Source organism: Labrus mixtus, chromosome 3 (genome assembly GCF_963584025.1).
Source record: "Labrus mixtus chromosome 3, fLabMix1.1, whole genome shotgun sequence".
NCBI classification, from domain to species: Eukaryota; Metazoa; Chordata; class Actinopteri; order Labriformes; family Labridae; genus Labrus; species Labrus mixtus.
In genome coordinates this window covers 3110001-3250000 of record NC_083614.1, presented here as the reverse complement: position 1 = coordinate 3250000, position 140000 = coordinate 3110001, and the positions used below count along the sequence as shown (strand labels likewise).

The 140000-nt window shown below is 41.4% G+C and overlaps 5 protein-coding genes and 1 pseudogene across 7 annotated transcripts; 3 read left to right on the top strand and 3 right to left on the bottom strand.

Annotated features, from left to right (window-relative positions):
- Window positions 1–10368, top strand: part of LOC132972052 (NLR family CARD domain-containing protein 3-like) — a 14560-nt pseudogene extending 4192 nt beyond the window's left edge.
- A 26735-nt stretch (window positions 10369–37103) lies between these two features.
- LOC132971952 (uncharacterized protein F54H12.2-like) lies at window positions 37104–38375 on the top strand. Its single transcript, XM_061034785.1, has one exon. The coding sequence runs from the start codon at window positions 37104–37106 to the stop codon at window positions 38373–38375; it is 1272 nt and encodes a 423-aa protein (XP_060890768.1).
- Window positions 38376–67395: 29020 nt separating this feature from the next.
- lonp1 (lon peptidase 1, mitochondrial) lies at window positions 67396–92021 on the bottom strand. The gene is made up of 21 exons (XM_061034843.1): window positions 91453–92021; window positions 91030–91118; window positions 85875–85994; window positions 85526–85685; window positions 84202–84315; window positions 84004–84065; window positions 83529–83658; window positions 83087–83170; window positions 82930–82998; window positions 82177–82328; window positions 79224–79362; window positions 78885–79063; window positions 77826–77913; window positions 75651–75773; window positions 75427–75543; window positions 74242–74382; window positions 73821–73986; window positions 73637–73723; window positions 73380–73507; window positions 72961–73125; window positions 67396–68019 (listed from the first exon to the last, which is right to left on the bottom strand). Exons 1-21 carry the CDS (start codon window positions 92014–92016, stop codon window positions 67864–67866), a joined length of 3033 nt encoding a protein of 1010 aa, XP_060890826.1. The 5' UTR covers window positions 92017–92021; the 3' UTR covers window positions 67396–67863.
- Window positions 92022–92833: 812 nt separating this feature from the next.
- rsph4a (radial spoke head component 4A) lies at window positions 92834–98587 on the bottom strand. Its single transcript, XM_061034890.1, has 7 exons — window positions 98282–98587; window positions 96753–96975; window positions 96038–96322; window positions 94835–95284; window positions 94163–94307; window positions 93249–93366; window positions 92834–93158 (listed from the first exon to the last, which is right to left on the bottom strand). Exons 1-7 carry the CDS (start codon window positions 98383–98385, stop codon window positions 92924–92926), a joined length of 1560 nt encoding a protein of 519 aa, XP_060890873.1. The 5' UTR covers window positions 98386–98587; the 3' UTR covers window positions 92834–92923.
- Window positions 98588–99115: 528 nt separating this feature from the next.
- dohh (deoxyhypusine hydroxylase/monooxygenase) lies at window positions 99116–104693 on the bottom strand. 2 transcript variants are annotated; one of them, XM_061034918.1, is made up of 6 exons: window positions 104611–104693; window positions 103444–103553; window positions 102859–103026; window positions 101782–101858; window positions 100993–101248; window positions 99116–100305 (listed from the first exon to the last, which is right to left on the bottom strand). In XM_061034918.1, the coding sequence occupies exons 2-6, from the start codon at window positions 103547–103549 to the stop codon at window positions 99995–99997; spliced, it is 918 nt and encodes a 305-aa protein (XP_060890901.1). In that variant the 5' UTR covers window positions 103550–103553; window positions 104611–104693; the 3' UTR covers window positions 99116–99994. The 2 variants fall into 2 exon arrangements, with proteins under 2 accessions (XP_060890901.1, XP_060890899.1); XM_061034916.1 differs by having other exon boundaries at window positions 104594–104692.
- Window positions 104694–105504: 811 nt separating this feature from the next.
- On the top strand, window positions 105505–121815 carry cherp (calcium homeostasis endoplasmic reticulum protein). Of its 2 annotated transcripts, XM_061028490.1 has the most exons (20): window positions 105505–105691; window positions 106497–106670; window positions 109009–109047; window positions 111066–111235; window positions 111642–111779; window positions 111869–112020; window positions 112165–112276; window positions 112964–113053; window positions 114199–114394; window positions 114641–114804; window positions 115470–115724; window positions 115838–116033; window positions 116124–116413; window positions 116541–116674; window positions 118333–118419; window positions 119209–119361; window positions 119457–119573; window positions 119672–119766; window positions 120689–120874; window positions 121008–121815. In XM_061028490.1, the coding sequence occupies exons 1-20, from the start codon at window positions 105667–105669 to the stop codon at window positions 121043–121045; spliced, it is 2811 nt and encodes a 936-aa protein (XP_060884473.1). In that variant the 5' UTR covers window positions 105505–105666; the 3' UTR covers window positions 121046–121815. The 2 variants fall into 2 exon arrangements, with proteins under 2 accessions (XP_060884473.1, XP_060884482.1); XM_061028499.1 differs by lacking the exon at window positions 109009–109047.
- Window positions 121816–140000: the final 18185 nt, after the last annotated feature.

Sequence of the window (140000 nt, the reverse complement as noted above, 5' to 3'; positions counted from 1 at the left end):
TTTCTCTATATGGGTAATGTGCAGTATATGTTGTGTTTTATACATGGGTCTCTACTTTTCTGTTGTTTTTATGGATTCTACTGTGAGGCTGCTGAATGTATGCAGCACTTTGAGCCCAAGACAAATGTCTGAAGTTATAGTATTTACAGCTGCTCCTTTGACCCCTAATCAACGCCACAGCGCGCTTCTTTTTATCATCTTGGACTTGAGACAGCGAGGCGTCAGTTTAAACACACCTGAAGCTGGTTGACCTGCTGTTAAAGAGATGCTAGTCTGTGCTCTGTTAATCATGTTACACCAAGCAATGCCATTCCAGCATATAGAGCACCATTGTGACCCTCGCTCTGCCACTGTGGTCGGTAGGTTGAGCAAATTCACCCAACACTGCAAAAAGACACCCGTATGTGACGAGTGCTGATTTCAAACCCTGTTTTATACAGTTCTAGTTGTACAAATGTCCTAAAGGTCATGGTTGCTGTTAAATACTAACATGTTAGTTTAATGTTTAAAGTTTCAGACTCAATGTCTTGTTATTGGCATTATTCAGGGAAGATCAGACGGACAAATCATGTTAGGATCAAAACAAACTGCACTGAGGTGCTGCATCAGGTACTTAGGCAGACAGGAAGGAAGAGAAAATCTAATTAAGGATCACATCAGGTAATGAGATGTGGAGACTTCACCATCTCTGTCTTTCACATTTTTCCTGCTTGTATCTCACCTGTTTGTTATTTTGTCCTCAGGTTGTTTTACCTGCATGAACATCATTTATTGTCTTCTGATCAATCTGGAGATCAGAAGATGAGTGATCGAGGAGACAAAGAGGAGGACAGAGCAGAGTCTCCTCTGTCCAGCTGTCTCTCTATGAAGAATGACCGGTCTAAAAATCTTCCTCTATACTTCAATAATGAACCAGGACCCTCAGATCCACAGTAAGAGAACTTTTTTTAATCACCAAACTGTCAAGCTAAAAAAAAAGTCCTGAACACCATAATGTGTTGATTTTCTTGTTTTTAATCATCAACCTGCACACAGTGATCATACAGAGAAAGTCACTGAACTCATAACAACATACTAAGGATTATATATATATGTATTATATGTTTATAGATAAGATAATATGATTTCAGTATTGACTCTTTGGTTGTGTATCTAGTCGTCTTCTCTGTGATTCTGCAGGAAGTAGTCTTTTAAACTGATCCTGAAGTTTAGTGAGATCTGCTGTGATCGTTTTCTTTGAATAATTTTTTCTGTTGTGTCCACTCTTTGTTTTTAATTTTTTTTTTTTTAACATGACTACACAATGAGATCTTTTTTTTTTTTTACTGAAGTACTGTAAAATCCAGGTGTAAGATGCACTTTTAATACCTGTTTTTTTTCATCTTAAAAGTTGGCTGGGTCTTATAATATACCAGTATAACATGTTGACACATGAGCCATCATTACCGCGGGTGCAGAAGTCACCATCACTGCGTGCGGCCAGACGTGATTAAAAACGATCCCCATTCATTGGGCCTGATTTACTAAAGGTTTGTGTGTCTTAAAACGTGTGCAAACTTGATACCACCCACAAAAAATGTGTTAACTGATCTACTAACGGCGCGCAGTGAGGATTGCGTCTTTCATATGAGCAAAACAACACACATTGTCCATTTAGTACGTTTGACTTAATGAATATTCAATATGGGGCGTTTCTGCCCTAGAAAGGAGAAAATGCAAATAAGTTAAGTTACTACACGCATTGTGATTTACCAAGCCTGGCAAAAACTGAGGTGATTATGACGATGTCTGTATTTAACACCTTTGAAAAGAACGTGCTAACCCAGGAGACCAGTGTTACACACAACGGACTGCTGTTATTGAAGTTAGGAGGAGACATAGGCTCAACAAAAGAAGGCATACAGATCACATTATTCCCCAAGCATGTTAATATGTTTGGAATGACAGCAGGAAACACAATGATTAAACTATATTGTTGCCTATTTAAACAAAACTGAACATTCACAGCCTCTGCATTCTAAAGAATTTCAACACTGACGTTTATTTCTTCCTATTTCCCTCTTCTCATCAACATTATATTTTAAACAGGGATTTCCTTTTTCTCGTGCTGCACGTCTCTCCCCCAGCTCGTGTCCTCCGGTGTGCTCCTCTCCATAATGCGCTCGTCACCTCCCTCTACAGCCCGCTGCTGCTACGCTTGGATGGGGGGACCTCACCACTGCTTGTACCCCCGTCTTAGATACCGCTTAGGAAGAGCATTTATGTCCGATCAGACACAGCGCTGGCCAGCTGTCTGGTGCTCAACAATGTGCCGAGTGTCGCGCCTGAGCGCCACAGCTCACACCTCCTGCACAATGTATGACAATTCGTCTTCAAAAGATGAAGAAAAGAGAGGCCCTGTTTAATGCCCAGGTTTTCTTATAAGCCAAATTTTCTTTTTGGAATATTCAGTTTTATCTGCTGTAACTCAAAAATACTGTACGTTCATTTGCCTCTTCCACTGACACCTATTTTGCGCTTGCCGTCATCCTGCTTTCTGTCCAAACTCTCCATGACGTAAACCAGTAGAACACACAAAAACCTAACTAAACCTAAAGGAAGGGAAGACACACAGAGACTAAATAGACATAGGGTAACCAGACACAGGTGAGACTAACAAGACACAGGTGAGGACAATCAGGGCAATCACACTGGGAAACACACAGAGGCAGGAATACAAGAAACACTGAGGACAAACTAAATCATGAAACACACAAGGGAAAAACCAGCAACACTAGGGAACATTAACACACAAGGGAAACAAGCAACACTGGGATAAAACAGGGAAACTCAAATACAAAACCAAATCATGACAATGAGTATGTGCGTGACAACTTTAATAAAGCTTTACCACACAGTCACACCATCCACACAGCTGATCCAGGATTTACTGTAGCATCTTTTATAGCACTAAAAGGTCATGTACAGGCAAACAGAGAGAAGGGAAAAGAAACAATCTGTGCTCTCAAATAACAAAGCAGTATCAAATCTTTTTGAGGAATTACAACTAAAAAAAAATCTACTTTGCATACAGTACATCCTCTGATAAATAAAGTGAAGTACTTTGATTGCATTTCTGTGATGTTCCTGTAGGTGACCATGATGCAGCCAGACTGAAGCAGCACGTTGTGAAGGTGGACGCCATCATCTTGTCTTTGCAGTGCTGATTCTGAAGAGAACGCCTTCACATAGGACTCAAAGGTAAAATTATCTCTCATATCATTGGACCGTGTTATTGTAACCGCTATCAGCATCAAAGTAATTTTAGTAACAATTTATAATCTTTCTTAAAATGTAAGGAAGACTAGCAGAAGATTTTAACAGCCTCTGGTTCTGCAAGAAGTTCATGTTTAAATTGTTCTTCTTTCTGTCTTCAAGGAAATCAATGCCCAAAGGAAACAGCAGTCCAGAGTCTGATTCCAGCTCCGGTGAGGTTCTGCACACAAATTGGCTGTCTGATTATATGAGAATATTTAACATTAGTTTAATTTATCAGGCTGGCCCATGTGATGACAGTTTAAAATAATCTTCAATAGAAAGTGGCAGGAACACTTGTCTTAAAACATAAATTCATAAAGCTGATCATATTATTGGATTCATCATGTCTTATTATATATTTTATTTTTCCTCTTAAATAGTTCTCCTGTCTTTAAAACAAACTTTAGAAGCTGAAGTTTAGCAGAACCTGAGGACAGATCTGATTTCGGGTCTGAGGCATAAACATCACAGTAAAATTCATTATACTTTACATTTAACTCCATGATTGTTTTTCTTTACTACAGAAGATGCCCTCAGATTCAGATCCATCAACAACCCCTGACAACATGGAGGACTCGTCCCCTGAGCGTTTCCTGTCCTCTCTCGATGGAGTTCTTCTCTTCAGTTATTAACTCTTGAAAACAGCAGCACAACATGCCAGACTGTTTGACAAGTCTGTGATTGAATAAATGGAAATGGAATCTCATGCGTATCTTGCTATGCTTATTGCCTTTAAATGTTTAATATTAAATAAGTTTGAAGGCCATTTATCTCAGACGAGACCGGCTGTGACAAGCTGAGCTCGTCTGTTAGCTTTGCTGATGTCTTAGCTGTTGTTGGTCAAGAAGAACTTAATGTCAGTTCAAGGCCTTTTCAAATGTGAACTATAAACTTAACTGCTAAATTATTTTTACTGTGACCAACACGTTGTAGTGCTCCAGTTAATCAGAGACAGTCATATCAGATTTTTAAAAAGTTTATTTAAACATTTTATGAAAAAAACAACAACACCTGGCTTCATGAACCATGTGGAAAATAAGTAAGGGAGACCATCAGGTTGAACTGCTGGGACATAGGAGAAAGTATAAAAAATAATTTAACAAAGAAATCCCAACAAAAATCAAATAAAGTATAAAGATCCTGGATGATTGTTTGACTGTTAAAATATGATGGAAGAGCAAATCCAACACAACCCTCCAGCATCTGGCCTTTCAAACACAGGGCAACATCATGGAAAGGAAAATAGCAGCATTGAATATTGACCAGGATCTCTGTGTTTTCTCTGAGGATGACTATGGTAGACTTCTCACTGTTCACTGTCACAAAGCACCAGACTCTGTCCACCTTCTCACTGTTCACTGTCACAAAGCTCCAGACTCTGTCCACCTTCTCACTGTTCACTGTCACAAAGCACCAGACTCTGTCCACCTTCTTCAGTTGTGCAGACGTCGATCAGCTCCTCTGGGTGATGGCAGAGAGGACTCTTCATCTGGGAGAGCTGCTGTTGTAAGGTCATACCATAGTGGATGAGCAGGGCATCTGGATTTTTTATTTTATTTTAGAAGACTGTATTGTTAACAATAGCTTTTTTTTACAATCCTCTTATGAAACTTAAATAAAAATCACAGGATATATAACTTTTAACAGATGATTTTAACTTACACTTCACCTCTGTGGAAGATGTCAGACCAGCTGCTTTTATCTCTTCTTTGCCTAAATGAAAATACAAAAAACAATTGATTTACTGTTCACTTGAATATATTAGAGAAGCAGACATGAATCACATTGCAGACTATCAGTTTCTAACAAAATACAACATATCTTACCACCTGTAGCCTACGGTCTGTGGTGCTAACCTAGCTTAAATATAGAACGATTTTGTTAAAAACAGAGGACCCAGCAGCCCACGTATTTTCAATAATGATCAAAATAGCGTGATTTTTTAAAAGTGTGTTTAAATATTAGACTTTGAATACGGTGGTTTGTTGTACTTACACATTTCTTCATAGGACTCGTAGACCGGCAGAGCGCTTTCGGCGTCGCTGGGTTGCGTAAGACATCAGGGTAGTACGCTAAATGGGGGGGCGTGTTACCAGGGCTCCTGCCCCCGGACCCTACTGCACGGACTCTGGCTCCAAATGACGTCAAAATCGCAAGATGGAAGGGCCCCTAAGCGGCGTATTTTGACTTCAAGAACGTTGAGTGGGAACAGCTACAGTGCGCGCCCACTGTACTCTTCACTTGGGACCTTAGTAAATCAGGCCCTCAGTGTATTAAGAGCTGATTGCACGCTGCTCAGCGACACAGACCAGTCTGGCTGCACTACTTTTTCAAAACCTCATAATCATAATAATTAATTTACAGAAAACTGTAGGATATTGTTCCATAAATAAACCTTGTTGAATGCTCTTTTGATTGAAAGAGTCCTTTATTAAAGTTAAAGAGAAACAAGCGGAGTCGGGCAGAGAGCTCGCAAGCTAGGGGTCTCTGCTTCACAACTTTCCCTGCAGGCTGAGAGCTCGACTACCGTACTGTAGCTGGTAGGAGAGCAGACTCCACAAAGAGAAAACAGACTGAAAGGGTGACAGAGCTGAACAGTAACTGCAGGTTTTGGACTTCGCTGAACACAATAAAAACTGTCATGCAGGAAGACAGTGTAAACTTTATTTTCTCTCTGAGAGACCTTCAAATACACAGCGCGTCTTATACCGGTGCAACTTATATTTCGGATTTTACGGTACTTATTTTTTAACTCATGACACAGCTCTTGCACATGCTCAGTGTGCAGGTCATGACACAGCTCCTGCACATGCTCAGTGTGCAGGTCATGACACAGCTCCTGCACATGCTCAGTGTGCAGCTCTCTATAAAGCTGATTAATAACTTTTCAAAGGTCTCAGGTCTCAACCTAAATATTAAACACTTTGAACTTATGGCTGTTAAAGATTGTAATGTTCCCCATATTTGTAATAATCCAGTGAATGACCAGGTCACATACCTGGGAGTAGTTATCACCAAGGAGCAAAATATAAGGTGCACCTTAAATTTGAATCCCATCGTTGATAAAACTCTTGTTTACAAAGAGATTTATCTCTGAGACGAAGGACCTTGCTCTCAAAAGCTGAGGGCATTTCCAGATTCACTAATCCGGCTCTATCTTTGGATGTTGATTAAAAGTTAACCAAAAGATTCGATTATATGTTTTTTAACTTTCTGTGGAAAAACAAAATACATTATGTTAAAAAGAACGTGACAATAAACACAAGTCAATGTGGGGGCTTGAACTTTTTAGACTTCACAGCTCTTAACATTCAAAATGAACAGGCTGAGACATTTTTAAATAACCCAACATCTCTATGGAATATGATTCCTAATTATGTTTTTTTCGAAAGTTGGTGGCCTGGAATTTTATTACTGTGCAACTATAATATCAGTAAAATCCTGATCAAACTATCCAACTTCCATAAACAGATACTCTTGACTTGGTCTCTCATCTTGAAACATAACTTCTCTCCACACAGATATTACATCTGGAACAATAAGTTAATATGTTTTTTGAAAACTGGTTGAAAATAACATCACACTTGTAGGTCAGTTATTGGACTCAGATGGTAGACTCTATGGTTACACAGACAGACTTCTGCACATGCTCACTGCGGAGGACATGGCACACCTTTTTAAAACATTGCTTTTTGTGGCTTTATTTGAGTCCACCTCTGGCTTCTAAATGTCAGTCTCAGTTTTCACAGTTTTATGATTTCCCTTATCTCCACAGAATAACAAAGGGGTCTGTTTCTGTGGAGGAGCAGCTGTCCAGCTGTGCTTTGTGTCAAGATGTCCTAAGAGATCCAGTTTCTACCAGCTGTGGACACTGGTTCTGTAGACAGTGTCTCGCCTCATACTGGGACCAGTCTACTTCATGTGTGGAGAACGATCTAAAATAAGACGAGGACTGCAGATATCCAGTAAGTCCAGAACTGTATGAAGAATGAAGTCATTGTGTCTAAAAACAAGACAAAGCAGTTAGTATTTTCATTGATATATAGTTAAATGAAACATTTACATTTTATCTGATTCTTGCTGTCAGTTTATGTTCAGTATATTTTATTTGTCTTGTAGCAGCACACATTTATTACACGGATGTCTTAATGTGTAATAATAAAAATTGTGTATTTGATCATTTTATAAATCCAGTCTCAGGATATGTTTCTTCTCTTTCAGTAGATAGAGGTCTGCAGGAGGTTACAGATGAACATAAGATCAGTCTGAGGAAGAGATGTGAACATGTGACTGAAGGAAGTGATGAAACAGGAAGTAGAACCCTCCTCAACAGGATCTACACTGAGCTCTACATCACAGAGGGACAGAGTGAAGAGGTGAACACCCAACATGAGGTGAGACAGATTGAGACAGACTCTAAAAAGAAGACCCTCCATGACACTCCAATCAAGTGCCAGGAAATCTTTAAAGCCTTACCCGACCAACAGAACCAAAAGACTGAAGCTCAACCCGACCAACAGAAACCCATCAGAGTGGTTCTGACAAACGGGGTCGCTGGTGTTGGAAAAACCTTCTCAGTGCAGAAGTTCACTCTGGACTGGGCAGAGGGCTCAGAGAACCAAGACCTCAGTCTGGTGATCCTGCTTTCATTCAGGGAGCTGAACTTGATCAGAGATAAGCAGTACAGTCTTCTTGAGCTTCTCCATGTTTTCCATCCAACATTACAGAAGGTCACAGCAGAGACGCTCGCTGTCTATAAACTGTTGTTCATCTTTGATGGCCTGGATGAAAGCAGACTGTCATTGGACTTCAAAAACAGGGAGGTTGTGTCTGATGTCACACAGAAGTCATCATTAAACACACTGTTGACAAACCTCATCAAGGGGAATCTGCTCCCCTCAGCTCTCATCTGGATAACTTCTTGACCTACAGCAGCCAATCAGATCCCTCCTTCATGTATTGACAGGGTAACTGAAGTACGAGGCTTCACTGACGCCCAGAAGGAGGAGTACTTCAGGAGGAGGTTCAGTGATGATGATCTGTCCAGCAGAATCATCTCACACATCAAGACATCCAGGAGCCTCCACATCATGTGTCTGATCCCGGTCTTCTGCTGGATCACTGCCAATGTTCTGGAGCACATGATGAGCACAGAGCAGAGAGGAGAGTCAAGTATGACAAGTCCACATGAGCTGATGGAGACTGACGGGGAAGTTCTTCTGAAGCTGGGGAAGCTGGCGTTTGAACATCTGGAGGATGGAAACATCATGTTCTACCAAGAAGACCTGGAGGGGTTTGGTCTGGATGTCACAGAGGCCTCAGTGTACTCAGGAGTTTGTACAGAGATCTTCAAAACAGAGTGTGTGATCTTCCAGAAAACAGTCTACTGCTTTGTTCATCTGAGCGTTCAGGAGTTTCTGGCTGCAGTCTACATGTTCCACTGTTTGACAAACAGGAACACAACAGTTCTGAAGGATTTTCTGGAGCAAATAAACAGTGAACAAGGCGATGACGACGAAGACGACAACGGCGACGACAACGAAGGCGACAGCGATGAAGGCGATGATGAAGGCGATGATGAAGGCGATGATGAAGGCGATGATGAAGGTGGTGGCGATGAAGGCGACGATGAAGGCGACAATGAAGGCGACGATGAAGGCGACGATGAAGGCGATGATGGTGTCGGCGACGACAATATCACTTGTTTAAAAGTCTTTCTAAGTAGAGCCATGGAGAAATCCCTGAAAAGTAAAAATGGTCACCTGGACCTGTTTGTTTGCTTCCTTCATGGTCTCTCTCTGGAGTCCAACCAGAGACTCTTAGGAGGCCTGCTGGGTCAGACCGACAACAGTCCAGAAATGATCCAGAGAGTCATCAACAACCTGAAGGAGATAAACAGTGATGATATCTCTCCTGACAGAAGCATCAACATCTTTCACTGTCTGATGGAGATGAACGACCTCTCAGTCCATCAGGAGATCCAAGAGTTCCTGAAGTCAGAGAACAGATCAGAGAAGAAGCTCTCTGAGATCCATTGCTCTGCTCTGGCCTACATGCTGCAGATGTCCGAGGAGATTCTGGATGAGTTGGACCTGAAGAAGTACAACACATCAGACCAGGGACGACAGAGACTGATTCCAGCTGTGAGGAACTGCAGGAAGGCAGAGTAAGTCCAGATGTGATTAAATATGAGTAAAAATAAGCTGTTTAGTTCTTCAAATATATACTATACAATATCTAGGTTTTTGAAAACAGTGTTTATCTGAAATATTAACAAACTCTTCAGTCACTTGTTATAAGTTTTCTTGAGCTGCTTTAAATGCTGAGTGAATGTCTTTTTTTAGATCTAGTGTTTACCAACTTCAAGGTCACAGGTCATTTGTTTCATAATAATCCCTACATTTACTATTTTTCTTTTATCATCCTATTAGTGTCAGTAATAACAATAGTGATTATTGTTACAATAAATATTGTTATCATTACAACTAGGGCTGTAGCGGTAACCGCAAAAATGAATAACCGCGGTAAAACAAGATCTCAGCGGTGACCGCACGTTGAGTCACTTCACCCCACATAATGTTCAGATGGACTCACAAGAAACTGCACTGGTACCTAAACCCAATGTAACTTTGCCCCTTTGTTAACATTTCAGCTTTCAGTCAAATGAAAAAGGAGAACCAGCTGATTTAAATGATACAATTTGTCAAATCTAGCAACAAAATCTGTGTGAAATGAGGAAACATCTCATTTTAGTTCTCACCTCGCAAATATACCTAGTATCAATCAATCAATCTTTATTTGTATAGAGCCAGTTCATAACAAGAGTCATCTCAAGATGCTTTACAAAAAGCAGGTCAAAGACTTTACTCTTATTTAATATTACAAAAGAGCAGGTAAAAAGACCTTACTTATTTCAATATTACTAAGACCTAAAGATCCATCATGAGCACTTTAGCAAAGCAGCAACATTTACAGTGGTAAGAAAAAAACTCCTTTTAACAGTCAGAAATGTTCGGCAGGATCCCAGGCTCATGATGAAACAGCCCTCGTGCCAAGACTGGACCTGGCTTGCGATAATACCGCACACCGCGCTATTGAGCCACCTTGGATCACCGCGGCAGCCCTAATTACAACCCCATTAACCAAAGACTGGGATAATGTTGAATGCTGATTGAAAGGTTAACTCCTGCACACGGTCTATTAAGTAAATCAAGAATATTTTTGTCTTGATTTAAACCGCTCGGACATTTTTGTTTTCCTCCTTCATGGACTCGAGCCAACGTCACAAGATTAAAGTCTGATGAGTTGTGTTAGCGTGCGTGGAAAGGGACATTTGATTAGTTTTTCTGTCCTCACTTTATGCTGATCTAAAGGGTTAAAAAAATGTGTTTATAATTCATTAAAATGTGTATCGTCTAAAGCTAAAAACTGTGTTAAAAGTCATTGGGACAGTCAAAAAGTTCATGATATAGTGAAAGTACAGAACAAATGTATTGAGTTAAAAAGAGACCCCAATATATATTTTTATTTTTATGTGTCTAAAATAGCTATTTAGAGCCGAATTCCAGTTACTATGTTATTGCAATTCTCAATCAGGTCACTAGAGGGCGCATAGCGCTTGTGAGGAGCAAAGAGGCAAGTTCTGCAGAATAAATCCTGCAGCCGAGCTGAACCCAGCTAAACTGTGTTGCTTCTTTGTATTTACATACATAATATATATATATATATATATATACATAAATATATTAAAAAAAATAACTTGTTGTATATTTCACTCTTTACCACCTGAACAGCTGATTTTTAGATAAATTATGAATAATTAAACAAAGAAAAACAATCATTCCAATTTCAACCATCAGACGTCAAAACAAAGTCAAACACTTTTGTCTGAGATGTTTGTGACACTGTGAGATTCTGAAACTGTCAAAGGAAAGTTTAAATTGAAGACTCTTTGATTGAATGTCTTCTCTATAACTAGAATAAATATTACAGATGTTTACTTTGTTCACTTTTCGTTGCAGACGATCGTCTTTTTTTGGGGGGGGGTTAGGGTTAGGGCTAACCCTTATCTTAGGGCAGGGATGTCAAACATACGGCCCGCGGGCCGTATCCGGCCCGACAGCAGGTTTCATCTGGTTGGGGAAGAAAGGGGAAATGTATTAAAAAATATTTTGAGATTTTTTATAAATTCAATATTTGTAATACTTATTTTCCCTGAATTGTATTGAAACCTATGTAAAATTAGCAACATAAAGGTTGATATCATGATACGAAAATTTATTAAACGGGGCACTTTGAACTATCTTCTCAGCAGGGAGTATCAAAAAAAAGAGGAGTGGCCGAGCGCATGAGCTGCTCCTGCATAAAGGAGCTGAACACCTGAGAGAGGTGACACAGAATGCAGGTTTTCAAGAGAGATCGAAGGGGCGATGTTTCTTTAGTTTTATTTGCTCACAAGTTGCCAGAATCGTATCAGAGCTACGGGACTTAACCACAGGCACACCGCTGCACTGCGCACGCATCATGACGGTCTTCAGCTCTGTCCACACTTCTTACCAGTTTCTTCTGTCTTGACTGATGTAAAACACAAATTTTACTAATGATAACAAAGCTTCCTATGGAGTGAGCCATAAAGAGCAGCTCGTGCAAATAAAAAACAATCCTCTCCATCATGCGTAACGGCCCAGACCGTCTCCACACATCCAGACTAAGTGTAGGTTGTGGACACCGGCGTTGAGCCTGATGATAGACTTATTTTACCTCTGGTTATTGTAAAAACAGTAAATTAAAATGAATATTAACTGATTTTAATTACAGATGGTTCATTTTTAGGTCACCCAGAGGTGAACGTGTTGTGTTGAGCGACATCACTTCTAAATGCAGTAGCCTGCTGTTGCACCTTTATCACCAGCTCTCATCAGACCGTAAACATGTCATTATTACTGAACATTTCCTTCTTATCTGAAAACAATATCAATAATGAAGAAAAATACAATTACATAAAAGAGTAATGAAAATGATTTACAGATGAGTAAACATGTCTTATATTGTGACCAGACATGTATTGTGACATGAAGAACCTTGAATCTAAATAACTTACATAGAACCCTCTCTCACTCGATGACATGCAAACACATATTCTGCTGATATCTCTACAGCTCTCGTCTCCCAGAGTGATTCTCATCTGTTCCTCTTTAGGGAGGGAAAGAAAGCCGGGGATTCGATCATTAAATCTGGGAAAGAAGGTGTCTCTAATGTCTTTATATTTGGGGCAGCTAGTGAGGAAATGAAGTTCAGTTTCCACCTGTCCTGTTCCACAGTGCACACACACTCTTTGAGATCTCTAACCAGTTTCTACAGCCAGTGTGTGATCACTGAGCCTGTATTTAGTCATTGTTTGTCTTTTAAGAGGTTCTTTTATTTCTCTTAAATATTGGGCTACTTTGAATTCCCTGTCCAGTAAACTATAGCATTCTAATCTATGTATTGTTTGGGTTTCTAATTTCCACTGATTCATATATTTCTGTTTATTATCTTTGTCTGTTTGTTGAATTTGTGAGTTGCTTTGATATATGGATCTATGTGTGGTGTTTCTATCAGTGATCAGAGAGTGTGTGTGTTCTAAATAAGCTCTGTGTTGCTGTGACTCTGACTCGGACTCGATCAGGTGGTTCATGAACTTCAGCCTTCTTTTTTTAATGTGGATCAGTAGAGGGAACTGGCCCAGCTCGGCTCTGCAGCCGTGGTTTGGACAGTTTCTGTGGACTCGTAATATGTTTTTACAAAACTCCAGATGGACTCTTTCCACTGGGTTTGAGTCCCAGAGCTGCTCTTTGATTAATGGGCCCCAGACTTCACTTCCGTATAACAGAATTGGCTCAATCACAATTTTTACAGCACATTGATTTTCAGAGTATTTACATTTAATCAGATCATAAACTTTTCCTCCTACACCGTTTTGGAGCAGCTGATAGAAAAGGTCGTTGTGCCAAATGGAATCAAAAGCTTTCCTGAAATCTACAAAGCAAGCAAAATTTTTCCTTTCTTCTTCTGCTGTACATGTTTGTGGGCTCCTCTCCTCTGGAACCGCCTTCCAGCCGGGGTCCGGGAGGCTGACACAGTCTGTATTTTTAAGAATAGACTTAAAACTTTCCTTTTTGATAAATCTTATAGTTAGGGCTGGTGCTGGTGTAGACCAGCTCTTAGTTATGCTGCTATAGGCTTAGACTACCGGGGGAACTGGCACCCTGAGCTCCTCTCTCTCTCTCTCTCTCTCTCTCTCTCTCTCTCTCTGTACATATACAGTACATCATATTACTGCATGTATCTATCTATAAATCTCAGTCACTAACCACCTACTTTCCTGGGAGCTTTTGAGCTCTCTTATGCTCCTCAAGATCGTCGGTTGACGGCCTGCCAGAACCACTGTAACTTTTGCTGCTTTGCTAAAGTGCACATGATGGATAGGCCGGATCTTTGTAACATAACAATGAGTAAGGTCTTTTTACCTGCTCTTTTGTAATGTTAACAGACAAAGAGTAACGTATTTTACCTGCTTTTTGTAAAGTGTCTAGAGATAACACTTGTTATGAGTTGATGCTATACAAATAAAAATTGATTGATTGATTGATTGATGAGAGTCTGGAGAGTGAAGATGTGGTCTGTTGTTCTGTGTTTGGGGAGAAAGCCAATTTGGGATTTACTTAGAATGTCACCTTCAGTCAGGTAGGACAGGATTCTTGAATTTAATATACTACAGAACAGTTTCCCCAGATTGGAACTGACACAGACTCCTCTATAATTATTGGGATTCAGTTTATCTCCATTTTTTAAAATAGGAGTAATCAGACCCTTGTTCCAAATATCAGGATATACACCACTTTTTAAAACTAAATTAAATAATTGAAGCACAGCTGCTTGAAGTTTCCTGCTGCCGTGTTTTAACATCTCCGCTCTGACACCATCGATACCACACACCTTTCCATTCTTCAGGTTAGACATTTTGTCCTGTAGCTCTTCCATTGTAATCGGACTGTCCAAAGTATTTTGATGATCTTTTATTACATTTTCTAATGATTTGAATTTGTCTATTGTGGTGATCTGATGTGTGTTTAAACCAAATTGTTCTTGATTTTGATATAAAGTGGAGTAGTAGCTTTTCCAAATGTCACCGTTCTGAATGGCGATGTTATTTTTATGTTTGCTTGGGTAAAATTTTTCCAAGTTTCCAAAAACAGTTTTGGTCTATTGCCTTTTCGATTTTCATCAATTCATTCTCTGAGTTTTGAGTTTTCTTCTGATTGATTATCTTTTTGTATTGTTGAAGGGCGGTGTGGTATTCATGACGCAGTTCTTTGTTTTTAGGATCGTTGTGTTTCCTGTTTGACAGTTTTCTGAGCTGTTTCCTGAAAGAGGGACATTCACTGTCAAACCATGGTTCTTTGGCTGGTTTTTGGTTCCATTTGGTACTTGGTCTCTTCATTTTGGATTATTTTGCTAATTTAATAAATATTTGATTCAACTCTTTTGTAGCCAAATTTATGCTTTCTTTGTTTATGGGGTACTGTCTGCTTAGAAATGTATCTAGCATGTTTTGGATGTTAGCATTGTTAAATGTGTTGGTGTAGTGTGTGAGGCTGTTTTCTGTCCATTTGTAATGTTTGGGGAGGGTTAACAGGTCATCATCGGGTGTGTTGTTAAGAGTCTGGGTCTCTAATGTCTTTAAATACAGTGTGATCTGATTGTGGTCTGATATGGGACATTGAGGTAGGACTGTGAATGCATTAATTTGGTCTGAATCGAGATCCGTGATTGCATAATCTATTACACTGTTACCTAAAACAGAGCAGTAGGTAAACCTACCCAGAGAATCTCCTCGGGTCCTACCATTCACTATATAGAGTCCTAGAGATTTACACATTTGTAAGATGTCTTTCCCATTCTTATTAACTGTACTATCATAGCTTTGTCTTTGTTCTGTAACCACAGGCTGGTTTAAGGGAGATATATTTAAATGAATATTTCCATCTGTATCAATACAATCTTTCTCTTTGCCAGTTCTGGCATTCAAATCCCCAAGTAGTAACACCGAACCAAGTGACTGGAAGTCAAGTATTTCTCTTTGGACTTCTTGGAGGTATTCTTCCGAATAATATGGGGAGCTTGATGGGGGTAAATAAATAGCTCATAAATAAACATCTTTGTAGTTTTCAATGAGTCCTTTTTTAATTTTGACCCAAATATGATTTTTCCCTTTTTTGACGGGTGAGATATGATTGAAATGTTTTTGTTTATACCAAATAAGGATTCCTCCTGACTGTCTGCCGTTTCTTATATGGGAATGTTTAACTGATGGTACACTCAGTTCAGTGTAGCCACTTGGGCAGTTTGAGGGGGTTTTCTCATGTTGCCATGTTTCCTGTAAGATTACAATATCAATGTTTCCTATACTATTTACAAAATCATAGTTTGAAGTTTTCATTCCAAACGTAGAGGACTTCAGTCCCTGAATATTCCAACTACCAACAGAAAAGGATGCAATTCTCTCAATTAAAAGTGTAGTGTCATTTGATCCGGTGTGAATGATGATATGCTCTACTCCCTCAAACCTTCCACTGGACAGATGTTCCATGGCTTTATCTGTTGTTGGGCTCCATAGTTTCACTGATCTTTTCTCAGGAAACAGCCGTGTTAAGTTGATGTGTCGCCCGTTGGAGTCACAGATAAACAGGATTTCTTTATGTGTGGTAATATTCACTTGTGTTTCAGGTTGACTGACAGAGAAGTGTGTGTCTCTACTTGAAGGCTTTGGGTAGGCTGGTGGGACTAGAGACAGAGGTGTTGAGGATATTGAGCATCCTGACCGGTTCATTTCAGAGGGGGGAGAGGTGGCATCTATTATCTGACGATCCTCTTCCTCTTCTTGTCTGGTTCTGCTTGGTTGATGATGGTAATTTCCTCTCTCAGTGTCCGCATCATCATCTGAAGAGCTTGGTTATCCTCCTCTAGCTCTCTCACAGCCTGTTGTAGTTCTTAAATCTGATCTTGTTGTTGGAGGATCAGAGTGTGTGTTTCGTTCTTCTGTTGTTTAACATAAGTTTTCTGATGCAGGTTAGCAAGGGTTTTCTCTCTGAACTCCATGAATTCCCTCTCCAGCACAGACAGACGTTCTTTCAGAGTCTTCAAACTGTTGGAGAACCTGGGAGTAGTCTCAGGAGACAGTAGAAATTAGGCTTTTTTGGATGTAGTGAGGCTGTCAGACTTACTTGTGTTGTCTGCCTCTGAGGTTGTTGAGTTTCCCCTCTCTTTCTCTTCCATCTCCTCCTTCATGTTCTGAAAGTCCTTTTGAAAATGATCCAGGCAGTTTTCCGATCCTTGGACCATGACTGTACCGTTGTGGTAAATATTAATTGTCAGCACTGAGCTAGTTGTATCTCCATCTTCATACACAGATATTTGTCTTCCTTTGCTGATTCCATTTTTCTTAATGTACCTGAAGGCTTCAGTAAAAGTAGTATGCCATGTATTTGGTTTGTTTGTGAAAAAAATTTGATTTGTCTTTACTCTTCTTTTATCTGTTACTGAAAAGTCTGCCACAACTGTTTCAGGTGAGTCTTTCAGGACTTCTACTTTGAAAGTATTTTTTGCCTTCACAGATGTGATGTGATTTGGATAGAGTATCTCACATCCTTGTATCATTTTAGTGGATTTAGTGTAGTTAGTGTTGTCTCTCTCTCTCTCTCTATCTGAGTAGATGTGCTGAGAGTTGGTGTGTGAGAGTGTGCGGAGCTCTTGAGTGAGTGTTAATTTTCCAAACTTTTCGAGTTGTGTGTTAGTTGTTGTTTTGGGTACTTGTTTATTGTTACTGGGTGTATAGAGATCGATTTAACTTTTAGTTGCGGGGTGTGTGTGTGTGTGTTTTGCCCACCAGCGTTAGCTGAGAGGTGTGTTTGTTTGCATGTGTGGAGGTAATGGGTGTCGAGTTCACTGGATTAACGAGAAGACACGGCGTAAAGATCGCCGGTGCCTCTCGTTACTCGGTGAATGAATGTGCTTTGGCTGTTGTTGAGGTGGTGGGACCGCAGCGTGTTAAATCTGTGACCCGGATGAATGGAGCGGTGGTTCTGTTTTTAGACAGCGTTGATAAGGTGAACGCCGTGGTGGAAAACGGAATGGTCATAAATGACACTTTTCTTCCCATGTCTTCTCTGTCTCTGCCTTCTAGGAAGGTAATTTTGTCAAATTGTCCGACGTTTATAAGTGATGACTTTCTGCAAAGGGAGTTATCAAGACACAGGAAAATAGTCTCTCCTATTAAGAAGCTGCCCGAGGGCTGTAAAGCCCCACAGCTCAGTCACGTGGTCTCTCACAGACGTCAGGTCTATATGATCTTAAATAAAAGAAATGTGGAGCTTAATCTTGTTTTCACTTTGATTATGTGATTTATGTCACTTCTGAAAACATGAAATGTGTTCACTGGAAAAGGGAGGGGCATCAGACACAGAGTAGTGGGGGTAAGGAGCAGACAGGTGAGGAGACACAGAGTGGAGGAGGAGAGGAGACACAGAGTGGAGGAGGTAAGGAGCAGACAGGTGAGGAGACACAGAGTGGAGGGGGAGAGGAGACACAGAGTGGAGGAGGAGAGGAGACACAGAGTGGAGGAGGTAAGGAGCAGACAGGTGAGGACACAGAGTGGAGGAGGAGAGGAGACACAGAGTGGAGGAGGTGAGAAGACACAGAGTGGAGGAGGTAAGGAGCAGACAGGTGAGGAGACACAGAGTGGAGGAGGTAAGGAGCAGACAGGTGAGGACACAGAGTGGAGGAGGTGAGCAGACACAGAGTGGAGGGGGTAAGGAGCAGGCAGGTGAGCAGATGGAGGTGGGGAATGGGTCTAATGTTGATACTGAGCAACAGGCAGCAGGTAAAGGGAGGGGCTGTACTGAACCTGCTGAGGAGGAGATGGAGTCAGAAGAGTCTTCTCTTAATACTCCTAGCTCCAAAAGAAAATCAAAGACTAGTGAAAATGTTTCACTAGAAGAAAAGAAAAGAACAACAAAGAAAGCAAAAGGAAAAACAGAAAACAAACCAAAAGAATCTGATCCAGGATCAGAGGTCAGTGCTGATGAGGACTCTCCCCATCTCACTGACAGTGAAACATCTGACTGCAGATACTCTCAGAGACAGAAAAACAAAAGAGACTACAGTGCAAAAAAAATTAATATGTTTCTACAAAAAAAACTAAAATATGTGGGGTGTAAAAATAGAAAATTATTTCGCTGATAAAAGGCTTTTTTTTGAGTCGGCACGAGATCTCATGAGAGATAAAGGGAAAGGGTATTTTTCTGATCAGGAAACTTACGTGCGTGTCCAAATTGAGACAGGAACTGTGTAACAATGTTGGTGATGACGAGGATGATGATTATGATGATGATGAAAACAAAGAATTGTAGTTTATCTTTTAAAATACAGATGTTTTTGTTTCTAGTTTAATCTCTCTCTCCATGAGTAATTTTAAAGTTGTATGAAGTAATGAAAAGGAATCACGTTGATATAATGTTTGTGCAGGAAACTCACAATGACACTTTTAATGAAGTGGACTGGATGAGAGAATGGGGGGGTCAGGTTATCCTGAGCCACAGTAGCAGCAGTAGTGGGGGGGTGGCTGTTCTGTTCTCACAGAAGTGTGCACCTGTCTCGTACACTGTGACAGAGGTAATACAGGGGAGGCTGCTGGTGGTCAGAGCTGTTTATGAACAGTGTGAGCTCTTTTTAATTAATATTTACAGTCCAGCTACAGGAGCAGAGAGAATACCTTTTTTAAATGAAATGAACATTATTTTAAACAGTGTCACTCCAGATGTCTTTGTGCTTTTAGGGGGGGATTTTAACTGCACTGAAGACGACTCTGTTGATAGAAATCACACTGAACCTCATCCTGCTTCTAAACGGCTTTTAAAACAACTAATCGAAACTCATGACCTGTCTGATGTATGGAGGTCATTTTACAAAGACAACAAACAGTACACGTGGTCTCACACCAGAGATGGTTTTATTTCACTAGCTAGGTTAGATCGGTTTTATTGTTTTAAACACCAGATGAACATTTAAAAATGTTTTATCGTGCCTGCTGGTTTTACTGATCACTCATTAGTATTGTGTCACGTTTCTATTAGTCATTTTAAACATCAGAGTGCTTTTTGGCATTTTAACACTTCCCTGCTCCTTGATAAAATCTTTTTAGAGGGTTTTCGGTTTTTATGGAGGAATTTTAGAACGACATGTCCTGATTTTAAGTGTTTAAGACAGTGGTGGGATTGTGGGAAGGCTGAAATCAGGGTTTTCTGTCAGCAGTACACTCTCAATGTCACACGGGACATTACCAGATCTGTAAAAGCTCTAGAGATTGATATTGTGGAACTTCAATCCTTGATTGATTCCACAGGAAATCGAGGACATATTGAAGTTCTCAAAGCTAAAAAGAAAGCCCCGACAGACCTGCTGGGCACCAGAGCCCAGGGAGCCCTCGTCAGATCGAGATTCCAAAGTGTGGCTCAGATGGACGCCCCGTTTTTCTTTGGAATGGAAAAAAAGAATGGACAAAATTAATGTATGCATGGTCTTCGAACAGCAGCAGGACAGGAGCTGAAAGAAGCTGGAGACATCCGAAAACATGTGTGGACTTTTATTCTGGGCTCTACAACAGTGAGTACACTGACAATGAACAGCTGTTTGACTCTTTTTGTGATGATTTACCCCGTGTCTCTGAGGACTCCAACCAGCTGATCAGAGAACCTCTACAGCTACAGGAGCTGTCCGCAGCTCTGCAGAGCATGGAGGGAGGAAAAGCTCCCAGAATCGATGGACTCCCTGGTGAGTTATTTAAGACATTAACACAGGGGACTGTTCTTGCTCCATTCCTCTTTACTCTGTACACAGCGGACTTCAAACACAACACTGAGTCCTGCCACATTCAAAAATACTCTGACGACACAGCTATTGTGGCGTGTGTGAGGAAGGGTCAGGAGGGGGAGTACAGGGATCTGGTTAAAGCTTTCACTGATTGGAGCGAGAAGAACGGTCTCCTTTTGAATACCTCCAAAACCAAGGAGATGGTGGTCGACTTTCGCAGGTCGAAGCCCCCACCTAACCCAGTCAACATCCAGGGGAATGACATCGAGATTGTGGAAACCTACAAATACTTAGGGGTGCACCTAGACAATAAACTGGACTGGTCCGTGAACACAGATGCCCTCTACAGGAAGGGACAGAGCCGACTATTTTTCCTTAGGAGGCTCAGGTCCTTCGATGTCTGCAGTGAAATGCTGCAGATGTTTTACCACTCAGTTGTGGCGAGTGTCCTCTTCTACGCTGCCGTCTGCTGGGGAGGCAACATAGCAGACAAGAACATCAGACGGCTGGACAAACTGGTCAAAAAGGCTGCTTCGGTGCTCGGGAGGAGTCTGGATCAGCTGAAGGTGGTGGTGGAGAGACGCACACAAAGTAAACTGCAGGCCATCACGGACAATGCCAGCCATCCTCTACACCTCACACTGGCAGAACAGAGGAGCGGCCGCAGCAGACGACACATCTCGCTGCGCTGTAGGACTGAGCGGTACAGAGCATCCTTTGTCCCCACAGCCATCAGACTACACAACACCTCAGTCGAGGGCAGGGGCTTATTGTGACTCTCTCCCACTCTCTCTCTCTCTCTCTGCCCCCCCCCTCACATGCACACATACACACATACGCTCAATGGACAATAGTGCAATACTTATTTATTTAATATCTACCTCCGGCTCTTCTTTTTTATATACAATTTTAATTATGTGCAATATTGCTCACTATTTTATTGACTTTTATTGACTTTTATTGTTTGTCCAATTTTTTTGTTTGTTTGGTTTGTTTTATTTGTCTGACTACGTGAGCTACTGGATACCTGAATTTCCCCAAGGGGATGAATAAAGTATCTATCTATCTATCTATCTATCTATTTTGGGATGTGCTGGGAGAAGATCTTCTTGCTGTTTTAAATGAAAGCCTGGCTGAAGAGTCATTGCCCCTCAGCTGCAGGAGAGCAGTAATCACACTCCTTCCAAAGAAAGGTGATCTCCAAGAGATAAAGAACTGGCGTCCTGTTTCCCTGCTATGCTGTGACTATAAAATTTTCTCCAAAGCTCTGGCCAACAGACTGAAGGACATAATGGACCAGATCATACACCCGGACCAAAGCTACTGTGTACCTGGCAGGTCTATTCATGACAATGTGTCTTTAATTCGTGATGTTTTGGACGTCTCTAGTTCATTGGACATAGACCTTGGTCTCATTTCGTTAGATCAAGAAAAAGACCGCGTTGAGCACCTCTACCTCTGGAAAGTTCTGGAGAGTTTTGGTCTCAGCCCTGGTTTCATTGCTATGATCAAGGTTTTGTACCAGGACATTGAGAGTGTACTGAAAATCAATGGAGGACTAAGTGCACCTTTTCAAAAAGAAGTGTTTTTAATAGAAAACATTGTGAAAGATTTTGGTATAGTATCATCTGCAAAAGTGAACTGGGGGAAGAGTGAAGGGTTAGCAGTTGGTTTTAAGTCACATTCGCTGCCCAACCTACCAGTAGGACTAACATGGGGAAGAAATGGTTTTAAGTATCTTGGTGTGTTTTTAGGGGATGTCTCACCACCCTGAGACAGATCTTGGACATAGCTGGACCTGAACTGAACAATACAGTAGCAGTGACCTCTGCTCTTGGTCTCCGGTCTGCACGTTTTGTGGACAGAGTGCTCAGACTGTTGCGTCTCAGACTGACGGGGGAAGAGAAGGAGATGCTGCAGGATTACTGTAGCAGGAAGGAAGTACCTATTGACCGTGATCCTTTTCCTGAAATAGGCCTCACAATGAATTCTTGTGTTTCAAGTGAAAGACATTCAAAAGGGACTGATGATAAATGTTTGGACTTTTATAACGTTAGAGGTAAGGAACTGTTTTGTGTGTGTGTTAAAGTATTAAATGAGAGTATTGAAAAACAGAGTGGACACCAAGTGGAGACAATGGTTGAAAGTGGCTGACCACATCAAGCCAGTGTGGAGAGTTTTTTATAAAAGCCCTCTGAACAAGAGATCTGGTGATCTGTAATGGAGGATTTTAAATGGAGCAATAGCTGTAAACTCTTTTGTCTCTCGTTTTAATCCCTCTGTGTCTAATCAATGTTTTTTTGTCTGAGTGTGTCAGACTCAGCGATCTGTTTAGGGTTTTAAAGAAGGTTTTTATGGGTTTTAATGTGACTTGGTCAAAAGTCAGTCGTTCACTGAACATACTGAACGGGAGCTCTGAGTCTCTCTCTCTCTCTCTCTCTCTGGCAGTATGATTGAGGTAGGCACACACGCTCACACAAACACATCACGCACTCACTACTTTCACCTGGTTCAGTGAATATCAGTTGTTATCAGTCTGCTTTATTCCACCTTTCTACCAGAGTCAATAGCCTACAAGTCTTCATTCATCATCTAAACATAGCCCGAAATTACAGAAAATTGGACATTTTTGCCATTGATAATTTAATCTGCTAGCTGTTTTCACTTTTGAATGATTGTGTGATTAAAACAGTTATCTATAATTCCTTCTGTAAAACCATTTGACTATGTCAACAACATAAAATAAGGTTTTTCCCAATGCTCAGATTTCTGTTTTGAAAATGTAGGCTATGCAAAATATCACACATAACGAATAATTTAGATATCCAATCATACAATTCAGGAAACTCTTTAGAGCCTATAGGTTACACATCGCATAAATTATTAAATTATGAAGGGGGATTTTCATAGTGATATCGGTTATAGTTGTTTTTTTACTCTACATTAAGCCTACCTCTGGAGCCTTGCTTTAACTTCAGCAATTTATTAAGATTGTTGCAAACACACACACAATATTATTCGCTCAAGTTAATTTGTTAACCATCTTTGTTTGATAGATACCTCAGCACCGGGGACTCATTTACCACCATCGGCAGCAGTTTCAGGTTGGGCATCAGCACCGTGGGGAAGATTGTGAGGGAGACCAAATTTGGCTCCAACTTAAGGATACGTACATGCCAGTTCCAACAGAGGAGATCTGGAAGTACACAGCAAGGAGGTTCAGCAAGAGATGGAACTTCCCTAACTGTCTTGGGGCTCTTGATGGTAAACACGTCCGAATTGAGGCTCCTAAAAACACCTCCTCACCTTAGTGGATGCCGATTATTGCTTCCTATGATAGAAATAATAATAATACATTCGTTTTATATAGCGCTTTTCTAAAAACTCAAAGACACTTTGACAAAAACATAAAACAATAAAACAAAACAAAAAACGACGAGGACAGTACAATGATGAAGTAATGTGGGAGGGGGGAGGGGGGGGAGTTAGTGGTTGTAGGCAGTATTGAAGAGGTGAGTTTTGAGGGATTTCTTGAAGGAGGTGAGTGTGGGGGAGTCTCTGATGTTTTTTGGGAGTGAGTTCCAGAGGGTGGGAGCGGCAATGGAGAAAGCCCTGTCCCCCCAGGACCAAAGGTTGGTCCTGCAGGAGGTTTGCATCCGCAGACCTGAAAGTGCGGGTGGGAGTGTGCCAGTGGAGGAGCTCAGACAGGTAGGGGGAGCCAGGTTGTGAAGGGCTTTGTAAGTGAGGATGAGGAGTTTGAAGTTGATATGCTGGGGGATGGGGAGCCAGTGGAGGTCATGAAGAACGGGGGTGATGTGGTCTCTGGTGCAGGGGTGTGTGAGGAGACGAGCAGCGGAGTTCTGGATGTATTGGAGCTTCTTGAGTGAATGTGGGGGGAAGGGAGCACTGTAGAGCCATCGATGGTGAGGGAGAAGTTGTTGGTGGATTTGATGAGGGATTTGGGGCCGATGATGATGACTTCTGATTTGTCGAAGTTGAGTTTGAGAAAGTTGGTTTGAAGCCAGGATTTTATTTCTGTGATGCAGTCAGTGAGGATTGAGTGAGTGGCAGGAGTGATGGCTTTGGTGGCGATGTGGAGCTGGATGTCGTCGGCAAAGCAGTGTAACTGGAGTCCATGCAGGCGGATGATGTGACCAAGGGGGAGCATGTACATGATGAAGAGGAGGGGACCTAGTACAGAACCTTGGGGAACACCTTAGGAGAGAGGAGCAGTGGGGTATTTGCAGTGGTTTATCCTGATGAACTGATGTCTGTCAGAGAGGTATGATTTGAGCCAGGAGAGTGCAATGCCAGTGATGTTGAAAGTGGTTTCAAGGCGGGAGAGAAGAATGGAATGGTTGATGGTGTCAAATGCTGCACTTAGGTCCAGTAGAATGAGGATGTTGAGCATTGTTTCGCCTACCATTATATTAGGGGGCGGCAGAAGCTCTGCAGAGCCGTGAAAAATATAAAGAATATTTTGTTTCGCCTGCTGGCCAGCTGCCATGACAGTACAACCGTGTGCGCCGTGCATGCCATGCATTTCAAATCTAAAATGAAATGTTGGCTTGATTTCTTTAAGTTTTGTTTAAATGTTGTACATTCATAATTAAATACATTTGCAGTTCAATTCTGTAAAACAATACAAATCAAATATCGTTGTAGTCATTTTACAATCTATTAGTTGGCCTATTTGTTATTATTTTATATGTTGTAAATACAGTCCTCCTAAAAACAGTGTGCGCACCTCCAAATGTTGTTGCACAAAGTAATAAAAAGAACACTGAACATTCAATAAAAGAAGACTACCAATGAGTAATGTGTCTTCATATTTTACAAAGACTGCACAGAACCCAATATTATTAAATACTCATCATTTGTACATTAGGGTTGTTGTTGTTTGTCAAATCATCCTGAACCAGATATTAACATATTAAGAAAGTAGAAGAACAAAAGACCAATGATGTCGTTTCCTGTATATTTTGCGTTGATTAATACAAAATAACCTGCTGCTCAGAAAAGCAACAAAAAATACAACCAATGGGAACAGTGAAAAGTGGCTTTATTTTAACAAATCAACAATTTCAAACTTTAACTATACTGAACTATAGGCCTACTGAAACAAAACGAAACACAGTTAAAATTAAATATGGTGGTAGCGATCTTGGGGAAAAGACAGACAGAGGACCCCTCCAAAGGCAGCTTGGTGAACCACCTCCTGCATCTTTATTTTTATATAGGATCATTTTGTTCTGGCAGGCCGTCAACCAACGATCTCGAGGAGCCTAAGAGAGCTCCCAGGAAAGTAGGTGGTTAGTGACTGAGATTTACAGATAGATACATGCAGTAATATGATGTACTGTAGTATGATGTATAGTGATGTGTAGTTCGTGAACGATTCGTTCAAAACGAAAAAAATCATCTGGGTGAACGAACTGAACTGAATCACTTACTGAAAAGAGTCGTTCATTTCTCAACTTCAGTTGCGCTCTCCTCTCTCCCGTCTCGTGTCTCTCTCTCTAGACCGTAAGAGTCACTCAAAGCCCCCCCTCCCTCCTCTCCTAAGTCTGTACAGTGTGTGTGTGTGTGTGTGTGTGTGTGTGTGTGTGTGTGTGTGTGTGTGTGTGTGACTGAGGCTGGTGACTCGCAGTCTCGCTCGTTCACGTTCAGTGCTGAGGAAGAGAGTGACTCGGAGCTCTCGTTCAGTTCGTTCACTGAGCGAACTGAACAAGAGCTCCGACGTGAATCACTGAGCGAACTGAGAGGAAGAGCGGATCTCTCGTTCAGTGAACGAACTGAACGTGTACTGAACGTACTGAACAGAACGGTCGGGGAAAATAAATGTGATTGTTTTAGCAGCTTTCAGTTTGCAAACTGTAGCTTTATCCAACTAAATTCTCAGCTCATTGGTTTATTATTCACCACCGGCTGTTCTCAGTACGATCGCGAGCAGAACTAAATGTTCGGCCGTGTTTCAGCTTATTAAATTCTGATTCACAGACAGAGCTGCGGAGAAGTACTGAACGATTCGGTGAACGAATCTTTTGAACGAATCACTTTACTGAACTGATTCTACTGAATCAGTACACTGAAAAGAACTGCTTTTCCCATCACTAGTACTGTATATGCACAGAGAGAGAGAGAGCGAGAGAGAGAGAGAGAGCTATTGTTTTCCTCGATTAGAGAGGAGTAGTAGGCAGCTCAAGCGTGACGTAGAGTCTTCATATATTTATTATGACTATCCTGCCAGAATAAACAAGATTCTAAACCATATTCTTTCGAAATTTTACAACTTTTGTTTTAGAGTACGGGTTTCTGAGTTGAACCATGGAGCTAGTCTCTGCCGTTTGATAACCTTCTGTTTTAGGGGAGCAATCAAATCAAGAGTAACTCTCAGCGAATCCACTGCACTATCAACAAACTGATCTAGCTGAGAGGGACTAAAGCTATCATAAGAGTTTCCAACTGGGTTGAAACACGGTACTGAATCAAAAGCAGCTGAAATAGCTTCCTTAAATCTAGCTACAGCACTATCAGATAAAGTTCTAGAGAGCACATTTTTATTAAGCAGAGATAATTCTGGTAAGACAAAGTCAAAAGTAATAAGGAAATGGTCTGATAGAAGAGGATTTTCTAGGAAAACTGTAATGTTTTGGATTTTAATGCCTTAAGCTAAAACAAGATCCAGGGTGTGGTTAAAACGATGAGTAGGTTCGTTTACACCCTGGGTGAAACCAATAGAGTCTAATAATGACATGAAAGCTGTGCTAAGGCTATCATTATCAACATCCACATGGATATTGAAGTCACCTACAACAATTATTCTATCACTGCTAAGGACTACATTTGATAAAAATTCTGCAAATTCAGATAGAAATTCAGAATATGGGCCAGGAGGGCGGTAAACTACAACAACTAGAACTGGCTGAAAGGTTCTTGAGACTGGATGTGAAAGACTAAGAACAAGGCTTTCAAAAGAAGAAAAATTCAGCTTTGGTCGAGGGTTAACTAAAAGACTGGAATTAAAAATAGCTGCTACTCCACCACCTCGTCCGGTGTCTCGAGGTATGAGTACAAAAATGACTGGGAGGAGTGGATTCATTCAAACTAACATATTCATCTCGACACAGCCAGGTTTCAGTCAAAAAAAGTAAATCAATGTGCTGATCTGATATCAGATCATTCACTAAAAGAGACTTGGATGCTGTGAATGACCACTGAGCGGCTGGATATTAGTGATGAAGGCAGAGGCGAAGTATGGTGCAAATCAACTGCTATAATTTATTTTGCATAACAGCATCAACAATACATGATTTGCTGTGGAGTGCGGCTCCCACAAGCAGCAACCCCACATAAAGCATCAAACAGCCTTTTTAAATCTTTACACTAATTGGAGCAAACCACTTTTCCTCCACAGGGATGTTTGCATTTTATTAACTGGTAAAACAACATCCCACCTTTTTATAAATATTTAAAAATATATATATTATGAAACTATTTGCCCAATAACTAAAATAAGTATTTAATTTACAAAAAGAAAATCCAATCTTAACACCAAACTAAACACCCAACTCCGACGCACACTACCCCTGACACTATCAGCTCCTGTAGTCTCTCCCGGAACCTTTGAATAGGTGTTCGGACGCCGGGGACGCATTTGCCCGAACACCCTGGTGAGAGAACACAAGAGACACCAGTAAGTGAGCGCTTAACCAACACTTGTTATAAATACACGTGTATTGCACTAATAATATATTGCACAGAAACACCTGACAACTACTTAACCGAACGGCAATCAATTAATTTTCCGCGGGTAACATCTCTGTTTTACAGGCCGCTGTCCATCAGATGCGGAGCAGCCGCTGCATCACCTGGAGGACACATGCTACACACCAACATTGATTAATCAATAAACAATTCATATGAAACAAAGCTAACTTGTGCAAATGTCTGCTTCTTACTGTGCAAATATATGTTTTTCTTTCAAGTGCAATGTGTAAGCTAAAGTGCAAAGATGCCTAAATAGAGTGCCCACAGCCTTTAAACCCATGCCTGACTAGTAACGAAATACATCTTCGTTACAGATGCTAAGGACCTAATGTTCAAAAGTCTGCAGTGAATTTTCTGATTTTTTCTTTGCAAAATCGTATTCGTAGTTTTGAATCTAATGAGATTTTGACAATTTACGCCTTTTTTTTCTACGTTTGGATGACTTATAAAAACGGGTCTGGACCGGGGGACAGACACAGTACCTATAGTATAACTACAGTTCGATTCAGAATTACAGCTATAGTGACTGGGAGACAGATCTAAGGGAGGCGCAGAGAAGTGTGTAAGACTGCAGCTCTGCCTCCTGGTCTGAACTCTGTGTTGTTGTCAGGGTTTTGGACTAATAACCTCTGCTATGTTTCTAGATAATAGAGCTGCACCGTCCAAAGTGGGATGGATGCCGTCTCTAGCTAGCAGACCAGGTTTTCCCCAAAAAGACTGCCAGTTATCTATGAAGCCCACATTGTTTGCTGGACACCACCTCGACAGCCAGCGGTTGAGTGATGACATGCGGCTATATATACATGTCATCACTGGTCTGATTTGGGAGGGGACCAGAGAACACTACGGAGTCCAACATCGTCTTAGCAAAAATACACACCGACTCCACAATAACTAATAATAATTAATAATTAAAGTTAAATTTGTAATATTGTTTTAAATCACTTTTTTGTCATTGCCAAAATAGTAATAAGTCATAGATTCAAAAAAAAGTTAAAATGATTATTTTTATATTATGAATAAATGTGGAAATACATAGCTACCACATTAACAAAGTGTAGGTTCAAGTGCAGCAGCCACCACTGTATCTATCTGGAGGTTATCTTCGCAGCTGTTGGCTAATTATACAAGGCTCTGGGTCTTGGCAAACAATAGGCCCTTTTCACGCTGCGCGTTCCGAGAGCGGAAGTAGGCAAAGGCAGTGGAGATGTTACAGGTCTCAGGCTGGGACCCATAAACAATTAAGGTTCGTGTGTAAACAGGAGAAAGATGAGGAAGACAACAGTGCTTCTGCTCAGTGCAGCTTCTCTCAGCATAATTTATTTGTTAATATTCAAAATAAATGTATTTTTTTCTGACTTGTATTTTCTCTGCATGACAGCATATTACAGCATTTTGTACAGAATCCACAAATAACATAGGGACACAATTCACCATACTTCCAAATGCGAATAATAGAAAATTACCTAAATAAATCTTTATTCAGCCATTAAACTGAGATAGTTTACCTTAACTTAAAATATGAGGTAAGAGAAACTAGCACATTGCTAGTATCAAACAAAAACATGCATGAGCCAAAGACTGACATAATAATATTAACTTTCAAACTTACAAGAAACACTCTATTTATTCCTAAATGAAATGTACTGGAGCACAAAATTTAACCAGACTCTTATTTTGAAATAACCAAAAAAGACATTGCAATTGGCAGCGCCATCTTAGACTGCACTTGACACAGACTACACACAAAGTCCCTGCTTCTTCACAAAACCATTCTTAAAACATACTTTCAAATTCGACTTAACTTGCTTTTAGTTTTAAACCAAATTCTTACATGTTGACATGTTTTAAAAGCTTCACAAACCTGTGCAAACAGGAGAAAGATGAGGAAGACGACAGTGCTTCTGCTCAGTGCAGCTTCTCTCAGCATAATGAAGAAGCGACGAGAGTCTGCAAACAAAGAGCGTCCAAGGGAGAAGCACAGCGCCACACTGCCTCCTACTGGCAACACTGACATGTGCAGTTTATTCTAAATTGAAACTCTTCTTCAAATAAATATTTCACTGGCCAACATGGCTCATATTAAAGTGCCCCTTTATATTATTTATAAAATAAAACAAACCAGATATAAACATAAAATGTGACAACACCTTTTGTGTGCGTCACAGAGACATACTTCCGGTTAACTCAGAGAAAAAGAAAAACTACCGTTGAGATAAACAATGGCGCAATCCAGACGTAAATGTCACTGTAGTGTCCCGTATTGTTCGAACAACAAGCAAATGCATCCGTATTTAAGTTTTCAAGACTTTCCTTCGGAGGATGGATTACGAGCTCGTTGGGTAATGGCGATCCGAAGAGACGAGTGCGCTACGTTCAGAATTCTTTGTGGGAGCGCATATGTTTGTAGTCTTCATTTTGATAATGAGGAGATCTATTCAACCCAGAAAGGTTTAAGACGTCTTAAACGGGGGGTTGCCCCGTCGAGGTTTGTCTGGAACGACTGGGGAAGAAGCCAACAGCGGCAGTCAGCGTATGAAAGGGCCGGTGAGCGACTGGGTGTTGATGTCAGGGCCGCCGTGTTTATAGAGGATGTTACCCCGACAGGTGCAGCTGCCTCCCCATGCCCTGACCATGACTATGCTGTACCGCCTACACCTGGTAAGTTTAGTGGCCTACCAGTAACAGTAAATGATATTATAGTTATATAAATAATAATGAAAACTTGACTGTGTGTGTTTTAGCATTACAATCATGTAGCTGTTTTCATTTTTTATTATGTCACACAGAAGACCTTGACAATCTTGAAAAGTTATGAATTTCTGATATAAATGTTGAAAGAGTATCGCTAATGTAATACAAAATAATAATCTGCATATGATGAATAATCATGTACCTGATTTTTCTTTGCCTAGGTACAACAGGTAATACAGCTGAGAGAATCAAGGAACTAGAATTGAAAGTGCAGGAACTAAACCTTGAACTAACATCAGCTGACCATTCAAAAACAACAGCCCCAACTTAACTGCTTCTGTGCCTTAGACGAAGACTTCCGTTTCTACACAAGATTCCCATCAGAGGAGGTCTTCATGATTTTTTGGGAATCAATTTCTCAGTGTGCTTCCAGGCTAATATACTGGTCAAAGGCACAGAGGATGGCATTTGGAACACCAAGCCCCCACCACAAGCTTCCTCTCATTGATGAGTGCTTCATGTTCTTCTGCCGTATCGCAGCTGGACTTAAAGAAAAGGTACTGGCATCAGTTTTCAACGTCAGTGTATCGACAGTCAGCCGAACCATCCTTACATGGGCAAGCTACTTGTACCTAGTCCTTGGATCGCAGCCTATCTGGATGACTCGGGAGCAGGTGCAGGCCACCATGCCTGACAAGTTCCGGCAATATTGTCCCAATGTGAGAGTATTAATTGACTGTACTGAGCTTCGCTGTGAGACGGCATCTTCCCTCACCTTACAGTCTGAGACCTTCTCCAGATACAAGAACCACACCACCTTTAAATGTTTAATTGGTTCTGCTCCTTGTGGTGTAATTACTTGTATATCCAAGCTGTACACTGGCTCCATCTCTGACAAAGAAATAACCAGAAGATCAGGTCTTACGCAGCTTCTGTTGCCTGGAGATGGAGTCATGGCTGACAAAGGGTTTTTAATTGAGGATATGCTGGCAGAGGTAGGGGCATCACTGATCATCCCCCCACTAAAAACCACCCCTCAGCTCAGCACATCAGACACTGGAAAAACTCAAGCTATTGCCTGCCTGAGAGTGTTGGTGGAGAGGATAATACGACGTGTCAAGGAATACCATATCTGGGATGGGGTTGTTCCTCTCTCCTTGGCCGGCTCCATCAACCATGGGCAGTTTGCTGCCTGTTGACGAACTACCAAGGCCCCCTGGACATCAAAGGTGACAAGCCTGTCTAGCTGGTTGGATTTAGCATATTCCCCAGTTATTAATGACAATTAATCAAATGTAATGTATACATTAATTGTATATCTGTAATGTATATTATTTTGTTTTTAAGTTATTTACATTACAAATTAAGAGATTAACACATGAATTGTATATATGTGATGTTCATTATTTTGTGTATATGTTACTTATTTTACATTACAAATCAAGAGAATACACATGAATTGTATATATGTGATGAGAGAGTATATAATGCACTTCTTGTCAAAAGTGACAGGTCTATTGTTCTTATTGTTCTGTGTGGACCAATGAGAATGCAGCATTAGGATCAACCCCCTCCCCCTTTTCATCCAATGAGAATGCAGCATTAGGATAAGTCCCGCCTCCTGTCCATCCAATGAGAATGCAGCATTAGGATAAGTCCCGCCTCCTGTCCATCCAATGAGATTGTAGCATTAGGATAAGTCCCGCCTCCTGTCCATCCAATGAGAGGCAAGGTTACCTCATCATTCTTCTGATGGGGGGGGGGGTCGACGAGACGCAACATTGTCTAGTTTTGTTTAGTCTATACTTTTTTAATCTTTTTAACAACCGAATTAAAAAATATATTTACAACGGATCGAAAAATAAAAACTGCAACGATGCGTTGTAAACAGAAACCGTTAAAAAGACACACAGAAACAACCGAGGATTCTTTAGTATCAGAATCTTTAGCGATGCGATGGAAACTAGATTCTACAAAACAAGATAGGGTGCTTTCTGAAACTCCCGTGACATGGTTTCAGGAAAAATGGGGAAGTCCAAAAAAACGTATAGCACATCTATGCCGCCTTCAGGCACCCCCGCCTATGCTTCTCCATAAAAATTGGCCGTTGTTATATGGTGGTTGCTGGGGTTACTCGTTCAACTACAGCTCTAACAAAGCCTGTTTTTATTAGCTTCGAGAAGGGGAGAACTATAGCCCTTTAAGACAGAGATAGACAGAGTTTAAGGCCAACCTTACCTCCACAGATTGGTCTATCTTGTGCGTGTTTGGATCAACAACGTCAAAGCCAGAAGCCCCTCAAAATGGTGAAAATGGAGAAAGAATTGTATCCAGCATGGTGTGGGAGTCCAAAACTTCAGTCTCCGGCAAATGGTACTTTAGAGCTAGCCATCAGATGTGTACAGAAGCAGAGAAGAGTATTTTGTCCTGGAGTACTTTAGCAGCGAATGTGGGATATTTCAGCCAACATTGCGCATTCCTCTCGAGGAATGGTTGAAAGTGGTGGAGGTAGAAGACCGCTATGTTAAGCAGCTATATGTTATCAGCCGAACCTTCAGCGATATAATGAGGGTGAAGACGGTTTTGTAAACCGTAGACACACCCATCTTCTCTACAACAGCCAATCAGGAGCTTCGCCCTCCTCCTCCTCACCATCTAAAGTGTTTAAAAGACCCGAGAATTTGTATCTACAAGTACTTTTTTTTTTGGCCCGCCTCGAGACAATGGAACTCACTCAGGAAAATCTGCAGCCCACTCCTCCTCCTTCACCACCTCCTTCTGACCCTGAGTCAACGCTGTCGCCGACGCGTAGACAGCCAAGACCAACCATCCTGGCGCTTAAACCTAAGCGTACATCTTCACCACGGAGAAGGGTTAGTAGTAGTAGTCCTTTTCCAGAGTGTCGCAAGAACTTGTTGAATTTTTTTTCGGAGCCTGAGCTTCCGTACCATTCTTGTTCTTCTCTACCATCGACCATTCAGGAAGAGATCGAGCCAGGGTCTCTGCTCGACTCAACCATCACCACCGGCGGACCCTCAACCGCTAATACCGGTGCCACCTCCTGCATATTCACCGGCATCACCATCAACCCCGCCATCTCCTAAGCAGCGAGAGGACGAATCAGAGGACGTTTCAGAGGACGACTCGGAAGGCAACAAAGAGAATGAGACCGACGGTCATCTGTCAGCCGTTCTCATGAACACGGTGAAAGCTGTGGTGGTGTACGTGTTGGACCACGTACTGAAGTTGTATCGACAGGAGATTTGCAACGGCTGTGTGGTGAGTCATCCTAGCCAGCATCAGCACCCGTGCTTGGACGAAGAACCCGACTTCTTCTACATGTCACATTTTGAACCTGTGAACAAAAGACTGTTGAAGGAGACGCTTATTTCAGCCGTCTCATGCGCTCTTGAGAGACGGTTCATTCGTATCTCATCCGGCAGAATCCTCGGGCTCGTGGAGGCCTTTCTGTATGATCTGAAATACGCCACTCGCATTAGCAGTAAAATACAAACGGTACTTGACACGTTGGTTGGCGACAACAGAGCTAAGCAGTGCATGTTGAAGGATGCGTTTGAGATATGGGAAGACAAACAACCAGAGGAGGGTAAAATTGTGCGTGTGGAATTCTAAATACCGCAAGTTGTGTTGTTGTGATTAAAGATTTCTTCATATTCTCCTGAAAACAAGTAAAAAAAAAACTAAAAAAAAACATGGGGAATTTTCCTCAAAGAATGTGGGCCTGTGTAGAAGAACACATGATTGTTGATCGTTTAGTCTCTGTTTTGAATCAAGTTATCAAAAACAAGACAAATTGCTCTCTGTTTAGAGACGATGAGGTTATTCACAGATTGTGTTTTTGCTCTTACTTTTGTTGTAGCTAAAAATGAAAATAATGTGGTGTGAATAAAAACATAAAATGCTATTCATGTTTTGTCGTTTTTCATAAACTTTGGAGAGACGTGGGGTAAACATGTCTGAGAAACGTGTCATGAAAAAAGTGTATTATAACCCCTCTCACCCGGGGAGTTTTGAAGGGTTAGATAGACTACACAGAGCTGTGCAGGATGAAACCGGTGAAAAGTAAATATCAAAAAAGTCAAAGAATTCCTCTCAGAGCAGGACACTTACACTCTCCATAAACCAGCCAGAGTACACTTTACCCGAAATAGAGTGTTTGTACCCCGACCTCTGGTTCAATTTCAGGCTGACCTTTGCAATATGCAGGCTTTGGTGAAACACAACGACGGTTACAATTATCTCTTGACCGTTATAGATGTATTTTCAAAAAAGGCCTACGTAAGGACACTAAAGAGAAAAACAGCCCTCGAGGTTGTCAAGGCCTTTGAGTCTGTTTTGATAGAGAGCCAGAGCCCTGAAAAGTTACAGACAGACGCCGGTAAAGAGTTTTTCAACAGAAATTTCAAGAGCCTGATGAAGAAACACGGTATTACTCACTTTGCCACAGGGAGTGATCTCAAAGCCTCGGTGGTGGAGAGATTTAACCGCACGTTGAAAACGAGAATGTGGAGGTATTTCACAGCCAAAAATACACGCAGGTACTTGGATGTGTTGCAGGATTTGCTCAAAAGTTACAACAACAGCTACCACAAGAGTATAAAAATGACCCCTGTGCAGGTCACGGTTGAAAATACTCCTCAAGTTTTTCAAAACCTGTATGGTTCTTTCCCTCTCCGCTACAAAGAAAAGTTTAAGCTTAATTTTAAGCAGGGGGATCTGGTGAGAATATCTAAACTGAGAGGTGTGTTTGATAAAAAGTACGAACAGAGCTTTTTACGACGAGCTGTTTACTGTATCTGAATGCAGTCCTCGTCTACCCCCTGTTTACAAACTCAAAGATTTTGATGGGGAACCAATAAAGGGGACCTTTTATGAAGCCGAGTTGCAAAAAGTACAGGTGGCTCCCGACAAAATCTACCGAGTGGACAAAATTTTAGACAGGAGAGTAGTACGAGGTGAAAAACAGGCTTTGGTACGGTGGAAAAATTGGCCCGAAAAGTTCAACAGCTGGGTCAAGGTCAAGGATCTGAAAGACGCATAAAACCGCTTCTCTACCACCCCACAACCTTCACTCTGTTACTACAAGTACTCCATCATGGATCCACGGCTCAAGGAGGGTTTTTACATTACCCTACCCTCTAACGCTAGCCTCAATGTGTTTAAAAATAACACAGCCTCTAGATTTCAGGTGGATTTAGCCCAACATATAGATTTAGAGGGTCCCTGGCAGGTTGCATTGACGGAAATCTCCTACCCTCACACCTGGTTTAACGTGCCTATAGACACGGGATTCTTTGAATGGAGAGATAAACCTGTTGAAGGTGCCGCTTCAGAGCCCGTGGTCAAACGTCAAAAGATTAGAGGAGGTTATTACAGTAACCTGACTCAATTTACACACGAGTTAAATGCCTTTCTAAAAAAAATTGGAGCGGATGTGCAAGCAGTCTATAGCAACATTCAAAAGAGATGAATATCAGGCAGGGGGTGCAACTCATCTGCGCTTTCATCCCCCCTTGGCCTACATTATAGGGGAAATTCCCGGAAGATGGGTTATTTTCAACGAGAGGATGGCTCCCTACCCGGCAGATATAAAGGGAGGATTCTATCATCTCTTTTGTTACAGTGACATAGTAAGGCACCAGGTGGTGGGTGATGCTTACGCTCCTCTCCTGAGAATCGTTGATGTGAAAGGTACATTCGGGGACGTGATTACCCAGCATTTTAACCCACCCTACTATCTACCTGTAGCCAAAAACCACATTGAAAACATTTCCGTCGAGATTAAAACGGATCAAAATCAACCGCTCAAGTTTACCTTTGGCAAGACGGTGGTGAAATTACATTTTAGACCCGTTTCTTCTCAGCTGGAAAAATGATGCATCAAACCCTCGACCCTCACCGTTTTGTGAGCTATTATGAAAATCAGGTGGGAGGAGCCCTCCCTGGTTTTTACGGGGCCCCTGTAATGTACGGGAGAGGGATAGGTTCTATATTTTCAAGGCTATTTCGTTTTGTATCGCCTCTGGTTAAGAAAGGTTTTGCCATTGCTAAACCCCATCTAAAAACTGCTGCTAAAAACATAGCCTCACAGGCCATCTCCCACGCTATGAGCAGAATAACCGGAGAAGGAGATTCTCAAGAAGGCTCCGGAGGTATTATGGTGTTGGCCAGAAGACCCAGGAAGAGACCCCCGGGGGACCGTGTTTTAGCAAGAAAAAAAATAAAAATAACCGACGCGCGGCAAAGAAGAAATCAGTAGGGAGAGGCCTTGCTAAGGGAAGGAGGTCCGTCGCAGGCAGAAACCTAGACTCTGGAGACATATTTCTCTAAACAAAAGTTTCAGAGAAAAAACAAAACAAAACAAAACAAAAAATAAAATGGCTTTATTGCATCACAAATCGGCAGAGTGTAGCATGGCTGAGCTGGATTTATTTTCAGCTCCCATGACGCAGTTGTCTATCGACGAGAAACTCTACACAGAGGTCATGCCTCTGTCGGCCATTACAGATACAGGTCCTATAGAGTTTTTTATACCAGGGGACGGTGAAAAATATTTGGATCTAAATGACACCTTGCTCCATCTCAGGGTGCAAATTACCAACGCCGACGGCACAAACCTAGTGGTCGATGCCCCTGTAGGGTTAATCAATTACCCTCTGAATACAATCTTCAGCCAATGCGATATTATTCTGGGGGATAGACTGATATCACAGTCCAGCGCCACTCATCCTTACAGGGCTATGATTGAAGCCCTGCTCAACTTTTCAGAAGCTACTCTACAAACACAGTTTAGCTCAGGGCTGTTTTACAAAGACACCGCCGGCTCTATGGACTCTGTGGTGACCGTCAATGGTCCCAATCGCGGTCTACGCAGCAGAGCCGAATTTACAGAGCACTCCAGAGAGCTCCACCTGTTGGGACCTCTCCACGCTGATATATTATTCAGCGAGAGGCTCCTTTTGAACTCTGTGGACTTGAGAATTAAGCTGACCAGAGTGTCCGACTCCTTTTGTCTCATGGGTGCTGCCAACAGCACCTTCCGTCTGAAAATACTGGGGGCTGCTCTGTTTATGAAAAAAGTCACCGTTTCTCCACCCGTGCGTTTGGGTCACGCAGCCGCCTTGATGAAGGGCAACGCTCTCTACCCTCTGTCACGGGTGAACGTGAAAACCTACTCCATCCCGCAAAACTCGAGGATATGCAACCAGGAGAACCTCTTTCTGGGTACTATGCCAAAGTATGTGGTGATAGGCATGGTACACCACGAAGCTTTTACGGGGAGCAGGGATCTGTCTCCTTTCAATTTCATCCATAACGATGTGGAATACCTGGCCTTGTGTCAGGATGGAAGACAGGTGCCGGCCAAAGCTTTTCAGCCTCAATTTAACAACAGTGTGTCTGTCAGAGAGTTTTACAACATGTTTACAGCTACAGGGAGACACTTGAAGGATTTACCTCTGAGCATCAACAGGAGAGAGTTTGAACAAGGATACTCTCTGTTTGTCTTTAATCTCAACGCCGGGGAGGATGCTGACGCCCTATCCCCCGTCTCCAACGGGAATTTAAGGCTGGAGATGAGATTCAGAGTCCCTTTACCTCAGACCACTACACTGATTGTGTACGCCTGCTACGAGTCTATTTTGGAGATCAACTCTAAAAGGCAGGTCATGGTGGATTATTACTAAAAAAGAAGAACATGAACAGCCATCAACTAGAGAGTCTAATGACTCGCTTAATGGGAGATGCTTTCTGTGGAGTGTGGGTCTCGGACCAGCTGCAGCTGCTGACGTCATCTTTTAAAACCCCCGCCTACTTCATCGTCAACACACACCCTGCGCATGAGCCGGGGGAGCACTGGCTGGCCCTGACCCTGGAGAAAGATGGAACGGCAACTTTTTTTGACTCTTTTGGATTTCCTCCTCGTTTTTCTCACTATCCTAAACACATTTTACAGTTTTTAAAAGACCGTTCCAGCGCTATTTTATATCACAACAGACAGTTGCAGCATACCTTCTCTTCAGCCTGCGGTCAACACTGTGTTTATTATTTGTCATAGAGCCTGCTGGCAAAGTTTTGAAAATGTTTTAGCGTTGTATAAAGAGGACGAATTAAAAAATGACGAGACTGTAACTGCGTTTGTGAAAAAATATCAAAGCTGTGTGAAGCGTTATAAATGTCAATCTTTTCACCACACCGTGTGTTCTTTACAAATGTTTAAACATTGTTACAACTTGTGAAATAAAAGACAAGAAAGACGAAACCTTTTTTGAAATGACGAGTTTTTATTATTATTAATAGCAAAGTTACAACTATAAAGTAAAACTAATCCAAGGAGATTTTGTATTTTTATTTTTATTTTGTCTCTTAGTTATAAGCGGGGATGCATCCCAAGCTTTGTCTTCTCCTTCTTGTTCTTCTCCACCGCCGGCCCTCTCTGTCATAGGCGTGCTCCACTTTGGGGATAAAACAATTGTTCTCTTTGGCCCTCGCTCCTCGTCCGATATCAGTCTGCGGTATTGTTCACGAGCATCGGGGTTGTTCACGGTGGATAGAGGGATGTTTAACACGTTCAGAGTATTTAAAAATCCCAACCAACCCTTGGGCTCAGATCTCTGGGCTCTTTTGTAAGATGATGACAGGTGTTTAATCAGATCCATCATATGGGAGCCTCTGATCACTTTTCCCTTGTAAACAAATTCACTCTTGTCAGTCCACCGCGCCTCGCCGTTTTTACTCATTTTTCTCAAGATATAAGAGGCATTTTTTCGATCCCTCTGGGGAAGGGATTGTAACAATTCAGCAAATGTCTCATCAGTCCATTGTTGTTGTTGCTGTTGCTGCTGTTGCTGCTGCTGCTCCTCTTCTTCTTCTTCTTCTTCAGAGACTTTAGACGGTCTTGTGTGACTTTTATCGTCTTTTACATCTTGTTTGATAAATGCGAGATATCTCTGCAACAGCGCGTTGTATTTTTTAATTTTTTTTATAAGGATTTAGTCCAGGTTCGTTTAGCACAGTCCTCATTTGTTCATCCAAATCACCTTCAGCCATGCGTCTCATCGATTGAGTCTGGGTTTCACCGACCATCGTGGGCGTAGGGTTTGAATGAGTCAGATGACTCATTTGCTGAGCGTTCAGCAGATACATCTTTTGAGTTGCTTTTTGCTGATTTGCCATATCTGTCCACAAAGTTATCCTCTATTCACCAGACCTCCTACAAGCTGACCTAATATAGGCACCACGGCAGAGAGCAACGGTAAAAGAAACCCTCCCGACTGTCTCACCAAAGCAGCGTGTCTGTTTTTCAGAGATTTTTTTTTATCAGCCAGCAGTCTGATGGTTTTTTTCTGCTTTTTCAGTTTCTTATATTGACAGGGCGTGAGAGGGACGTTTCCCTTTAATAGATTTAAACAGATTTCACTGATACACTGAAGAAAGTCTGGTGAGCAGCGTCGGAGAATATCTCTCCGCTTCCGAGGTGTGCAGTGACATAAAGCGCTCAGCAGAGGAGCGTTCCTTTTTATGCGCTCAGACATTTTTAGACAGATTTTTAGGCAGATAAACCACGGGCCACTGATGAGGCAGTATGCCGGCTCTTAGTCTGTAGCGCTCTGGACAACTCGGCGTGAGATCTACAACTAAATATGAAAAGGGGTTCTGAGTGGCGTCTTCAAAACTCTGAAGAAAAAAGCTTTTTCTCCCTGGAAATATTTGCTGAGCCAGCACATTGATCTGCAGCTTGTCTCGCGGGTTGTTAAAGAGCACCAGGTAGTTGGTGTTCAAGCTGATGGTGCGACTGTATTTACCTTTGTAAAAAAGATTTTGAGTAAGCAACATCACGCTCATATTTTTATGATGCCTGTATTGCGTGAAAATTCTTGCCACTTCAGGATGCTCAGCTGCCTGTAATAACACATCGTCCAATATAACGAGGTGAGTTCGATGAGGGGGAAACAAATCAGGGTCGTCAAAAGAATCAGGCAGTCCTTCGATGAATTTAATATTTTTATTATTTTGTTACAGTTCATCATACATCAGTTGACAAGAAGTATAAATCCATACAATATTGTCAGGGACTCGTTGCATAACATCTTTGCAGTTTTCTAAAACATTTTTTACAAAATGGGTCTTCCCGCAACCACTAGGTCCTACAATCTGACATGAAAAGGGAACACACAATCTAGGATCAAACTCTATTGCTTCAGCCATATGTGACATTTTTTTTTTTTTTTTTTTCCCCTCAAAAACCGAAAGGCAGAGTATGACCGTTAGGCAGCAGCCTTCTCTTGTCAAACACTACATGAAACTTTTTTTGAAATGACGTGTTTTTGAGAAGGAAACCTTTCTTATCACGCTGAATTCCCTGTTGGGGGGTTTCAAGAAAAAAACCCTCATCCTCCTCATCCTCCTTCTCCTCAACCCTCTCTGCACCCTGCGCTGCAGGGGGTCGTCTGCGTGAACGCTTCACAAAACCCTCCACCAGCTTTTTTACACTGTCAAAGTTGATTTTCTCACAGCACGTGTGTGTCTGTGTTATACCCTTCACCTTCAACACCACTTTGTTTTTTTCAGATAATTACCCAGCTCCAGCGCATTCTCTCCTGTTTTAGTTGTGTAAATGAGGCTGTCTGTGTCAAAATAAAGCACTCTCTCCTGCATTTGTTGTAAATAGTCGTACAATTTTAGACGCCCGTACGCCGTCGTGAAAGCGGCGATGAACACGTTGTCTACTTTATTCGGAGGGGCAATGTACCGCTCGCCGTAGATCCACTGGACCAGAGCCACTCTGTCGTTTAGAAAAGAAAAGTATCTGATAAAGTGTTTTTCTGAGAACATTAAAGAGAAAAACTCTTCAGGCTCTGTAACGAGCACCGTCTGGCAGAGGTTGCTTCTCTGCACAAACTTTCCCCAAAAACTGTTGAGGCATAATTTCGAGACTTGTCTTTTGGCAGGATTTGGTTTAATTTTGTTAGCGTCCAACAAGATGCCCTGATGCTCTTGATATTCCCTGATGTATTTTTCTCTGCTCTCCTGGTCTACAGCCTCGGGAGGGTAACCCGAAGCCTCTTGCTTTCCTTTTAAAAACGTCTGCATGTACTTTAAAAAGATTGAATCGTCGCGACGTTCAAAATGCCAGACCTCTGTGATTTGTGACAGGCGATAACCCATCTCCAGAGCCTTGTTAAATTTGGGAGTGACCCATACCCCCTTTAACGCTCTGGCCTCATCGTCGTGACTACAGGGTCCGCTTTGAGCATTCAACTCAGCGCAAGTGCGGCACAGTGTAAACACCAGTTTACCAGCGAGTGTTCTTTAAGGTAACACGGGAAAATACAAACCCCTCGGCGGATACACCGTGGCTCTGATTAACCCAAAGTAGGCGCTCGGATCTTTAAAATCTCTGTAAATGATTTCCGGGTGACCTAGAGGATAAGGGAAGCTACAGTTTACATACAGGTAGAGAGACTTGACGTCTACGTAATGCACGCTCTCATTCTGTTTGGCCGTATAACGCAGTCTCACAGCGCAGGTCCTCCCCCCATACAGAGCGTCGCGGGGAAGGAGCGGCTGCGGGGGGTCGTAACGCCCGAGGAACTCTTTCACGCTCGCGTCACTTTTTTTCAATTCATTCCATCTATGCTCCCTCATAACTATCACTTTTACCCCATACACAGATTGTAGCGTTTCCAACCTCCTCATGGTGCTCGAATGAAGCTCTTCGAATGTGGTGTGGGTGAGCGGACAGCGGTCCTGTGGCTGAAAGCACTGGGGGCATCCGTGATAAAACACTACAATAAAAATTCCCACACATACTTATCGCCCCCCCTCTCTGCATAACCGTCTAGACTGTAGGTCCCCAGCTGTTTTTCACCCGCGTTAAGCGCGTGGCGAATAAAGATACCTTCTTCGTGAGAGACCCATTCCAACCATTGTATGCTGCAGTGTGAGAATGATCTGTATTGTCTTTTGTAGTGGTCGGGTGAAGGTATGGCCAACGAGTTTGGGGTCAGAAAATTTGTGAGAAATACTTTCATGCAAGCCGAGGCTATAGTGGAGCGACTAAATGGATCTACTCCCGTCTCCTCAATGAAACCTTTTCTAAATGTTGTACAGGCTTCTGCGAGAATGTTGACGTCATTTTCACAATAAAGGAGCGACTCTTTTGCAAAGTTAAACACGCCGTGACGTACCTGCTCGTACCACGTCTCAAATTTAAGTTTGCCTTCTACCGTCATGCACTCTGTGCCGTAGGCTTGGGATGAGGGATAGGGACCCACGTACTTCAAAGTCGCTTTTGAGCTAAATCTGTGAGGAAAATAGCCTTTAACTTTATCTTCAAAACCCAGAGCCCTGGGCATTGCTGAAAGAGGCATAGTTAAAGAACATAGAGAATCTATGTATTTTTGTTGAAAATCCGGTTCTGTAAAACAGATTACTTTACTCCCATGCATGATAAGAGAAGGTTTTATTCCTAGAGCTACCATAGCGTTGAGAACTAGGTACCCGTCAAATCCTTTTGAATTGTGCGCTATAAACACAGCGTTGCGATAGGATTTGTTTCTGAAACGCAGAACAAAGTCGGTGGCGCACGAAGAGCCCCAAGAGCTCCATTTCTCCCCCATTAAGGATTTTGTGCACACCAGGAACGGTCTGTGCACGGATCTCTCGTCAGCGTATGTTTCAAAGTCATAAAAAACAATGTTTTGGTTGTGATCTTTGTCGGGTTTTAACTGTTGAATGAAACACTGGTGGTTTTTTTGGCCGTCGGGAAGTATTTGTCCACAAATTTTACATTTAAGTTTTTCACATACGTGGGTTTTACAACCGCCGTCAACCCCTGTGTACCATAAACGGTGACATTTCTGGCATTGCTTATACAAATCGCATTGGCTGCGTTTGACGGAGGTTTCTCGCGGAGCCGAGCCTGTCCTATCCACCTGCTCTTTATGCTTTCTCATACAGTAAGCCGAACGACACGTACGGTGACAGTCTGCGCAAGAAACGGGCTGAAATGTCAGTTTACAACACCGGGGGTCTAAACACACAGAGCAGTGATCCCAACAGCGATGGCTGCATACGCTGTCGTAGCCTGTATAGCACTCTTTACAGACATAAGAAGTGCCCAAAAAAGACTTTAGATTTTTTATGCCATAGTAATGATTTTCATGGAGAAAAAGATACGCTGTTTTGTCTTTTTTGGGAGTTGCTGTGTGAAATTTAGCGAGGGTGCGGCTGCCTTTATTTCTGTAAAACACTACGATCTTACAGTCTAAAGCCTTTTTTTTCAAAGAGTGACACATCACTAAAACTCACATCTCTGTGATCTGTGAATCCCACTCTGTTCTGAAACTCTGCCCCTATTCTCTCAGCCTCTCTGTGACTGATGGACGGATGTAGCAGGAGAGCCAGATTAATGGCAAAACACAGATTGTTGTCTGGGTTATCTACAACGTAGAGAAATCTCCTCGTCCTGTGCACTACTTCGTTATCTAACATAGAATCCAACTTTATACGACCTGCACCACGCGGATTACGAATCAACTGAACCGCTAATTCTAGATCCTGATCGGTCATGAGTGACATATTAGACTGAACGAGTTCATCCAACAAGTTTTGAAAAGTTGCAAGACCTGTGTCATCATCGTTTATTCTCGCTAAGCGGGACACATTCTTACTAAAGTGTTGTCCCCTCAGTTCCATTTGAATAATATCCTGCGCTTGCGCTTGGGAAAAGATTCTGTCACACAGTTCCTGTGCCGTACCCATGACGCTGCCGTAGAAATCTCCGTAATCAACCACACCTGAAGGAGTGGGAAACCATAATATCTGTCTTATTTCAACGTTGTTAAATCTATCACGATTCACTACAACGGGTTGAGACTGCGGTAGAGGATCCCTCTGGGGAACTTCATCAACTGTCTCATCACCCAATTGTTGCTGCGGTGTTCGCGAGCGAGGCGGTGATAATGCAGGGATTAAAGGGTCAAGAGAGCGTTCTCCATCTACAGAGGAGACGGGACGGGGTGATAGGATTTGCTCCGTGTTACCCCCTGTCTGAATTTCCAAAAGCTCCAGAGCATCATCTAAATCTCTGAAGCGCTCTAATTGTGATACTCCGGGGTCGGGTTCATTGTTGGGAGAGCGAGCGGCCCTGTGTGAAGGCGTGCAGGGCTCAGAGAGGTATGAATTGGAGGTTTCATTCTCTAAGCTGACAGTCTCTAACAACGAGTGAAAATGATCTAAACTTTCGACAATGGAATGAGCATGATTCAAATCCTCTAATGCATTGTTTAAAGCTAAAAATGGGTCCTCATGAGGATCCATGATTTACTAATAAAAGATAATAATAAAAAAAAACATTAAAACATTAAAACATAATACCCCTTCTTGCGTTGTTGTTGTTGCAGAAGTACTCTAGAACCCTTTGGAAGTTTTGGCAATATCTACAGACAGGACCCCATGGTATGTGGGTGTAACGGCTTCTCCTCCTGTCTCGTCTCACTCTCCGTTGGCGTCCTGGATTAAGAAAGAAAAAATATATACATTTATATTACAGATCTAATGTTTAAAATATAACACACCTTATAAATTTTTTTTTTTTTTTTTTTAAACTTACGGTTTCTGCGAATATCGTAGTCCAATCCCGAACTACTCTCTGTCGGGGTCCTGGAGCGTCTGCGCCCGCGGGCACTGTCGGCACTCGGGTCCCGGGAGGAGGATGAGGAGGAGCTCGATGCAGAGGTGGAGCTGTCCCGTCTTCTGGTTGTCTTTTTCGGCCGGCTGCTGCTTGGAGTACGGGCGGCCGTCTCTCTCTCTTCTCGTTTAGCGGGTATTTCTCTATCATTTAATGATGCACCTGCGACAACGGGGCTTGATGGACCGGCGACAACTGGGCCTGGGCCTGGTTGTTGCGTCAAATTTCCCTCAACAGGCGGGCCTTCTACAGCTCTTGACGGAGCGGCAATAGCATTTGACAGCTCGCCAGGCGGGCCGTCAGCGGGTTTTGATGCAGCCGCTGGCTCGGGTGAAGGTTCTCCTGGTTGACGCGTTGAATCTTCCTCAACAGGTGGAGTGGCAACAGCATTTGACGGACCGGTTAGGATGGGGGGTCCGACCGGCTCATTTGCGGCAACAGCTTTTGACGGGTCGGTTAGGCTAGGGTGTCCGGCTGGTGTATCAGGTGTGTTGAGGAGTTCTGGAGGCGGTGGAGAAGGGTAACCTTCCACTAAAAACATAAATAAAAATATATATAATAATAATGTAAAAACACACTAGAATTTGTGGTAAAATAAATTAACACACTTATAATGATCGAAGACGAACTCCAGTTCTTCAAGAGTATAGTCTCTCACGATTTCTGCAAAATGTCATTATATCATAAATATGTCACAAATTACATGTTAGCAAAAAAAATAAATAAATAAAATAAATAAATATAACTTACGGGGCTGGTTCATGTACATCGTAAGAGCGTTTCAGGGTTCTGACACGTAGCAGAAGTTGTCTCCAGATGTCTTCTGAACAGGTTCCGGTATATTTACACTGTTCTCTTATAACATTTCATTTTTGATGGATTTTCGCTCTTAGCTATTATTTGCAGATTTTTCCCATACGGTATAAGTCTGCGTTATATAGATATGTATATTATTCTCTGTTTCTCACACAGCATAACGCTAAAAAGGGTGGTGACCTTTGACCTAGCAGTTATGAGAACCGGTATGCGCAGCGGGGTGTGTGTCAGCTAGAATACAGAGACGAGACGGAAGGATTCGTTCTTCAAAACCTGTATAATGTGAGAACTCTAATTTTCTTTGTATTTTACACAACACCCCTTTTCTTGAGGACCGCGTCTGTTTGTAGTCTCCCCACAAGCTGGAGAGCCTCGCACGGATTCACACCTCTCCATCACCCCGTAGTTCCATCAACAGCCGTTTTTTTAACATTTTTATATTTTGCAGTTTATTTCTCGATCCGTTGTAAATATATTTTTTTAGTTCGGTTGAAAAAAAAAGATAAAAAATAAAGAATATAAAAAACCTAGTCTTCGGTACTAGCAACAGCCGGTGTGTCTTTTTTCACTCTGTTTACAATGCATCGTTGCAGTTTATTTTTCGATCCGTTGTAAATATATTTTTTAATTCGGTTGTTAAAAAGATTAAAAAAGTATAGACTAAACAAAACTAGACAATGTTGCGTCTCGTCGACCCCCCCCCCATCAGAAGAATGATGAGGTAACCTTGCCTCTCATTGGATGGACAGGAGGCGGGACTTATCCTAATGCTACAATCTCATTGGATGGACAGGAGGCGGGACTTATCCTAATGCTGCATTCTCATTGGATGAAAAGGGGGAGGGGGTTGATCCTAATGCTGCATTCTCATTGGTCCACACAGAACAATAAGAACAATAGACCTGTCACTTTTGACAAGAAGTGCATTATGTACTCTCTGTGATGTTCATTATTTTGTGTATATGTTACATTACAAAGTCAAGAGATTAACATTTGAATAAAAAAGAATTAAACACAGACCCTCACATCACATATTCCTAATTTTTATCTAAAATGGGATCACAGCATGTCAAGTAGAATAACTATTTAGTGCAGCATAAAAAACAGAACTGTAGTCAGTTACACAAATACATTTTAGTTTTAATTAATTAAAAGGCACATGTAAACATTTAATTTAACATTAATTAAACAGTCTTATTTACAAGGTTATGATTTTTCACTCAACAATTCATAAACTGCATTGATAGCACATACAGTACTCAATGTTTGGACTTGAGAAACACATCCATATAGATGTTGTAATAGAACATGTCAAGCTGCTGCCTCATTGAATGAATGGTATCTTCATCCCTCCAGACCCTCTGAACTGTGAGATCTGTGTGTGTGTGTGTCAGTTACAAAGTCACACCACTCCAGTCCGCTGATGGCAAGTTGGCCCTGAACCTGCCAGTAATATTTATGACCCTTTTTAAGTGTGGCCTGACCTCTGACTGGTGTTAGGTGCTTAACCTCAGCAACAGAATCGGTACTGCAGCATTTCACTTCCACCAGTCCAAATGGTGGAGTTTCAGTCGGGTCAAAAACTTTGTCATCTGGGCTTGCACCAAGGTGAGGTGCATCAGGGTGCACAATGAACCCACAAGGGTACACAGACAAATTAAACAAATCAGAAAACTGTTTTATTATCTCAGGCTCCTGCTTCAGACCCCTTTTCATTGCCAGGGTCTGTGGTGCTCCTTTAAGAATACGCGCTGCCAGGGCTTTTGCTGAAAACCCACCACGTACATGACATGCCTCCCTGAACCTGTTGGCAGTCACTCTTGGCTTTCGTACTTGGACCCACAGCGGGCTGACAGACTGTTGCCTGGTCTCAGCCTCTATGGCAGCAGAGAGTTCGTGAGACACCTTTAGGCTCTCAAGGTGGTAATGCTGCTCATAGTCAGTAGTAAACTCTAAGTCAGCTAGAAACCTGTAGCCTTCAACAGGCAGCCGAGGGAATTCTGGGGCATTTGGATGTTTCATTATTTCCCTAGTAGCCTCTAGGGGGCACTGGTATGATAGAACTGATCCAAAGGGCACAAGACCAAATTTGGACTCCACCATGGTGAGTTCCTCAAGTCCATGAAGAATCTTACAGATCCCCAGCTGTGGCTGAATGTCTTTCCATTTCTCTCCAGCAGACATCACACCCGGGTCAGGAAGGGGCCCTACCACACAAGATTATATCAGGATTCATCAGTTATATTTTGTGTGTTTTTAATAGAACTGCCAACTGCAATTGTTTGCAGATGTTTAGAATAACATTCATATGGTTGACTCACCTGAATATGCTGCATACAAGGTGGATTTTACACCTGATTTGACACCAACTTTGCTCTTCAATTTTGGTTTCAGAACCACCATCTCATCCACTGACTCCTGTTAACTGGCAACAAAGACATTTCAATTAATATAATATAGAGGAAAAGATTAAAAGTTACATTACAAAAGTTAAGTTGTAGTAAGACACCAAATTGGGAGACAGTATATTGTTGAAAGAATTATTGCATGTAGAAATGTTATCGCATGTAGAAATGTTTCAGAGACTGTAACGCTGAGGTATGATCCGATCTTGTTGTAAATAGTAAAGTTGTGTACTTGAAAATGCTTGCTCTTCCTTATAATCATAACCTAGTGCTGATTCCTGACCTGGGTCCGAGGCCTATGCCAGGTCTGCAGTCTGTCAGTGCAAGACACATGTAATGGCACAATCTTGTAGTTCAAGGTGCTGAAATGGGCACTTAGATAAAGAAGCCCCACCAAGTGGTTACAAAGGGCTCTCCCTGCAGCACAGGAACAAGATGTGGACCTTATCACTATGGGAACCTTGGCAGCTTCCAATGTGATCTGTTAAGGGAAGTAACAATAACAATTACAGGTTTTCACAACCAAGAAGATTACTATTACAACACATCATAGAATATGATAGGATACAATAAATATGGTCTTAATTTAATATTCATTTGATGTCTCATGATGCCTTGGTCAGGGGTAATGGCAGGAGTATGTACCAAACATGCATGTATTTTTTAGATTTTTTAAATGTAGATTAAGGTCAGTAACAGGTTTACCTTAGATCAAGAAATACTCAAGAACATCCGAATTGTGTGGAGTGATTTTCATTTGAACTTTGACTACAGACAGGCAACATCAGACAGCAAAAACAGCAACCTAAAATGATTTTAACATGGGAACAACAGACTGCAACCGTAGTAAAGTTACCTTGATGACACTTTAACATAGCCACAACAGACTGCAACCGCAGTAGCCTACATCGACTTTAACAGGAACCTTAATTATTTCTATGGGAAACCTGGAGGTAATGTGGCTGCTCTCTTTTCCTCATTGATCTGTGGCATCTTGCCCGAATTGCCACATCTCCCTCTACTATGTCTGACACTGTATATATCTGGGAAAAGGGGAAAATGTTTCAAATAATTTTTAAAAACGTTTTAAAATCGTAAAACTTGGCTCTGACTAACCAGATGATAAAATAAACTCAACATCCATATAGCCAGAGATGATATGACTGACTGAATTGCTTCATGGGTTAGCTTGTTTATTTGTTAGCCGAGTTAGTTAGCTAGAAAGCTTAACTTCAAGACTTACCTTCATAGTCGAATAAATTTGTAATTTTGTAATTTGTAATTTATTTCAAGGATAGCCCCTTGAGCTGCATCATCTCATTTTCAAGGGGGTCCTTACAAAACATAAATTAATCATCATAATACAAAATCAAAATAAAAGGTAAATCCAAAACATAATACCAAACATTTAAACACAGAGACACCCACACCACAAACACACACTCACATTCACTCACACTTAATGCTCCCCCAAGCCTAGCCACCCACCAACCAGCCAGTATTACACAATCAGAAAAAAATCTGAAGAGAAAATATATATATATATAATAATAATAATAATAAAAAAAGAAAGGAAAATCTCTGCATATATATATGCATACACACTATACAGTACTTACACACATAGTGTACGCAACATTAAGGCACAAGGTACAGAACAGTACATACATGTAGATATGAGGTACACAAGCGCAAGCAAGAGGAGTGCAGGTCCAGACAAACTAAGTCCAACAGAGAAAGAAAATCAAAAGCAAGAGCAGGATGTTTGACAATGAGTAAGTAGAGATTATTTAAAGATATGAAAAGAGGTTATAGATCTAAGGTTATTCCAGTCTGATGGAGCTTTAAATTTAAATGCACGGCGACCAATTTCTTTCCTGATTCTTGGTGTGAGGAAAAATAGATGATCAGTATGCCTTAGGCTATACTGTGAACTGAAAGGGAGGAAAATTAAAATAGATACATTTAAAAGTAAATAGCGACCAATGAAATGTCCTTCAGGACTTGGGAGCCAGCCAACTGACTCATACATTAGGCAGTGATGGGTCCTATATGGACACCTCAGAACAAATCTACATAGACTGTTGTATAATGTAGTGAGAGGTCGAAGATTTGTCTCTGAGGTGTTCCCATAGATAACAACAGCATAATCAAGGATTGGCAGCACCAATTGTGTCACTATTCTTCTCCAAAATTGAGTTGATATGAGGTTTGAAAGATAACTGGGAATCTAGCCAAAGGCCCAAATATTTAAATTCATCTACTTTTTCTAATGCTGTTCCATCCAGGAAATTAATATGCCAGTTTTTTGTTAAGGGCAAAGAATCTGGTCGAGTGCAGAAAAACATAAAATATGATTTTTTCTTATTCAGAAAAAGTTTATTGACAGAGAACCATTTTTGGACTAGATTAAAATCAGATTGTATTGAGTATTGAATTTGTGAAATGTCCGAACTGGAGGAGTATATTACAGTGTCATCTGCATATAAATGAATTTGACAGTTAGAACAGACTTGTGAGAGGTCATTGATGAAGATGGAGAATAATAGAGGACCTAAAGATGAACCTTGTGGCACAACTTTATCAATAATCTTGAAGTCTGACTGGCTGCCCTGAAAAAAAAAACACACTGACTTCTATAATGAAGAAAAGAGTTGAAAAACAACAAAGAGTCAGTAGAGAGACCAATAGCATGTAGTTTATCTAAAAGGAGATAGTGATCAACCATGTCAAATGCTTTAGCAAGGTCAATAAATATAGCACCTGTAGACATATTGCTGTCAGATGCTGACTGTATGTCATTGGTGAATTTTAGGAGAGCAGTGGTGGTCGAGTGGTTTGGTCTAAAACCAGATTGGTGTGTTGATAATAAGTTGTGATCATTAAGATATTTAGATAATTGATTAAAGATGAGTTTTTCAAATATTTTTGCAATGCTATTAATAATTGAAATAGGTCTATTATTATTGATGTCCGTGGGGTCACCCCCTTTATGAAGAGGGGTTACTCTGGCACATTTCCAGGATGAGGGAGTTTTACCAGTTGCAAGAGATAAATTAAATAAATCAGCCAGGGGAAATGATAAAATATGAGAGGCAAGTTTAAAGAACTTAATCTCCAGACCATCTGGACCAGCACTGCATCCAGAGCTTAGACCATCAGTGACCTGTTGGACATCAGTTGGTGTGATAGTTCTGAAGGAAAAGGAACTGCCACATCTGTTCTGAGTCGGGGTAAAGTCAGAGTGAGAATAACCAGACAGGGAGCTACCAATTGTAGAGAAGTGTTGGCTAAATGCCTCTGCAATTAATGATGGTTCACTGACAGTTTCATTGTTTATTCTGATATGAGTAGTAGGATTTGTTGAGGGTTTATTGGTTATACTATTGATTCTCTTCCAAAATTGCTTTGGGTTCTTAAAATCAGTTGACAGACAGTCTTTGTAATAATTTGACTTAGCATTTCTAGTATTGGTTTTACATTTATTCCTCAGCTCTTTATAAGCATTCCAGTCAGAGGAATTATTTGTTACACGGTATTTTTTCCAAGCCTTGTCTCTTTGTTTGAATAAGTGTATAAGATCTCCTTTTATCCAAGGTAAGTGTCGACCCTTGACTTTAATTGTTGTCCAGGGAGCATGTTTATTAATTATCTCAACAAGCTCAGTATAAAAGTAATTCCAGGCATCTTCAACGAATGGTATTAGTTGAAATCTTTCCCAGTTGATGTTTACGATATCTTGAATATAAAGTTCAGGGTTAATATTATTAGTTTTCCTTACTTTGATGAATTTAGGAGGAAGATGAGGAACTTTCATTTTCCAAACACAAAAAACAATAGAATGGTCACTGAAAGAGTCAGGTAATACCCCAGATTGTATGATTCTGTCGGGATGGGAAACTAGGATCCAATCAAGTAGAGAAGACGAACTGGGACCAACTCTGGTAGGTTCACTTATAAGTTGGGTTAAATTTATACTGTTGAAGAGATTGCGATCATTACGAGATGAGCAATCTGCCCAATTAGAGATGAAATCACCTAATATGATTTTTTCACTAGTGCAGTCTAAAGAATTAATGGTTGATAGGATACATTCAGTTGTTTCAGCAGGAGCATTGGGAGGTTTATAGATATTTCCTATGATAAGTCGTTTGTTCTCATGTAAAATAATTTTAACAAAAAGGCAATCAAAATGCGAGGGATTCTCAGTTGGTAAAATAAGTTCTGCAGTCAAATTTGAGGATACATATGTCAACAGACCCCCTCCTCTTGAGCCCCTGTCTTTTCTATAAAGGACATAGTTATCAATTGTGACTTCATCATCAGAAATATTGCTGTTTAACCAGGTTTCAGAAAGAGTAATTACATGAGGTTTATTATAGGTGAGCCAGGCTCTCAGTAAGTCAATTTTAGGTGACAAACTCCTAATGTTCAAGTGAATAACATGCATACCTTTAATAGAGTTCATTATTCCGAGATGATGTGAAAATAAATATGCAAGTAAGGTGGCAGCAAAAATGCACACCGATCATCATCACAAATAGCAATATGTAATAAGCAGGGGCAGGTGAAGAGAGAAGCAGGAGAGCAACACACACACACACACACACTCACATACACACACATAAAATAATAAGAGTAAGAATAGGTACATGGCTCATGTTCATAGCTCAGTCTGCATAGCTCGTTATTATTAGATAAAAAAAAACAGAGGTAAGTTTATTAATACTAAATGATATAGTAGGCCTTTATGAAGTCATCTGATGACATACTAGAAAATAATGAATAATAGAAACATCAGATGCTTCATCTCTGCTGTGGAACACGTAGCTTTCAACGAAGACTTTGTATCCTTTCTCAAGCTTAGAGCATGTTGTTAAAGAAAACATGTCTTCGGCAGGTTGTGAAGAAACTTCGTAAATATCATTTTGTCTCCGTTTCTCCCACCGGACCAGAGTAGCCGGAAGTACGTCTCCACTGCCTTTGCCTACTTCCGCTCTCGGAACGCGCAGCGTGAAAAGGGCCTATTATGTCACATAGTAACAGTAACTTCGGCCAATCACGTACACACTGTGTTTCCCGCTCAAAAACAGAACTCTGTCCCACTCTAGTGATGATGTCACTCACTCTAGCCCCGAACATTCCACCACACACACACCCATTCAAAAAATGTGAAAGCAGCCAAAGTTATAAGGCTGAGAAGAAAGTTCAAAAGTGGAAAATGTTCCCATTCATTTCAATGGGGAAATTTTTTTAAATATTTTGTACAAAAAGTGAAATAACTTAAAAAGTAAAAGTAGTAGAAAAGTAAAAAGTCATAGCCATCATGTCCCGAAGAAGCCGGATAGTACAATTAATTATTATTAATTATAATAGTTAATTGTATGAATTATTTTCAGAATGTTATTTTTGATATATTGTTTTAATATTATATGTTTTATGTACAAAGATAATTATAGATAATTAAAATGACATTATAAATTATTACAACTTTTATTATTGTTATTATTACAGTATGTATGTTGAAAGTGAAAGTGTATCCTTTTTAACTAAATTTATTTTTTCTTTATTTTCTTGTAGATGAACATCAGCCAAGTATGCTGCCAACGGCATCCGCTCTATTTCAGACCCCCCTGAAATTATTGTGTTCCTTTTTGAGGAACAACAAACAAAAACTCTGTCATGGAGTTTTGAAGGAGGGGAAGTGTTCCCCTCTACTACAAAACAAAACCGTATTGTTATGTCCGATGGACAAGTAGTTAGAAAAATAACAATAATGGAATCGGTCAAAATACAATTTTTGATTGGCCAGGGCTATATCCTTAGGGGATACACCCTACACGGGGCAGCCCCTCCCTATGCCATCACCATGACGCCAGAGACGCGGCTTTTCACAAGTGCTCCTGTCAGTGTGTCAGAGATCCTAAGGGATCAGGGGAGGGCACTTCTAAAGCCCATGAGCCCTCTGAGGTTGATGGCAGAAGTGAAGGGGCTGCCAGGCTTGTTCACCCTACAGGGAAAGGTGGTGGAGGTCAGTATAACACACACACACACAGACAGAGAGATAGATTTTGTTGATACTTAAGTCTGTGCATAGTAAATGTTTAATAACAAAAAATAATTTCTTCCATTCAGGTATCCACCATTAGAGCGGTCACCGTGGGTCGGGACAAGGTCCCAATGAGGGACATTGTCCTCAAACTAAGTAAGTTAGAGTAATAAATATTAAGAAAGCGCTCTCAATCTGTCTCTCATTCACCCTGTGTCTCCCTGTCTCTTTGTCTCGTGGTTTATTGTGTTAGCAGCATGGACAGCTTTAGCATTGGAGTAAAATAGAGAGAATAAAACCACCTGTAATGTAATGATTGAAGTTATAGTCATCCTTTCAGAGATGGAGGGAAAATATGCAAAGATTTCTTTAAGTAAAAGGGGAATTAGGGATGAGAATGCAATAGACAATGATTTTTTGTCCTGAATGTGTTGTCATTTTTTAGAAATGTATGCATACTGGATCAAAGCCCCATACAACGTAATACTGTTTTTCTATTTATTTAAGGACAGTCACAGGATGGGTGTCAGCCTTTGGAGGGAGGCAGCGCTATACCCAGTGGCTGTGGGTGTCAGCCTGAGTGTCAGCCACCTGAAGGGACGGGACGGTGGGTTCGGGTTTAAGACCCAGTCCACGCAATACACTGCACTTTTGGTAAGTTTTTATTAAGTCTCTCAGCTAGTTCTTGATTTTAAGAGGAAGAAATGCAGCTAACAGACACTACACTCTCCTGCTTTTTGCTAATGTCCCGTTTTACCTGCTTGTTTGCTGCCTTTAGTTAGAAAACAGACGAGGTCTGCAGCACTGTAAACTGGTATTCGTATGGTTGTTCTTTTCTTACCTAATCTGGTATCTTAAACTAGCCATAGTTACAGGTATAATCATCAAATTGGAGGGAACTTTTTACAACTATTTTAAGTAAGGCTTACTATGTTTTTTTAGGTTTGTGTAAAATGAAAATTAACGGAGCAATATGTAACCGACACCATGGCGTTGATTCAAAATTCAAAACATTGGAGAGAGCTGTCAATTTAAAAAAAACAACAAAAAAAACAACTATAGTTTTGTTTAATAGCTTGCCACAAATTGTAGCTTTTTTCCAGATGATTTGGTTATTGCACCAATCTCTGTCTTGAAAAAGGCAGTTTTAACTAATGGTAATTTCTTGTCACCAGGAAACCTGCACCAACAAGCAGGTGAATTACTTGGGGGCAGACGAGGTGGTGGCGATATTCACCTGATCTCCCAGGAGATGTGAAGCCCGCTTTTTAATCAAATGGAAGCACTCCCCTTCTATGTACATATTAAAGTTAAAGGGGGGTGGTCATGGAAGCTACACCGGTAGGGAATGAGGATGAAGAGGGTAAGGAGGAGGAAGAAGGGAAGGTGGTGGAAGAGATGGAGGGGAAGGAGGAGGAAGAAGGGAAGAAGGGAGAAGAATAAGAGGAGGGAGAGGGGAAGATCGTGGAAGAGATGAAGGAGGGGAAGGAGGAGGAAGAGGGGACGAAGAAGGGAGAATAATAGGAGGAGGAGGTTCAATGTTTAATGTTTTTATTTGAAAAATTATTTATGTTGATGTTCAATGTGTTATCTTTCAAAATAAATGGAGTTATACTCCAAGGAACGGGAGAGAGCATAGAAATAAAACACATACATAAACCCAAAAAACCAACAGGAACAACAACAAAGATCCCTAACTTCCCCTAGAGAGTCTAACTTTCCCCTACAAGTTGGACCCGTGACCATCGAGCGGCGTGCAACCCTCCCACTCACGCTGCACCCCCCCATTATAAACACAATTGTATCATACCATTTAAGTGATAATGATAGAATAAAGATAGTTACCCACAATATAACAGAGTGATGAAAACAGACAATAAAGTAAATAAATGAGAAGAAAGAAAAAAAAGGGGTCTATAGTATAGACCCCTATTTTTTATTATAAAAGGCTGATGTTATTAGCACGATGCCACTGTATAGACTCTATACAGTGGCATCGTGCTAATAACATCAGCCTTTTATAATAAAACAGTAACTTAAAGGCTTCAGGCATCTTGTTAGGTTTGCTCATTAATGCAAATGCTAAATATTGAGTTCAGCAATTCTTAAAAAATAAACAGAAATATTAATAATAAAATAATAAAAAAATATACAGTACAGACCAAAAGTTTGGACACACCTTCTCATTCAAAGAGTTTTCTTTATTTTGATGACTATGAAAATTGTAGATTCACACTGAAGGCATCAAAACTATGAATTAACACATGTGGAATTATATACTTAACAAAAAAGTGTGAAACAACTGAAAATATGTCTTATATTCTAGGTTCTTCAAAGTAGCCACCTTTTGCTTTGATTACTGCTTTGCACACTCTTGGCATTCTCTTGATGAGCTTCAAGAGGTAGTCACCTGAAATGGTCTTCCAACAGTCTTGAAGGAGTTCCCAGAGATGCTTAGCACTTGTTGGCCCTTTTGCCTTCACTCTGCGGTCCAGCTCACCCCAAACCATCTCGATTGGGTTCAGGTCCGGTGACTGTGGAGGCCAGGTCATCTGGCGCAGCACCCCATCACTCTCCTTCTTGGTCAAATAGCCCTTACACAGCCTGGAGGTGTGTTTGGGGTCATTGTCCTGTTGAAAAATAAATGATGGTCCAACTAAACGCAAACCGGATGGAATAGCATGCCGCTGCAAGATGCTGTGGTAGCCATGCTGGTTCAGTATGCCTTCAATTTTGAATAAATCCCCAACAGTGTCACCAGCAAAGCACCCCCAAACCATCACACCTCCTCCTCCATGCTTCACGGTGGGAACCAGGCATGTAGAGTCCATCCGTTCACCTTTTCTGCGTCGCACAAAGACACGGTGGTTGGAACCAAAGATCTCAAATTTGGACTCATCAGACCAAAGCACAGATTTCCACTGGTCTAATGTCCATTCCTTGTGTTCTTTAGCCCAAACAAGTCTCTTCTGCTTGTTGCCTGTCCTTAGCAGTGGTTTCCTAGCAGCTATTCTACCATGAAGGCCTGATTCACACAGTCTCCTCTTAACAGTTGTTCTAGAGATGTGTCTGCTGCTAGAACTCTGTGTGGCATTGACCTGGTCTCTAATCTGAGCTGCTGTTAACCTGCGATTTCTGAGGCTGGTGACTCGGATGAACTTATCCTCCGCAGCAGAGGTGACTCTTGGTCTTCCTTTCCTGGGGCGGTCCTCATGTGAGCCAGTTTCTTTGTAGCGTTTGATGGTTTTTGCGACTGCACTTGGGGACACTTTCAAAGTTTCCCCAATTTTTCGGACTGACTGACCTTCATTTCTTAAAGTAATGATGGCCACTCGTTTTTCTTTACTTAGCTGCTTTTTTCTTGCCATAATACAAATTCTAACAGTCTATTCAGTGGGACTATCAGCTGTGTATCCACCTGACTTCTGCACAACACAACTGATGGTCCCAACCCCATTTATAAGGCAAGAAATCCCACTTATTGAACCTGACAGGGCACACCTGTGAAGTGAAAACCATTTCAGGTGACTACCTCTTGAAGCTCATCAAGAGAATGCAGAGTGTGTGCAAAGCAGTAATCAGAGCAAAAGGTGGCTACTTTGAAGAAACTAGAATATAAGGCGTATTTTCAGTTGTTTTACACTTTTTTGTTAAGTATATATTTCCACATGTGTTAATTCATAGTTTTGATGCCTTCAGTGTGAATCTACAATGTCAATAGTCATGAAAAGAAAGGACACTCATTGAATGAGAAGGTGTGTCCAAACTTTTGGTCTGTACTGTATATATACATAAATAGTGCAGAATCAGCCTACTGAAGTATAAACATTTAAGCCAGCAGTATTATTGATACCAACAAGGCCATCTAAACAAACAAATATAGAAGAAAATAAATGAATAGACATACTAAGGGGAAGTTAGGCTACTTGATATGATTTTTGCTTGTTATTTGCTAGTCCAGAACAAGTACAGTAACCTATCAGGATTGCATATTAATGCAAATCAAACAGCTGGCTAAATTACCTGAAAGGATAAAGACCCTATTCGAGGGTGTCAATGAAATCCTTCGCCTCTTGTGGGGTGTTGAAGATATGGCTCACTCCATCGCGTGTCGCCTTGACTTTCGCAGGATAAAGGAGAAAAGTAAGATAGCCGAGCTTCTGCAGGGTATCCATGGCAACGGAGAAAGCCAGTCGTCGCTTGAAGGTGTGCGGGCTGTAGTCAGGAGCGAAACAGATGGTCTTTCCCTCTAGCGCCACTGGAGTGCTCTGCGCAGCTTTAAGGATCTTGTCTCTGTCCGTGAAACCTAGCAGCTTCAGAATAAGAGAACAGGGAATGGACTTGCCATTTGCGTCGACCCTGGCAGCACCTAATCGGTGTGCGCGCATAATTTCAACAGAACCCAAATCTGGAAACCATTGTGGAATGGCATACGACATGTAAGCAAGAGCATGAGATGACTGTGCGTTTTCAGGGACGCCGTGCACACATACATTATCTCTGCGCTACCTGTCCTCCATGTCAGCAATCTTGTCCTCAAGTCCGGCGTGTTGCGCAGCAAGCTTGTTTACAGACGCACTGAGTCTGCTGTCCACCTCCGCCAGACGCGTCTCTTCTTCCTCCATGTGTTCAACACATTTAGAAACATCGGCCTGCATGGCAACCATCTCGCCACGAAACACCGCAATTGAGCTGTTAATTGAGCCACGACATCTTCCACAAGTGTAGGGATAGCATCCTTCATAGCTTCTGCAACTGCTAGCTTAACTAGCTCGGCAAGTTCCTCGTTGTCTGTTGCACGAGAAGTTAACTTATTGCCAGAACCCTTTCTTCCACCTGTTGCCATCACACCGACTAGAAGGCTTTTAGAAAACAAATAAATCGAAACAAATAAATTTAAAACTTAAAAGGGTAACAGTAAGTAATATTATTAAATTAAGAGGGGATTCTGCGGAGCGACGGACTGAAGCTTCTACATCCCTCACAGCGGTCACGTGACACCCAAAAAAATAATCTCTAAGAATATTTGTTATTTTTATTTTTTTAACTTTGTGGTAAGTTATTCCGTTTTTCTAAAAACCCATATGCAAAAATGTCTTATCAGAAGAATGGCTAATCATCTATAACTTATGTCTTAGGCCCCACTCCTCCCTCCAGCTGCACTAGATGGACTATTCTATCATGATGAGCAGCAGTAGCTCAGTCTGTAGGGACTTGGGTTGGGAATCAGAGGGTCTCTGGTTCAAGTCCTGGCACAGTCCAAGTCCAGAAATTGGTCTGGTAGCTGGAGAGGTGTCAGTCCACTTCCTGAGCACTGCCGAGGTGCCCCTGAGCAAGGCATCTAAACCCCCCCACCAGCTCAGGAGCGAGAGAGAGGCTCACTTCCGCTGAATGAGTCTGAGATAGAAAGGGATTTTCTCGTTTTTATTCGCAATTAACAGAAATTAAGTTTCGCCGAAATAACAACATCCTTGTGCAGATTTGTAGGAAATTAAAAGTCAAATCTGTCTCCAAGAGGAGGAGAAAATAACTTTTAAAATGCTTGTTTTTTTTAAGGAGATCGGATCGATTATTTCCGATGTGTTTCTGGAACTCAGGAAATCTAAACGCTCAACGGCTTCTGTGATGAAGATGAGGAGAAATATAGAGACGGAGAGGATGAAGAACAATACAGAGACGGAGAGAACACTGAAAATATGTGTCTAACAGATTATGAACCGATTTTAGATAGATAGATAAATAGTATTAATTTTGTTTCAATTATATGTTGTTGTTTTTTTTTATTAATGCAAACAATAACTATTGTGGGCGCATTGCAGTAATGACATCAACGGCTGCAAATGTGTTCAAATTTTTAATAATAATATAATAAGTTTCGTTTATTCTGAGTGCCATTGAACGCCTCGCTCGCAGACTCTTATCTACGTCAGCGCATCAGAGAGTTACTCGTCTTTGGATTTTCTATCGGTAAGTATTGACAAGCCGTCTCTCCTTAATATTTGCGACTTTTACGGTACACATACACGTTTAGTGTTTTAGAAATAGGGCATAATATTCTCTAACTATTACCCACTTTTACCATGGGGGAAAGGGAGAGTGAAATATTTTACATTACAACCGGAGAGTCCTACTTTTAAGCTAGTTAGCTTGTCGCTAGCTGCCAATGACTCAACAGAAAGCACAACTGGTAGAGATTACCCGTTTAGAGCGGGGAATGTTTCTCAACACATTATTTCATCAGTTTAGTATGTGTTGGTACACTGCCAGCTACAGACCAACTACCCCTTGAATTCCTTAAGAAAAAACTACAAACGAAGCTGATGGTTGCGGTCATGACCGTGTCTTAACAGCACGCAAGCGTTTTCTGTCGTGTTCCGACGCGCATGATCGCACGCTCGCTGTCCTCACCGCAGCCGTTAAATATTGAGTTCTCTGCTCTGTTAAAGGTCCCATATTATGCTTTTTCTAGTTTTATATGCCCTTTAGTGTGTTTTCCAAGTGTCCTGTGCATGTTTAGGCACATCTATGTGCAAAAATTCAAACTCCTACCTCCTCCTGTTAGCTGTAGCATTAGCTGCATGTAACGCTCGGTTCTAGCCCCCCTCAATAAAAATTTGTCAGTGCGGCGTCATTGTCAGTGTGAGATCACTGATCTAAGCCCATTGGCTCGTTGTGGCAAGCCCAGCAGCTCATGTTGAAATTTCCGAGAAGCGTGCTGAGCAACTGACCAACGACAGGGCGGATCAGCAAACCAATCAGCGCAGACTTGGCCCACGTGGGGTCTAACAGTGGGAGCTCAGCAGAGTGTAGCTGACGGACTCAGAGCGTAGAGGGAGCAAGGAGGAGCAGTACATGAAAACAGACACTTTTTTCGAACTTTAGCTATTGTGAACGTACAAAAGTAGGTACATAGATTAAATATACGAACCCCAAAAAGGGTATAATATGGGCTCTTTAATTTCAGTATCCCCCTTGGAAAGAGAATACCATCTAGTGTTTTTGTACTGAAGGTGGACAAACGGATGTGTTGTGCTTTGTATTAGCTGACTCAAATGACAACAGAGGCTCGTTGATAAACGGCTCGCCCACAATAACCGCCGATACGCCTGACCGACCGTTTGGGTTTTTAAAATTCCTGATAACAGGTAATATGATCCACTAAATGTCAGTGTTTAAAGTTGGCTAGGCGTTACAGTTCACCTCAAGTATTTAGTTTACATAAAAATACATAAATCCACAAATAATATGAAATAAAGACAACAATTATCCTCCCTGAAGGTTGCGTTTAATGGTGTAAACACATGTGTGAACATGCTCTACAGCAGGGGTCTCCAACAGGTAGCTCGGGAGCTACTGGTAGCAGGTTTTCAGTAGCTCGCTTATAGGTTGACTGACTGTGTTAAAAAAATAATAATAATCTGACAACGGTTAATGCACCTCTTCCCACTATTCATATATTTGGTCCATAAAAACCAGTATGAAGTACTAATGTTTTCTTGGACATTGATGTGAAATTAAGATTATTGATAAGCATTGGCTTATTGCAATTTCACACGTCTACAAACAGTGGCTTAATTCAGCTGAGCTATGTAAATAAATGCAAGCGATTTGATGCAAGTAGCCCTTGGCCACTTTAATTTTTTGAAAGTAGCTCTCAGATGAAAAAAGGTTGGAGACCCCTGCTCTACGGCCATGTCCGTGTTAGAGACTTGTCAGGTGTTACCTGATGTAACACAGGTGTTTCCAGGGGAAAGGTTTTAAGGTGTTTATACAATTAAACAAAATACATTTTAAAAGTCATCTTTTGTGGCCACAACCAGTATTAAGAATATAAACAATTGAAAAGTTGTCGTTAAACAATGTGCCCACAAATTCTAGACTTTGATTTTTTTGTCTATAGTAGATGAAAACAAAAGAAAGTAGTCTAGTAGATGAAAACAAAAGAAAGTAGTCTAGTAGATGAAAACAAAAGAAAGTAGCCTTGTAGATAAAAACAAAAGAAAGTAGTCTTGTAGATGAAAACAAAAGAAAGTAGTCTATAGTAGATAAAAACAAAAGAAAGTAGTCTTGTAGATAAAAACAAAAGAAAGTAGTCTAGTAGATGAAAACAAAAGAAAGTAGTCTTGTAGATAAAAACAAAAGAAAGTAATCTTCTAGATAAAAACAAAAGAAAGTAGTCTATAGTAGATAAAAACAAAATAAAGTAGTCTAGTAGATAAAAACAAGAGAAAGTAGTCTATAGTAGATAAAAACAAAAGTAGTCTTGTAGATAAAAACAAAATGAAGTAGTCTTGTAGATAAAAACAAAAGTAGTCTAGTAGATAAAACAAAAGAAAGTAGTCTATAGTAGATAAAAACAAAAGAAAGTAGTCTTGTAGATAAAAACAAAAGAAAGTAGTCTATGGTAGATAAAAACAAAAGAAAGAAGTCTAGTAGATAAAAACAAAAGACAGTAGTCTTGTAGGTAAAAACAAAAGAAAGTAGTCTTGTAGTTAAAAACAAAAGAAAGAAGTCTTCTAGATGAAAACAAAAGAAAGTAGTCTAGTAGATAAAAACAAAAGAAAGTAGTCTATAGTAGATAAAAAATAAAAAAAGTAGTCTATAGTAGATGAAAACAAAAGAAAGTAGTCTTGTAGATGAAAACAAAAGAAAGTAGTCTAGTAGATGAAAACAAAAGAAAGTAGTCTTGTAGATAAAAACAAAAGAAAGTAGTCTATAGTAGATAAAAACAAAAGAAAGTAGTCTATAGTAGATGAAAACAAAAGAAAGTAGTCTTGTAGATGAAAACAAAAGAAAGTAGTCTAGTAGATGAAAACAAAAGAAAGTAGTCTTGTAGGTAAAAACAAAAGAAAGTAGTCTATAGTAGATAAAAACAAAAGAAAGTAGTCTATAGTAGATGAAAACAAAAGAAAGTAGTCTTGTAGATGAAAACAAAATAAAGTAGTCTTGTAGATAAAACCAAACGAAAGTAGTCTATAGTAGATGAAAACAACAGAAAGTAGTCTTGTAGATAAAAACAAAAGAAAGTAGTCTTGTAGATAAAAACAAAAGAAAGTAGTCTAGTAGATAAAAACAAAAGAAAGTAGTCTATAGTAGATAAAAACAAAAGAAAGTAGTCTAGTAGATAAAAACAAAGGAAAGTAGTCTTGTAGATAAAAACAAAAGAAAGTAGTCTATCGTAGATAAAAACAAAAGAAAGTAGTCTATACTAGATAAAAACAAAAGTAGTCTAGTAGATAAAAACAAAAGAAAGTAGTCTATAGTAGATAAAAACAAAATAAAGTTGTCTATAGTAGATAAAAAAAAAGAAAGTAGTCTTGTAGATAAAAACAAAAGAAAGTAGTCTATAGTAGATAACAACAAAAGAAAGTAGTCTATACTAGATACAAACAAAAGAAAGTAGTCTATAGTAGATGAAAACAAAAGAAAGTAGTCTTGTAGATGAAAACAAAATAAAGTAGTCTTGTAGATAAAAACAAACGAAAATAGTCTATAGTAGATGAAAACAACAGAAAGTAGTCTATAGTAGATAAAAACAAAAGAAAGTAGTCTTGTAGATAAAAACAAAGGAAAGTAGTCTTGTAGATAAAAACAAAAGAAAGTAGTCTATACTAGATAAAAACAAAAGAAAGTAGTCTAGTAGATAAAAACAAAAGAAAGTAGTCTATAGTAGATAAAAACAAAATAAAGTAGTCTATAGTAGATAAAAACAAAAGAAAGTAGTCTTGTAGATAAAAACAAAAGAAAGTAGTCTATAGTAGATAACAACAAAAGAAAGTAGTCTATACTAGATAAAAACAAAATAAAGTTGTCTATAGTAGATAAAAAAAAGAAAGTAGTCTTGTAGATAAAAACAAAAGAAAGTAGTCTATAGTAGATAACAACAAAAGAAAGTAGTCTATACTAGATACAAACAAAAGAAAGTAGTCTAGTAGATGAAAACAAAAGAAAGTAGTTTTGTAGATGAAAACAAAAGAAAGTAGTCTTGTAGATGAAAACAAAAGAAAGTAGTCTTGTAGATGAAAACAAAAGAAAGTAGTCTAGTAGATAAAAACAAAAGAAAGTAGTCTTGTAGATAAAAACAAAAGAAAGTAGTCTATAGTAGATAAAAACAAAAGAAAGTAGTCTATAGTAGATGAAAACAAAAGAAAGTAGTCTTGTAGATGAAAACAAAATGAAGTAGTCTTGTAGATAAAAACAAACGAAAATAGTCTATAGTAGATGAAAACAACAGAAAGTAGTCTATAGTAGATAAAAACAAAAGAAAGTAGTCTTGTAGATAAAAACAAAGGAAAGTAGTCTTGTAGATAAAAACAAAAGAAAGTAGTCTATCGTAGATAAAAACAAAAGAAAGTAGTCTATACTAGATAAAAACAAAAGAAAGTAGTCTAGTAGATAAAAACAAAAGAAAGTAGTCTATAGTAGATAAAAACAAAATAAAGTAGTCTATAGTAGATAAAAACAAAAGAAAGTAGTCTTGTAGATAAAAACAAAAGAAAGTAGTCTTGTAGATAAAAACAAAAGAAAGTAGTCTTGTAGATGAAAACAAAAGAAAGTAGTCTAGTAGATGAAAACAAAAGAAAGTAGTCTTGTAGATAAAAACAAAAGAAAGTAGTCTATAGCAGATAAAAACAAAAGAAAGTAGTCTATAGTAGATAAAAACAAAATAAAGTAGTCTATATTAGATAAAAACAAAAGAAAGTAGTCTATAGTAGATGAAAACAAAAGAAAGTAGTCTAGTAGATGAAAACAAAAGAAAGTAGTCTTGTAGATAAAAACAAAAGAAAGTAGTCTATAGCAGATAAAAACAAAAGAAAGTAGTCTATAGTAGATGAAAACAAAAGAAAGTAGTCTTGTAGATGAAAACAAAATAAAGTAGTCTTGTAGATAAAAACAAACGAAAGTAGTCTATAGTAGATGAAAACAACAGAAAGTAGTCTATAGTAGATAAAAACAAAAGAAAGTAGTCTTGTAGATAAAAACAAAAGAAAGTAGTCTAGTAGATAAAAACAAAAGAAAGTAGTCTTGTAGATAAAAACAAAAGAAAGTAGTCTATAGTAGATAAAAACAAAAGTAGTCTTGTAGATAAAAACAAAATAAAGTAGTCTTGTAGTTAAAAACAAAAGTAGTCTTGTAGATAAAAACAAAAGAAAGTAGTCTATAGTAGATAAAAACAAAAGAAAGTAGTCTATAGTAGATAAAAACAAAAGAAAGTAGTCTAGTAGATAAAAACAAAAGACAGTAGTCTAGTAGATAAAAACAAAAGAAAGTAGTCTTGTAGAAAAAAACAAAAGAAAGTAGTCTATAGTAGATAAAAACAAAAGTAGTCTTGTAGATGAAAACAAAAGTAGTCTAGTAGATAAAAACAAAAGAAAGTAGTCTATATTAGATAAAAACAAAAGAAAGTAGTCTATAGTAGATGAAAACAAAAGACAGTAGTCTAGTAGATAAAAACAAAAGAAAGTAGTCTTGTAGAAAAAAACAAAAGAAAGTAGTCTATAGTAGATAAAAACAAAAGTAGTCTTGTAGATGAAAACAAAAGTAGTCTTGTAGATAAAAACAAAAGAAAGTAGTCTTGTAGATAAAAACAAAAGAAAGTAGTCTATAGTAGATAAAAACAAAAGAAAGTAGTCTAGTAGATAAAAACAAAAGACAGTAGTCTAGTAGATAAAAACAAAAGAAAGTAGTCTTGTAGAAAAAAACAAAAGAAAGTAGTCTATAGTAGATAAAAACAAAAGTAGTCTAGTAGATAAAAACAAAAGAAAGTAGTCTATAGTAGATAAAAACAAAAGAAAGTAGTCTTGTAGATAAAAACAAAAGAAAGTAGTCTATAGTAGATAAAAACAAAAGTAGTCTTGTAGATAAAAACAAAATGAAGTAGTCTTGTAGTTAAAAACAAAAGTAGTCTAGTAGATAAAAACAAAAGAAAGTAGTCTATAGTAGATAAAAACAAAAGAAAGTAGTCTTGTAGATAAAAACAAAAGAAAGTAGTCTTGTAGATAAAAACAAAAGAAAGTAGTCTATAGTAGATGAAAACAAAAGAAAGTAGTCTTGTAGATAAAAACAAAAGAAAGTAGTCTTGTAGATAAAAACAAAAGAAAGTAGTCTAGTAGATGAAAACAAAAGAAAGTAGTCTATAGTAGATAAAAACAAAAGAAAGTAGTCTTGTAGATAAAAATAAAAGTAGTCTTGTAGATAAAAACAAAAGTAGTCTAGTAGATACAAAAAATGGCACTACACAAATACAGAATCCACACGCATATTTATTTTTGAAATCTCGAAGATATATTTATAAATAGACGTTTATTTATAGAAATTAGTTTATTTATTTGTTTGTCATGTTTTTATATTTGTATATTTATAATTGTATATTTATAAATGTACGCATATTTATACATATCATTTCGATATGTATAAATCTTTGAGACATTTCTAGCTCCATAGCAAACAGACAGAACACAGTAAAGGCTTTAAGTGCAGACTGATTCAACCTTTTGTAAGAGAGGCAGGTTCAGAATAATGATTTAATACGTTCTCTTGTATTAACTACTCTGGACACGTTAAGTAATGTTCATTAGAAATGATTTATAGTTTAGGGAGGTAGGAGTTCAGGTCCCAGTTAAGGCCTCTCTCTCTCCTACTGTTTCCACCAAGCCAGAGGCAGATGGATGAACATGAAGAACAAGGCTCAATGAACGATAAAGGTTATATCACTCTACAACAGAAAGAAAGAAAGCAGCACACACTGTCTTTGTTTAATTTATTTATACATCATCTTCATCACATTTGGCCCACAATAATATAAAATAATATAAAAATCTATGAAAGAGTCCTTTCACAGCTCTGTACAATGAGAGTTGTGGGTAAAGACGCTTCTCTTCCTCCGATGACATCACAGTCGATGATCGTCATCACCATCTGTTTACTGTTTGCTCTTCTATGGCACAGTCGGCTGCATGGTTTCAGTGAATGACTGACCCCCCTACCTTCAGGGGGTCCTGTGGTGGCTGAAACCAAAAAGATATATAATCAATAATGAATCAACAAGCCACCGGGCCTCTGGATCACTTCAGGAAACACCAGGTCACCAACCGACCGGACCTCAAGAGTCAGAGAGCGAGAGCTGGATTCTTTACTAACTGCTAGCAGAGAGACAATCGGTGCTTAGTGGTTTTCTGAAGTGAGGTTTCAGTGCTGTTTGTGAAAGCGTGTTACGACTCGTCCTGTTGGAATACGATGGGGTAGATTTGGCTGTAGTGATCCACAAAGTGGACCTCTATGCCCTGGGTGATGTAGTCTGGTAGGTCAGAGAAGTCCTTCTTGTTTTCAGCTGGTAGGACGATGCAGGTCACACCGGCCCGACGAGCCTAAGGGAGAAGAAGAAGAAGAAGAAGAAGAAAATGTAGTTTAAATACTGGACAAGTCAGACTTTGATTTACTGTAGTCTATGAGACGACCTGGCCTTTAATCGGGACAGGAGTAATCATGAGACGGGCCTTTGATATTTTTAAACATGTTTTCAACCCGTGCACTACGACGGAGGATTAGGGCCACGTTAAAGAAAAAAAAACAACTAATAATTCAAGATTAAACTCGTTAATTTATGAGAATAAAGCCGTAAATTTAGATTTTTATTTTTTTTTTTTTATTTTTAAAAAGGTGGCCCTAATCCTCCGTCGTAGTGCACAGCAAAGATGGAAAGACTAAACAACTTCAACTGTACACCAGAAAGAATATGGATAAACAAATGGAGTTAAAATGACTGATTTCATTTTGCTCTTTAAGGCGAGACACTACAGGTGAATAGGGTAAAAAAAATTAATAATAGATATCATCATGAAACTTTCTCAGATGATTACTTGTGTTAAGATAAGAAAAAAATGTATTGCAAGCTTTTTGTATTTTAATGTATAAATATGCAAATTTGGGACTATCTAATTAAATATGCGCTAATTTGCATACATTTAAAAAAAATGAAATCTGATCATGTGATAAAGCCAGGTTCAAAATTATTTTATAATTTTGTTGACATATTAGATGGAAAACAAGATACAGAGGGATTTATGGATATATACTTTTGTTATCCTATAAACCAGAATATACTGTCAATAGCCTTAAAAAAAAATTCGATTTTCGCCATGTTTTTTGGAATAAAATGTTATATAAATCAGGCTACAAATAATATATTAACAAATCCGTCTGTAAAAGTCTTCATAATGTAGCTAGGTCCAAGGCTGGAAAGATTGATGTGTATAGGTGTAACTGAAGAGGAGATTTCGGACTTTGAGACGGCAGAAAACGGCATTTAAAGATTTATATTGTAAAATTCCACACATTTCTAAAGGAAAGCATTGCTAACAAGCAAAACAACTTCTCAGTTCATTGGTTATAACAATGTAGACCATGTCTACATGGACATTAACCATTGAATACAACAACAATACCATATAAGACCTTCAACTGTAGACAACCACAGAAAACCACACAAATTTTTCACCAGAACTGCAAATCTAGTCCGCTGTATGTCCATCAGAACAAAACATTTCCACACAGAACACAAAGTTCACCCATGGGTTTTTACAGGTTAGATGTCCATGCCTGCACCATATGTAGGCCCCTCACCCCTCTCTTGCTGATGCCTTATCACTTTTTTAGCTGTGCTCTGATTCTTTCTGCGATGTTTTGCAGACTCAGACTGGATGGTGTCAGTTTTTGTGATCCTGAGCATGTCGGTTTCGCCGATAGTGATGACAGTGCTTTCAAGCCATAGCTTATCCATAACTGCAAGCATGGAAGAGGCCCCCTCATTAAAAGTTGTAATGGCCATACTTGCTGCTGCCTCAAGCCTACTCTTCCCAACAAACACGGTTTTCGGACAGCGGGCCCATATCACAGAGTTGAGGCACTCATTAGCATTTTGAGTGCCACCATGCTGCATGCGCTGCAGCAGGCTGTCACTAGACATGCGGTGGTACACAGGGAGAAGCTTCTGGCCCACCTCCCGAGATAAAAAGTACCCTGCATGGAGCCTGTGGCTCTCCGGAGTTTCTCCATTTTCCTCCGCTCTCCTTTACCAGCACCAGGACGGGTTGCACCTGGTGTGCAAGGTACTTCGTCACAGGACATGCTGTGGAGGAGACCAGCCCATATTTCGCTCTTCATCCTGTCTAGGGAACCCTGGTTATTTAAAATTGCCCCCCTGTAATAATTTTGCAATGTTTTACATTTATTGGCCGTTAATTTTCCCAGACCCTTCCCCCCCCAATTTGCGTTCAGCACTTAATTTGCGAAGGGCTGTTCCCATGCGCTTATGGGCATCGTTAATACATTCTAACTTGACTACCTCATGCTCAGGGTATGGGTTGAGGGATACCACCTCCTTGAATGCAGCACTGTCCCCATCTGACAGCATCTGAGTGTATCTAAGCTGGTGACGACTCACGGACCTGGCCCACATCCTTTTCGCTGCCTCCTGTTCCATAGCCTTGCTTGAACCCCAAAAGTTTCTTGCACAGTCGTGCTTTTCTCTCCAGATGTCAGTCTCCTCCTCCGTAATCTTTCCCTCATGCCTGGCAGCTTCTTTAAGGGCACAAGCGTGACAATAGGAGGATAGGACCTCAAAGTCTATCACCAGTCCCGTAAATATATCAAGGCACACCCCGATCCCATAGTATGATGTAAACCCTCTTTTCTGCCATCAAAAGACACACTGATGTTAATCACATCATCTGCATCCTCCCTCAGCAACTCTGCCACAACTGCATCAACATCTGCATAGGCCTGCCTGACCTGCTCCCTGGTCCTGTGTAGTGACTCCAGACCTCTCAATTTCCGCAACTAAAATGAAATGTGCATTGTATCAATAACTGTTCATTTGGTTTGGTTTTATTGATACAGCAGTGTTTCCCACAGAATGATGCCATACCAGGGCGGTGGAGTACGTGCTGGGGGGCGGGGGCGGATCGACATATATATATATATATTTTTTTTTTTTACTCATATCTCAGGATATATTTTAATATTAGGTTTGTATTTATAAGAAATGTGTTTTTCAACTCTGAATTAATTTTGTTTTTGCAACAAACTACTTTAATCTGCTTAATTTATCCACGCACCCGCAAAGACACGACTACCCCTCGCGTTTTGAAAATGTCCACTCGATATTTCGTTATTTATAGGAGTCCAGCACAGCATCAACAGCAAGCAGCTGTACATTAACATTTTCTCTGAAGCTGATGTGATTCTGCACTTTCGTTTAGCTGTGACTTATCTCTCTGCAGTTTTTTAAAACGGGAGTTTTGCTCCTCATGGATCCGTCCTCGAGCGCACCATCCCCACTCTCTCTCGCACAAGGAGCAATTTTATGAATGAATAAATAAATAAATACCCGCCAGGTATCGTCTATGTGTGGGAAACACTGGGTGGTAACAGCCATGCTCATTAGGGTATTTCTGACATTAGAAATTCTACAGACTGCTTCAACTTTTCTGACACAACCCTCTTTCCATACCCTACCTATCACTCTTTTGTCGTGCTTCTGATATGTTTTAAGGTGAAGGGCAAGGATCCCCAACACCTTGCTGATTTTTCTGAGAGCCGCATATCCCAGACCTAACTCGTGCCAAGAGGACCTTTGCACATTCACATCAAACGCGACATCCTTCCTGGACTGATCTTGAAGTCCCGTAAATGTGTACACGCTCCTGTGGTACTTGTCACTCTCGCACAGACGGCACTCGAGCAATAAACTGTTACAGAACCCGTGATTCTGTGGATCTATATTTATTTTCAGCCCTGACCCAGCACAATTCGGACAAATTAAATCACAAAGCAGCACATTCAATCGGCAACATGAACAAGCAGCCACTGCTGTGTGGCATTCACTTCCCTTTTATCTATTTCTAAATCACCCCCCCGGTTTTGACAGCTTACATTCAGAAGCGCTTCCTGAGGGCATTTCACGGGGTAACGCATCACAACTTTTCCTTTCACATCCCCTTGCAAGTGACAACTGTTGTTTTCTTTTCATTGATTTACCGAAAGACATTTTCATTCATTCCTCAAAGGTCCAGAGGAAAGTTAAACAAGGAAGTGTCAAAGCATACCACATGATGCGTCTGAACGAATCACGTTATCAGAAACCAAACACAAGCCAATGAGATTACATTCTTAGCATTAAACCCCCCTCTGAACTTTCACAATTGGTTGCTGGTCGAAAGGAAGTGTCATTATTTGGGTTACATAGCGTTGAGCAGGAGAGAGAGAGAGAGCTTTGCAGAGATATCAGTCATGACAGGCAGCAGAGAACAGCCGTTATACTGTACGTCGCATTAGAATGCTAACTTTCGGGCAAATTTACGAGAAATCTAACACCGCGATCAGACAAAATGTATTAAAATATACACATAAATGTATAATTTGGATATTTTCTTTGTGGTAGTTTGAAACATTACATGTTCAGGGAGTGATCTGGCCCAAAATCTCAAAATTGACCAGTGCATAAAAAATGGATGTTTTAAGACATCGATCCGTCCTGCTGCACGGCTGGAACACATACCAGCATCAGGATGTTTAAATACTCTAACTAACCAACACTAAATGAACAGGGGCCTCTTATTGAACTGGGGAAGGGGGCTTTTATTTGGAGTTTTACAGTTAAGTCCACCCTGAGCAAAGCTTTGCTGGTTAATAAGTGGAGTGGAGAGACTACGATAAAAGCATGTAAAGGCTGGCTAACAGCATGGCCTCTGATCCTGACCACGCCCTGAACACCAATATGAACTACGACCATCAAACTGGAGATACAGGGTCCCACGTTTTAATAAGGTCACACTGAAACACTCTTTTGTTCACTTTTCTTCACACTAGCAAAGTTTGTTCTGGTTGACTCGGGATGTTTCTGGGCGGAGCTGGTGTGTTTCCTCCAGCCAATGACAGCGCAGCAGGTGAGTTTAGGAGTGGATAAAAATATAATCAGAGTGAGGAGAAACACCAAGTGGATAAAGCTCGTTCTAAAACGAGGGTGAACCTTGTGTTGTCTTTTACCCGTGGACGTGGAGTTGGTCTACTTCCTGTTGGACAGGCAGGTGATGAACACCAGCGGTTAGCTTGTGTTAGCGTGCGTTAGCTTGCAGTGTAGCTACAAGCCGTAAACGTACACACTACGTCCTGCAGGGGGCGTGGCTTCTGGGGGGATGGGCCCAGTTTGAATGTTTACAAACATTTCTACTGACTCATCCTTTAAGGTCAAAGAAATGTCTTCATATCTCAGAACTGTTCATATCTATGTGTGAGTGTCTTGTACTTACAGCAATAGTTTTCTCTTTTATTCCACCTACTGGCAGGATCTTGCCGGTCAGAGACACTTCCCCAGTCATGGCTACATTTTGACGCACTGGCTTGTTGGTTGCCAGGGACAACAGGGCTGTAACAATTGTGCACCCGGCACTTGGTCCGTCCTTCGGAGTTGCCCCCTAGAAACAAGTGAGAGTTATAGACAAACGATAGGAACACTTACTGCCCCCAACAAAAGAGTGAAAATACTTTTATGTTACCAGACGGGGATATTTAAAATCTACAGATACCAGATTTAAGCAGCTTCATTTAAAAGATCCAACATTCTGGTGTGATCTATCTGAAGTATGCTGAAGAATAAGTTAATCCTAAAAGATTAAAAAAAGTGATTGTAGATTGTAGTTAAATTACAGTATGACATCATCGCGGTTACCTCAGGAACATGCAGGTGCAGGTGGGAGTTGACCAGGAAGTGATTTTCTGGTTCCTTGCCTATCAGGAAGGCTCGGGCGTAGGTTGAAGCGATCTTTGCACTTTCCTTCATAACATCCCCGAGCTGACCTGCAGAGGGTAAAATGAAAAGCTTCAGCATGTTCTCTAATCGGTCTGTGGTGAAGATACCAGGTGCTTCATAGCGTTGGATTATCCTTCTCCTGCAGAGTTTGTCTTATTGAGGACCTCCTGACTCACCTGTGACCTCCAGTGACCCCTCTCCTTTAGAGTCCGCTCCTCCAGTGGGACGACGCAGCGACGTCTCAATGAACAGTGTAGTCCCTCCTAAAAGGACGACAAAACACAGAAAGTCCTTCAGTTTGTCCAGCTTTGTATCAGTGCTGGGTCGGTCGGTGCGTCTCTGTGTGTAAATCTCTCTCACCAAGAGCAGTCCATGCCAGGCCCATCACCACTCCCGGCGGGGTGACGGTGTACATTCTGTCCACTGTGAAAACAGGTTTACCCACAAAGTCCTGCAGGTTGTCAGGTGTGACAGTCACTGTGTTCTGTTCACCGCTGACGATACTGAACGCCACTTTGCGGAAAACCTGACAGACGGATGGAAAAAGGATTACACAAGTTAACAATGAGATGAAGTGCTACTCTCTGATGTTGCTATTTAGATGAGTCCAGAGAGTCACTGCCATCCAAATGAATACCAGTGACTTTGAGAAGGTCGGATTTCTTGTACCAGGCCGTGAAATCCTCCCACTTAAATATTCTGTTGATTGAGACCGGAGTGTGTTCTGAGTGGCCCTGGTGCACCTGTAGTTTAGGAAGATCAGATGTCGATGGTGTTTTACCTTTTCAACTTGTTTCTGCAGGTTCCTGACTCCAGACTCTCTGCAGTACTGCCTGATGAGCAGGCCGAGGGCATCTGATGAGATAGAGGCCTTCTCCTCAGTCAGACCACACAGAGAGCGGAGCTGAGGGACCAGATAGCGCTACACACACACACACACACACACACACACACACACACACACACACACACACACACACACACACACACACACACACACACACACACACACACACACACACACACACACACACACACACACACACACACACACACACACACACACACACACACACACACACACACACACACACACACACACACACACACACACACACACACACACACACACACACACACACACACACACACACACACACACACACACACACACACACACACACACACACACACACACACACACACACACACACACACACACACACACACACACACACACACACACACACACACACACACACACACACACACACACACACACACACACACACACACACACACACACACACACACACACACACACACACACACACACACACACACACACACACACACACACACACACACACATTGACATCTAGTGCTTTTATTTTGAAGGCGGACTAACAGAAGTGTGGTGCTTTGTATTGACGAGCTGTTGACGGCTCACAGCGAGCCAACAAGTGGATAATTCAGTCCCGGATGTGGATATTATTTATGCAGGGTTATCTCCACTTTGTACCACAAGCTAACGAGCTGAGGGGGAAAAGTGAACGCCTTGTAGAGCCCCCTCCTTTCTCGTTCGATTTAGAGGAAAATAAAAACGGGGCTTCAGAGTTAAAGCGGCGCTACTTCCTGCTGCGTCATGGGCAGGTAGTTAGGACACTCCAATAGATATCAAGCTGATGTTGACGCTGACGCTGTGAGGACAAAGTGTTCAACATGCTAACAGAAGCCGTGTCTATCAGGTTTATATTCACTGTGGATGTTCACACTCTACTTTTTATTGGATGGAGTAATTCAGGAGTAATAATCTTAATGGATGAATCCTTATGATAAGTGTTGGATACTCTTTAGCAAGAAAATTAGGAATAAACAGTGAGCAAACATCAATGTATAAATCTGTGGATCCACAGCGTTCACATTTCTTTCTCCACACAGTGTCATCAGAAGAAGCCGGTGTTACCTCAGCGATGGCCAGCTTCTCCTGGGCCACGTATCCCGACACATTGATCATCTCCATCCGGTCTCTGAGCGGCTCTGGGATGGTGTCCAGCACATTAGCCGTGCAGATAAACAAAACCTTTGTTGGTGAGGTCAAAGATAGGAAAGGTTTAGAAATATATATATATATATATATATATATATATAGTAAGTTTACCTTTGGACTGCAGATCAAAATGTTCTTACCTTTGACAGATCTACGGGAACATCAAGGTAGTGGTCGAGAAAGTTGGCGTTCTGTTCAGGATCCAGAAGCTCCAGCAAGGCGGAGGATGGGTCACCCTGGTAACCACGACCGATCTTATCCACCTGGTCATAAAAGGTAGGAGAAAGACTCGTCATCACCATATACCCTTTCAAGGTTTGAAAGACATTCAACTGAAAACTGACCAAAGACAACAAATCAAATGTTTCAAGTGAAGAACACATTTTGAATTTGATGCCAGCAGCACTTTTCAGAGAGTTGGGACGTGTCATCACTCTGATCCACCACTTTGAGTTTGGGAACTGAGGAGTCAGATTTTCAACACTTCATAGTCTCCTTTGTCTTTTTTTTTTTTCCACTTTATAATAACAGGTAATGATTCTCTAAACTCACGATCGTTTCAGGATACGATTCTCTCACGATTTATTTTACAAAATGAGACTGTAGATAAATAATGACTGTCCTTTAGGAGCTGCTTCCTGTGTGGCCACAAGCAGCTCCAACATCATCGTGAAATTTGCAGATGACACGGTGGTTGTTGGTCGCATCAGCAACAACGATGAGCAGACATATACAGGGGAGGTTGGAAACCTGTCACAGTGGTGCCAGGACAACAACCTGCTCCTGAATGTCAGCAAAACCAAGGAGCTGATTGTGGACTTCAGGAGAGGACTGCAGCGGGATTACACCCCACTAAGAATTGCAGCTTCAAGTACCTGGGGGTGCAAACCTCTGAGGATTTAACATGGACAACCCACATAGACAGTCAGGTGAAGAGGGCGAGGCAGCGTCTCTATCACCTCAGACAGCTGAGGAAATTCAAAGTCTCTGTGAAGGTCCTGAAGACTTTTTATTCTGGAGCAGTGGAGAGTGTGCTGACTGGAAACATCACCCAGTGGTACGGGAACAGCACTGTACGTGACCGAAGAGCCCTGCAGAGGGTGCTGAAGTCAGCAGAGCGTACCATGGGTACAACACTCCCCACCTCAGGAAGAAGGACATCTTCACAAGGAGGAGCACAGCCAGGGCAAACAGGATCATGAGTGATCCCCACCACCCAGGTAACGAACTGTTTATGTGGCTACCCTCTGGCAGGCGCCTTCGACACATCAAGGCGAACACAGAAAAACTCAGGAAGTCTTTCCTCAGGCTGTCCGGACTGTTAACTCCACTCTCCTCAGTTAAAAACAAAACAGAACTGTGACTATATGATGCACACACACCACACATTCCAATCTGCACATTGCACTTTGACACCCTGGACACTTTACACACTGACACTTTACACTGGTTACATTATTCTTTATTTTGTATATTCAAATATTTATTGTTTAATTTCACATTATATTTCTATATTACTGTATATATGTGTATTAGTAATCTGAGTGTTTATTGCATAGCCTTTTGGAGCAGTCTTTACATTTCACTGCACATCTGTATGAGCATGTGACAAATAGAAATCTTGAATCTTCATTGGAGCTTCTCGTTGAGGTGTGGATTAAATGCTGCATCATGTTGGTTGTTCTGTTTGTGTAGTTCTGTCTTCTTGTAATATCTGCACACAGTTTTTGTCTCGTCTGTTTTCTTCTCTCCTCTTTCATTTTCTGTCTTGTTGAAGCCAAAATGTTTCCACACCTCTGATTTAAAAGACGGTGGGGCGTCCTCAGTTTATAAATCTTGCTCTGCAGCTGCTGATGCTCACCATGTTACTGCGATTCATTTTTCAGAGTACCGATGTGAATCTAACTCCTCAGACGGATATGTCTGAACTCTTTGCATGGCAGTTTCAGCTAACATTAGTGAATGCAGTAACAGACTGTTTGTAGTGTTCCTGACTCCATGTAGAGATGTCCACTAAAGAATCCTGTCTGTTTTTAATGCAGGACCGTCTGAGGGCTCAGAGGATCAGCGCCCCCTAACGTTTGTTGTTGTTGGCCTTATCCCTTGTGTACAGACAGCTTTAAATGATATTATGAACTTTAGACCTCAGGACCCACTACCCCCTCCTTAACCTGAAGTCAGATTTAATTAATGAGGAGTAGACCTCAGATGGATCCCGACCCACCAGTTGAGAACCACGGCTATAGACCATGACATACACAGACTCTCTACAGAGCAGCACATTATTTCACTGAATGGTTAAGCCCCATACTGACCTCATCTATGAGCACCAGAGGATTTTCGGTCTTGGTTTTCTTCAGGCACTGGATGATCTTCCCCGGCATTGCTCCCACATAAGTTCTCCTAAAACACACCATCACACACAGTTTAGACAAAGACCATCATGCTTCCATGAGATAAAGCTAGCTGTGAAGATGAACTGATGTCTGATGAGGAAATGTGATAACACTAAGAACATGAGTCTTTATAATATCTGGTAATTCAGAGGCCTTACAGAGGACTTTGATGAAACCTGGTTCTGCTCTCTTTCTCTGATCTGCAGTTAGTCGAGCTGTTTGTAAAAGTAGTGTCTCCTACACGTGCTAGTCAAAGAGCAGAAATATGATGTCACGCTCAGTGGTGATTTTGGAGTCTGTCGGGGCCTAAAGCTAAAAATCCCCAGGGGCCCCTCCAAACAGCGTCCATCCCCATTATGTTATAAATAATCGGACACTAGGACCTTATGTTATTAAAATGTCTCTCGTCCACATTTAGTGCTAAACAAGCATCATTCAGTCACCTACAATTATACTAGTACGAGTACTATGATGATACTAAGATGGGGCCACTTTAGGGAGGTTTCCTAATGTCATTGAAAAAGTTGCACATTTTGAGCCCCTGCTGTGGTTTTAAGTCTATCATCCCTTTGGAGCCCCCCACCAAAAAGTAGCCTGCCTTGCCCGATGAAAAGCAGCGCCTCTGGTTACTCAGTCTATTCATCAAAAATGAAATAAGGTGGTTACATCCGTGCATTGTCTATACCACGTGTCCCACTGGGGGGGCGTGGGGACTGGAGCCGATCCCAGCTGTCAATCAAATTGTAAATGATTTTGCATGAACTGTATTTTTTTGCATGTGGATCATTATTAAATTCATCAGACAGAATAATCTGGCCTGACTCTTTACTGTGAACCTCCACATGGGGCACAGTCTCTCCTCATCCAGCCTTTCAGAAATTATTTTCCAAACCCTTCAATGAAAAGCCGAGACTTGAATCTCTGCACCCTCCTGATAAGTTAAACATGTATCAGTAAAGGCTGTATAGACTCCCAGACCTGTGTCCTTTAATCTCAGCTACGTCGGTCATTCCTCCCACGCTGAACCTGAAGTACTGTCTGTTCAGGGCTCTGGCTATGGAGCGGGCGATGGAGGTCTTCCCCACTCCCGGGGGGCCATAGAAACACAGGATCTTCCCCTGAGTGGAGCCACGCAGCTGACTCACAGCGATGAACTCCTGCACAAAGACACAAAGGGAGTCAGCAGCAGATTGATGCATTTTCAAACTGCATATTGATTTTTTAATTTTTTGCATCGACGTGTCTAAACATTATCATATCAACATATTAAACATATCGTTTCATTTCCTGGCTCATGTAAGCTGTTCAATTACTTACCAATATGCGTTTCTTCACATCATCCATTCCGTAGTGATCTTCTTCTAAAACCTCTTTGGCTGTGTCCAACAACAAGTTCTCTTCACTGTTGGTGCCCCAAGGCATGCTGGTCAGCCAGTCCAGGTAGTTACGGGTCACACTGAAACACAGATAGTGGAGTTGTGTTTAGTATCCTTTTTAGTATCCTGTGTATCTTTCAACAAAAGAGATTACAGTTAAAACTCCCCTGAGGAGAGTTTCCTCTCATGTTCTCTTAAGTAGTCAATGTTTCTCACCACACACTGATACATTTCATTACTCAAAAAACATTTGCACAGCCACTTTCTCTTTTTAAATTTTGCTGGCAAACTGTCTCAGGGCTGGACATTATAACTGGCCCGCTGGCCCGGATGAATGATTGACAGAGTCCGGGCCAGCTGATTGCACGTTCAGCTGACCCGCTCGGGCCAGTTAAAATATTGCCTGAAAAAAAATAGACTGTAACACATTCTCAATTTCATACCAGTGTTTTGTCAGTAATTATTTTAAAACGTTGCACTAATGACTGCTACAGCATCAACGTATCATAAGCGATCGTGCGCGCTTGTGTGTCACAGTTGAAAGATAGCCGACGGCTTCACCGCTGACCCTCCCGCGAGCGCGCTCGCTACACTCAAATTGTACACTCGCACACAGATCTTAGCGCAGGTTTTCTCTACTAAAAAACACGTTTGGTAAAACGGTTTTAAAACCATCAGATCCCGACAAAAGCCGAGCTCAATTAATTAAATAAAAGTTGTAACTGACTTTTGCATCAGAATGGTTCAAGAGTAAATTGGTGACTGTTATTCTTTGAATCAAAAGTAACGTTCCTGGACCAGTGATCTTTGAAAACCAGTCGCCCAGAGTGCCACTGGCAAATTTAACTTAATGTCAACCCCTGCTGTCTTCTTCTTTACTTCCTGTTGCTGAACCACGTTCAGCAACGTTTTTCTGATTCTGAATCTTAATCAGGTCGTCTGTGAATTAACACAAGTATACACACGTGTCTTTGTTAACTTTAAAGACAGAGTCAGCAGCTTGTTCCTTCAACATAAAATACAGACTTCTCCTAAAGTGAAGACAGAGGCCCTTTCCGTATTGTCACAGTTCAGTATGCAGTACTTTTCAGTATGGAGTTTCAGTAGACTGAACTTTCGTGGTCATTTTTTGGGTCCACCTCAGTATACTGAACATTTCAGTATGGATACTAACTTCCAGGTTTCATGCAGTATGGATCGGATGCGTGCTTTCAGGAAATGAATTGTATTTTACCACCCACAATGCTGTGCGAAATTAAACGTAAATCGTCACTTCACGTGCACCTCCAAATCAAAACAAACGAGTATGGATTAATTTAATCAATTTTTAATCTAGAGTTAAAGTCCAGACTGAAATCACTACTTTAAATTAACAACAGAAAATATAACAAATATCTGCATTATTATAAAACCTTTCCCCCTCTATTTGAATAATGATTTCATATTTAAATGTGTCTTTATTGGTTTATTTTATATTCTGTATATTTCTGTCTTTCATTTGTACTTTCCTTTATGTACTGTATGTTATTTAGTTATTTAATCTTTTACTTGATTTACATTGTGATATTGTTTTTTGTTTACCTGACTGTATATGAGCATTACTCTTCTTGAATAAAGCTAAACAAAAAAAAACAGGTGGATGCGGCCGGTTCAGGAAACGTAAATGACGTCACTTCCATACTGAATGAATCAGAAGTAGTAAGAACAAATATCTGCCTACTGTGCGCTACTACTGAATAGTAGATACTAACAGTATACAGAACAGATAGTAGGTACTGCCTACTGCCTACTGACAGATTGAGTAGGTACTTTGCAATTCGGATACAGCCAGAGTCAGCAGCTTGTTCCTTCAAAATAAAAGACAGACTTCTCCTAAAGTAAAGATAGAGTCAGCAGCTTGTTCCTTCAAAATAAAAGACAGACTTCTCCTAAAGTAAAGACAGAATCAGCAGCTTGTTCCTTCAAAATAAAAGACAGACTTCTCCTAAAGTAAAGACAGAGTCAGCAGCTTGTTCCTTCAAAATAAAAGACAGACTTCTCCTAAAGTGAAGCTGCTCCATTGTCTCTTCTGGGCCTCCATACATGTGTGGTGGTGACTGTGTCTGCAGAGACTCTGTCCTCTGACTGGATTTTACTGTTCTGATTTGTTCTGGTTGACTCGGGACGTTTCTGGGCGGAGCTGGTGTGTTTCCTCCAGCCAATGACAGCGCAGCAGGTGAGTTTAGGAGTGGATAAAAAATATAATCAGAGTGAGGAGAAACATCAAGTGGATAAAGCTCGTTCTAAAACGAGGGTGAACCTTGTGTTGTCTTTTACCCGTGGACGTGGAGTTGGTCTACTTCCTGTTGGACAGGAAGGTGACAAACACCGGCGGTTAGCTTGTGCTAGCGTGTGTTAGCTTGCAGTGTAGCTACAAGCAGTAAACGTACATACTACATCCTGCAATGAGGGGGTGGGGCTTCAGGGGGAGATGAGCCCAGGAGGAGGAGGGGCCCAGTTTGAATGTTGTTTACAAACTGCAACGAACATTTCTACTGACTCCACCTTTAAACACCTCCACTCTTGGTGAATTGATGGTTATTCCAGTCAGACAAAAGCAGACAAACCTGAGCAGAGTCAATAGAAGCAAAACCGCCTAAAGCTAGACTCAAAATCATCAAGCTGCAGAAGTTTCAGACCTGCATGTTCAATAATTCATTTCAGCATCTTTAGGCAGTGTGTGTGTGTGTGTGTGTGTGTGTGTGTGTATTAGGGGATCCTCATGATTTCAGGAATCATTCAACAAAGATCAATAAACTGAAACTACATTTGATGCCACTCTGTTAAGTTGTTTTCAGAATAACGTGACCCTCAGGTATTTGTGGACAAAGAGAGAGAAAGAAAGAGGCACCTACTTGAACTCTGAGGAGTGGTTGTCCAGCAGTCCTAGTTTGTTGAGTTCTTCGTTGATGACATCCATTATGTGCTGAGGGACAGTCCTGTCTTTGAGTCTTTCTCTGAACTTTTCCTCGATAGCTTCTTTGTCTTCTTTTTCCAAACCAAGCTCCTGAAAATGACACAGACAAACATACACTGTTTGAATGGCTCCATTTTTACAGACAGACATTGTTAGGACCAACACATGGTATGGATGTATGTAGGATATGATGGAGACGTCGAACTGTTGTCTGTGCTTTACTGACACACGACCTTAGTTTGGATGTCTCACTGATGTGTAAGTTAGAAGTTTAAAGCCTTGATGGGGTTTCACACCTTAAAAGGTGACATATTCTCCTCCTCTTCTTCAGTGTAAATAAGTCTCAGAGCTCCTCAAAACATGTGTGAAGTTTCTTGTTCTAAATCCACTCTGATCCTGTATTTGATCATGTCTATAAACCCCTCTATTTCAGCCCTGTTCAGAACAGGCTGTTTCTGTGTCTGTACCTTTAAATATGTAAATGAGCTGTGTAGGACCACGCATGTCCTATTGTTTACAGTGAGAAGGCAGACTCAGAGGGCAGAACAAACACCTAGCTGTGGGAGTGTCACCCACCTGGGGGAGGGGCTACTGCCCTTTGTGATGTCATGAAGGGAACATCTCCAAACAGCCCACATTTTCTGAAAAGTGAAGCAGGTAGAAGACGGAGAGGATGGACTTTTGTCTTTACCTTCTTTATGATCTTCAGCTGCTCCTGCAGGAGGTACTTCCTGTGAGTCTGTTTGATCTTCTCTTCCACCTGTGAGCACAGCAGGGAACCGGATGAATAAAACAGGCAAAGCAGTGACTGGTTGATAGCTTTTATAGGTGTGGTGATGACCTCTGACCTCTCGACCCAGCCTCTGTTGCAGTTTGCTCAGCTCATACTCCTTCTTCAGCAGAGACAGAGCCTTGTAGAGACGCTTTGGGATCTGTAGAGACACAACAGAAAGTTTAAAGGACACCTGCACACTCAGTACAGCTTTAATACAGAGACATGAATACAGAAATATGTGTTTGATGTGTGTTAACAATTAACCAACAACTCCGTACTGCAGTCCTTTCTCTTTCAACCGACCGCACTATATGCACACAGACACTAAATGTACATCTCCCGTTGGCTGGTGTGCTTCAAGAAAAAGATCCTTTTATATTTGTGGTTCATTGTTGTGGGAGTGTATTAGGTTTAGCATACAGCAGCTTCCCCAAGCTTCCATGTAGAAAATCATCAAACACTGTGTTCAACAGTCTGCCCCCCCCCCCGCCCCTTTAAGCATGCAGAACGCTCACATTGATTTCTTCCAAGACGTCCTGAAGTTCATGTGACTCTGCTCCCGTCAGAGCTGCCCCCATGTCGCTCAGGTAGATAGGATTATCAACAACTCTCTGACCAGCCTGCATCATCTGGAGGACTGACTCTCTGACACACACACACACACACACACACACACACACACACACACACACACACACACACACACACACACACACACACACACACACACACACACACACACACACACACACACACACACACACACACACACACACACACACACACACACACACACACACACACACACACACACACACACACACACACACACACACACACACACACACACACACACACACACACACACACACACACACACACACACACACACACACACACACACACACACACACACACACACACAGTGAACATCAGGCTGTGTAATAGAAACAGTATGATGGTGTGTGGTCAGACAGACTGAGAACACACCTGTAGAGGGGGTTGAGTGCGATGATGTCTCTGATTGTTTTCACGATCTCTGCCGTCAGCGCCTGAAGAATACACAGATCCAGTCTTTTAAGATGGTACTGGTGTTTTTTGTGAGAGCATTTGTTTAATGAAATCTGCCACACAAACAGATAGTCACATGGTGAGTCTGGGCTCCATAATATGATGAAGGTTTGGTACCTTGACCTCCTCGGTGACAGTGAACTGCTCATGCTGAACGTTGTCCACTTCCACCATCAGGATGTTGGACGAGGGCAGAGGCTGAAGTTCTGGTGTCAGATCTACTTCTGAAATCTGAGACACAACAGATTCACTATCACTCCCACTGATGTGAATATCAACAAACCCCACAACTACTTCTACTGCAATACTGCCTCCATAAATACTACTGTGTCTCTAACCCCGGTGCAGACACATGTCAGTGTGTTCCAAACTCTGTGCAGTAGGGCTGAAATAGTGCAGCACCTTTTGACACTTTCACTCTGAAGGTCACTTTATCCTGCTTCGTTTTAAAAAACACCACACAGTCACTTTTTATGCTTCTACAAATGTCTCTCTGTCAACTAATGTAGAGTTTATGCTCCTGTTGGTCTTTACTTGTCATTTTGTGTTTTCATGTCGTTTGTCACGTATAGCAGGAATGTTTCAATTCATTTAATTCTGTTTCCCCCTGCTGGTCATTTGAGATTATTACATTTTTGCTCTTTATTTTTCACTGTACTTTCTGATTGGTCATTTTAAGTCATGTGACTCAGTTATGAGACTCTAGTTAGGAGGGGCTTCATTTATTTTCCATGTGATCGGCCTGCAGCACAAGCTTTTTCTTTCCTTCCTGCCTGTGTGCCTTGGAAAGCATCCCTTGCAAGTTTATTCGCAAGAACAGATCTTTATATTTATACATACAAACTATTTGATGCATTTGGTATATTTTAAAGACGGATAATTTACAAGCTAAGAATGCTAATGTTTTAGGTAGCATCCTTTAATTGGTGCTTGTTTTATTTTGTATTTTTCAGTTTTACAATGAAAGAAGCTTCATGAATATGACGACAACAGTAAAGCATTTGAATTTACTCCCGCCTCTCATTTCTCTCGGAGTCTGTAAGCTATCTGTCAATTTGTGTACAGACACACACATTGAGGACAGAATATCGTTGTTGTTTTATGTACATTTGTTTACGTGTGAACCACCAACCTGCCAGGTTGTTTGTGGTAACTAGATTACATACAACTTTATTTAAATAATGACAAAAGGCTAAAAACTATTTTTTGTCTTGGGGTTCCTCTTTATAGAAATTCAAGTAACCTTGCAGGAAAATCAGTGTTCCTACTCACCAACAACTAAACAAGGACCTGGGTAAGTGACAAACTGAAAATAAGAAAACAAGTGACCAAACGAAGAAGAAGGGGGAGTTACTGTTGGATTATGCTCGTCCTGCTCCATGTTTCTCAGACTAGAGAGCTTCTGATTGACAGCTTGCACAGGGGGGCTCATGTCACTGACCTTCTCCTCCAGTGTCTCTGTCGGAGAACCCGGTTGGTCCTTGCGGCTGCGTTTGGCTTTGCGTCTCGGTGAAGGTTTGGGCTCTGCTTCAGTCTCTGAAAACACAGGGGACGCTGCTTCCTCCTCAACCTCCACCTCAAGCTGTTTAGTGATCCGGATTCTGAGAGAGCAGAGCACACACACACACACAGTAGAGGTCTGAACAGGAGAGTATCGCCTCGGGTAACGGACCGTACGACTCCACCACTGAACCACAGCCGCCTCGTGGTTGATTACACTCTAAAGATATACAATCCCATGTTCAACCATGCATTAAATCCAAAACACTGGAGCAGCAGAGATGTTATACCTGCGGTGTCCCATGACGATCATCCTCAGCTTGTCTCCCAGGTCCTGCATTTCATGAATCTGAACAAAAGTCCCTGTAGAGTAGACGGCGTCCAGAGACTCCACCACGTCAGACTCATTACTGCAAGAGACAGAATCACTGCTTATGACTGAGACAGAGAGGAACAAGGAGCTGCATGTCAGGTTCTAGGGACATTTTGCTGATTACTTCATACTTTCATTTTCTGTATTGACCACGGACTGTAAATATTAACTGACAAAGCCTGAGTGACGTCCCCCCGTCTGTTCCTGCAGGGGGCGCTGGAGTCCCATCGATGGCGGTCTCCATGCTGGAAATGCTGTCTCAGTCTAACTTTCAGTCAACCTAACGACAGACTGAGAGCTGGAGCTGAGGCGGGTTTTAAACCTCCTGACAAACCGTTACACCGCGCCCACCTGTCAATCAGGTCAGCTACACGCCTTATTGTGAATAACTCTTATCCTTCATCAAATCAAAACTGATGAGTCATCAAAACATTCACACCCCCCGTACAGTGTGTGTCCATCGAGACATGAGATAATCACACCTATTTGTTTTTTTGAACCAGGCTGTAAACATGTTAATCTCTGCTGTAAAAACAGACTTTTTAGAATGGGTGTGTATGTGACTTCCTGTGCTTCTGCAGCCAGCCTCTAGTGGACACTCCAGGAACTGCAGGATTTTAACACTTCAGCATCAGCTTCATTTTTCAAGACCGTGGATTTCCACTTGGTTTTGACCCACTACCATGTTAGATCATCAGATTCAGACTCAAAAGAGCTTTTATTCAAATGGCTGAGATAAAAACAAACTGCAGACCACATTGCACCAAATACATCCATATTCTGTGGTTTAGACAATTAAGAGCTTAAATCTAACCGACCTATCAGAATGACTTTTACATTTCACTCCTGATTCAAATTAAAGGTGGAGCAGCAGACATGAGATGATCCGTCTGCTATCTCTCCTATTAAGGTGATGTTTTATGAGTCATGTGATCATGTGATGTTTAATATTATCAAATAAAGTTTACATGCTTTGATGTTAATGCATCAAAGCGACCCGGAAGAGCTTCTAGCTGTCTCCCTTTGCCCTTTCTATTTCCCCAGAGAATTTCTACAGCTTTTTCTCATCCTGGTTTACATCCACCCAGAGCTAATGCAGCCACAGCCACTGAACACATCACAAACTTATTAAATAAACTGGAACTCATATCACCGGACTCTCCCAAATTCATCTTGGGCGATTTCAACCATTGCTCTCCTGAAAAAGCACTAAAAGGCTACCAGCAGTATATTACATGCAGCACCCGCCTGGGGAAGACACTGGATAAATGCTATGGTTCAGTTCCTAACGCATACAGATCTGTTGCTCTCCCTCCTCTTGGCTCTGCTGACCACCATGCCATCCTGCTTGCTCCAGCATATACTCCTGTAATAAAGAGGGTTAAGAAAGTTGTTAAGCATTCTTACACTACAAGGATGCTTTGAATCCACTGACTGTAATAACCTCTTAGCCCCCTCCAACAACATTAATGAGCATGTGGACACTGTTTCATCGTACATCTCCTTCTGTGTGGACAACATCATCCCCTCCAAAACAGTCACGATCTACCCCAACGATAAACCTTGGATCACCAAAGAGCTCAAGGAGGTCCTCAACAAGAAGAAAAGGGTCTTCTTCACCAGCTCCAAGATGGAGAAAAAGGAGGTAAACAGAGAAGTCAAGCACGCCATAAAAACTGCCAAACTCAAGTACAAGAACAAAGTGGAGGAAAAATTCACACAGGGTAACCTCCGCTCAGCTTGGCAGGGCCTCAAAAACATGGCTGCTGTGAACACTGCTGCTACCAACATCAAAACCATCGAGGTTGCAGGCAGCAGCTCTACTTCTCTCCCCAACGATCTCAACTCAGTCTACACCAGATTCGAGAAGGACAACACCACACAGCTGGAAGAAACAGTGTCCATGCTCAAGCCCAGTGACTCTGCACTCACCTTCAGCAGAGAGGACGTGGTGAGAGCCCTCAGGAGGACAAGGGAGAGCAGCTCACCTGGTCCAGACAACATCAGTGGCCGCATCCTGAAGCACTGTGCCGAGCAGCTAGGGGGCATGTTTCAGACCCTGTTCCAGAGCTCTATGGACAGCAGCACAGTCCCCCAGCTGTGGAAACACTCCACAGTTATCCCCATCCCCAAGAAAAGCCCCGCCAAATCACTGAATGACCTCAGGCCTGTGGCCCTCACGTCTCTGGTGATGAAGGCCATGGAGAGGATCATAAAACAACACATCATAAGAGAAACCGACTCCCAGATGGACCCGCTACAACTTGCTTATCGTGCAGGCAGAGGTGTCGATGATGCAAAAACATTCATAATAGACACTGTTCAAAAACACCTGGAGCACCCCAACACCTCAGCCAGACTCCTGTTTGCAGACTTCTCCTCTGCATTCAACACCCTGCAGCCTCACATCCTGGCTGACAAACTTTCAACTTGCTTCCATCTGAATGACCAGCTTATCCTGTGGATATTGGACTTTCTGACCAACAGATCACAGAGAGTTCTGGTCAACAACACCTTCTCCAACCTCCAACACACCTCAACTGGCTCCCCTCAGGGCTGCGTGCTCTCACCTCTGCTCTTCATCCTCCACACCGATGACTGCAGAACCACACCTGTCACCTGGTGTAGTACGCAGACGACACAGTTCTCCTGTCTCTGCTGTCAGGCCCCTCTCAGCACCATGGACCAGTTCTTCAGGAGTTTGTGGAGTGGTGTGACAGCTCCTGCCTCGAACTGAACGTGAGCAAGACCAAAGACATGGTGGTGACCTTCTCCAACAAGCAGAGGGAACTTGGGAATCCTGTCGAACTAGTAGAGGAGTATAAGTACCTGCGTACCATCTTCGACAGCCTGCTGAAATTCACCTCCAACACCGAGGAGATTCTCAGGAAATGTCAGCAGCGAAAATACCTCCTAAGGAAGCTCAATTCCTTTGGAGTCAGTAAGAACATTCTTCTGACCTTCTACTACTCCTTCATTGAGAACATTATGACATTTTCTATAACCTGCTGGTTCCACTCCACCACCCTCCAGAACAGAAACCGCCTGCAGAGCACGGTCACAGTCTGCTCTAAGATCATTGGACTACCTGTAAGGACTCTGACATCGATCTATGAGCAACAGACAATCAGGCTAGCAGTTACCTGCTACCTTTACAGTTATATTGTATATATTAGTTATGTTGTTCCACTATTCACCATGCACCTTATAACTTATCATTTAGTTTTGCCTACTTGCACATAGCTCTGTATATATATATATTTATTTCTTGTTTACTGCACATAGTTATGGTTACATCTGATTACATCTGTTAGTCCGATCACTGTCCACTTATATCTACTCCTTTTATATTTTGTATTTTAAGTTAAGTTTAAGCTTTAAGTTGTATTTAAATTGACACTTTATATTTAGGTTAAATTGTTTCGTCTACCTGCACTGTTGTTAATTTACTGCTCTGTGTGCCTTTGAAAATAAAGTTTTTTGAATTGAATTAAATTGAATATTTACAGCATAACTAATAAGTCATGACTTTGTAGGAACACACTTAACAGTCACCTCATTGTTGGAATCAATCATATAATGTTACATGATATTACTTACTGTATGTCTTCCTAAACTGCCTTTTTTAAATTAAAAACTGAGTTGATCATCCCACTGTTTAGCCATGTAAACAACGGATCTACACCTAAAGGGAAACACCCAGTGGAGATTCAGGAGTCTGTTGGGCGACCCTCAAACCAGCGTTCATCACCATCATGTCTGCCTCGTCCCAGCGCTCACTCTTCCTACTCTTTTTATCACTTGTGCTTTGTTATTTTCTATTCATATTGCATGCAACGTTCAGCAGGGTAACGAGAGTTAGTGATGTCAGACGGGGCCTCATAGGGAGGTTTTCTACTGTCTTGCAGAATTTGCACATTTTGAGCCGCTGCTGTGGTTTAAAGTTTGTCAGCCCTGTCTCACCTGTTGACAAGCAGCACCTCTGAAACACGGCTTCTTTAGTTTATGATATTTATGATGAATTAAAAGTTACCTTCCAAGATGAACACGTGAGAATATAAAGTAATGTATAAAAACAATGTATTATTACTCAACACAACTTCTACATACAAATCCTACACAATATGTTATTTCTGTTTTGTTCTGTTTGTGTCTGTGTGTGTGTGTTAACTTTGTGTGTATCTGTTGTAATACGTCTTCATTGTGAAATATAAAAATAAATATATGAATGTAATGACATTTGAGTTCAAAATAAGTCGAGCTTATTATACCATGCTAAGCTGCTCATAGTCTGAAAGCTAACTCACGCGCTAACCATTACAACTGAACTAACTTTGATTATTTGTTGCAGTGTTTCCCCTAGGTTTACAGCGTTGGGGGGGTGCGACAAGCCGACATGGCGACACGACGTCACAAACACTTCTTGGTGTTCATGTGTTACTTTTAATGACAGATGTCCTGTTCTATCAGAAAGGTATCCTTAAATGACTTCTTTCCCTGATTTCAGACTCTATCCACTATCCTATCTCTACAATAAAGGCACAAAAAGTCCAAAAACAAATCTTTTTACTTGACCTTCAGGGAGGGCGGGCCGTCCAATATAATGGTAGGGGAAACACTGTGTTGTCATGGTTACACAGCAGCTTGATGTCCAATCACGTTTGGTTCTGATCACAGTTCAAACTTTCTGCGACTGGTTTGGTTACAGAACAAACGATAGTTACCGCTGGTGCAGACTTTACACTAGTGCTGGGTGATTAATCACGTTTTTATTTCATTACGGTTTAGTCTTCACACGATCATCGAGATTAAACGACCACTGTGCTGCACGCCGTTTCATCCACAGGTATCGTCATGTGTAGTGAATGTTTCTAAGTGTTTGTTGTTTAGAGTTCAACACCTCAAAAACATACTTTATTCATTTAGATTGATTTATTATCAATACATTTTTTTACTTTCATTCTGTCATGTGTTGTTTGTTTTTCAAAATGTTTCAGTTGGATACATGCAGATGTTGTAGAATCGATGAGTAGTCTAATGGTGTTTAATAATCGAGTCATTATCACACTTACTTATCATCTCTCTTCAGGAAGACCCCGGCGTACGGCTGAGCCAGACGAACCTTCCTCCTCAACAGCTCCATCAGCTCTCTGTTCTTAACCTGACAGGAAGTCACACAACAAACACAAACACACTTTAAAAACTCATCACCGCTCTCTGGTCTGAGCATCAGATTGTGTTCCAGCTGTTTGAATGTCATCAGAGCTTTTGAATGTGTGACACACTTTGTTTAATCTACTTTTAAAATGCTCTTCCAACTTGAATACTTTGAGCTGAAGTATAGTCCTCCACAGCGGGACCAGTCCTGGTCTGAGCAGTACTTCTAATGAAAATAGAAGACCCCCTCTCTACATCCAGACTGTCATGTGATTGCATCATCTCGTGTCCTTGAAACTATCCAGTGGACAGGTCGTGAAACGTTGCATCACCCTCACCTCTATGATCTTAATGAAGCGGGGAAACACCGGGTTTCTGCTCACGGCGATCAGAGGGACATTGGGAAAGACCTCAGGAACCAGCATGGTGGTAAGAGCCGTCATCTGGGGTCCGTTGTACGGCACTCCCCCATCTCCCCCAGACTCCTCTCCCCCAGAGCCGGCACTGTCCCCGCCGTCCTCCCCTGAAAAGCCGGCACCGCTGGCCCGGTTCCCGAACATCCTGTCCTGAATCATGTGGGGTCGAGAGTAGGGGGTGAGGAAATCTGTATGGCCGCGGACAGCGACCCCGACCCGCATCCATCGTTGAGGTCTGGTGGACTGCCTGCAGCCAGCTGTCATTCCTGTGAACGGGCTGGTAGAGAAGCGGTTGGTGCTGCTGTAGACCCGGGGGGGCTGCAGCCGGCTCAGGGCCGATGTGTCGGTCAAACAGGGGCGACAGCTCCCGGTCCTGAAGACCCCCACTTTAACAAGGGCCGTTTTACTCTGCAGATGTCTTGCTGCTCCGAACATCTTCACGCAGGCGGCCATGTTGATCTCGAGCTTTCTACAGCCTGTGACCATGTGACCGACCTTGTTCCGTCGATGTTTGATGACGTAGTGTTTCTACATTTTGAAACCTGCGTCAAGGTTGCACATCAAATATTACGTCTACAAATATAAATGGAATAATAAAACAACAACCAAAACTACAAAAGTTTAACATGTAGATGGAGCACTGCAACTGAATGAGAGGAGAGCAGAGAAAACATTAGACTGAAAACCTAAATGTTATTTCATTCTGCTGTGCCATACCCCTTGTGTATACTTTGTATATAATATGCATAGTTTGTCTCTTTCTTTATTTTCTTATTTCGTTGTATGTGCTGTCACTTTATCTCAATAAAAGTGAGATAAAGTGACTTTTGATCTCATGGATTAGCTCTATACTTTCCCTGACTTCTGTAAAGCAGTCGACACTGTTGAAGCCCCTTGTGAATGTGTAGGTGTGACCTGTGGTGTAAAAGCGCTTTGAGTAGTCAGAATATTGCATACAGGGCAGCAGTGGATCAGTTGGTAGAGTCGTCACCTCTCAACCAGAAGGTCGAGGGTTCGATCCCCAGCTGGGCAACATGTCCGATGTGTCCTTGGGCAAGACACTTAACCCTGATTTGCTCCCTCTACTTCGGTGTTGGTGTATAAATGGGATTAGTTACCTCTGTGTAAAAGTGCTTTCAGTAGTTGGAAGACTACACTTTATAAGCTCAAGTCCATTTACCATTAGAAAAGCGCTACACAAGCTCCATTAACCGTTTAACATAAGTTACAGTGCCTCCCATTGGAACACAGACCCTACCGACCCATATAAACAATATTTGTCTGAAAATACAACATCATGCCATTTTGCAGAGTAAACAGATTTATTTGGCCATGACTTACAAATAAATACTTGACAAACAAAACAGAACTGAAATCTGTCAAATGTTTTTTTTCAGTCATTGTCCTCCTCCTCCTCCGCTTCATCTGAATCCTCCACCTCCTCCTGCGCAGCCTGCTGTTCTTCTAAAGCTTCTTTCAGGGCCTGCTCCTCCTCCAGTGACGGGTCCAGGGACTCTGTGATCTCTGGTCCACTTGGGTATTCTTTCTGTGGCAGTGGGGGGACAGGTGGGCTGTACCCTTCCCCACCATACTTCAGACCCCATCCAACATAGAAGTTCTCAAACTTCCTGAATAAAGAGACGGCGGGTTGTTTGTGAATTGCACCATTTCCTCTTGTGACAAATCAAACAAGAGGTGAGGATGCTCTTTGTACTTACTTTCCAGTAGCATATGCGTAAGCCCCCGGCCAGAGGTTAGAGCGCAGAACAGCGATCGCATGCTGACTGGTGAGAATGGACGACATCTTTGAGCTCCAGGGAGGCGTATTGAACATTTCTGAGACACAAAGAAAAGAAAAGAAAAACTTAGCTGCCTTTTTAAGTCATGAGGTCATGGGTTCATCACCAAAGTTTAAAACATCTGTGAATGTTATTTAATTATATCATTTGTATGATTATAGAACAAATAGTTGTGTTATAATTGTCTATGTGCTTTCTATCTACCTTACAGTAGAGCAGGTAACAGACCGTACATTAACCATCCAACATAGATCCATCATGAGCACTAAGCAACATTTTGTCAAAGTAACAGTGGCAAGGAAAACGTCCTTTAAGAGGCTGAAACCTCGAGCAGAAACAGAGTCATTATGAACAGCCGTCAGCCCAAATTGTGCTGGGATTGGGAAGTCGGATAGAGGGAGATGCAGATGCACTGAATTATAAACCTCTACTCAAGATAAATGAAGAGAAAGGATCATAAACTCAAAGTTAGATCACACAGGTTGGCTTTAAAACAACCTTTATAACAAATCAGCCATGCAAGCTGCTCTATGTGGCTGCATAAAGACAACACAAAGGGGGGACAGAAGTCATTTGTGGTAAGGGCTGCTGAAAGGAGAAGAGACACTTATAGATAAGTTAGAAGCAGCTGGGTGCACATTAAAGGTTGACGGGCGGGGGATGCAGAGCTAACGCATCAAAGCATCTCAACCACCTTGTTTTTGATCACTGTTGCAAAATGTGATATTTAAAAAGTATTGTATCCCCCATCCACACAGAACATTTCATCCTTGGTTATCTTTCAAACCATTTACTGGTTTTTACAGTAAATATGTCCAAAATCAAAGACTGACCTGCATCTTGTGAGAGGGGAGTGAGCAGAGGGGGTCCAACTTCTGGCTCAGCTTCATCGGGCTCCTCTTCCCTCTCCTCTGCTTCTTCCTCCTCAGGAGATTCTTCTTCTGCTTTTACAGACAGGTTGACCCAGGAGCAGCGGCCCTTATCAGAATCAGAATCAGAATCAGAATCAGGGTTTATTGCCAAGTACATTTACACATATAAGGAATTTGACTTGGTGTATTGGTGCTAAACAATTAACAAGGAAATAAAGCAGAACTAGCAACAACTTAAATAATACAGAATAAGAAGATATTACAATATATAAAATAGAATTTAAAAATGTAAAATATAAAAAATAAAAAACACAAAATGTACAAAAGGTGCAATGTAGGAGCTGTGCAGTGGACTATGACAAAACATCTTAGTGTGTATAACTACTCACAGAGTGCATGTAAGGAAGAAACATTTTTAAAGTCCAGTGGGCGTTAATGTAACGCATAATGAACAGTTCAGCATTCACATTACTTTGATGTTTTACTGACTGTGGTGCTGATGAGAGTCTGGGTTATGTGGGAGGAGGGGGGGGGGGGGGGGGGGTTAAACAATGTATATTCATTTTGTTTCCATCAACACATGAAGCACATGCATGTTTTAGCTGCATCGACCTGCTCTGATCAGACTTGTACCTGCTGGAGGATGTGCTGAACGTGGTGGACCCAGGTGGATAAGGACTCAGACATCTCAGGAACTGGAATGCCCTCAAAGTCAGGATTCACTTCGCAGCTGTCTCGGGGCGCCTCTTCCTCCTCATCCCCCTCCTCCTCTCCGGCCTGAAAGAAGCCCTGAGGGCTGACCTGTGATCCAGCAGAGATACGAGCAATCTGCGCCCTGAGATAATTGGCTTCATTGCCGGGGAAAGGTGGGTAGCTCACAACGGGGCGGTCCAACTTTCCAGTGAAGAATTTACGGATTTGGCGTGTGATGGTGATCTGAGCAGGAGTGACTGGCGGGAGCTTCACCCAGGGGAGACCAGGTTCAGTGCACACAAAGTACACATACTTGTTAGCACCTGTTCCTATGACCTCTTTTTGGACTACGGGCGGGGGCTTAAAGGACGAAGGGGGCGGCGGATCCACCTGAAGACAAAGTCAGAAGAACTACCGTTAGAAAAAACTTTTGAGTCATTTCCCTTCAAAATGTTAAGACAAGACAACAATATCAGTTTTTCTAATGCCAAGGTCAGATAAATCAACTGAGGGCATGCTGACAGGAAGTGCGGTTGTTTACATTTCTAATATCAACCCAAGCATTTCTTACATTTAAACACTGGTGGTGTTGTGGTTCTTGCGGATGTTTTGTAAGGTGTATACTTTTTATACAAAAGAGTTGAGATTGCATTTACAGATCATTTCAACAAGACCAGTAAAACAGAGATACATTTTACTAAAAGATGGCACCATGAGTTTTGAGATATGTGGTTACATTGGTGTTCTTTGCAGTGTGTTTACATCCTGCATGTTGGAGCGGCAGTAGCTCAGTCTGGGACTTGGGTTGGTAACCAGACCAAATATTGAAGTTGGTCTGGTAGCTGCCTGAAGAGGTGCCAGATCACTTCCTGAGCACTGCTGAAGTGTCATTGAGCAAGGCACCTAACACCCCCACCAGCTCAGGAGCGCTCGCTGTGAGCAGCCCCGTCCAGAGGATCCTGTGTGTGTGTTTCAACCTGTGTATGTGTTTCAGCCTGTGTGTGTGTTTCAGCCTGTGTGTGTGTGTGTGTTTCAGCCTGTGTGTGTGTTTCAGTCTGTGTGTATGTGGCATAACATGCTCTGCCCCTATCAAATAAATAATCATCAATAAGAGAAATAACGGAGTACTTCCTGGTTCCTCACCTCATTCTCCTGGCTCTCTGCCTCTCTCTCCTCTTCCTCAGCTACATCTTCGCTCTGCTCTTCTTCTTCTTCTTCCTCCCCCTCTCGGTACTCGGCTTCAGCGATGATGTAGCTCCTCTCTGTTCCCAGAATCTTGCCCCAGAATCGGCAACGCATCAATGCCTGCACCTCAACAAGCTGCTTGAGAGCGAGGAAGACCCTCTGCATCTCCTCTCTGCCCAGACCAACCCCGGCCTGCTCCAGGTAGAACCCAATCTCACTCACATTGGGAATAGGTGTGTCCACCTGATGAAGACCCACAACAAGTGTTACATCATGAAATTTTTTCATTTATTTTTTATTTTACCTTTATTTTACCAGGCAAGAATTGCTTGAGATCAAATTACCTCTTTTTCTAGCAAAGCCTGGCCAAATGAACCTGATATAACATCAACAACATGTTTGTCTTCTTTTTAAGATGAAAGGACATGTGGGTCAACTGCATCAGTGAAACATCATATCCTTTAAGTCATGATTTGTCAGCAGTAAGTAGTAAAATCATTTTGCCTTTATAAAATAGGATATATGGTCAAACTGATGAAATTACAGTAATGTGTCAAATGGCTACTTCATACCAAAAAAAAACATTACAATCAAACTGTAAAGCCAGAATCCCCCCACCCCTGATCCCTGGAGATCACAGAAACAAAGTTTGCCATGTAGGTATGACCATTACCAGTTCCTCCTCCTGATCCGTCTCTTCTGGTCGAGTAAACAGCACCCGCTGCTGCTCAGCCAGCAGCTCAGCGGCTGTAGTCTGTGGAAGGTCTCTCAGGGTGCTCTGCTTGGGTTCAAACAATCCCTGTTTCACATCAAGGCTCATATCCTCGCATACATCCACCACATTCTGTGGACGCTCATCCATCACCTTCATCAGCAGCCGAGTGAGGTGGTCATAGCTGGAACATTACAGACCATCATCACTTTCAAATGAAAGCCTGTTGCTACTCCTGAAGATGCTGACTCAGTATTTATTCACACAAATACGCTCATAAGTACAATACCAATTTAATAAGATAGACAACAGATATTTTAAAAAACATTATTGTTGGTTTTAGTACGTATTGCATGAATTTATTCATCTTAATCATTTTGTGGATAGATCAAATACTTCTGTCAACCATCTAAGGGTAATTCTTTTAGGTCTGTGAGGCTGTAATATATAAAGACACCTCACAGTAGCAGAGTTATATTTGGACTGGAGCCAAGAGTCTGTTGCTGAAAAGGAAATGTGACTCTGAGACTGAATGTCTGACATTTACAAGTCAAGCTAATGTCATCTTTATAGCCTATTAGTGATGTACCCAAACAGGAAAGCAGAATATCAGCAACACTGTGAAGATGAAAACTTTATCAGCCATGTGTGTTTCTGTGTTGTCTGACCATGGCTGAATAAATCCTAAGATGATCCACAGTCTGTTTCACCATTTCATTATTGAACATTTAATACAGAAACAAACCCCACCTAACAGCTGGTGACAAAAACACTTTTCTCTGTTAATGTTTGGTGTAAAACCAAATGAACAGAAATTAGAGAAAGTGCTGGCAATCAAAGTCAAAGTCAACTTTATTGTCAATTTCAAAATATGCCAGACATACAGTGGAATCGAAATTGCGTTTGTCTCCGTCCCGCGGTGCAATACAACCAAAATAAGGTAAAATAGATCAAATAAAATAAGGCAAAATAAGATAAATAATATTTACAGTAATAAATTCTAAATAGTGCAAAAGGTACAAAACAAAATGGTAAATAAAATAAAATTTAAAGAAAAAGTAAACTTGAAATGTGCAATATGTGCAATGTGCAGTAACTGAGTGTACTTTTGAATGTTAGCAAGTTAATGTTCTGCACATTAAACTATTCTGGTTGATGTTAATGACAACAAAATAACTCTTAATAACAGATCAGGGTCTCATGATGACGAGAAACAAGTAAGGACTTCATTATGTGTCTACATACTGAAGCAGCCATGTCATCTTTGAATCCACATAACTTTGTAAACTGACAGATGGATGGAAACCTGCTTCTTGGAACAGGATAATTATCTGATTAGCAAACCTGTTGTAAGTTGTAGGACTGCATCAGGTGTTGTTGATTAGCCTATAGATGAGACATTTATTGAACTAAATGTGGCGACCTTTCTAACTCCCTAAAGACCCCAGTCAGACCTTTATTCAGCTCTGGTTCCCTGACAGGATACTCACAGGTTCATGTTGCTTTTCGTGCTGTTTTTCAACATGAAGGATTTGAAGGATGCAGCTGCCTCTAGACTCTGTTCACTCCTGTCGTTTCCGTCCGCAGTTTCCATAGTTCCTCACCTTCGTTTAAATATCATTCGTCTCTAAATCTCCTGTCTGAGCACTGACCGTCACTTTGAGATATGACACAGAAGGCTACAAGAAGTGTAACACGTCTGTACAGCTAGCAGTAAACATGTTTTAGTTCATTCGGGGGAAACAGTTAATGGTGTAGTGCCAAACTCCGCTGGTTGCTATGGTTACTGTAACAGAATGGTTGCTAACGTCGAGACTACGCCACGCCCCCCTGGTGGACAAATACAGAACAGGCTCAGATTCTCTACTGACAGCAGATAAAAAAAAGTATATAATATGTCACCATAAAACCAATAAGTGCTTCAAGGTTTTGACTCCTGAAGTTTGATCGAATAAATAAAAAAATGCTAATACCGTGGCCATTTAGCACAAACATTAGAGCAACTTCCCCAAAATGCATCAACAGACTAACATTCAGAACCTCTTTCAGCCGTCATTGACAGATAAATTGATGCGGATGCTTTGTGACAATGTAGGCTACATGCAGAATGGCTTAAGACTGGCCTGGTTTCATCCCAGTGGGACACACAGCCTATCCCTCTGAAATGTTGATTTTACACAATAGTGACAGAGGACAATGGTTTCCTTATTTCCTTCACAGGTATCGCATTGAAGTCAGGTGTAAAAAAAAAAAAAGCCTCAATGTCGCACTGATATAAGAGATGAACGGCTTATTGAGAAAGTGAAATTAAAAGCAAGACAAAATCATGAGACACAGGATCGTTTTAATGTTTTATACATTCCTCACCTGGCTGAGAAGATGACAGACAATAACAAAGTGTACAACGTTTCCGTCTGCTGTTGTCTAATGTCGAAGCAAACACAGGAGCACTGGAGATTAGAGTTTGCTGTACATCTGTAACAGAAAGTCTGGTAGCTATTTGGTTTGTTTGATTAATTAAAGCAGAATCAAGGGATATGAGGCCCTAGTGACTTTGGGGACAACCTGGGTCTCAACTGAAGCCTTCAATACGAGCCAGTCAGCACTTTCTAATCTGCATTTCACTGATATGATCCCAGATATCTCCTGGACAATAAATAAATAATGATGTAAATGGAGAGCAAAGAAATCCTCCTTCAGAGGACAAGACCTCATGTTGAAGATGTCACACGTTACCTCTCTGAGCTGAGTGGAGGTCGTCTGCTTTAGACTAAACTTAAAATAAACACATAATCACACACACAAGTGGACTGAAAACGATTTATGAAAAAGCAAAATTAGCTGTTTTTGATGTCCAGACACAGATCCATCTGGCTGTGCGGTGCTGTACGTTGGTTGAATATTAACAGATATCATATTTTGTATCTTGAAATGAAAAAAGAACACAAAGGACTCTGGTCGTCTCTGTTCCCCTACACATCATCAAACACAATCCCAAAGACACAAGCTGGTGTCTGCAGCTCTTTGTTTGTTCGGACCTCTACACTTTAGATTTATTTAATGTATGTGCTCAGTAGCTTTCAGAATGAACATCTACATCCCAGGAGATCAGTCGACCAGCTGCCTCTGCTGTAAAAGGTCATAAAATAAAACAGGAAGTAAAAGTGTTAAAAAAAAGAGAGAGATCTGTATGACTTTGACCTTTAACCCTGTAACCTGACCAACCCGTCTGCATATTGGAACTGGTCACTGTTTTCATATTCCAGCATGTCCAGAGCGACCTCACAGCTCTCCTTCACCACTCGCTCTGTGTCTTCACGGTATCGCTGCAGCACGGCCAGGCACTCGTCGTGTCCGATGGACCCGAGAGCCTCCGCTGCCTCGTGTCGGACCATGGGGCTCTCCCCGGAACGCTCCAAAGCTGCGCACAGGGCGGGGACCGCTGCAGGGTGCTGCATCTGACCCAGGACGTAGCCGATCTCATGACGGAACAGAGCGCCGGAGCACTGCAGGCCTGGAGAGCGAGACATGAAGAGAAGTGATTTTTAAACAAACAGTGTTCCTATCATTACGGGTGTACCTCACTAAGAAACAATATATGATATGATAAAGGTATCTTACTATATGATCATTAAGGAAACATGCTATGTTGAAGTGCTGTCTTCTCTGACAACAATGCAGCAGTCAGTATGTCCTCCTTCTAACTTTAGATTCTGCTCCTGAATGCTCTGGATTTGTTTGGACCAGAGACGGTTTTAAGGCTCCCCCACACGGCCGTTTTGGACGCCCCTCGGTTTGTCAGATGAGAGCAGTTATCAGGTCAACAGGTGTTGCAGTGATGGAAGCGGTCAAGAGAAGTGGTTCAGATAGAAGTGATTGTACCCGACCTAAAAAGCCTCTGCATGTTTCTAATAAGCTCCACGAGCAGAAACGTGCTCAAACTAGGATCAATATTGGAGATGCTTTTGAAAAAAAACCAGACTGCTTTGACATGGTTTTTCTGATTAAAGTACGCTATGACTTTTTTTTTTGCATCTACTTGGAATATTTTGAGTATCTGAGGATCTGATTGGCTGTTAAATTATTTACCAATAATTCTTATGAGCTTTGGAACTGAACTGTTTGAGTGCTTATGTTCAAATCTAAATTTGTCACAACCTAATTGGTAGATTGAAGAAAATACTACGGTACTGTCTCTTACCGTCTCCCAGTGCTAGCACAGCCTCCTCGTTGCCTAGGTTACGCAGGGCAAACATGGCACGGTAACGTTCAAACAGAGGCAGGCTCTCGTCCAACAGGATGGAGCGCAGCTCTGACACGCTGTTCCTCTCTGCTGGAGGGGCCGGATCCACAGAGCAGTACGGGTTCTTATCTGTACACGCTTCATTCAGCTGCTTGTCTCCTCCACTCTGCAGCCACTCTATCCGTTGAACAGCCAGCTGACACGTCTCTGCCACCTGCAGGGGGGGGTGTGTGTGTGTGTTTACATTTACAGAAGGTTCCATGATTTACACACACATTCAGTTTCCAGATTTCAGACATGTGTCTTTGTTTTTGTCTCAACTCAGAGACTGAATCAAAGTCACAACAAGAGCAAAACCGGGGGATGGGAATAATAAAGTGCTACTGTGCATCTGGATTTATGATTGGTAATAAAGTGTTATAAATCAATGTTGTGATTTTTAAATAAGGGTTCAGGTTCAACTAAACAAAGATGCTTGCTTTAAAAGACTCTCTGTGTTCTGTCCAAAAGGTAACCTGGATGTGTCCTGGTTTTTAAAATCAAGTTGGCTTTGAGCTTCTGTCACTGTTAACACAGACTCCAGTGTGCAGGTTTGTTTCTGCAGGCGAACACAGAGAGCCGCAGAGTATGTAGAAACATTGAAGAACAAGTCACACTTTCATTTTTTGAAGTAGGCCTCGTTATGAAGCCGTTTTGTGGGAGATACTGAGTGCATCTCTTCTAGACGTGGAGATCTCATGTGCCTACCTCTGTGACGGGATCCTTACTGTACTCTCTCAGGAGGTCTAGAACCACAGCATCACCGATGGCTCCCAGCGCCTCCCCTGAAGACAACGAGACAGAAGGATGTACAGTTCCTCTGTTTTACAATCACAAGACGTTTTCACATCAGCACTCCTGAAAATATCTAGATCATATCAGGAGGACTGCTCTGGATATTCTCCTGATCTGTCTGTTCAAACATGAACCTCACAGCGAGAGACTATCCATGTCAGACTGGAGGGGGAGCGGGGAAGCTAAAGAGTCCTCTATACGACTCTATAATGAGAATATGTGTCTTTGTATCAATGCTGCGTGTAGTTGAAGAGAATCTCAATGTGAACTAAAGAGTGGAGAAGAACATCCTGGAGAACAGGAAACATGCAGCAGCAGGTTCATTAGAGCACGGAGATGGTAGAGGTGGCGTGCAGACAGTCTATGGTCGTGCAGCGATCACAGGGAATAAAGGTCACCCCCCCCCCCCCCCGCTGGCTCCAGGTGAATTCTCCTCATTATATCCTGCTGCGTTCCCACATCAGATCACTCTGACTTTCTGCAGAAAAGATACTCCTCGGGGTCTGACAGGAGAAACTATCTGGAGTTTTTTTTTTCCAGGAGATTTCTGCAAGTGTGAAAGCCTGAATACAAAGATTCATATTTCTTTGATTTCAGTTGTCAATTGTAAGCGTGAGCGCTGATAAACCTCAAAGTCAGTCAGAGTTCCAGGCGGTTCCACTGTTACTCATAGAGCTAAACTTTTTGGTAAAAGTTTGGTGATTAATAAGCAGCTTGCTAGTATTCTGACCAATCAATGCACTTTATCCTACATGTCATTATTCATCCATTCACACAAAGATATTCATGCACTCATCAAGTGCCCTACAAGACCATGAGTTAACTAATGATTCAAACATTCATTCAGTGTAGGGCTTCAGGGGAAGTTAGGGGTTCAACATATTGCCCAATGATATTTCAACTTGTAGAAAGGAAGAGCCAGGGGTCAGAGTATTATGTCCACAGTGAGCTGGCTCTTTTCATTCCCCACAGTGTGTGCTGCATGTGTACCTGCTTCGTGCCTGACCATGGGTTCCTGCTGTGTGTCTTTGAGTACGGCAGTCAGAGTCGGAATGGCCCGTCTGTCCTGCATCTGTCCCAGGCAGTAGGCCAGCTCGTGCTTCAGGAGGGCGGAGTCATCGCAGAACGCCTTACTGATCCACTCCACAGCTTCAGCACCTGACACACACACACACACACACACACACACACACACACACACACACACACACACACACACACACACACACACACACACACACACACACACACACACACACACACACACACACACACACACACACACACACACACACACACACACACACACACACACACACACACACACACACACAGATTAAAAAACAAAACAAAAATAACAAGGCAAAACTGACACAGAAATGTTTGCCTGCACAGTGCTCATCAAGGAAACGATGAGCAGAGCAGAAACGAGTAAATATGTTTTGAGACACGAGACGTCCTTTCCACATGAAACGACATCTTTAAAAAAACTCTATTAACATGACGATTAATGTAAAACAAGTTTCTTACTGAGCCCCCCCCCCCCCTTTTCTCAGTGAAGTGTGAAAGTTTTACCTCCAAGGTTCCTCAGGGTGAATAAGGCTCTGAACCGCCGGGTCAGGTCCAATTTGGGGTCCACCAAAACCTTTCCTACTGCTGTCACCTGCTCGCCACTGGCCATGATGCTACACAGAGAGACAGACATTTACAGAATTATATTAAAATGTTCAATTATAACTTGCTCAGAGAAAATGTATATCACCCAGTCAAAGTTAACTCACCACGTCTTTCAGAAACGTGCTGTGGTATTCTCTGACCATTACTCACTCAGTATTATTAGTATAATATAATATTATATTATTAGTATAATATTATTGGTATAATATTATATTATTGGTATAATATCATATTATTAGTATAATATTATATTATTGGTATAATATATTATTAGTATAATATTATATTATTGGTATAATATATTATTAGTATAATATTATATTATTGGTATAATACTATATTATTAGTATAATATTATGGTTATGACCAGTGGTGTAGTGCTGCCTGAAGAAGTGGGAATACTCTTTACAAGTTTTTAAAGTGTCCCGTCCCGTGGGCTTTTTTATTTACACATTATCTTTAAATTCTGCTGAGGTAATGCGTTACACAGCACTAGTGAACTCACATCTCTTCATGTGTTACAAGTTACATGACACATTGGTTTTGCAAAGTGTTATGTAGTTACATTTATAACAACGTTATCTTATTGTATTCCCTGTTACCTTTGGAGTAATAGAAAAAAAACAGAAAATCACATGTGAAATGCTTGTGATGCTAAAATGTTTGAACCCTGTGGTTAAGTCATTGCACATGTATGGGGATTTAAAAGTGTTTATACTCTATGGAGACTGAAAGAACAAGTTGGTATACTCCGTATGTCTGCGCACACCCTGCACTACACCACTGGTGATGATCATAGGAAATATTTGGGTTTTCACAGTTTCAGACATGCCAGCAGCCACATTTTGTAACGTTACCATGAAAGAGGTTGTCGTTACGTGACCAGCTGTGGTTATGAAAGGCTGACTGGACTGAAGCTGTTAGCTCCTCCAGTTAAACCTTTAGCGAAACTCGTCCAAACATTCCTCAAACCCCGTAAAACCAAAAGTCCACAGACACCAACACACGATGGAGACAACAGTAGAACCTAGAGACGGAAAGTACCAACCTTCAGGGTTTACTCACTGTATCCAGGGTCTGGTGATACGAGTCTAAAAACACATGGATGAGCTTGACTTTTTTTCCACTTCCGCTTGGATGACGCGTTTCCGAGATATTTTATCAAAATAAAAGTATTTCTACTTTTTCAACGGTGAATTTATTTTAAATAACCATTGTTCAACAAATCAGCAAAACATACAGGTGCACGCGATATTCTTTCAAATGCACACTAAATCAACTTTGGAAGGACATAGATAGGCTAAATAGCATAGGGTCTGTATGTAGCGACCCCAGGACTCGAACACATATTTTTTAAAACTCATTACCTAATTAAATAAGTTGCTATTACTATAATTTTGTATGACCAGTCAAATTAACATGAATTAAAGCATCCTTTAAGTATTTATTTATACACTTTATTTGTATTTAATGTATTTCTCCCTTTGTCTTCTGTGCACTTATATGTCTTTTATTTATCCGTCTGTTATGTGCATATATGTATGTATGTGACTGATGTCCAGTCTGTTTTATTATGAAATAAAAATTACAAAAAAGAAATTAAAAATATCAAAATGGATGACCTCGAAACCCTGCTTTCATCGTTTTCTTATTGAAGTGAAACAGTACTGCACCTCAATTGAAAATGTTCAAAACAACAAAGCTGTATGTTGAAAGAAATTAACTTTGTTTGAGCAAAAACAAAACAATGAACTGAATTAAGGAAATCGGACTCCCTGCTGGCTTGTTCAGAGTTTGTTATATATCTATACATTGTATATGGAATGTTTGTGACTGTAATAAGACTGTTTGTAATACCTCCTTGGTGTAAATAATAAAAAATAAACCAAACACTGAAGGGAAACATGTAAAGTTGCATTTCTACGCCTAACCACCGCGTGGCGCTGTAGACAAATCAGACGGCTACTTTCTGTGCCGCTGTACTTCCGGTGTCAGTTATAGGACGGTGAATGTATTGATTGGACTGTTTTATAAACCATTTCAAGGAACAGAAAATAATTTAAGGGATCTCGGGATTAACTATTAAAGTCCAGCGGGTTCGCTGTAACTGTGACGTCAGACATGGACATCCCAAACGCCCCCGAAGGTGAGCCGAGCTTCATTCAACGTTAGATAGCACACATGCTAACTTTAGCTTCTGCTAACATAGCCGCTGCGCTTAGCATTAACTTTAGTGATGCCAGGGGCTAATTGTCCTTCTATAACGATCATTAGACACATTTGTAACTTAGCAATATGAAAAGTGATGTTATAACAAGGTTGTAACAGGCATTTAGTTTATTTATACTACAACAATTAACGTGGTTATTCGTTAGTTCTTGTCCTAGCTTCAAACTGTTTATTAATCTGTAAATAATACATGATTTTATAAGATAAGATAGTCCTTTATTATTATATCTACACTTCTGACCACCTTGTTAACAAAAAAAGTCTGTAACTTGCATTATTAAAAATATCAGTTTGAACCAGTTTTCTAAGATAAAACAGTGTTTCATAATCCAAACATGGATCGTAACCTGAAATGACTTTATTCAATTCAAACAACATAAACAGAGTTTCAGGGTGAATATATATGTTCTTATGTCTATGTTGCTTCATATTTGAGTTTCACGCATTTTCATTTTGAATCATGTTCTTGTGTTGTTTAATACAAGCACCTTTTATGTCATGTTAAAATGGAAAAGGGTAATAAAACAGTCTACTTTTCAAAAAGATCATTTATTCTTTGTTCCTTTACTGGAATATAATGATAGTTAAAGTAGAGATGAACCGATCCACTTTTTTTCATTTCAGAAACTGATTCCGATATTTTTACATCGCAGAGCTGACTCAGCATGCATACATTTGATCCGATCTGATCTTTGTGTCTTTCCTCTTCTCTCCTGTTGCAGATCAAGAGCTGAGGAATGTCATCGACAAGCTGGCCCAGTTCGTAGCTCGGAACGGGCCAGAGTTTGAGAAGATGACGATGGAGAAACAGAAGGACAACCCTAAATTCTCCTTCCTCTTTGGGGGGGACTATTTCAGCTACTACAGATGCAAGCTTGCTATGGAGCAACAGCAGCGTATGTCGTTAAAGGGACAGTCCACCATGAAACCGTTTGCACTTAGAGTTTGATATGCTGTTGAAATATTCAGTTCTTCCAGTTTTCAAGATACTTCCTGTCATGAAAGACCTGAAATAAATGTTAATTAATTAAATAAATTCTCCTAAAATGCTACTTTTAAAGTAGTATGAAGATAAGTGTTAAACATTTAAACAATCATATTAAATGAATGAAGTCAAGGCCATTTTACTTCCTGGAAGAAACTGATAGATCTCTAACATCATATTGATCATGTGTACTCTGGTTTCAGGGTGGATGTTTTTGTGTTTATAGGAATACAAAGCATGTCTTAGTGAAAACATAAACTGTACCCGGTCACCCTTACATGTTTTGATTGTCCTTGTTTTCCAGCTCACATTAGCTCCACCCCTAAGGTAGTGTTTTAGTACTCGAAGTCGGTCTTGGTCTCAAGTTAGAGACTGGTTAGTTAGAGATGAGGTCGTTGTTGTGTTTTAGGTCATCCTTGTTGATAGTAATTATTATCTGCACACAACGGCCCTCACTTATCAATCTGGTGTAGAAACCAGGTCAGATTTGGGTGTAGAAATCATTGTACGACAGGGTCCACGTGGGACCTATGAAACCTGCGTATCTGGCTGATCACGGCGTACGCAAGACCGGGTGTTGATAAGTGTGGCTTCTGGAAACGATTGTCATTTAAATACCACGACCCTATATATTCACGGTTCAGCTGTTCTCGGGGGGCTCCGTGCTCAGTGATATTCCTTTGCGCTGAACGTTTAACATGTATTTACTGAAAGCAGCCTCTCTAATCTCTAATCTTAAAAGTAAATCGATTAAACAAACATTCATTGATCAAATAAAACACAACTAAAGAAATCACCTGACAGCTCGCGCTGCTCAACATTATTTAAAAAGCAATGTAGCCTACAGAGATCGTTTGAGGTGGAGCATAATATAAAATCCATTTGAGATATCTTATCTAACAGTAAATCTGTGAACCTCTATCTATCTGTCTTAACAAGCACTGTTATAGTATGATCTAATTATTCTCAGACACAGACAGATTCCACACTGAGTTGAAAACGTGTGTACACGAACTGAGACCTGGTGTGAGATTTGAGCGTACCCTCCGCTCACGTCCAAATTAATAAGTGCCGAACTTTGCGTGGAAATGACCGTACACCCATTTTTCTGCCGTACGCACGTTTGATAAGTGAGGGCCATTGAGATGTGAGTGCTCGTGTGTACCCGTGATGATAGACAAACACATTTGTGTGCTTAAGAGGATTTAATAAGAGAAGCAAACATCTGGGCTAAAAATTGTTGTTTAGGTGTAAAAACAAGAAATACCATTTAATTTTAGCACACAAGAAGTCTGTGTTTAACATCAGCATTAAAATACAAAGCTTTGTTTATGGGCTCAGCCAGGGGACGACGGGGAATGATGTGTTTATGAGCTTGAGTTTGTTGTAATGTAAATACCAGTCAAGTATTTTCCACAACTGTTACAATTGTAGTGTTCCTTAAACAGCGCTTCATTTTAGACTTTCAGATTAAATTAATTTAACCTCCGCTAACACAAATTATTGTCCTTGTTTACATCACATGACCGGAGCCAGTGAAAAGCCCCTTCAGGTGTTTTGTTGAGATGTCAGATATGTAAAGTTAGCATTAGCAGCCTGTTAATATTTATAAGCTAGTTTGAATTAACTCACCATTAAGCTGGCCTCTGTGTGGCTCAGGGAGGGGCATGATAAATCTGGCCATTTTGGGAAACCAGCAGATCATCTTAATGTTTCACACTCATTGGCCAAACCCTTTAAAAAAAAAAAAAGAGTCATGGAACAACATTCATGTATTATCATTTTCAATGTACTTCTTTTTTAATTACTCAAATTCAACAGTCAATGTCGACCTGACTCAATGTGTCAGTGCAACAAGTAAACAAAAAAAAACATATTTTACCACAGCAACATTATGAGATTTAAAAATATTATAGCCTGTGGGTGCTGGAGACCTAGTGTTTAGCTCACGTGCTCATTATACAGAGACTCCTCCATGTGGGCGCCCTGTATCCATATGTCATTCCCCACACTCTCTCTCTCCCCCCGGTCTACTGTCCTGTCTCTGTAATATAGGCATAATAAATATAAATATAATAAAAGACAAGGTACTGTACTAGGGCTAACGATGTTCAGATGATGGTCAACGTGGTCATTATATTACCTGTGTAATAATAACAGTGATCAGCCAGGTTGCATGGAGCTGTTCTGTCAGAATCAGTCATGTTGTATCCCTGAAATGCATTAAAGTTTGCTTTTCCTCCATTTAGATCCCTCTACCCACGATGGGGAGGAATATAATTCTGAAGGTATTTATTGGAGCCAGATTTTTCCAGTTGGAACGTCCCATTTTGTTTTAGCATATTTTGCTAGATTTGATGGAACCTGTGCTTGAAAGCATTCGCTTTGCATTTTACATGTCACTAGTATGTTCTTCTTGTATTTGTGATGTTTTGTTGTTATGAAGCTTCAGAAGATATCTATGTCATATCTTCAAGATGGTGCAGATCAAAATGGGCTTAATCCTCCTTTTTTACATTTTCAGATACGCACAGACAAACAGAAGAAGGAGCGTGATGAGTTGTATTTGAGGGAGATGCTGTTTCATTTGTTTTTCTCAATTCTTTGATTTAGGATTGAGGGCAGCTGTGGTTTCAACATGTAACAACACTAGTTTCACACAGTTATATACTGGCAGCAGTCAGGGCTAAACATAGACTGTAAATATTAGTGACGTCAGCCATCTGTTCCTGCAGGGGGCTCCGGAGGCTCATCAGCCGCCATGTTGGACATTTTAGTTAAGTTTTAGTCAAACTTACGATAGACTGAGAGCTGGAGCTGAGGTGGGTTTTAAGCCTCCTGACAATCTGTCAATCATGTCAGCTACGCGCCTAATTATGGAAAAAAAAGTATCGTTTTCAAAATCAAAACAGAGCCGTTTAAAAATATTCACCGCTGTACAGTGTGTGCCAGTGATGACAATAACTAATCTGACTTATTTTGTTTTGTACTAGGCTGTAAACATGTTTATTTATGCTGTAATAACAGCTTTTTTGCCTATGGTGTGTGTGACTTCCTGTGTTCCTGGAGTCAGCCTCTAGTGGACACTCAATGAACTGCAGGATTTGACACTTCCTCATTGGCTTCATTTTTCAACACCGGAGGTTGATGCTTGGGGCTAACACTTTCTGTGGAGTTGTTCACACTGCTGGGCAGGTGGTGTGACCAAGATATCACCGCACTACTCATGACAGTCATATGATGATGAGGTTTTTAAGTGAGGTTGGACAGGGATATGAATGTTTTCTGAGAAGTCACATCTTGCCGTTAAAGTTCCACAAAGCTGATTTTATTTTGTGTTATTGGCAACATTTCTGTCAAACATGCCGCCTAAATTTCAAATTCATGGAGTCAGTATTTTGCTGAGGACGAGGAGACATTTTTGTAAACTTTCTTTCAACACATACGACACAAACAGCGCTGCGCTGTGTTGCTCAAAGGCAGCTTGGACACTCCAGTAGGAAGCATTAGATTCAGGCTGATGTTGTCGCTGACGCTTGCTCGCATTGGTGCTGCTAGGACAGGCTGTTAGGTGAAATGTGTTTCTCAGATGCATTGTGATGCGGACCTGGATGATTCTGCATCGATGCAGTGACTGAACATTACTGATTATTGCTTGTGGATTTTCTACATCATTTATTTATTTTGGTTTACAATGTAAAGATGTCTGTGTTGAATTCTAAAGCACTTTCTAAATGGTAAAAAAAAAAGACTCCTTATTTATCTGACTGTTCATCTTCAATGATGAAAAAGCAGCCATGTGCAGTAGTGAAGAAAATTGAGGATGCAACGAATAGTTGACAGGATAATGGACTCGTGTGAGCAGTGACGATGAACAGCTCTGATGGCTGAGTCTCATCGTGCAGCCTGACTGTAGTTTACCAATAGTTTCATATCACACATGTTTTCAAACCCGGGTGTTTCTGATCTTTTGTGACTTAGATTTGTTTGTTCTTTCTGCAGGGCTCAGAGGTTTAAATTAAAGATGGCGGTTGTGTAAATTAACTTTACATGTCCTTGAAATGTTCTTCAAGCTTAGTACCTTAGAACCTTTGATCTGCCCACTGTTTAAAAGCAAGTTCCTTTTTATTTTTTTAAACCTGAAGTTAACTTTATATGTATCTGCCTTGCACATGATTTATGGAACACATCTTTCTCTTTAGGCTCCTCATCATGTCAGCAGTCATTCAGCCTCGAACGTCTCAGCATCAAGTCAGAAAACAAATCTTTCAAACTCTAAAGTTTCATATTTCATATTTTTTTGCAGACATGTACAACCCAGGAGCCAACGACGTGGTCGATATCCCTCCTCCATCACTGCAGATAATCGCTCCTCCTCCGATTCCTCCGCCTTCTGCGCTCTCTTTTGATGAGCTCGTTCAACAGAGTCAGTGGAATCTGCAGCAGCAGGAGCAGCATCTACACACTCTCAGACAGGTACATGACATTAAAACCAGAGGTCATCCTCCTCTAGGAATAACTTCTTCCTTTTTGTTTGTTTTTTATATTTCTGCTTCTAAAGAGTTCTGCTCTTTCTGGGTAGTTCCCAACATTTCTGTGTCGCCAGCCTGATGTATTTATTTCATGTTTATATCTGTATAGGGACTAGGGTTGCACATTTCAGTCATTTTTCTTACTCGATAGTTGAACACCTTAACAATCAATTATCGATGAATCATTAATCGTTAATAAGCCACAAAATGCACGTCTGAGTTGCAAAGGAGAAGAACGCCCTTATTTAATTCTATTCCTGATTTCTTCCTATGAACTTCCTGTTACGTCAACAGGTGAGGAAAGATGGCGGTAGTTTTTCTCATGTTTTCTTTCATCTTTCTCCGTGTAGGAACAAGTGACTGCAGCCATAGCTCTGGCGACGGAGCAGCAGACCCAAAAGCTGCTGCTGGAAACTCAGTTAGACATCACAGAGTTTGACAACCTGCTGCAGCCCATCATAGACACCTGCACCAAAGACGCCATCTCTGTAAGCCTGCTGTTACTGATGTTTGATACTTGTACATGAAACTCTTCAGAATATTCTAACAAACAAAAAAAACTCCTCACTGGTTTTAGGCTGGTAAGAACTGGATGTTTACCAACGCCAAGACTCCACAGCACTGTGAGCTGATGACATCACATCTTCGCAACCGCATCACCGTTGATGGAGCACATTTTGAGCTTCGCCTGCATCTCATCTATCTGACCAATGATGTCCTCCACCACTGGTAAAGCTAATTAAAAAAAAAAACCTTTTCTTAGGAGTATCTTCATCAACATGATCTCTGATTACGAGTTACACACAGTGTAAAAACTGCAGTTCTATTTTTAACCTCCTCTTGCTGTGATGTGGTTTCAATGTGTCCTTGCAGCCAAAGGAAGCAGCAGAAGGACTTGTTGGCAGCGCTGCAAAAAGTCGTAGTTCCCATCTATTGCACCAGCTTTCTGGCTGTGGAGGAAGAGAAGCAGCAGAAGATCACCAGGGTAATTACACACACATCAGAATCAGAGTGACCAAAGGGCAGATTTTATAAGATTTTATATAAACTTCATGGAGCAGTAAGGCCCCGTGTCCACCTAGAGCGATAGCCTCTTTTTTTTTTCAATAGTTTTCAACGAGTAGAGAACATTTGCAGAAGCGGCCCGGAGAAAAAGGTCAGCGTCTTTTTCCTGGGAGCTCAGCCTTTTCTGTGCAGCCGCTCCGAGCGCTTACAACCTCTCAGAAACGCACTGTTGATGCCACCGTATTTTTTTGCCTCCTCGCTCCGTGTCCAGACAAAGTAGGAGGGGAAACATCGTCCGTTTGATGCTCATAGTGAATTATCTCAAATATACAACATGCAGTAAAAAGCATCAACAGACTGTTGTCATAGAGACAAGACGGATGTGTAAAAGTTTAAAGTTGATGTGCACAAACAGTCAGCGCCTTTCTGCCTGGGAACAATGCTATGTGTACACAGGGCCTCAGACTCTTCCTTTGGCTCAGAGCTATGGAAACAGAACTGACATAACTTGATCTCTGATATTTACTTCTTGTGAGTTTGCTTGGGCAGTAATTCTGTTTCTGTGAGTAAATTTTTCTCAGATGTTATTCCTCTCTTCTTTTATTAAATTACTCAGTAGTGGTTCTTAAGTCTTAATGTCTTTGTTGAAATCCCTCCTGTTTTGCAGCTCTTACAGCTTTGGGAGAAGAATGGCTACTTTGATGAGGAGACCATTCAACAGCTCCAGAATCCAGCACTGGGCCTCGGCCAGTACCAAGTGAGTTGAAAAGTGGAACTGGTCACAGTTTTCTTTGAGATGGATACGTGCATAAAGTTTCTGACGTCATCTGGGGAAGATTTTTAACAGATGAGAGCTCGACAGAAATGTGGAGCCTGAGAAGTGTTAGATCCTCTCCATGCAGTGAAATAAATACCTGCTGTCATTACATTAACCCACTGTGGACCAGATACCAGGACTTCTATCATCCATGTGTGGATCAGATACCAGCAGGACTTCTATGATCCATGTGTGGATCAGATACCAGCAGGACTTCTATCATCCATGTGTGGATCAGATACCAGCAGGACTTCTATCATCCATGTGTGGATCAGATACCAGCAGGACTTCTATCATCCATGTGTTTAACCTACAGTCTCAGGTTTTACAAAAGGGACTTCTTTCAACGATTAACAGTAAAATCATTGAATAACATTTATTGAGCTGTTGATTTCATCCGAATCAGCTGACAGATACTTTTGTCTACCTACAACCATAGCTATACATCACTCTGCAGGAGTGTGACACATTTTTACACCTCTTTCTGAAAAAATAGAACCCTGATTGTTTTCATTAAAGTCTGACTCAGACTGCAATCAGGTATCATCACACACATGAGGAGAATCTTAACAGATGATCTTCTCCATGATCTCAAGCATGCACACACTGCAAGACATGAAAATAAAAGCACAGCACAGAGTACAAGATTTGATTAAGATTGTCATGCATGACAGAGGAACGCACCACCTCACGTAAAGGTTTTAACTCTAAGATGATTTCAGGTGTCCAGCACACCCGTCCTCTTATTACTGTCCTCTCTTGTACTTGTTGTAGTCACACAGGAATTCCTCCAGACCCTTTCATGACGTAATCGTCAACATTTTAAATCTACATCAAAACTGTCTGATATAAATCAGGGTGTCCCAGACGATCTCCGAGCAGATCAGTGACGTTAAGATTTGATCTTCATACGACTCCCACTATAAAACAATCTCTGTCAGATAATCGGTTCCGAGCAGCCTCGAGTCAGGAACACCTCGGCGATTGTTTGGATCAGGGTATGGGATCGACTATCCTGCAGTCAGGCTAACTGATAACATTTTTGTCTGTCGCCATGTTCACACACTTTGTCCTCCTTCTTTCAGGCGTCTGTGATAACAGAATATGCTGGGGCTGTGCAGCCCATTCAGCTCGCCTTCCAGCAGCAGATTGCAGCTCTGAAGACCCAACATGAAGAGTTTGTCGGCAGTCTGAAGCAGCAGCATCTGAACCCTGCCCCTGTAGCGCAGCTAGCTGCCCCCTCTGAGGCTGAAAAAGCCCCACCTATGACCACACAGGCTGGTGAGAAGACACAGTCCACAAAACCAGATGTATTGTTTACATAATGACTAACCCTAAATGTTGTATATTACACAAAGCAGCCTCATTGTTGTTCAGTTTTAAACTGGCTGTTAAAGAGAAAAGTAAACACCATCATTTCATTATCTGGGAGGTTTTAGGTTTGTTAATGTATGACTTGCTCCTCATATCAGTACATGTTTGTTGTGTGTGTGGTTGTGCTGTACTCTGTCCATGTGTTGTTCACAGGGGATGTGAAACCTCCCATTTCGGGTCCACCTCCAGTGGAGTTTGATGGAGCTTCATCCAGACCACAGGATCCCAGCAACTCTAGTGGACCCTCAGATAACCCCTCCAACAAGTCTGGGTGGTTTGACCCCCAGCACATGGGCCCCTGGAACCCCAACCAGCCGGTAAAGACCTTTTCTTTTTTGTGTCCATATAACATCAGAATCATTGTCGGTGTTTTGACATGAAGGATCTTGGTGAGGTTCGAGACAAGAAGGTCATGGTTTATAGTCACGCACTGACCGGTCACAGGATTTTAAATGTCACCACCCCCATGTCGAGGTGAATTCTCTGGATAATATCCTGCTGCGTTCTCACATCAGCTCACTTATACTAGGGGTCTGGTAGGAGAAACTCAGGGTGAAATCTGAGTGAAATATGTGGCTGTTTTCAGGAGTTTTCTGCAAGTTTAAAAACCCTCATAGTGAAATTGACTCCTCCTGTCTTGATTTGGTTCTGCCCCAGACTACGATCTAATAAAACATACGACTGGAGAGAACAGGACCAAAATGTGCTTCAGGGTTATGCTGTCTCGTACCTGTTGATGTTTGTTTTTACAAACATTGCACAGCCCTGTGTTTTCATCATGACCTTATTAATAACAGTTTGTTTATAGGGACTTTTCAAAAGGCACTTTTTGAAGCCAGCCTGTTATTTTGCTAAACTGTGAACAGTGTGACCGTGATGTGATAGAAACAACAGAAAGCTTGCCCCACTTCCTTGCTTGAAGGATGTTGTGAAGTGGTTCTGACCCTGCTCCTTGTATTTTCTTCTTCTTTTTCTTCCCCAGCCTCCTTTCGACCCAAATCAGCCCCCCCCTCCATGCCCCCCCTGGAACAGCCACGAGGGCATGTGGAATGAACAGAGGGACCCTGGGAACTGGAGTGGAGCTCCACCCAGAGAAGGAGGTCCCTGGAGTGGTCCAGGTGGACCTGATCAAGGCCCTCCATCCTGGAACTCATTTGACCAACAGCCGCCCTGGGGGAACCAGCCTGACCAGCCTCCATGGGGCCAAAGAGAGCCCCCTTTTCCTCCACGCATGCAGGCATGTAGTAGATGTTTTCTGTGGTCTGATTTATTTTTCTCCAGTGTATCACTCTGCTCCCTGATCTGCAGATGAATCCACAAAGAATGATGGTATATATGATGTTATTACAGAGACCCCCCCATTTCAGGGGACCCTTCCCTCCCCACCAGCAGCCTCCTCCTTTCAACCAACCCCCTCCGCCGCCACACAATTTTGGACGCTTCCCGCCACGCTTCATGCAGGATGACTTCCCTCCTCGACACCACTACGACAGGCCCCCGTACACTCCACACCGCTTTGACTACGCTCAGGGAGAATTTCCTGGAGGTGTGAAGTTCTGATCAATAACTTGACTTCCTGTTTGTGCATTCATCATTGGATTGAATAAATAATGATTTTGTGTCCTCCTTTTTCCAGACATGCCAGGTCCTCCTCCACATCACCATCCCAGCCAGAGGATCCCTCCACCAGTAATGGGGGCGTCTGAGCATCCTCCCTGGGGGGGTGGAGGGCAGCACCAAGATTTTGGTCCACCCCCCCACGGTTTCAACGGCCACTCGCCCCACGTGCGTCACCGGCAGCAGCAGCAGCAGCAGCAGCCGCAGCAACAGCCGCAGCAGCAGCATCCAGTCCAAGATGACCCGAGTCTGGTGCCTAATGTTCCCTACTTCGACCTGCCAGCTGGTCTCATGGCTCCGCTGGTTAAAGTAAGTCGCCTTCCTTTGATTGAGGTTAAAAATGAATTTCTTAATACATCAAAAATAATGAAAAGGAGAAAGTGGTTACCTCATCCCTGCATGTCTTCTGATCCTCTCTTTACTGTCTGCTGCTCAGCTTGAAGACTGTGATTATAAACCTCTGGACCCCAAAGACATACGGCTGCCCCCTCCAATGCCGCCTAGCGACCGGCTGCTAGCTGCTGTTGAAGCTTTCTACAGCCCTCCATCCCACGATCGTCCTCGAAACAGGTACACATAGCTTAGCTCTGTCTGCAAGAGGAGACATAATGCACCTTCTGCCATGTGGACGCTTTGCACGGGAAAGATGCCATTCTGTTTGACAAATGTATTCAGTTTAAAATGCGGTTTTTATAGGTCCCATATTATGCTTTTTCTAGTTTTATATGCCCTTTAGTGTGTTTTCAAAGTGTCCTGTGCATGTTTAGGCACATCTATGTGCAAAAATTCAAAGTCTGCGGAAACGCGGCTTCTCCTACGTCCTCCTGTTAGCTGTAGCATTAGCTGCATGTAACGCTCGGTTCTAGCCCCCCTCAATAAAAATGTGTCAGTGCGACGTCATTGTCAGTGTGAGATCACTGATCTAAGCCCATTGGCTCGTTGTGCAGCTCATGTTGAAATTTCCGAGACGCGTGCTGAGCAACTGACCAATAACGACAGAGCGGATTGGCAGACCAATCAGAGCAGACTTGGCCCACGTGGGGTCTAACAGTGGGGGCTCAACAGAGTGTAGCTGACGGACTCAGAGCGTAGAGGGAGCAAGGAGGAGCAGTACATGAAAACAGACACATTTTTTTCGGACTTTAGCTATTGTGAACGTACAAAAGTAGGTACATAGATTAAATATATGAACCCCAAAAAGGGCAGAATATGACCTCTTTAAGACTTTTCTTACTTACGACATGTTTCAAAATGTGATTTATAAAACCAGCTGCAGGATTCAATCTCTGCGTTTGTCACTCTCTGCTTTGTTGGTCATCTGTTGGCTTCAAACCCGTTAATTTCTTTTTGTCACGTTCTCCTGTTTTTAGTTCCAACACATCCAACATTTGAAAAGACTGACCTTTGTGTTTGTACCCGAGGATTTATTTATGAAGTCATCAAAAGTACTCAGATTAAAGCCTTCAAGTTGCTCCATAAAATCAGAAGATTTTCTTTATAGAGAACAAACCATATGACGTATTTTTGTAGGCCAACCCAGAAGTAGCATCTCCATAGGGTCTAATGAGAATCCTCCTCTGGGATGTTTTCATTGGATTTTGGATCATTGCAGAAAATAATCTCTGTGGCAAACACACGTTTCTGAAGCGTAGGCGTTTTGTTCAGCAGGATAATCTTCACAGATGAACGCCAGTTTTATGATGTTTGAAGAGTTAATGCAGCCGACGGAACGTTATGCTACAAGCTAACTACACCACAGTCGGATGATTGTGACGTCACTAGCGTTATGTTTCAGACGATCTCCGATAAACTAATCCACGTATCTTAATAAATTGTTTACTAACGTAATATTCACCTTAACCTAAAGATTGTAGACAGTAGTCACATTTAGCCACTTGTTAGCAACCACCTTTTTAAAGACGAGTAAAAACTTCAAAATTCACAAGTGTGGGTATTACCTAACGTAGTTTATGTGGTCTAACAAAACACCAACATCTCTTAAGCTTGTGTTAACCACAGACCTTATTTCAGGCATCTAACCACAAACCCATTCAAAATCCCCGTTGACTTTTAGATGTTAGACCCCATGGCGCTCAAATGCTAACTAACTTCAGGGTTTTAGGACTCATTCCTCTGGCGCTCTATCTGTGTGGACTCACTATCTTCTGATTGATCCTTCATAGTCATGAAGTTTACAGCTGGCTGTGTCTTTTTTTCTCCACCTGCAGTGAAGGCTGGGAGCAGAACGGCCTGTACGAGTTCTTCAGGGCCAAGATGAGAGCCAGGAGGAAAAAAGGCCAGGAAAAACGCAACATGTGAGCTTCCTCTTTAGTTTGAACTCTTCCTGTTTCATATATATTCAGATGTCTGGCTTCTGCTCACTCTGTCAGTTATTGGTTACTCCAGGAGGCTTCAGAATCCCACCAGGGGGAGGAGTCACAGAGCATGTTTACATGGACTTGAGTATCCCGGTTATGAGTCTTCTCCTCGTTCTGATCATACTCAGGATCTGGTGTTGACATGCACATCTTGTTGGTGCAGCCGTCTGTGATGTTTATTTTTTTAAAGTGAGAGACCACTGTGGCTTACTGCAGGCTTAGCACTGTGAAACGCCAACATGGTGACGGCGTATCCACCTGGTTTCCAGCAACCGCAAACATTTGGAAACATGTTGGGAAACTGGCGTCCTGTAGCCTGTTCACCACACACTTAGGTCAGCATCTCAATTCTTTCTCTCATCTAAACTAACAATCACATGAAAGACAAAACTCAGAGTCTTCATTGCTCCAGATGTGAGACACTCTCATTGTGGCAGCCATCTTTGTTTTGCTGATGCGTCACTTGGCTGAGGCGGCGCCTGTGCAGGTAGTCGGCAGCTGTCAGAAACCGGGGTAAGGCGTAGACATTTTCTCCAGGTAGCTAAATCTAGTTTCTCAACATCGGGTTTCTGAAACCAGGATATGATGATACTTAAAATACACGATCAAAACCAGGATACTCAAGTCCATGTCAACACACTCGTTGGATTATGGGAAAACCCTGAACCACATGTTTGTTCCAATGATTTAACCTTCACTCCCCCCCTCTCTGGCCCCCTCCCTCAGTGCCCGTGGAGGCAGTCGTTCCAGGAGTAAATCTCGCAGCAGAGGGAGGTCTTCTTCTCAATCCAGCTCTCATTCCTCAAAGTCCTCGAGGTCCCGGTCCCGCTCATCTCGTTCCCGCTCTCGCAGCCAATCACGCTCCTACTCTCGATCCAGGTGGGAACGACACATTTCACGCAGGAAGTTGTGTGTGTGATACCAACGCTGATAAATACATTAACTGCATTTCTTATATGTTAACCTGTGTTAAGGTCAAGGAGTAGATCCAGGTCGTCTCATAGTCGGTCTCGCTCCAGATCGAGATCTCGTTCTCACTCACCTACCACCAAGAGACGGCGGGGACAGAAATCTCAGAGTGCCTCCCCTCCGTGAGTAGCCTTCACTGCTGTTCAAAAAGAACTCTGTTAGTCTTCATGTTTAAATGTTTAAATGTATTAAAGATGGCCGCCTCTCCTTCCCTCCACAGCTCCACATCAGCGGTGGGTACCCCGTCCTCCAAAGGGCCTGCAGAGAACCGGCTAGGGGAGGAAAACAAAGGCCATCAGCTGCTGATGAAGATGGGTATGCTCTTTGTTTCTACATTACAAATTTAACCCTCATGCATCATTATGGACATTTTTGTCCATTTGGTCAAATGTTTCCTCTTCATCTGGACATCATTTTGTCTGTTAGTGCATATGGCACACATTTTGTAAGAAAGTCTCTTGACACATTTTGGAATGCACATTTTATTTTTTTAATAGATCAATAGAACACTGTGAAACATGTTTACTACCCTCTTTAGTCACTAAGGACAAAAATGTCCACTTCCAAAAAACTGATATAAAAATAAAACAGGTTGATATTTTTTTCTACTTTTTTCTGCATAAATCTCTTAAACAACTCCAGACCTGCTCAAAACTACCAAATATTCAATCATTTTTAGGAATTTAACCCTTTAAATGCCAGTTTGATTACTTGATGTCACTGTTGTTATTTAAGGAAAAAAACACAAAAAATAGTTATTTTCCATAAAACAAATATTTGGTGGCTGGGGGATTTTTTTTTAAATCAGTCTTGGATATGTCAAAGATTATCCAAAATATTGACTTTGATGCATTGTTAGTTTTTGTGTAGCATCAGATTTAAAATGAAGTTCCCTGTTTGGACATTGGAGGGCGAAAATGTCCAATTTACAAAAACTGCAAAAATATAACAGATTAATATTTGTTTCTACTATTTTATGCAAAAAATAATAAATATATCAATCTGTTCTATTTTTATAGCAGTTTTTTGGCAAGGACATTTTTGTCCTTAGTGACTTAAGAGGGTAGTAAATTAAACTGATGCCTGAGGGTTAAAGTGCATACTTGATTTGCCAAAATGACTTTTGATGTTTCTGAATGTTTAAGTTTTGATCCTGAAATTCAAATCAAAGTAAAATAATCTGAACGCTGTATTAGTTGTTTTTGATTATATACTCGTGTTGTCGTCTTTGCCGTAGGCTGGAGTGGCTCGGGGGGTTTGGGGGCCAAAGAACAAGGCATCCAGGACCCCATCAAAGGAGGGGACATCAGGGACAAATGGGACCAGTACAAAGGTGTGGGGGTCTCACTGGACGATCCGTATGAGAACTATCGCAGGAACAAGAGCTACAACTTTGTTGCCCGCATGAAGGCAAGAGAGGAAGGTAGCTCAACTTTCTTTAATGTGTTATTATTATTATTATTATTATTATTATTATTATTATTATTATTAATAATAAAAAAGTCAAATACTTTGGTTATCTAACAAACTATCTGCTCTTTCTTTTCTTGATTCAGTGAATCGGGAACCTCCAGAGGCCCCTCCAGCTGAGTGATTTCATTATATCTCCTCATTCTCCCGTTTGCAACAACCACCAAGAATCTGAACTTCACAGCACGGTTTCCAGTCAACAAGCCCCTCCTCCTTCCTCTTCAACTCAGAAAGCAGACTCTCTCCTCCCATGCAGAGTTTAAGGAGGAGTTTGTCCCAGCAGTGAGTGAAGCAGAGTGAGAGCAGTTTTCAGATCACGTCTAATAACAAACATGGATAATTATCGGCCACTATTTGACTCGCTGATTGATTTTTGGGCTTTCTATGGCTTTTCTGTAGAGATAAGACAGTGGACAGTCAGAAATCAGTGACAAAGAGAGAGGGGGGGGAAAGGAGCCACAGGTCGGATTCGCCACAGTCGCTAAGTTAGTCCATTCAAATACAACAAATAAGTCAATACATTTCCCCCTTGATGGTATCGCCTTTAAAATGCTTTAGGTTTTATTTACAAAGGATTTTCAAAATAAAATAATTACATTTTGGAAAAGTTATCATGTAAAAGCAGCCTACTTTGAAATGAACAACATTACACTGAAAGTATTTTGATGAGTGCGGTCAGACATCTCGTTATTGGTTCACCTGCTCTGAAGTCAGTCAGTGATTGGCCGGGGAGAGAGGAGTAGTGAAACATGTTCTGCCGTTTGTATGAACTGACTCTTTGTGATCGTGTTCTGCTGATTATTGTGATACATTTTTTTATGTTATGACTTCTTCTATGGAGAAATACTGTCATTTAGTTGTAGTATTAAAATAAATCCTACAAGACGATGAGAATGGAGTCAGTTGTGTTTTTTTGCACCACAAACTCAAATAAACAGAAACGTGACTTGTCTTTGTTTTCAGGATCAGTTCTTTTGATATGCATCAAAAAGGGAAAACACTTAGCTGGATGGTGTTCTGCCACCTATAAGGGGTGGCTGTGGCTTAGTGGTAGAGTCTGCTTTCTCTAAACCAGAAGGTAGGGGTTTTGATACCTAGCTCCCGAAGCCACATCTGATAAGTCCTTGGGCAAGACCCTTAACTCCAAGTTGCTCCCGCTACTTCGTCGGAAGCGTATGAATGGATGAGTTAATACTGATGGACTCTTCACTCAGCAGCCTCTACCATCACTGTGTGAATGTGTATGAATGGATGAGTTAATACTGATGGACTCTACTCAGCAGCCTCTACCGTCAGTGTGTGAATGTGTATGAATGGATGAGTTAATACTGATGGACTCTTTACTCAGCAGCCTCTACCATCAGTGTGTGAATGTGTATGAATGGATGAGTTAATACTGATGGACTCTTTACTCAGCAGCCTCTACCATCAGTGTGTGAATGTGTATGAATGGATGAGTTAATACTGATGGACTCTTTACTCAGCAGCCTCTACCATCAGTGTGTGAATGTGTATGAATGGATGAGTTAATACTGATGGAATCTTTACTCAGCAGCCTCTACCGTCAGTGTGTGAATGTGTATGAATGGATGAGTTAATACTGATGGACTCTTTACTCAGCAGCCTCTACCATAAGTGTGTGAATGTGTATGAATGGATGAGTTAATACTGATGGACTCTTTACTCAGCAGCCTCTACCGTCAGTGTGTGAATGTGTATGAATGGATGAGTTAATACTGATGGACTCTTTACTCAGCAGCCTCTACCATAAGTGTGTGAATGTGTATGAATGGATGAGTTAATACTGATGGACTCTTTACTCAGCAGCCTCTACCGTCAGTGTGTGAATGTGTATGAATGGATGAGTTAATACTGATGGACTCTTCACTCAGCAGCCTCTACCATCAGTGTGTGAATGTGTATGAATGGATGAGTTAATACTGATGGACTCTTTACACAGCAGCCTCTACCATCAGTGTGTGAATGTGTATGAATGGATGAGTTAATACTGATGGACTCTTTACTCAGCAGCCTCTACCATCAGTGTGTGAATGTGTATGAATGGATGAGTTAATACTGATGGACTCTTTACTCAGCAGCCTCTACCATCAGTGTGTGAATGTGTATGAATGGATGAGTTAATACTGATGGACTCTTTACTCAGCAGCCTCTACCGTCAGTGTGTGAATGTGTATGAATGGATGAGTTAATACTGATGGACTCTTTACTCAGCAGCCTCTACCATAAGTGTGTGAATGTGTATGAATGGATGAGTTAATACTGATGGACTCTTTACTCAGCAGCCTCTACCGTCAGTGTGTGAATGTGTATGAATGGATGAGTTAATACTGATGGACTCTTCACTCAGCAGCCTCTACCATCAGTGTGTGAATGTGTATGAATGGATGAGTTAATACTGATGGACTCTTCACTCAGCGGCCTCTACCATCAGTGTGTGAATGTGTGAATGGATGAGTTAATACTGATGGACTCTACACAGCAGCCTCTACCATCAGTGTGTGAATGTGTAGGTGTGACATGTGGTGTGAAAGCACTTTGAGTAGTCAGAAGACTAAAAGTCTATTTAGCATTCAATAATGAGTCATTTTAATTCAGATGTTCAGAGGTCTAGGCTGGGTCCCTGTAATCCTGCACATGTTGCTCATGTGAATGTATTTGCAATAACAGGAGTATCCACCAGGGGGCCCTGTTGTCTAAGCAGTCGACTGAGGCAGGTGTAATAAACCCTGACAGAAACAAGATCTGCCATAAACAAAATTACAGATTTTCCACATTTAATAAACAAAAAAAAGGATCAATGCACACAAATCTGAAAACTTAGAGCTCATGTATCAACAACATGACTCCAAACTGCTAAATTCTGAGCACAGATTAATTACTCTAACTCAAATATCTTACTTAATCACAGGTTTGCAAAACTCAGAATTTTCATTATTTAGCACTCTTTGTACACAGAGAAATGCAACACCTTGATTTTCATGTAGTCTCACTCATGTTGCTCCTGTGCAAACTCAATTAGAAGAACACTTCAATCATGTGTCAAAAAGAGGCCTCAGGTGACTTATGCAGGGACACAGGGTTTGGTGAAACATTTGTGTTGCATATACATGCTGTACTGTGAATGTTCATTTCGGGACATCGACACACTGATGGTAGAGGCCGCTGTGTGACCTTCAGAAGTAACTAAAACAAACGCTGATGAAGCAGAGGGAGCAACTTGGGGTTAAGTGTCTTGACCAACGACACATTGGACATGTAGCTGCAGGAGCTGGGGATTGAAACCCCCGACCTTAAGGTTGAGAGACGACCGACTCCACCACTGAACCACAGCCGCCCCCTGCAGTGCATTTCAAAGGTTTTCATTTGCCAAAGGAGTGGAGAAGCAGAGTGGGGTTTTCTGGCATCAAGGTACATGAAGAGTGAAAGGCTTGAAGAGCTCAAAAAGCTCCAGCAACACCTTCTAGTATGAATTTTATTAACAAATTAGACTGACGCGTTAGGGTCATCCTTTAAGACTTCCATTTGCCAAAGGGCACCAAGCAGAACAAGTTTAGGAACCACTGGGTTAAAAGCTCATAAAGATAAAGCAGCATGAACATGTCAGAGAAATGAAATGGAATGATGAGGATGTCACATACTGAAGCAGACATGCTCAACCTCGTTGGACTCGAGCCACATTGACGAAATAAAATTTTTGCAAGAGCCACAATCCAAAAAAATGTCCCTTTCTTTCCTCAAAGCGTTTGAGAAGCGTTATATACACACACTCACACACACTCACATTCATTCACACTCACTCACTTATGCACGCACACACATACAGACACTTGCACGTCCCACTCCTCTTTCATAGCTTTGTTTTTTTTTTGTATGTTTCTGTTTTTTTTAAGATTAAGATTAAGATTAAGATTTACTTTTTATTGATCCCACAAGGGGAAATTTCTGTTTTTACACTCTGTAAGTCATGCAACACACACAGGCTGAAATACACACACATGCACAAACAGGATCCTATGGACATGCACTAATGGAGAGATGTCAGAGTGACGGAGCTGCCCACAGTGGGCGCTCCTGAGCTGGTGGTGGGGAGGGGGTTTGGTGCCTTGCTCAAGGGCACCTCGGCAGTGCTCAGGAGGTGATCTGGCACCTCTCCAGCTCTGTGCATCCATCACATCTCTGTGCATTTAGAGGCGGGAAATACTGATGGATTCTCTCTCTCTTTCTCGCTCCTTTCTCTCTCTCTCTTGTGTGTACACAAAGGCTATAATAAACAGATATTACTTTGGGGAGGGGATGTAAACATGGACATGGAAACAAAATCAATGTTTGTCTTTTTCAATACATTTTGGGGGCTTTGTTTTTCAAGAGGGCTAGGTCTTAAAAAAAACACAACTAGTCACAAACAAGTCACATGGGACACCGAGAGCCACGGGTTGAGTATCACTGTTTCTAATAAGACATGTTTCTAATAAGCTCCACGAGCAGAAACGTGCTCAAACTAGGATCAATATTGGAGATGCTTTTGAAAAATGGAGAGAGGTTAGAACACAGAAAGGTTTACAGACCCATGCAGAGCTGGATAAACACTGAAGCTTCAGAGTCCACCACATGGTGACCTGTGTGAGCATCCACTCTAGAGAGGAGGGGGGAGGGGAGACAGCTCTCTTCACCCATTTTAAACGTTACAGTCAGACTTACGTATCGCTCCTTTAAAATCAGATTTCTGACTTATTTCTCAGAACTCTAAACTCCCTACCAATTATTTTTTCCAGTGGCCCTAATCCTCTTCCATAGGTACGTCACACTTTCATGTGCTGCTGCTAGCTAACCTCCCCCCCCCCTCCCCCCCGCCATCTCCCTCCTTCCTAGCCTCAAAGCTCTCACCGATTGTTCATCCAGGGGAAGTTTTGTGCTGCTGCTCCCTGGAAATCTGAAGTATGCTGCTCGGTTAACCCTGAGCTATCAGTGAAAGCACAACTAAACTCCATTTGGTAATAAAATGGTTAAATCTATGACTGAACTATTTGGAGCTTCACTTTACTGTGAAGTGTGAACAGTAAATACCCTCAGTTAATCAAACTCTTGTTCTGTGTTTTTAAATGTCTGTTTGCTGAGTTTCAATCCAGATGTTTCTTGTCCTCACCCCTTTAGGTAACAGTGGGCAGTGACACAAATGATGTCCAGGAACTTTCCCCCGAACACAAGGGTCAGCTCTTTTTTTTTAAAAATCCAGTGTGGAAGTGGCGTCATCAGCTCAGATGTGATCTTCATGATGGCTCAGTAAATAAAACAAAACTTCACGTTGCATGAAAACAATTTAAAAACATAACATTTGAAAGGTGCTTTAACTGAACCACCCGCAACCATCCAATCTTTTTTCTTCCTCCTTTGTTTTTGGAGGCTCACATGAAGTGACATTTAATGGTTTAATTTTGCACAGCATTGTGGGTATTAAAATACAACCCATTTCCTAAAGGATGCATCCGATCCATACTGCACAAAACCTGGCAGTTAGCATCCATACTGAAATGTTCAGTATACTGAGGCGGACCCAAAACATACTCACTGAATGACCACGAGGGTTCAGGCAACTGAAAAGTCTGCACTGCATACTAAACTATTCAGAGAGGGAAACAGTGACCACCACACATGTACGGAGGCCCAGAAAGGATGATGGAGGAGCTTTACTTTAGGAGAAGTATGTATTTTATTTTGAAGGGAAAAAGTGACTGACTCCATATGTTTCTGGATATCAGTATACTGGTGAGAGTAATGTTGATATATCTGCTTTAAATATTGTACCAATCGACTAAAAGAAAACCTGATTTGAAATCAACCTGAAATTATCCTTACATTGGAGACATGTGACGATGTGCTGCTGTTAGAGGGCTGACATCACTCAGTCGTTTAATCTCAGTTTGATTCTGAGGAAGTGGATAAGACGCAGCCATTGTCTTGATGTTGGTTTAGTACAAGTGTAAAAATAAACTCCAGAAAGTCAGTTGTTGAGAGTTGAACCACAAACGTTCAGCAGCCCAGCGGGGGCTCATTGTGAAACCAGAGCCAGAGAGGCGGCCTTCAATTAGCCTGAACCCAGATCCACTTCTAAATGAGCCACACTCACCTCACAGGCTCGACCTCAACTAATGGCACCTTGTAAAGACAGACGAGAGCGGGGGCCGCTGGCGGGTGGCGGAGAAGCCGCACTTTTCCCAAAATAGCTTGATGGACTGAGATGAATGGAGACATCATTAGAGGGATGCTGCCATTAGCTGTTACAAGGCCTGCTATTACCCAGAGATCACTTGTGATGAGGAGCTGTAATGTGGCCTGAGGCAAGATGAAGCAAGACCCCCAAGGTCCCTGCTAGTACCACACACACACACACACACACACACACACACACTCTCACACACACACGCACACACACACACACACACACACACACACACACACACACACACACACACACACACACACACACACACACACACACACACACACTCGCGCACACACAGACACGTGTGTGCAGGGGTCTTGAACTGTGTGTGTGGCTAGTGGTGGGTTAGGGGTAAAATGATGCTGGTGATATGGTGAACAAATGTTTGTGTGTTTGTGTGTGTGTGTGTTCTTGTGTTGTGAACCACATTGGTCTTAATTATATAACGTGGTAAGAATCAGAGAGTGTCAAAGTGTCGGTTCATTCATCAGCCTGTTTCTACTCGTTGGCCACATCGGGTAATTGATGCCATGTCCCACATTTTGCAGTTTCTTTCTGAACCGTGAAAGAAATCACGTTAAACTCAAACTTCTGTATAAAATAAATGAAAATCCCAGGAACATGATAGTGAACAAGTCAAAGAGGTCGTATTTTACTTCATCTTCACAACACGACTTCCTGAATATAAGACGCTTGAGTCAGAGAGGGGTTAGCTTAGCTTAGCAAAACTGTTGAAAGCGTTTGGAAGAAGTTCTCCAGCTACACTTTACTTATGGTAGGTCAGATCATCAGACACAGCACTGATCACGTCCATCAAGTGACACCTTGTCAGGGACATTGTTCATTGAATTACATTAATTTCTCTTCATCCTAAACAGTCTGACTTTATTTGACTTTATAAGTCATTGACTTTTCTTGTTTTTGTGATTTGCTGACACAAAAGAACATTCATTAGATTTTTTATCAGGAGGTGATAAAACATCACTTATCTGGTCTCCATGCATTTTCCATTCATGTGTTTGTTTAATTTCCAAGAAACAGACAATCCCGACTGGACTCCATTGTCGAGGTAAAATCCACATCACTTCATATCCTCCTGTCTGCCTCAGCACATCTGCCCAACACCTGCACCCGGAGCTATAACCTTTATATCTAAACATGTAACCACCTCGTAAAACACGTTCATTTAGAAACATCTTGAACCAATTTCTTCTTGCTAAGATGGATCATTGGCAACTCTCTTACCGAGCCCACAACAGAGTGTCATAAATAAAACCCTCCTCTGACTCACTGCCTCTGAGCAGGTACGCCACCAAGATCATCCAGAAGAGCGGCTACCTGACCAGAGTTTAGAACCCTTAAAGTCTTTTTATGTGATTTTTCACACTTAAATATAATATAAATCAAGTATATCCTCTGAGTCATGACTGTCTACAATGGGTGTAACACCCGAGTCCCACTGTCTGTGATGTTTTCAGAGTCCTATCTTCAGTTTGTTTACATCGTCGGGACGGCCGGCTGACTCCTCCCCTCACATATAAAAGTTGTTTAATTGAGGGACTAGAGAAAAGAAGAATAACATACTGTACTCACTGATTAACTGTGTTTCTAGATCACGCTCATTTCAGGTAAATTTACATGCAGTGTTAAGATACGAGCATAATAAAGATCACTAGCATTAGCATGCTAACACAACAATGCACCGCGAGTTGTTTTGGTTTCATGCTGGTGCTCAAGGGCGACATCTGCTGGATCAAAAAATCGCATATAAAGACTATAAAGAAGACACACATGATTTAATTTAAGGAGATCTAGCTCAAGTGTTCTTAGAATATATATTTTGATCAGGTTATAAGACGGTCTATTTCAACCTTTTCTTTGGTTATTCACTGTGTCAATGGATCCGCTGGAACAGTCTGAAAGTGTCCCATCTTGTACCCGATGATCGCTAAATGTTTAAGGATTGTAAAAACAATGGAGCCCAATCTCTCTGGGTTAGAGAGTCTGCTTTACTCCACAAATTCCAGCTAAAAAATTTTGCTTGGAAATTGGAAGTGAGCCAACATTGAAATCCAACATGACCTCCAGTCAGTGACCTGATGTAATTCACTTTAACAAACACCATGAACAACAGGCTGAAACTCTGCTTGTAATGGTTTCCATCAAGAGAGCCATCATTAAGTGTGGCAGTATGAATCCTCCCTGGAGTCCCAGAGGAGCTGTGCTGGTTGTGAGTTGAACTGCGTATGTCAGGTCTTGATTTGTCCACATGTTGAAACGTTTAAGAGATGCTGCAACTCCTGACAGTGATACAATCTTCTGCAAGAGAGAGCAGGAGAGAAAAGGGAAAAAAAAACATTTGTAGAGGAGACTAACAGAGGAGGGGGGGTCTCAGCATCTGCAGGGACACGAGACACACAGTGAAGGATTGGGCTTCTCTGTAGCATTAGAAGCAGTCTAACCTAAAGGTCAGCGAGGACCACCATGCTCCCAAATGTTGCTGTCCGCTCTCCTCTCTGGGCGTCTGCCAGAGCCCACAGCCGAGGAATGATTCTCTCTCTCTCTCTCTCTCTCTCTCTCTCTCTCTCTTCATTGGAATGACAGATCAACAATCCATGTTGACAAAGTAGTACAGAAAAGTATGATTCACAAATGATTAGTCAAATAGATACAGTAAACAAATATCATTTATCCTAACAAATAAATTAAAAGACATTAACAATATGAATCCGTTTTAAGGGGTAAAAGATTGAGTGTAGTTTGTCTTGATGTGTTTGTGTGTTGTACACACAGATTGGGGAGATGGATGAACTCAGGATACATCATTATTTATTTTAAATAAAACCTCTTAAATCTCTATATATGTCACAGTGTAGTAGGAAGTGAGATTCTGTCTCCACTTGTCCTCGATGATAGAGTGAACAATATGTCAGAATGTCCTTCCCATTAAAGGGATAATCTTTGTTCTTTAACTATGATCCACCATACAAAGTATATTTCTATCCAACGAGCTCACCCAAGCTTGATTTTTTTTTTCAAATTATGATGCATAAAAATCCCTGATCCTTCCAAGTCGTCACCTTATCACTTCATCCTGAATAGTCCCACTTTTTTTGCAGTTTTTTCTGCATGAATTTAATGACCACTGTTTTTGTGAGTTGCATACTTTACAAAAGATCAGGTTAAAGACCTTACTGTTCTTTATTTTACAAAGACCCAACATTAATCCACCATGAGCACTAAGCAACATCTAGCAAAGTTACATTGGTAAATGAATAGACCATTCCATGATTTAACTTTGATTAAATATATTTGTCTGCCTTATATAAGCTCAATGAACAAAACATACAAACATCACCCCAAACCTCTCTCTCTCTCTCTCTCTCTCTGTGTGTGTGTGTGTGTGTGTGTGTGTGTGTGTGTGTGTGTGTGTGTGTGTGTGGCTTTGAGACAATACCAAACTTGAAACCTTGAGTCAGCAAAAGGGCAAAAAGGCATCATGTAAAAGTACACACATGAACATCACACTGACACACAAACAGAACCGTCTGCCTCGCATGCGTCTCACTTGGAGTGAGGGGGAGAGGGGCGTATTTAGTAGCTCAAATTAAAGACCTCCCATGAGGTTTTTCAGTTGAAGGACCCCTCTTTAAACACCAAGCTACCAATTACCAGCAGCCTCCAGCCCTACCCCTCTATTACCACATCCAGAGGAGAAGTGGGGACCTCAGCTGTCTTCCTCTCCTCCCTTTCATGTTCCCTCACTCCAAAGCCTTGTAGGAAACCAGTAGCAGTGTTTGATGGTTGCAGGACAGCCAGTTAAAGCTGTGGTTAGAGGAGGGGGGCGCTCTAAAGTCCTTTCATTGTCTGCCCTGGCACGCTGCTGTACTACAATTATAAACACACTGACAGACTGCAGACAGCTGCAGCACCAGCTACACAGCAGGTACATCAGGTAACCTGAGGCACTGCTTTGTGTGGCATGCTCCTTTTCTTTTTTGGGAATATTTGACCAACATTTCCAGAATGACAGCTGCTTAATGGTTGACTGAAATGTAAATCATTTAAACAGAAGAACAGATGATGCAATCTTCACTTAGTTTAAAAACAAAATTCAAGATGAGTTAAAGGAAGAATGTGTGACTTTTTGATCCAGTAGATGTCGCCGTTGAGCACCAGCATGGAACCAAAACAAACTGCTGTTTGGCCACACCTCCTCCATACTGAAGCCTCCGCTCTCCTCCAGAGACACACCTCCAACCCCCCTCCACTGGCGTTCACATGAAGGAGTTATCAAATGGAACGCACCATAATTAAGCACCATTGAGCACAAGTGGCGGACAAAATTGTCCTTTGCTCAAGCTGCAATCACCTGTGTCCTGCATTGTTGTGTTAGCATGCTAATGTTAGCGCTCTTTAGTTAACTCGTAGCTTCACATCACCTGTGTCCTGCATTGTTGTGTTAGCATGCTAATGTTAGCGCTCTTTAGTTAGCTCATAGCTTCACATTAGCTGTGTCCTGCATTGTTGTGTTAGCATGCTAATGTTAGCGCTCTTTAGTTAGCTCGTAGCTTCACATTGCATGTAAACTGACACAGAATGAGCGTGATCTAAAAACTCTTACTAACATTCAAATAATCAGTGAGTATGTTCTTCTTTTGTCTAGTCCTTGACTAGTTTGGAAGTTCATTCCACCACCGGGGGGCGACAGAGGAGAAGAGTCTAGTCAGCGTCTTAGGACCCTGTTGTGAAGGTTGGATCAGACACCTTTCAGGGAATGTAGAAGGGAGTGTAGACCTGGATGAGGGAGCAGTTTTTGTTGCTGTTTTATACGGGAGCAGCAGAGTTTAAAATGTTATGCGAGCAGTAACTGGGAGAGAAGGGAGGAACATGAACAGCAGAGTGACATGTGGAAAGGTTCAGCAACGGCTGAAATGACAGGCATTTAGAAAACACAGCATTTCAGAAACGCTGCACATTTAAAGCAAATCCAAAGAAGCACAGTGGTGTGTGTGTGTGTGTGTGTGTGTGTGTGTGTGTGTGTGTGTGTGTGTGTGTGTTTGCAGCAACAACATATGGCATGAAACAGTCCACACTGAAGAGAACTTGGCAGGTAATTTCTGTAAACTCACTTGTTAGCTTAATTTGAGATATACCAGCACATTTTACTATACAGCTGTGGTATTGTTTCCAGGGTGCCCCTGGTTGCCCCTAGCAACGCTCAGAAACACAGAGTTGCCATGGACTCTGATTCTAATTGCTCTTAAAGCAGATCTGATTTAAGGTAAATGAAATCCAGATATGCCAGGCTTATAGAGCAAACAATTTCACCACTCCTGTGCCTAGCCTTAAGCACACACAACTGTGTTTCCATAACAAGAGCCATGTGTGTGCGCCATGTGTGTGTCAATGAGGCTGCGTGTGTGTTATTGTTATCATTAGAAAAATCATAGCTTGTGTTCTTTAGGTGGCTGAGTGCAGCTTTGGAACAGTTTCCATGAACAGACCGTACTGATCTCCAGCTTCATGAGTTCGTAAACCTGCAAGACGAGCTGCATGTGTGTGTAGGTGTGTGTGTGTGTGTGTAGGTGTGTGTGTAAGAAAGAGCAGATGGGAAGCTACCCTTACTGTAAATTCCGAAATTCCTTAAAAGATGAGGAGCTGGTCAGCTGTTGTTCATCAGAGCAGCCATGAAACATAACTTATCTCACTGATATATGTGTGTACATGTTGGTATGTTGTTTTTCTTACTATCCATTTCAAATCTGAAGATCCAAGCCTAGCTGACCAAGCTCCAGTCGAACCGAACAGGCTGCTGCAGAGATAGTGTCTGCCTAGAGATTAAAAAAGACAAACCTCCATTAAAGATCTCAAGAACTCAACACTCAGGGCGCTGGTGGCGCAGTGGTTTGTGTGCGCACCCCATCTACAGAGGCTTTGTTCCTCCAAGTGGGCACTCCAGGTTCAAATCCCACCTGTGGCTCCTTTCCTGCATGTCCCGCTCTCTCTCTCTTTGATTTCTGACTCTATCCACTGTCCTATCTCTCCATTAAAGGCACAAAAAGACCAACAATAAATCTTAAAAAAACAAAAACAAAGATTAACTCAGAGTCCACTTTTAGAGATATAGAGCTTCCACACTTGCAGAAATCTCCTGAAGAACTCAGGATATTTTCCGGAGGAGCTGTATATGTGAACGCAAACAGCCGAATGTTTCGCTCGGACTTCACCCAGAGTTTCTCCAGCCGGGCCCAAAGAGTAAACATGAATGTGAAAACGGCTTTAGAAAATGACATGTTAAGTCTCTTTGTCATAATATCAAAATGTTCTAGTTCAAGTCTTTAGTGTCACCAGCCACTCTTTGGCTCTATTAAAGAACGCCATGTACTGCTGCCCCATAATCCAACAGAAAAAATGGTGGCAACTTGCTGATTTTAAAAGGACAACAGTGAGACATTTTCACTTTGCTAATGTCATGACAATGTTGTTCTACCGGGGGAGGGGAGGTACGAGATGTTCTGTTTATGTTTGTCCAAATTAACAAGGCTGCTGGCATCGATTAGGCATGTACCCCCTTGTTTCTCTATTTTTTAAAACCCTTTGAATTGGTATTAAAAGGCTTGAATGAATCTAAATATTCACCATACTGGGGTAACAGCACCAGAGCCACAGACACATGGCATGATATCAAGGGTTTGTTGTGAAATACAACCATTACACCAAACTATCTGTATGCTATTAAACTACAAGTCTTGGCGTGATTACCAGGTAACCATTAACTTTGATTGTTTTTCATTGAATGGCATCAGCTCCCCAACTAAAAGGAAGAATGTGCAACTTTTGATAAACCGGCTTCTCGGCCTCTATGCATACGAGGATCTGTCTTTCTTAGACAGGTGTTGCAGTTCCTCTTTATTATCTGCGTCTGCAGCTTTTTCTCCTTATTTTTGATCCACACACTATTTCAACTTGAAAATCAGAGGGGGCTCTGATTGAGACCGGCCTTTATCAGTCCAAACATGTGCAAAACCCTGCAGGATAGTAAATTGGGACAGGCTTTTATTTTAAGTTTTACGGTATTTACAAAGACCCAACTAATCCTGTTAGAGCCATTTATACATACTGAAGTGTAGTATATCTTTTGTGTGTTTCAGTTTTAAGTAGATCAGGCCAGTGCCGCATGCTTAATTGAAGGTAATTAAGGCTCCAGTCAACTCTGGCTGCTGATTGGTTAAAGCTTGCAGCATGCTGCCAGTACTGGCTTGCCTGTTTTATTAGAAGCTGTGGAGCTACAGTAGCACACTGGTCTTTGACCGTGCTTTACATTTTGTTTGATTGTATTTTTGTATATAAAGCTTTCAGTAAAGTATTGAAATGTAGAACTTGGACTGGAGTTTTTTATGAAGCGCGCATCAGCCATTTGTTTTCCAGCTTTGCAGTTTGTGTGCACATTTTTTGGAATAAGACAGAGCCACACTAACAAATCCAATGAATCCATCATGAGCAGCACTGAGCGACATTTAGCAAAGACACTTCCTGTTAGCAGGCAGAAACCTCGAACAGAACCAGACTCATGATGAACAGCCATCTGTGGAAACTGTGCTGAGATTAAGAAGGGACAGAGGAAGGTGCAGGAAGAGAGAGTGCAGACAAACAACAACAAGCACAGCATAAAAGGTGATGTTATGGCAATTCCGCATTTTGAACACCCGAAGATTGACTGGGATGCAGCAGACTTATATCAGGAGTTTTGAATGAATTCATACATTTTGGTAACTTTGTGAATGAACCATTTAAATCTGTCTACCATCTAAGAGTAACTCTTCTCTTAGGTTGAAGCTGTAAGCATATCTATGTAAAACATCTCATAGCAGCAGAGTTATATTTGGTTTGGAGCCAACTGTCTGTTGTAAGCAAAGGTTTGCTAACAATGAAATGTATATGTCTGACATTTACGAGTCAAGCTGAGGTCTTCTTTCTTGCCTTATAGAGATGTACCAAAGTGGAAAAGAATTTGTAGGATGTACCTTCTAGCAGAATATAAGAAAGTCTATTAACATAGAAATGTTGTCAGTACTTTGTCAGTTCGTGATTGTTAACAAAGGGTGTTCTGTTACAACTGTCTGACCTCGGCCGATTAAACCGCGTTCTAATCAACAGTCTGTCTCACAATTTCATCATTGAATTTATACAGCAGCAACAACCCCCACCTAACAAGTTTGATAGATTTAGAAGTCACGTTGCGTTCGTTTTTGACGGACCGCTGTCAGAGCTAAGTGCTAAGCGAAAAGCTGGATGGCTGGGCACGTGGATAGGAGAACAAGACGCTACAAAACGCTCGATTGGGCAGATGGTGAGAAAGACGACCCTATGAAAGTACTGGATAAATTTGCCGGCTACATCAAGCCGAGGAAAAATAAAAGAATAGCTCGTCATCGCTTCAAGCAGAGGAAGCAAGGGGCAAGTGAGACTTTGGACCACTTTGTCAAAGATCTAAAACTAATGTTGATGGACTGTGAGTACGCTGACACTGACGACATGCTTGTGGACGCCATTATAGCAGGTGTCCCTGAAAAAAAAGTGCACGAAAGGCTGCTAGACAGAGGGGAGGACCTGACGTTAGCTAAAGCCTTAGAGATACCACAACAATATGAGATGTGTCAGAAACAAATGAAAATAGTCAGAGATGATGCTGCCTGTCATCAAGTGTCTCAGCTATCAGCTAAACCCAAGAAATTCATCCAAAACCAAAAGACATTTCCAGACCGTTCAAAGCTAACTCAGCAGAAACCTACGGCCAACTGTACAAGCTGCGGCAAGCAAGCAGACCACAAGTGGAATAACGGCAAGTGTCCGGCTAAAGGCTCAACATGCTCCTACTGTCACAAGCCAAATCATTGGATGGCTGTGTGCGGTAGACGCACATTGAACACGCTATGCTTGGAGCCTTCTCATGATGAACAAACGGATGAAGAAACACTGAGCATCAACATGAACAGAGTTGTGGCTCCTGTAAGCTCATTGACAGAGGATGATAAGTGGTCAGCATGCGTCACTATACTGTCACAATAGATACAGGTGCAAAATGTAACACGCTAACACTGGACAGTTATCAGCAACTGATGCACACTGGTGAACTGAGACGCTCCAAAATACTGTACGCTCATATTCCAACCACAAGATCAAACCTGTTGGTGTAGCAGATCTGACAGTCCAGTATAAGAACCGAGTCACTACTGCCGAGTTTGAAGTAGTCAACATAGTACAAGAGAGTGTACTCAGTGGAAAAACAGCAGAAGCATTAGGTCTGATAGTCAGACTAGATTCATTGCAGAAGATGGCTGTAAAAAAACAAAACAATACAGACACTGACAAGACTCCTCAAGAGAGTAATCCAGAAGGTCTATCTGATCTGAAGAATCTTGAATTCTATTCTAGAATAGAATTCAAGATCCTTCTTCTCACTTACAAAGCTCTAAATGGCCAGGCACCATCTTATCTTCAGGAGCTACTAGTGCCGTACTGTCCCTCGAGAACATTATGGTCCCGGAGTGCAGGCCTGCTGGTGGTACCTACAGTCTCTAAGTGTACTATGGGGGGTAAAGCCTTCAGTTATCGGGCTCCTCTCCTCTGGAACCGCCTTCCAGCCGGGGTCCGGGAGGCAGACACAGTCTGTATTTTTAAGAATAGACTTAAAACTTTCCTTTTTGATAAATCTTATAGTTAGGGCTGGTGCTGGTGTAGACCAGCTCTTAGTTATGCTGCTATAGGCTTAGACTACCGGGGGAACTGGTACCCTGAGCTCCTCTCTCTCTCTCTCTCTCTCTCTCTCTGTGCATATACAGTACATCATATTACTGCATGTATCTATCTGTAAATCTCAGTCACTAACCACCTACTTTCCTGGGAGCTCTTGAGCTCTCTTAGGCTCCTCAAGATTGTTGGTTGACGGCCTGCCAGAACAACCCCTCCCCCCCTCCCCACCTATCCCTCTTCCTGCATTGTAGCATACCCCATGTTGTTACAGATGGCCTGGCTCTCAAACTGATGTTTCAGACTTTTATTTGAAGTTCCTTACTTTCCGTTTTTAATGGAAACACCGTAAGAACTAAAAGAGAGTAATAAAGAAAATATTACTATAGTGTATAGCTACACAATATTAAGGTCATAATTTTACACATAAGAACATTTAAAGGTTTATGACCTTTATATTGTTATTTAAAGCCTCATGAATGAATATGAATTAAACCTTATGCACACCTCGACATCAACATTAACGACATTAACCTGATCAAATTACGGTTCCAAGATGCAGCATCTTTGCTAACCAACAAACCTTCTTATCAATGTGCATGTGAAACAAAATAAATACAAACCTCGTGCCTCAAACAGCGGGGTGCTTAATAAAAGAAATGACCGTAATACTTAATGTTTGAAACACATGTAAGCAGATTTACTGCGTCTCTGCGACGTTACTTTTTCCCTTCACTTCCTGCACCTTTCCTTTCAAAATAAGAGCATCCGTCCTTTCGATGTAACTAACAGGAAGTTATCACAAACCTTAAGAAATACATTTCAAATTAAAATACACACTAACAACAGACTACTGGGTCATTTACATGCATCTTATCCCATCTCTCCCCCTATCCCTTTCCAAGCAGCCGGTGCAGTCTAGGCCTGTGAAGACTGTTTCGTCATGAGCCGGGGATCCGGCCGAAGATTTCTGCCTTTTAATAAGACAGTTTTTTCTTACCACTGTAACTTTTGCTGCTTTGCTAAAGTGCTCATGATGGATAGGCCGGATCTTTGTAACATAACAATGAGTAAGGTCTTTTACCTGCTTTTTGTAACATAACAATGAGTAAGGTCTTTTTACCTGCTCTTTGTAACATAACAATGAGTAAGGTCTTTTACCTGCTCTTTGTAACATAACAATGAGTAAGGTCTTTTACCTGCTCTTTGTAACATAACAATGAGTAAGGTCTTTTACCTGCTCTTTGTAACATAACAATGAGTAAGGTCTTTTACCTGCTCTTTGTAACATAACAATAAGTAAGGTCTTTTACCTGCTTCTTGTAAAAAGCGAGAGATAACACTTGTTATGAGTTGATGCTATACAAATAAAAATTGATTGATTGATAAAAATTGAACCTGAGACTCAACTTCAAGAAGTGTCACATTCGACAAAGCCAGGTGCCATATGTAGGGCACTTGCTAACAGCAGACGGTCTAAAGCCAGACCCAGCAAAAGTGGGAGCAGTCCAGGGCGTGGCTGCGCCGACAAACAAGGAGGGAGTGCGACACTTTCTGGGGTTTGTCACATATCTGTCCAATCATTCCTAACCTCAGTGAGTTTCATATATTGCATTTCCCGTTGCATTATTGCACATTGTTTATAGAATGTCTCTATTTCAAGAAAGGGAGATGTAATGTATCGTTATAGCGCTAGAATGCTAGAATGCTAGATGTTGCCCAAGGACACATCGAACATGTAGCTGCAAGAGCTGGGGATCAAACCCCCGACCTTCTGTTTACGAGACGACCGACTCTACCAACTAGGAGCTGGTCCTAGCCCAACTATACGCTGTCTGCCTCCCTGACCCTGACTGGTAGATGATGTAGTTAAATTATTATTAGAGTAATACATGTTGAATATGAATAACAGCTTCTTTTTTATTGCAGCCACTAAATCATGTGTGTAAGTGAGGTCGCATCCAGAAAAGTCACTCAGGAAGTCGTTTGGATTTGGCCATAGTGAGGCAGCCCTCTGATCCACATTCACACAAGCAGCCAAATGTGCACACACACAAGTTTCATAAAAAGCCAGAGCTAAAAGTAGATCTCATTATGTGGCAGTGTTCCTCGAGCACGACTCTGTAATTAAGTGTGACATTGTTTACTGAGGACAATAGAGCTAAACTGGGTTCAGCCTCAGACCCTGAGAAACAATGTCATTCAAATACAAAGACTGTTCCATGACATGTGTGAGTAACGAACAATGATTCCACCTGCCTAATGTTTAAACCTCAGAGAGTGCAGCATGTGTATTAGATCATCTCTATGCAGTTTCTCATCATCAGGGAATATGAAAACGCTTTAAACTTTTAGAGTAGTTTAAAGGTCACATATCCTCCTCTTCAACCAGTTTAAATAAGTAATTCAGTCAGTCAGTCAGTCTGATATTAATCTGTCAGTCAGTCACATATTAATGGTCGGTCCGTCATATTGATGTTCCCACACACAGAGTTAGAGACACTTCATGATCATGCTGCAACAGTCTTCCACAAAGACACACATTTCCAAGGAAATCAGCATTTCAGTGGTGTAATGTTTGGTCAGTGTTATTGTTGTTACCTAACCTCTTCGGCCCTCCTATCAGTTCCACAAATCAGCTGCTGACTGCCAAGAGCTCAGACTGTGTGACTGGGATCATAATGGATTGTATTTGAGATTCTGAGAGAGAAACATTGTGTAAAGAATTCAGGTTGGAACGTCCTGATATCTCCTCAAACAGCTGCATGCTGTACCGTCATTACAGTTTAACCCCCTGAGATGAATCTTCTGTTTTTCTTATAGGTCACTCGTTCAGAATGACAGAATACACACTGAGTCAGGGACCTCCTTTAAAGTGTTATCAATGAGCAAATGAAGCCTGCAAGAAAACCAACTGGAAGAGGCTTCTAAAGTCTAGCTCTGAAACTAAACGTATTGAACTTTAAGTTTTAAAATGGAAATAGAGTCAATGAAGTTTCTGTTTTGATCAACCTAAATAATCACATTCAGTGATTTTCACCTGGTAAACCTTGAATGGTATTCAATGTAAGTCTAAATGAACTGG

Excerpts from the sequence above, each read along its gene's own strand:
- lonp1 (XM_061034843.1), bottom strand. The coding sequence starts at position 92,016 with ATGGTCACAGGCTGTAGAAAGCTCGAGATCAACATGGCCGCCTGCGTG. Across the intron at positions 84,066-84,201 it reads CTGTCACCGAGGAGGTCAAG|GCGCTGACGGCAGAGATCGT; the intron begins GTACCAAACCTT and ends TGTATTCTTCAG. Across the intron at positions 73,987-74,241 it reads TGCAGAAACAAGTTGAAAAG|GTTTTCCGCAAAGTGGCGTT; the intron begins GTAAAACACCAT and ends TCCGTCTGTCAG.
- LOC132971952 (XM_061034785.1), top strand. The coding sequence starts at position 37,104 with ATGGCTGAGCTGGATTTATTTTCAGCTCCCATGACGCAGTTGTCTATC.
- rsph4a (XM_061034890.1), bottom strand. The coding sequence starts at position 98,385 with ATGGAAACTGCGGACGGAAACGACAGGAGTGAACAGAGTCTAGAGGCA. Across the intron at positions 95,285-96,037 it reads CAGAGAGCCAGGAGAATGAG|GTGGATCCGCCGCCCCCTTC; the intron begins GTGAGGAACCAG and ends CTTTGTCTTCAG. Across the intron at positions 93,367-94,162 it reads TCCCCTCTCACAAGATGCAG|AAATGTTCAATACGCCTCCC; the intron begins GTCAGTCTTTGA and ends TTTGTGTCTCAG.
- cherp (XM_061028490.1), top strand. The coding sequence starts at position 105,667 with ATGGACATCCCAAACGCCCCCGAAG. Across the intron at positions 105,692-106,496 it reads CATCCCAAACGCCCCCGAAG|ATCAAGAGCTGAGGAATGTC; the intron begins GTGAGCCGAGCT and ends CTCCTGTTGCAG. Across the intron at positions 119,767-120,688 it reads TCAGCTGCTGATGAAGATGG|GCTGGAGTGGCTCGGGGGGT; the intron begins GTATGCTCTTTG and ends TCTTTGCCGTAG.
- dohh (XM_061034918.1), bottom strand. The coding sequence starts at position 103,549 with ATGGCCAGTGGCGAGCAGGTGACAGCAGTAGGAAAGGTTTTGGTGGAC. Across the intron at positions 103,027-103,443 it reads CACCCTGAGGAACCTTGGAG|GTGCTGAAGCTGTGGAGTGG; the intron begins GTAAAACTTTCA and ends TGTGTGTGTCAG. Across the intron at positions 100,306-100,992 it reads TGTGCTAGCACTGGGAGACG|GCCTGCAGTGCTCCGGCGCT; the intron begins GTAAGAGACAGT and ends CTCGCTCTCCAG.